The sequence below is a fragment of the Heteronotia binoei genome, chromosome 5 (assembly GCF_032191835.1).
Source record: "Heteronotia binoei isolate CCM8104 ecotype False Entrance Well chromosome 5, APGP_CSIRO_Hbin_v1, whole genome shotgun sequence".
Classification (NCBI taxonomy): domain Eukaryota; kingdom Metazoa; phylum Chordata; class Lepidosauria; order Squamata; family Gekkonidae; genus Heteronotia; species Heteronotia binoei.
In genome coordinates this window covers 126,703,464-126,822,419 of record NC_083227.1, presented here as the reverse complement: position 1 = coordinate 126,822,419, position 118,956 = coordinate 126,703,464, and the positions used below count along the sequence as shown (strand labels likewise).

Genomic DNA, 118,956 nt, shown 5'->3' with positions numbered 1-118,956 from the left:
ATTTTCACAACTGAAATCCTATCCCTTCTGAGTTGCTGTTATTTTGGTGGCAAAAATAAGGCAATCTGTCTTTTCCCTTATTTGAGTTTACAGTAATTTGGGGGCATGGTGCAAAGGAAAAGTATTAATGCTTTGCCCCAAGACAAATCCAGTCCTCTGGTACATGATTTTTCAAATACCATTAAATACATCAAGAAACCCAGTCACAGATCTCCCACATCTTCTCTAGTTGCACCTTTGATTCTGAAAAAGCCATCTTGGGTATAAGATGGTTTATGAAGATAAACAAGTGTTTGACTCTCAACACTAGCTACCATCTATTAAAATGGCCATATATAATCTTAATTCAGTTATTAATTCATTCTACTGTATTCACTCTCAGGTTTTATAGCAACAGGTAAAAGTTGCTGTTTTGAAGGGCTTATATGAGACAAAAGGCAGCACTCACATTTATGTCTAGCATAGCATAAAGAAGCTCTAAGAATCAGAAGGCCCTTCTTTTCTAGGGGTCCTTTATTGAGGGCTTATATTGCTCTTATTGCTCAGAGGGGACATTGAATTGTACAACTTAGCAGAAAAGCAAATATAGCAACTGAAAAGCTGGGAGGCAGTTAAACTAAATGTGTCTTTTGTTGAATACTGCCTATCAAGTGGTCCAAACAGGGAATGTGGTCTTATGGCAGTTATATCATACATATGTCTCTCCATCAGCCAGCACATACTGAGGTACATGATACGGCACAACACTGAGGCAGACCAACATGTGGAAAAGGAAACTGCAGTTAATCAACTAAACCCACTGCAATCTGAGCACCTTGTTTCATCTAGTATAACTTGCAGTGGGGCTGCAGCTCAGTGGCAGAGCACATGCTTTTCATGCAAAAGCTGTCAAATCACTCTCCAAGGGATCTCACGTAGCAGGGTGGGTAATAGGAAAGACCACTGTCTGAAGCAGTGGACAGCTACTGTCAGCCAGAGTTGGCTTGTATGTTCACATTATTGTTTGGCAAGTGGGACTTAGACAATTAATTGTCTGCTGAGGGAACTGCCCGTTTGCCAGATATACATGAAGATTCAAATAGTGTAAACAGAAATTGTGCTAGTCACCTCCATATAATTATTCCAACTTGCAACACTTTTCACTTGAGTGGGGAGGAAGACTGGACACTGGGACTTTGTTGAAAACTATACACATATAGTAATAACAGTGGTCTGCTGGTAATAAAAATCTAAGACCAAATAATTAAACTGCTGTACTATTCCTATCTCTGGTTCCAGTCCAAAAGAAAAGCATCAAACTTCCAATCAGAGGTTACAAGGGAACCTCCTCAGAACTGGGAGAATTACTGCATATGGGATTTTTGTTTGGTCTTTTGCTTTTCTAATATTGTTTGAGTTTCTTATTCTATTCAAACATCAATGGTTTTTGTACACCCATCCCACCCACTTCTTAAATTTAAAACTCTGGCTGTCATGAGCAAAGTCCACAGAAGTCTCCAGTTTATAGTTTTAAAATTAAGTTCGATTCAACCCAAAGGTGTGATTTATTACTTAAGGGTCAATGTCAGATTTACAGTTTTTGGATTTTCCCCTTCTGGGTTCTAGCCCTATACTGTGCCATAAGAGAGTACTGAGCATAAAATGATTTGCCTTTCGTATTGCATATCTCCCTAATACTGGCAGCTTGGAAAAGGGGGAAAAAAAAATGAATGTAGGACTTTCGTTTGTGTATACTCAAAGTAGCGTCACTGATATTCTCCAACAAATCTTCCAAACTTTAAATTCTCAGTAATTTAAGACTGTGCTTTTAAGAAGATTTTGTTTAGAATTTTCTCATGTCAGTGAGGTACATGAAAACTTACCTGGCACACACAACAAACAAGAGGCCGCCAGGACCAAGTCCTTATGCTCCGCATCACTCATTAGTCCAGAATGATCACAGAAAATATGGCCATCAGGGCAATACAAACTAAGCATTCTGCGAATAGTTAGCTGCAAACAGCTAGTTTCCAGTCAGCAGTCAGCACATTAACATCACAGCATCACTACATTCCAGGGCAAGAAAAATCTTGTGAAAGCCCAGTTTCAGCAGGGGGGGGGGAGGACTTCCCCTGTCCATCTTCCTGCTTATATGGTAAGCTGTCTGTGACAAGACACCCACTCAACAATTCTTACCTCCACTTTTGGTTCTCAGTCTCTTCTGCGATCAACATTCCTAGAGCATCAAGCTTTTGTTCACAATACAATGATACCATTTCTACCTCTACAGCAGCTCAAGAGTTGCAATGGGGAAGAAATTACACTTGTCAATTCTAACATTTATGCAGCATCCTGAAGGAAAGCTGTATTAGCTGCACAATCCAAATCTGGCGGTGTTTGATTTTCTTTTTTTGCTTAAGCAACAGTTGATGGTTCTTAAAAAAAACATCAAATCATCTTTGTTTGTAGCTGTCCATGTCTGCATTGTTAAATTAGAACATTTGTTCTTCAGCCACTTCCACTGTAGTAAAAACTGATGTCAAAACAGCAGTTGCCATTTCTCTTCCTCCTCCTCCCTGCATTCATGATACTGATGTTCTCTGGAGAAGGCATGACTTCAGAAAAGGTTTGTTGCTTAATGGCTACAGTTATCTCAGGTAAAAACATGTAGGAAGGAGGCTTCCAGCCATTTCAGTATATAAAGCCAACATACTGGCTTTTAAAAATTAGAGTGAAAAAGAACAGATCTTTTAAAAACCAAGCAATAACCTATTTTTGATTTCTGGATATTTTTAAAGTAGTCTTGTGTTCTAAAGGTCAAATACTGTTTTTATAAATATCAGCAACATCTTTGTCAGAGATTCCCTCAATAGGAAGGCTGGAAAATGGCTGTTGGTTTTTTCTTTGTTTTTGTTTTGCATTCATTCCAAGCAGCTTTCGTCCATACTTATCCTCAGCAATGGAGTGGAAAAACCCCAACGTCGTCTACTGAGACAGACGGTCGTAATGCTGCTGTATTATTATAGCTTGTTCTGCCAGCAGTCAATTAAATGGCAAACTGGAATGTCAATACATTTCTCATAAATCCCTTTGGAACTGGGATGTTCAATGTGAGTTTAAGGACAGAATGGAGAATAGCTGGAGTGTTTTGGGCAGTGTCCCACCACTACCTCCAATAGGCAACTAAGCTGGCAAAACACTGCAATTTTGTAAAAAAGAGAAATACCATGTGCCTACTCAAGAGAGGTAACTGTAGTACAAAATTAAAAACTGAGTAGGGCAAAGCCTCTAGCATACTAACACCATTGCGCTGGCACTGCTGATGACAACTTTAACTCGGCAACCTCCAACAGCCGACTTGCGGTGCACATTCTTCATCCCCTTATCCTCCAATATTGCCTCAGCTGAGCTTCGCCTTTGCAGCCTGGCAGCCAGGCACATGTTCTGGAAAAGGCCGCTCTTCTTCAGACAAAGAACACCCATGGAAGGAGTACACAACAATAGGAATGAGAAACGGAAACGGAAAAGGGAAAGAGAGCAAAGCAAGAAGAATGCAGATCCTCTTCAGGTCTTGTTCTCATCATACATGTCCAAGACAGGCTCAATTGAAGAGAAGTCATTCTCATACACCAGGCTCCGAGGAGACAGAGAATTACGGTGGAAGAAATGGCCACCTACAAAAGAAGAGACAAGTAAAAAATCATGTTAGGCATGAGTGGGAAGAAAAACAGGGCACTCCTGTCGAGAATATATCCCATTCCTCTCCATGTATTTTTATTCATACCAAAAGCATAGAAGTGTGAAAATTATTTCAGTCTTAAAAAAAAAAAAAGATTACACATGTTTGATAATATAAGTCATAAGAAAGTTATTTCTGTGGCACATTACTTTACTGTTAGGAAATAATATGTAGACATACAATTTAGCTGAAGATGAGAATAGAATCAAGTGATTTATTTAGTTACTAGGAATAAGGCCCATTGCTGGACGGAATACAATGGGTTATAGAAAGAGGCTGTGGGTAAGTTCCCCCCTTTGCTGTCTCTCAACCATTTGCATTCACTCCCCCTACACTGTTGCTGTCTTCCCACCCACCACCAACCCCCCAAGTGAAGGCATTCACTCTCCACCCTTGCTGTCTTGCCACCTAGCCCTAACTTAGGGAGATCCATCCGAAGACTCCACTGGGCTCCTCAAGGTGGCCTCTCCCTGCCTCCCTTCCAGACTGCTGCCTGAGGCAGGAGCTGCCCAGGCATGTGAGTGGGCCTGGTGTGGCTGCAGCTTAGTTCTGGAAGTCATAGCAGCCCAATTGACAGGTTTGGCCGGGGCTGGGATGTTGCTGCTGCTGGTGGTTGGGGAGGCAGGTGGCAAGATGGAGCTGCAGCTGGGTCTGGGAGCTTGCAGTGGCTCTGCTCCTCCTGGTGCTGGCGGCGGCTGCTGGAGTTGCCTCCTTTGGCGCTGGGGTAGTGGCAGGGCGGGAGACAGGGGCAGCCCAGGGTCTGCTAGGTAGCCTAGGGCTCCAGCTGCTGTCCAGTTCACTGGCCTCCTCCTCATTGTGTTCATTGTCCTCCTTCTCCAGGCCCACCAGCAGGTAAAGCAGCACCCTTCTGTCATTCACCGCATCCTGCCCACCACTGGGGTCAAGGAGCATCAGGAGGTTGGCGCTGTGATGCCTCTGTGGGGGGGAATGCCTTTTGGTGGGTGCAGTGTCAGTGGTGGGCAGCCTCAGAGCAGTGGACAGAGTGAGGTCCTATCGACCCACAGCTGGTCAGAACAGTTTTGGTCAGTGGTCTGGTCTTTTGCTTCCTCTGTAATATAGGCAGGCAGCAGCACCATGACAAAAATATCACATGACCCTCCGTGTGTGGGGGAGAGAAACGGCACTTCACTCTGCAAGGAAGGGCTGGCGGGATGGGCCAACAGGTGGCAGCTTTCCAAGTGGCCAATAGGAGGTGAGGTGAGTTGTTCAGATACACAGTTTGCCTTTTATATACATATAGTATTATCTGGCTACTCTTCTCCTCATATTTCAGCTGCAGCTCCATCTTGCCACCTGCCTCTCCAACCACCGCCAGCAGCAACATTCCAGCCCCAGCCAAACCTGTCAACTGGGCTTGCATGACTTCTGGCACTGAGCTGATGCCACACCAGGCCCACTCTTCTTTTATATACCGGCTACTCTTCTTCTCCTATCTGATTTGATGCCATTTTGTAGGGCCTGCAAGATGGAGCTGTTCCGCCGGGCCTTCGGTTGAGGCAGCGGACATCCTTATTGCCATCTGCTTGGCCTCCCTTGCCTGCTATGATGCTATATTATTTTATCTTTATTTATTATTTCATCTCTGGACCTACTGCTGTACTGATATATAGAATGCGCCCAATGGAAACCACCACCTTTGATATATGTGTTATCTGTTTTATTGTATTTTATGGTTTTAGTGTGTCGTTTTTAATTGTTTTAACTCTTGTGATCCGCCCTGAGCCTGCTTGCGGGAAAGGGCAGAATACAAATTAACAAAAATAAATAAATAAAAAATATGTACAGCAACAGAAACAAGTGTTCGAAGTATGAGCCTAGGCAGATTGTTCCTTATGCAATAAGCTTCAGGATAGTATTTATTTACAAAAGGTGGGCCTGCGAGACTTATGTGTGGGGGGTCCATAACACCTCCAATTGCTGATGCTGATGAGGCTCTCAGCCTCACCACTTACCACAGAGCTCACAGCAGTGACCAGGGTCCTTTGCCACTGTGCCTGGGTCCACAGCAGTGACCAGCATCCTCTGCTTCTGCTTGGGTCTGCAGCGACTGCTGCCTCCTCACGTGGGCCCAGAGCGGTGGCCAGTGATGAGCAATTGCTAGTAAACTCTAAGAGGTTTTTGCGTTCAGTTCTAGAAGAGGCACAGGACTGGCCTGCTTAAAATTATACACTTAAGTGGCTTTGAGCTAACTTGCTGTCAAAAGAGTAGCTTGCTTGAAATTAAGAATAAATAAATAATAATTATAGGGAGTATAAGAGCAATTGGCCAGAACAGCTTGCTTCTAATAAAAATATTGCAGAGAGCTATTGGCCAGCAAACTCCAGAAGGCTTGTGCATCTGATTAAATGAATAAGTTTGGACTGGGTTAAGCGTCTAAGATAAATCTATGCACTTAAAGTGTCATTGAGTAGATGAGAAAACTTGAAATAGAAGATGTTACAGAAGAGCATTAACATTGGGTTGTTACAAGGGGCAGGTAACCCTGGAAGAAATACTCCTGAGGAAGTCCATTGACGAAATCAGCCTATATCCAGGTGCTCATGGGACCTTTCTTGTAATATTGTAATGTGAGAATGGACCTCTGTGATAATATTGTTATGTGAATGGATATTTCTAGTGAAGTATAAAAAGACATTTAAAAAGGTTTTTAAATGGTTTTATTAAACATTGTTAGCCAGTACATCACAGTATTTGTTTCTTTCAGTGACAGTGTCCAGTAACTTCTGCAGCTGGAGGATGCCAGTCACCAAACCAGCAGTTGGCATCCTTCACTGCAGTGGCCACCAGCATCCACCTTCTCCACACCCAGGCAGTGGTTGCAGGCATCTAGCGTGCTGGGCCTGGAGCAGTTGCCGGTATCAACAGGGAGCTCATGTGACTCCTTTACTGTGTTGTTCTGTGTGTGTGCAGACAATGCAAGTCTATTGGGGGGGGGGGGATCCTTTAATTTTTAATTTTAATCCTTCCTTTAATTTTTTTTTAAATTTGATTTCAGATTTTTCTGCAAACTTGAGAGTCTCCCAAGTTTGAAGAAAGATCTGTTGAGCCTCTGTGTAGTCCTGATCCATGAATTTAGCTATCTGCAGATAGGGCCCACATGTGGCCAACAGTATATAGATTTAGAAAATTTATGTTTCTTTTCCAGAGCTGCCCAAGGCAGTTCATAACAATAGGACACCAAGTCTATGCAAATAAAAAGTTCAATAACAACCACCCCTAAAAGCAAGGCATAAAAGAGCATAAAATAAAAGCAGTCTAGAACCAGCGCTATGAATTCTACCCAGAAACAGATGAGCAGCCAATATGATCTTTCATCGCAGGGCTGATATGATCCTTGTGTCCAGCTCCCATCAACAACCCCACTGCCACATTTTGGACCAATTCAGGTTTCTAAACAACTTTCAAAGGCAGCACCATGTAGAGCAGTTTAACCCAGATTTTATCAGAGCATGAATCATCATGGGCCAATCATGCCTTTCAAGGAAGTGCAGTGGTTGGCATTATCAGCCATAGCTGACAAAAGGCCAGGATAGAGCAGCATCCATAAACTATGAAACTGTTCTTGGAGTAGGAGTGGAACAAGCTGCACAGTACCTGAGCAGCTACTTCATTGACCAACAGCATCCCAGTCTTGTCTGGATCAAATTTCAGTTTATTGTTCCTCATTCACCTCATTACCTTCTTCAGATTTCTGTTCAGAACTTTCACAGACCCACCTGACTCAACTGTTAAGGAGAACTAGGGCTGGGTATCACCTGCATCTTGGGTGCACCTCACTTCAAATCCCTAGATGACGTCTCCCAGAGGTTTCATGTAGATGTTAATTACCACAGTTCACAAGTCAGATCTCTGGGAGATCCCATAGCATAAGTGCCACAGGACGGAACTGCAACCCCCAGCACCACTTTCTGGGATGTGACAAATCAGAACAAAACTACTAAGTATGGTACCCTCCTTTCCCAACCCAGCCAGCCAGAGGATGTCATGGTTGATGGTACTTAAAGTCACTGACAGGTCTAGGTGGATTAGCAGGAATGTACCCCCCAAGTTCATTGGTCAGAGTGACAAAGGCTATTTGCATCCCTAACCCAACAAAACCTACTCCTCTTAATATTGAGTGGCTATTCACTGAAAGAAAAGCCATGGGAGAAGGATGTACCCATTGACTGCCTTCCATCAATCACGATGATGGGTATTTGGTCTTTTGCTTGCATTTGCAGGAGTTAGGCTTGAAAACTTCCAGAGCCAGAAATTTATTTCTTTGACTGATGTACTCACTCTGTCAAGGCATAATCCACTCATGCATTTTTTACTTTTTCTGAGAACACTTTCAAAAGGTAAGAGAATATCAAAGTTCACTGAAGGAAGACCAGTCCAACTAATATTCTGGCAACCGAATCAGACAAGAATACAACAAAATACAATAAAAGCAACACTAAAAGACAGATTCATAACTGAAAGTGGATGTATGTTTTACTAACAGTGACTGACTGGAATTAGACTAGGAAACTAACCTAAAGTGAAAAGCTGATCCAGGTGGGTAGCTGTCTGAAGCAACAAAACAATGTTAGAGTCCAATGGCACCTTTAAGATCAACAAAGTTTTATTTAAGGTATGAGCTTTCATGTGCACACACATTTCTTCAGCTATGAAATGGAAGAAAATCATTCAGACTTATAGACAGAGGCTGAACATCGAATTAGTATATAACATGATGAAAACATTTTAAGGTATGTGGAAACAAAACAGGAATAATAAGTGTATAGGGTCAGCAGCTGTATGGATTTAATTAAGGGGGAACAACAGTGAAGCAATAAATATGTCAAGATAGGAAATATGTGTAAGAGAATGTGTGCATTTAATTAAGGCGGAACAACAGTGAAGCAATAAATAGAAAATACATACAAGAGAATTCTTTCTAGTTGTTGGAAGTTAACTGGGATGCTGTTGCGACCCTCCATTTGTCTCGTGTGGATGAAAATACCACACATACTGCATAATTTTGATATCAGATCTATACAAAGGCTAGCATGGAACTATCCATGCCTGTCAAATCAGTCAGTCATTCTTTATTATGGTCATTTGACCAATCATACAACACATTTACATGTAAAAAAATTCAAGGTATATAATAAATCAAATAAAACGATTTAAAATTAAGATCTAATTATGATACAGTTTCCAGGACCTGAGAATTACCAAACAAAATCTACGTAGCTACTTGATGAGTAATCTTAGCATTCTTATCAGAGAGAAGAAAATCTAAATTCTTCAGTGAGACCAGAGATTTTGTCAAACTCCTCCGCTCCACCATACAATTCATGTTCTTGTCATAACTTATTCAGTGTTCCCAAATCCAATGCAGCACACATCTCATTCATATACATGTTACTAAGACACAGGAAAAGTTTGGGATGGGAGTCTAACTCAGAAACTGAACATCATTAATTAAAGTAATTTGTTGATTCATGCTCCTATTCCATTAGGGCTGCACCATGTGCATATTTCAGATACATGTATCTCTCAGAGATAGCAACTGAACTGTGATGTATGGTAGAACAAAGTAGGAGTCCAGTATCACCTTTAAGACCAACAAAGTTTTATTCAGAATGTAAGCTTTCGTGTGCATGCACACTTCTTCAGATGAGGAATGAGGTACAGGGAGAAGAGCTACATATAGCTAGTGGGCAGTGGTATAGAATGCAAACTAGTACAAAGTTAAAATCCAATGGCAGGTTAGCAAAATTAACAAAAGTGATGTATGGTGTCAGTCCATGTACTTAATTATTAGAATTGTGGATCTTACTACCATCCCAGTTCTTGGAGCATTTCAAACTGCCTTTACAGATCTGCCTGGGCTTAAAATCTTCCAGAAAGATCAAAGTAAATTTCTATATAGATTTGTATAAAGATATCTGCATAGCATTTTGAAATGTCAAGATCATGTACATTATGAGAAAGCTGAGCTCCAGGTCGCACTGCTACTATTACAACTACAAAACAGAGTAGCCACTGACAGCTTCACTGTCTTCACCCCATTTTGTCAGCATCATATATTATGCAATCACCATGAGTAGTACAAAGCCACTGTAAAACCACTACTCTTTTAAAAAATAAAGGAGATAAGAAAGCAGATTCCTAAAGGAAAGCATTTATCCTGTATGGGAATACTACAAGTATTAGTTCAGAAATTCAGAAGAAAAACTAATCAGCAAACAAAAAGGCATTTTTCTTTTGGCAATATTTTATAAAATCTGAATAGAGCATTTCCACTGTAACCTTATAACCATATGCTGTGAAAGGAAATCAGATGAGAAAGAGGACTCTATAAGAGTAACTGTAGAACCCAACCAGAATTTGAAGACTTAATTGCATCTAAATGTACATATTTTCTTTCTTGATACGAAGATTATGCTTTTGATTTATTGTACTGGAACACATCAGTCTGAGATCCTGGTGTGGCAAGGTTACAGAGGTTGGAGAGGATTCCTCATGGTTCTGACTCTGGACTTGTTCCTTAAATTGTATAATTCCTGGTACTTCTCTTGTGCTTCTTGTCCACTACTTTCTTTGGTCTCTGCCCACTAAACTGGCCTTGACACAAGTGAAATAACAGTCCACCTCTCCCTGATATGTGGCAGCCCTGACCTGATAGCTAGGCTAGCCTGATCTGGTCATATCCCAGAAGCTAAACAGAGTTGACCTGGCTAGTATTTGAATGGATGACCTCCAAGGAATCCCAGGGTCCTGATGCAGAGACAGGCAATGGCAAACCACCTCTGAAATGTCTCTTGCCTTAAAAACAAATCTAGCTTGTCACCCAGTGGTACATAATGCTAAAGGAGACAGAACTTCTGGCTGGCAAACAATCTTAGGAGCTCCTGGTTATACTACGCACACTGCCTTAGGATAATTATTATTATTAAGTGCTGCCACATGATTGCAGCTTGGTGAGACCCATGCCCAGTGGGCCCTGGATCCAGAAAGCCTGAAGATGACTATCCTTGGTCACTTTATTAGTTAAACTAGCATCTTGAAATGTGTCCAGAAGCAAACAGGCAGCTAGAAAGGAACAAGTGTAATATGCTGTCTGTAGTCCACTGTACTGCTGCCTGGTTAGGAAGCTTGCTGTTTCATTCTGGACTAACTGAATCTTCCAAATTATCTTCAAGGCAAGACCCATGTAGCGCATACTACTTATCTCAGTATCTCTGTTTGATATGCCTCACACCCTGATTTTCTAGATGTCAAGACACTGCTGTCTGAACATGGAAGAGATATACTCCTAATCCCATACTTCTCTTAGTGTTTAAGATACTGTAAACTTCCCCTGTCTCAAATACATGAAACCAGCGGTCTGCCGGTAAAACAGTCCACAATAGCGCCATAAAAACATTAAAGAGTAAAAAACATTTTATTTGTTTATTTATTTTGTTTGATTTATAGCCCGCCCTTTCCCAAATGGGCTCTGAGCGGGCCACATTACTTATATACTCCTCCCAAAGGAATTTGCACTGATTCTGTATCTTTTAACATTTAAGTCTACTCTTTGCCTTTACTAAATTATCTAGCTTGAAATCTACACTGCCTATATTTGCCTACCAATCGCTCTTTCAATTTCTTCCATTTGTATACATATCCAATGCCTGTTATGCTGCTTGCTAATATAAATCCAAATAAATAAATAAATATTCCTTGACATTTGATCTACTGCCTCTTTGAATCACTTCAACTACCTTTCTCTGTATAAAGCCCTTTAAATTTTTGCAAGATATTGAAGTAGAGATTTCTACTTCAGGAGATTGACAGTCTGAATTGATTTGTCAGAATTTTGCTTTTCCCTGCTGAGAAAGCTGCAGTACTGGCTAAATTTAAACACAGCCATGGGCTTTTTGACATGTCTACAATTTGGTCCAACTCCTCCAGATTTTGCACTGAAGACTATGTCTCTTCTTTCTTGCTGCTGTTAACATGGAGGACAACAAACACTTGCTATGAGCATATTTTGTTGCCTTAACCTGATCTGAGCCTTGCTCTGTGATCAGAGTCTCAGCTAGTAACTCAAATTGTTGTTTAAAAAGTGCAGTTCCTAGCATGCTTACAAATGGGAAAGTTAGCCTGTGCACCTTGTACTAACTATATATCCTTTGGTTCTTTTAATACTGCAAGCAGAACTGCTTGCCTTTCGACAGGGTGGCAGAAGATAAGCCTGTATCCAAAAAGCGGTTTTGAGTACCATAATTCCACTTAAAACTTTTTAGCATGTCAGATAACTGCCTTAGATATCTACATGAAGGTTGTAAAGATGTAAAGAACAAGACACTAGAAATCCGACACGAACTAATGGGAAGGCGAAATAAGGATGGTAAGGACACTGTATAGTAACAGAAAATAAACAGATACCCCACAAACTAGAGACATTGCAGCTAAATTATCTATCTGATATCCCTAGTGACATATTAATGGTTGCTTTCCACATTACTGCTGCCAGATTAGTCTTTGCAAGGCAATGGAAACAAACAAAAGGTAGGTTTCATTTCTTAAGATCTGGGGAAAGAGAATTAATTCTTAGATATAAAAACTGGATCTGCCCTTGGCATAAAGTGCATAATCCTGGTTCATATGGAAAGAGACCCTGTTCTGAGATGCTCCTTGTGAATGTAACAGCAAACCAAAAAAATAAATTTTATTTTTTCTAGTAGAATATTGGGGATAATAATAATAATAATAATAATAATAATAATAATAATAATAATAATAATAATAATAATAATAATAAAAATTATTTTTATATCCCGCCCTCCTCCGCCAGAGGCGGGCTCAGGGCGGCTCACAGACATGGAAATTCCATGAATTAGATAAAACAATATAAATAACAATTATTAGATATAGTTAATTACATAATAATTTAAAATGAATAAAATAGATAAAAATAGGTGCTATAAAAATACTGTAAGTTGTAATATCCACAAGATGGCTAAATAGCTACACATCAGATTAGCCAGGTTCTGTCTCAAAAGCCAGCTGGAAAAGAAATGTTTTACAAGCCCTGCGGAATTGATTCAAGTCCCGCAGGGCTCGTACCATCTCTGGAAGATGATTCCACCATCGAGGGGCCATTACCGAGAAGGCTTGCTCCCTGGTTGTCTTCAGTCTAGCCTCTCTTGGCCCAGGGATTGTTAGAAGATTCTGAGAGCTAGATCTCAGTGCTCTCTGGGGAACATATGGGGAGAGGCGGTCCCTTAGGTAGGCAGGTCCTCGGCCATATAGGGCTTTAAAGGTGATAACCAGCACTTTATAGCGAACACGGTACACAACAGGTAGCCAATGCAGATCCCGCAGCCCAGGCCGCGCATGTTCCCACCGTGGTAGTCCCATTAGCAGCCTGGCTGCTGCGTTCTGGACTACCTGGAGTTTCCGTGTTCGGTATAAGGGCAGCCCCATGTAGAGGGCATTGCAGTAGTCTAGTCTCGAGGTGACTGTTGCGTGGATCACAGTTGCTAGGTCGCTGCGCTCCAAGAAGGGAGCCAACTGCCTCGCCCTCTTGAGATGAAAGAAGGCGGACCTAGCAGTGGCAGCTACCTGGGCCTCCATTGATAAAGAGGATTCCAGCAGCACTCCCAGGCTCTTGACTTTGCGCACTGGTATCAGTGGCGCACCGTCGAAAGCTGGTAGGGTAATCTCCCCTCCCGGTCCGCCGCGGCCCACGCAAAGGACCTCAGTCTTCGCCGGATTCAACTTCAGCCCGCTCAGCCTGAGCCAGTCAGCCACGGCTTGTAACGCTCGGTCCAGATTTACAGGGACATCGCCAGCCCGGCCGTCCATCAATAGATAGAGCTGGGTGTCATCTGCATATTGATGACAACCCAGCCCATACCTCCGTGCAATCTGGGCAAGGGGGCGCATAAAGATGTTAAACAACATCGGGGAGAGAACTGCCCCCTGAGGCACACCACAATGAAGTGGGTGTCTCTGAGACAGCTCCCCCCCAATTGCCACCCTTTGTCCCCGGCCTTCAAGAAAGGAGGAGAGCCACTGTAAGGCTAGCCCCCGAATTCCTGCGTCGGCGAGGCGGCGGGTCAGCAGCCGATGGTCGACCATATCGAACGCAGCCGATAGGTCTAGCAGCAGCAATACTGCCGAGCCGTCTCGATCCAGTTGCCGTTGGAGGTCATCCATGAGGGCGACCAAGACTGTTTCCGTCCCATGGCCCGGGCGAAAGCCGGACTGGCATGGGTCCAAGGTGGAGGCGTCCTCCAAAAAATCCTGTAACTGCGACGCCACAGCCCTCTCAATAATTTTGCCCAAAAAGGGCAAATTTGAGACCGGCTGGTAGTGTGCCAATTCGGCCGGGTTTGATGAAGGTTTTTTCAGTAGAGGGCGGACCAATGCCTCTTTCAGGGGTGTTGGAAAAACACCCTCTGAAAGAGATCGATTTATAATATCCCGTATAGGATATCTTAGTTCCTCCTGGCAGGCCTTAATTAGCCAGGAGGGGCATGGGTCCAGATCACAAGTTGTGGATCGTGCAGTGCCAAGAATTCTGTCGACCTCCTCCAAGCTGAGCGGGTCAAAGCAATCCAGAGTTAAATCAGAAGACACGCATTGGGCCTCGAGTTCGCTTACTGCATCCAAATTGGCAGGGCAGTCGTGGCGGAGCGATTGGACCTTATCAGCAAAAAATTTCGCGAAAGCCTCACAGCCAATCTCCAATTCCTTAGCTTTTAGATTGTCCTGTGGCAATGTAGTAAGGTTCCGAATTATTCTAAATAATTGGGCCGGGCGCGAATTTGCAGATGCAATCTTAGCCGCAAAGTATGTTTTCTTTGCGGCCTTGATTGCCATCTCATAGGACTTCATAAACTTCCTATAAGATGTTCTAGTCGCTTCGTCACGAGTACGCCGCCATTGCCTCTCTAGTTGTCTAAGGCCTTGTTTCAGCTGGCGTAATTCCGGGGTATACCACGGAGCCAGCTTAGTCCGAGGTCGCAGAGGGCGCCGAGGTGCGATCTCCTCGATGGCCCTAGAGAGCCGGCTATTCCAGGTCTCAATCAGGCCATCGAGGGAGTCGCCAGAGGGCCAGGGGTCCCACAGAGCCATCTGGAACCGTTCCGGGTCCATTTGGCTCCGCGGGCGGGCCATAATCGGCTCCTCGCCTAAACAGGTTTGGGGAGGCATATCTACACGGGCCTTGAGGGCGAAGTGATCCGACCATGGCACCGCCTCAGCGGTTATATCGCTCACTACGATCCCAGCTGCAAAGATCAGGTCTAACATGTGTCCGGCCTGGTGAGTGGGGGTTACAACAAATTGAGAGAGTCCTAGTGTCGCCATGGAAGACACTAGGTCCGTCGCCTGACTAGAAGACGGGTCATCAGCATGGACGTTGAAGTCGCCCAGGATTATCAACCTTCGGTGCTCCAGTGCCCAGCCTGTCGCCGCTTCAAGCAGGGATGGCAAGGCGTTGGCTGGTGCGTTAGGCGTACGGTACACCAGCCAAATCGCCAACCCCTCTCCTTCCTCCCACGCCAGGCCGGCACATTCAATACCCTCAATCTTTGGGGCCGGGAGCGCCCTGAAGGAGTAAGCCACCCGTGCAAATAATGCCACTCCTCCCCCCCGCCCGCTAGTCCGCGATTGGTGAAAGACTGAGTAACCTGGGGGAGCTGTTTGCGAGAGGGCCACTGTCTCACCCTCTCGGGTCCAGGTCTCAGTCACGCAAGCCAGGTCCATATTCTGTTCGAGCATAAACTCTCGAAGAATTGAGGTCTTATTATTGATGGACCTGGCATTGCATAACACCAATGACGGAGGCGGGTTACACCTGGCCCTACTACCTGTCACCCTTGGGATGGGCCGCAAATTGGAGGGGGGCCGAGCACTAGCATGTCTCTGTCCTCCTCCCTTGTAATATCTGCTCCCACCGCCATACCTCCCCCTCCCCAGGAGCACTGGAATCCCTGAGCTGGCCATTCCTCGGTGGCAGCAGCTGCTGAGTTGACCACTATCAAGGCTGCTATCAAATCGTTCTCACCCTGCTCTGTCCCACTAGATCCTAAATTCTAATCAACCCAGAAACCCCCACCCAATTCCTTATATATATTTGATACAATTAATTCCAATAGCAATCAATTTTGACTCCCTCATTAATTCAAATCAATTTGCTAAAAATATTTATATAACCCGATCCAAATATATAATAATAAATAATCAATGAGTTAAATTAGTAATACAATTCATTTTAAACTTTAACAGAATGGACTTTAGGTTCAAATAGTACTGGAATGAGACCTTATGGAAGGATGACATCATCAAACATAATCATCATCATCTAGATTTGATTGATCACCCTATCCTGGCCAAGTCTGAGCTCTGAGTGATGTACATCAGATACAAACACACAAGGATTAAAACAACAATTACTTTAAAACAATAAAAATTCCAACCCTGATGGCGTCCTGCTAATGTATGTTCATTCTCATTGGATCGTTGAGGTGTACTGGAAGAGGGAGGGAGGAACATTAAATCCACAACACAGAAAATTCATGCTTTCATAACCTCAACAATAAATTACTTTAAATTATTCTACCTTTTAAAATAGCCCAGAAGTGTTAGCTGGTATTAATCTGGATTAATCTGCCTACCAGGTCAGGAATACAGGAAATACATCTAGTCTTGCCACTCGCTGACCGCCAGCTTGCTTCCGACCCTGGTTCAAGGTTCACTGTTGTCTATAAAACTGTAAACAGCCTGAGGACAGCCATGTGGGCATCTGATTGTCTGGAGAGGCCACAGTCTATAGCCCTTCATTTTGTAAGACTGGAATACTGAAATTACTGTTAAAGTCCATTCTATTTGGAGAGAGGTCTGAAGGGTGTTTTCGTCTAATGGTTGAGCTTCTGGAGGCAAGAAAGGCTGCAGTTTTTAAGAACCACAGTATCTTCTGCAAATCAAGGTTACTCTTACCGTATTCTCTAGTATGTTAGTATGCTGTAATGGGTGCATCTGTCTCATCATCATAAGAACATAAAAGAAGCCATGTTGGATCAGGCCAGTGGCCCATCCAGCCCAACACTCTGTGTCACACAGTGGCCAAAAAACCAGATGCCATCAGGCAGTCCATCAGTGGGGCCAGAACACTAGAAGCCCTCTCACTGTTGTCCCCAAGCACCAAGAATACAGAGCATCACTGGAATACAGAGAGTTCCAACAATACGCTGTGGTTAATAGCCACTGATGGACCTCTGCTCCATGTTTATCCAATCTCTTGAAACTGGCTATGCTTGTAGCCACCGCCACCTCCTGTGGCAGTGAATTCCATGTGTTAATCACCCTTTGGGTGAAGAAGTATTTCCTTTTATCTGTTCTAACCCAAATGCTCAGCAATTTCATTGAGTTCTGGTATTGTGAGAAAGGGAGAAAAGTACTTCTTTCTCTGCCTTCTCTATCCCATGCATAATCTTGTAAACCTCTATCACGTCACCCCTCAGTCAACATTTCTCCAAGCTAAAGAGCTCCAAGCGTTTTAACCTTTCTTCATAGGGAAAGTGTTCCAACCCTTTCATCATTCTAGTTGCCCTTTTCTGCACTTTTTCTAATGCTATGATATCTTTTTTGAGGTGCGGTGACCAGAATTGTACACAATATTCAAAATGAGGTCACACCATCAATTTATACAGGGGCATTATGATACTGACTTATTTGTTTTCAATTTCCTTCCTAATAATTCCCAGCATAGCATTGGCATTTTTTATTGCAGTTGCACACTGTCTCGACATTTTCAGTGAGTTACCACAACCCCAAGATCATTCTCTTGGTCTGTCTCCACCAGTTCACACCCCCATCAACTTGTATTTTTGGCCCCAATGTGCATTACTTTGCACTTGGCCACATTGACTCTCATTTGCCACATTGCCACTCACTCATCCAGCCTCATCATCATCATCATCATCTATAATTTGCCAATCTCCAGATGATGGCTGGAGATCACTCAGAATTACAACTGCTCTCCAGAAGACAGTCATCAGCTTCCCTGGAGAAAATGGCTGCTTTGCAGGGTGGACTCTGTCATTATATCCTGCTGAGGTTACTTCCTTGCAGTCTTCTCACCTACCCAAGTGAAGGCATTCACTCTCCGCCCCTTTACCTCCAGGGGAGCTGATGCCTCTCATCTGGAGAGTTTCTGCTTTGGTCCCCACTGTGAAGAAATACTGTACTTTTCCTAGGTAGAAGCTGCATGAAGGGGGGAGGATATGAAAAGCTGTAGTAGGATCAATTCCCCTAATCCATGGTATACAATAACACAACCAGGCCAGGCAAAAAACCCCCCCCAAAACACACAAAGCAGATCACACCACAAGCTCATGCTGATGCTAAATGATGCAAGGCTGAATATGACAAGAATAGGGGCAACAATGCACTGCAAACAAAAGGAATGCTAAGTTCAGCATCTGTGTGACCGTCATCATGCCCCCCGGTGTCCCTAATAATTGTTTTTCTGACTACCATGACTTAACTAGGCCTGGATGCTTGTTCCTGTTCAGCAGCAGTCTGCTATGACAGCCAGTGTGATTTAGCAGTTGCCAACTCCAGGTTAAGGAATTCTGGAGATTTGAAGGGTGAAGCCTGAAGGATGGGGTTTGAGGAGGGGTACAACCTCAGACAGGTACAATCCCATTGACTCCACCCTCCAAACTAGCTATTTTCTCCTGGGAAACCATTGTTGCCAAATCCCAGGTGAGAGCTGGAGATCACTCAGAATTACAACTGCTTTCCAGTTGACAAACATCAGCTCCCCTGGAGGTGAGGAGGAGTGAATGCCTTCACGTGGGTGGGTGGGAAGACAGCAAGGGGAGGCCCTTGCCCAGAGCCTCTTTCTAGAGCCTGTTGTATTTTTCCCCACAATAGGCTGTCAAGAAATCAATTCCTCGTCTAAGTATTCATGTTACTCATCCATATGTTCTTAAGTATTGTAAGGATTTTTACCTGTTAGAATGTGCTTTGGCAGAAGTCAATTATCTTATCATGTACAAACTTGATGGATCTCACCTGTACCACTAACTATGTGACAGTAGATCTCCAGGATCTAAGCTTTGATAGCTAGAACCTAGAAGACACTGCTGTGACAGCCAGATTAGATCATGTGCCGGATTGGCTACCTAACTAAGATAGTGCTAACAGCTAGGATAAAGCCAGGACAGAGGCTATGCCAAGAAAGAGCTCCTTCATCGTCCAGAAGAGGAGGTAAAGTTATGTCCATTTGAACGTGTGCCTGGCCAAGAGTTATTCTAAGGAGCAGAGATGCAGTGTGAGTGAGCTGACGTCATCTGTAGTGCAAGTATTTTGCCTTGCTTTTATCAGACTGTGATATTGCACCTGAGAGCTGGAAGGACGAGCAAGGGCTTGATGCTCTGAAGAACTCCAAAAGGCAACAGGTTATGTTCCTCTAACAAGAGGGTTTGTGCAAAGTACTTTTCAGCATTTCTGTGTTGCAGTAAACCAGGAACTGTGTGAGGCAAACAGTTTGAGACAACTAGCATAGTAACAAAGTGTAGGTGTTAGTCTGGCTGACTGCTTTATGTTTGTTCCTCATCTCTATTCTTTGTGTATGTTTTAATGTCCTTTTATGTCTACCCTTCCCTTGTAAACAAAACTATTTTTATTTTTGTAAAGCCTGCTTTGGTGTTTGTAGACTGGCCACTATTTAATAAACCTACCAGATCATGAGAACCCAGTTCCTGTTAAAGGTAGAGGTTCAATTTTATATTAACATCTAGTTTTCCTTACTCCTCCCGTCCAACGTCGGCATAGCCCAAACCCCCTCAACCTGTTTGACACAGGCCTTATTCCTAGTCATGACATATTCTGTTAGCTGATGCTTCAGGGTCCTACTTCTCATAGGCTCCTTGGCCATATTTCCTCAATCATGCTAATGTCACGGAAAAGTTCCCTTTGAACTCCTGAGTTACAAATGATCACTCTGCAGGTTGCTTATCTGTAACTGTTGTTCCTTTGAGTGGTCATGTGTGTTTTCACACCACCTGCTCAATTTCCTTGCAACAGCTATCCTTATCTTGCTTACCTTTTGGAACAGAGTGGGCAGTGAATTCTGCATCTCTGAGGGGAGCAGGTTTGGGCCTATCTGCCAGTTCCAGAAGCTTCTGAAATTGAAGCTCTGTGCACTTGCAAAGGCTATCTATCACTGGGATGCACAGAGACTATGAAGAAGAATGGAACACTCAGGATTCTACACATGCCTATGGAAATTGTTTAACACTAACCAGCCACATTTATACTACATGTTGTGTTAACCTGATGGAATTTCTAGATGTCTTACTTGGACAGAGTAGCCATCCTCTTTGTGGACACACTAGCTTGTACTATTTGATTTTGATTTATGTGACTTTTAGCCTGCCCTCCCTGCAAATGGGAAGAATGCAAATAGTTTTGCAAACTGTAATTTGTAGGAAAGAAACATGATTTCCCAACTTCATTCAGCTGTTCTCCTTTCCCCTCACTCTTTCAAATTAGAATGTACAGAATTCCCTCAACAACAAAATTTGTACGTCTCACTGCATGATGGGTCTGTACACGTAGTTCCAATGTTTGCATGCAGCTTTGCAACAGGACTCACTTGCACTTCCTGATCTACCATGATTCTTGATGTCTGAAGTTGGCCTTATTATCATGCTGTCTCAAGAAATGTGGTGTCATGTAAAATGTGGAAGCTCCTTGCTCAAATCATTGTCCAGCAATGAATTCACTGAGTAAGCAAGCCACAATTGCACAGTCTCCACCATCGAACTATAAATATAGACAAAAATTATGCTGGTCTACTCCGCAGGATTGTTGTATGGACTGCTAAGATAATGTATGCAAACTGCACTGAACATTATGGAAGGGAGCACTTTTGCATTATCACTTAAAGCAAAAAAGCAGCAGTTTTGAAAAAGTGTATTACCGTAGCTCCTCTTTTCCTCTAGTACGGTTTCAAGTCTTTGAAGTAAAGTTAGTGCCGCATTTGCAAAATTTCTCTTAACATTTCACAAGGGCATTTCAAAATATCAGTTACATTATACGAACTTTACACACTTCCTTCCTAATTATAAAGGCTGCTTTCTCAGCTGAAGGGTTTGACGAAAACAAATTAAACAGCTATTTTAATATGGATTTTGACTGCTTTCCCAAGTTCAAAAGAAGCCCAAGCCTTTATTCCCAATATTTCTTTTTAAAAACAAATCTTATTAGAATACTGGTTTCTTTTTGACAGCTGGAAATACAAACTGGCATACTTTAATTAGACAGTACTAAATTCAAAAGAGGTTATGTTTTGACTGAATTAACACACAAAAGTTGCACTTTGGTCAGCTTACTCAATAGTGAATCTCATTAAATTGGGCTTTAGCTTTTGGCTCAAAACTGGAGCTCAGCAGCCCTGAATACACCAACAAGGCCAATGTGCATTTTGAAAAAATGTTATGTTAATGTTTTACTCTTGAAGCCTAAGAAAACATGATTTTTTGAAACAGCATGCAAAGAAAGACAAGCAGATAATGAAGAGACTGTGGTATTGTAACACAAGTAGTGAGCTGGGATTGGGAAGACCTGGAATCAAACCCTCACTTAGCCATGAAGTCACCTTCACAGGGATATTTAGAGGATAGAAGGACAAGATCATATATGGTACTCTCATTAGATCATAATCGTGGAGCTTTTTACAGGTTCTTGGCCCACAAATTGCCTCCCTATCTACCACAAGGCCATGGGCATTTTCAGTGGTTGCCTCCTTTCTCTGGAACCAGCTCCCTATGAAAGGATGTGCCCTATGGGATCTTCCAGCATTCCATAGAGCATGCAAGGCTGCATTGTTTAGGACAGCCTTTGGATACCATTACAAACTGGGGAACTGGTCAGTTCTTTTAATCCTTTCATATGAACATATGAAGCTGCCTTATACTGAATCAGACCTTTGGTCCATCGAAGTCAGTATTGTCTTCTCAGACTGGCAGCGGCTCTCCAGGGTCTCAAGCTGAGGTTTTTCACACCTATTTGCCTGGACCCTTTTTTGGAGATGCCAGGGATTGAACCTGGGACCTTCTGCTTCCCAAGCAGATGCTCTACCACTGAGCCACCGTCCCTCCCCTAATTTCAGAATGGCTTTTTCAGGTTGATGCTTTAATTGGTTTTATCATTTTATCCTTGTATTTATTTATATTAGCGTTATTGTAGTTTAAAGGTTGTAAACCACCCTGAGACCCCTGTGGTGAGAGGGCGTGGGAAATAAATACTTGGAGCTTCCTGCAGAAATGGCAAAATAAAAATGAGATAGTCATCCATGTTCACACATGAGCAGTGCTTGGTCCCCCCCACTCCAATTTTTATTTATATTTAGAACCTCTGTATCCTGTTATATCTCCACAGAATCAAGGCAGTGACATGAGGCCTTATCATATCATGACATGTAAGGTTTTACTCAAATGTTTGCTTAAACAAGTTTTCATCTACATAAAAGATGAACTACTTGGACTGGAGCCCTGCATTCAGAACAAATACTTCAGTTACTTACAACTATCACGTTAAGTGATTCTACTGTGCAGTTTACTGGTTTCAATGGATTTAGAAGGATGTAACTCTGATCAGCATTGTAATGTTTATGATTTAACACTCCACTCAAGGTATGATGAAATTATGACTACATCCAAGCATAAACATTCTGAAAAACGGAAAATAAAATGTTAAGTGAAAGCACAACACAAAACCAGAAATGACATGATACTTCTATTTAAAAACAATAACTTCATTTGCTTTTTTGGGGGGGTGTGTGTGTGTCAAAATTTCACCTTGCATCTTATTCAAACTTTAAAAATGAACAATCTCTCTCCAATACAACATGTTAGGTTTTGTGTACATAACTATAAAATAAGACACTGAAAATACCTGGCATTACAACTGCTAATCTATGTAGTAGTGTCATTATTAATGACCATCAATTTCTAGAGCTGCCATATTAGCCAAATGTACAGAAGAGAAATGGAAGATTCTATCATATCCACATACATATATTGAATAAGATCAGGCTGACTGGAGTACAAAAACTAACTGTTGAGGTGTTGCATAAAAATAAAATTCAATCTCAGACTAAGGTTTTTATAGCTAAAGTTTTATTGATTTTTCCTCTCAATACAAAGCTTTGGCATTAGCAAATTATGAAAATAGAAGGTACTGAACATATGCTTGTGTTATATGATCAATAAATGAAGCATAAAAATAGGTGCTTTGCTCTCCAAGGCAATTTGTCAAAGTGTTTCTTCAATACCACTCAGCCCTGCAAAAAATTAAAAGAAAAGAACATCAGTGATATTTTATTACTACTGTTCAAAGAAACTGCGTATAATTAGAGAGCAACCCTAAGCCAGTTTACTCAGGTCTACAATTATCAGGGGAATCCTAAGTACTATTTTCAGGTTTAGTCCCAGGAAAGGGAATTATTTTGAGCCAAATACTGAACAAACACTATTTGCTCAATTCTTTCAGTGAATGGAAAGGGACATTTAAATCTATTTCTATTGTAAAGAAAAAACCCAAAATTTCATGGGTTAAAGCTTTGCAAGAGAATTGCAAAAAATAACAAATTATGAATGTCAGTTCTTTTTGCCCCCACACTCAATTAAGAATATCTGTATTTTGCAAAAGTTTAACTCAGAGCAGCTGCAGATACTACTTTACTATGCAGGAGCAAAACACACAGATTCCCCCACACTTCCTGTTGCTCTGCATCATTATAACTTTTTAAATAAGTCTTGTTGCTTTGCATCATCATCACATCTTTGCTTGTTCCTCGCTCAGAAGATCCAAGGCAGAGTGACCAGGGATGCAATACTCTTGTAAAACAGGAACTTCTACCTCCTATTTCAGCATGGCTCAGGGAATGTCCAAAGGTCTTCCCCTTACTAATGCCTAGCTTCACTGTCAACACTGTAGCCATTACACATATAAGCATTATGTTTATTTTTTTCCAATTTAATTTTATTCAGTTTCTGAACTCTGACAAACACTACATGTTTGTTTTTAGAGATAGAGATCTGAGAAGTTACCCAAGCTACAATACACATTTAATTATTCTGCAATTCTTTCACCAAATTATTATAACAATGGCAGTTCTTGCTGCTTCATAGCTACTGCCATCTGCCTCCCCAAGGGGCCGTCTTCACAGTATTAAGGCAAGTTACTATAATTATTCTTACAATGTCAATTGCAATATGTAAAAAAATATATATCTCAATTTTAAAAAGCTGCTCTTAATCATCAACAAGAAATAAGCTGTAAAATAAATTCTTGTCTTTTTATGGAAATATAAAACCAATCCACGTAAATGATACATTAGCTACTGAGGCAATTCTAGAAATAGGCTGAATGCTTTTAAACAGGTGATAGAGCATAGCTTGAAATTCCTGACCTTCTTCCCCAAGCCCCAAATTTCTCTTGGGCTAAAAGCAGTTCACATAAAATACACTGTTCTTCTATGTTTTTTCTCATTCTTATTTGGTAATACATGGTGAAAATGGTTGCAAAATAGTTATCAACACTCCACATTTTTCTAGTTCACCAACTGTTAGGAGTAATATTGAAAAATTTGCCAAATAGCAAGATGCTGTACAGCAAGGGTGAATGACAAAAAGAAGCAGGGCATGATTGTGAAACTGATAGTCAATAGTGTCAGATAACTAAAGTGAAGAAAATATACTTAAAATTGGACCAGAAAATCCATCATGTTCCTTTAACTAAAATTAATTTAGCAGATACTCCTAAATGTGTCCCATTGAAAAGTTCCTTATGAATCCTGGGGTTCAGCTATCTCTTTGCCATTTCCAGAGGTCCCCCAAAGGGTTTCCCAGTTTCAACCATGACACTACATATGGCAGGGTATGCAAATGAACCCTGAGTTCATGTCTCAATCTGTGCTGTGGGAACCAGAGCTCATGCACACAAATCTGTAAGAAGGATCCACCAGTGCAATTCTTCCACCCCTTTTGCAGCTGACTGATCATGTAGGAATGGCCTACTCCTATACATATATCTGTGCATAAATTCTGGTTAATATTAAATGCCTCCAATGTGCATTGTCATGCATTCCTGCTTACAGGATGTAGGGTGACATTTGGAGTTTTACCTTCCAATATTTCCTAACTAATTTCTTGCATCTTCCATAGCTTCTCTTATGTCCTCATTATACATTTTGTTCCTTGATAATTTCTCCTGTTGTGAGGATAAACAACATCCATTCATCAATATAGGAAATATATGTCCTTCTACACCTGTTCTGTGTTCACTGTTCATATGTATGCTATTTGCAGTTGAACAGTAATATATGCCAACTTAAAATACTATTACAAAAAAAAAAAATGAATTCAAATGTTAATGCATTTGAGCTGTCTCAAAAGCGTGACCTAAGACAAAAGTAACTAATTACTGTTGGTAGTAGCAAAATAGTGAGAGAAACTGGGATTCATTTTGCAAAACTTCCTTCCAGTTCTTATACTCTTGTCTTTTCTTTTAATTGCTCTCTTTAAGACAAACACCCACCCAAATTTGTGTTTATATATGTACACAGATACCTCAACATTTACTTACTCGTTAGCATTTAAGCTAGCTGTGGCTTTGATGATCATGTAGCAGAGTGTTAGGGCACTCAGGAGGCCAAAGCTGGCAATAATAAACCATTCTTCTGTTGACAAAGGAAAGGGAGGAAATCACTCGTGGAAGAAGGCTTATGTCAAACCGATGGTAACATTGCCTTCAAAGACCCGAGGCAGGTCAACAATTCTAGCCATGAAGGCACCAGGAAGAGAAACATCACAGGGAAGCAGAAGAAGTTTAGCCACAGAAGGTGCTGAATGAAGAAGGCCAATACAGAAATCCAATGGAAAAGTGAGAAAAATAGACATGATACAACACCACCTCCCAGCAGAACATGATTAACATAAAATGCAAAGCAAGGAAAGTGGAAGCAGATATTCTACCAGCCTTGAAAGAAGAGTGATTATCCCCAAATGAGACCCTGTTTTTAAAGCTATATGAAAGCACACACTCACACACATACATATAGGATTGGATCCCGGAGGTCTGTTCTGCTAACAGTAGCAACAGGCTCTAGGCATTAGTGGAAGGTTCCTTACACTGGAGGAAAGTGCTGCTGTCAGTGGAATGTATCCACAGGACCCCACCCACACAATCCACTTCATTATTTGCTTTCCTTTATCTTTAAAGAAGTATTTCAGTCTTTTAAAAAACACAATTCAGCATAGAGTTAGCATTCATACACAAACAGAAGTGTAATTTTACTTGAAAATAAACATTAAAAGACAGACAACTTTTATGAGAAATATTATTTACTTCATAAATTTTCAAGAAAGCATCAGCAAGTTAAGATTTAGCTTTCTGTGGTACCAAAGTTTATGTAATGCCTACAGAATACAACTACCTGAAAGGCTCTTAAAATGTTATTTTAATTTCTCCTTTCCACTATGATCTGTACTTTTAAATATCCAACTGCGGCAAGCTAATGTGTTCACTCTTAAAGAAGTCAAGAAGAGCCCTGTCTCTGATATTTGAGCAACAACCACTTATTTAAAGATTTAGCCTACTTTTAAGATTGGTCAAATAGTGAAAGGTCCCAAGGTAGGAATATACTTTACTGAACTTTATTGAAACTAAGCAGTTATGAGTCTGGATGGAAGACCTCCTCAGTACCACATGTATGCCACTGAGTTCCATGAAAGAAGAAAGTTAGGATATCAATATAATAAAGGCTGATATGTCTACCCAAAAGACAAGAGTTGCTAATTCACTACTTACACACACACACACATATTGGCCACTGTGTGACACAGAGTGTTGGACTGGATGAGCCACTGGCCTGATCCAACATGGCTTCTCTTATGTTCTTATGTTCCCTTCCCAACAGCTGCCTTCTCAACCATATCTTGCTTTTCTCTATCTTTCCCTTCCCTCACCAGCCGCCCCCCCAAGACCACAACACTCACCCACAGCAAATTTCTAGTGCCCATTGTATTTCTTCCCACAATGGACCTTACTAGTCTTAAATAATTTACTGTATAAATGCATTTAAAAATTATTACCTTGCTGTTTAATGTACAATAATTATGTGCCCTTGCAGTTCTACTTCCCCACTGCCTCCCTGTATTACTTTGTGTTGCTGCAGTTGTTTCAGTAGGTCTCCTTCTCTATGTGCTTAATAATCGCTCCTTGTTAACCTCAGTGCTATACTTTAGAAAGCAAATTATACACTTGTTTGGATGCAATGTTTTCTTCATGCAACACTACTGCAACTTTTTTTTTTAAAAAAAAACACACTTCTACTAGCACAATTTATTTATTTATTTAGAATTTATATCCCGCCCTTCCCACGAATGGCTCAGGGTGGCTTCCAATAATGAATCCAACATAAAAATTAGACAATATTTAGGCATGTAAAGGGTTAAACATTTAAAACAGATAAAACCTTAAAATTAATAAATAATCCATATGTATATAAAAGAGATCTGGCAAGTACATTAGGTTCTCAAGCTAGGTATAGGCTAGCCGGAAGAGGGTCGTCTTACAGGCCCTGCGGAACTGGACAAGGACCCGCAGGGCCCTCACCTCTTCCGGCAGCTGATTCCACCATGTAGGGGCCATAACAGAGAAAGCCCTTTCTCTGGTGGATTTCAAGCGGGCTTCTTTCGGCCCAGGGACAGTAAGGAGATTTTGTGTTCCCGACCTCAGTACTCTCTGGGGAACATGCGGGGAAAGACGGTCCTTCAGGTAGACAGGTCCCAAGCCATATAGGGCTTTAAAGGTGATAACCAGCACCTTGTACCGGACTCGGTATATCACTGGAAGCCAGTGCAGGGTCCGAAGGCCCGGCTGAATGACAATGACAAACCACCCTGAGCTCTTGAATTCAGGGAAGGGCAGTGTAGAAATCGAAATTACAAATAAATAAATAAAATTACACTACCAGATGTGGACCATACAACATCCACTAATAAGAATACTGCTAATATATTCAAGTTTACCATCACTGTACATTCTCAGATAACAAAGGACTGTAGGAAACACTAAGTAATTGTATTTTAAAGCTAGATGTTTGATTGGAAAAAGCCAAAAAGCCAGGAGTGCACCACTCAGGACAAGAAATCCAACAATCTAGGAGTCTGTAAAAGCAAACCAACCCATATTTTACTGTGAAATGCAAGCATCCGTTTTAGAAGCTATTATGCTAAAAAAAAATCTGTACCCCTCAAAGAAACATACATGTTTTTATTACTAGAAGAAACAGCAGAACTTTTAAATCTAACAGTTTTATGTCTTCTCATAATTAAAAGCAGGCTGATACACTCCAATATTTTTTCAACAACATTAACAAATACAGACCCCAATTTGTGATTCTTTTAATCTGCTAAAAACATTCCCATGTTTCTACATAACAACTCACTGCCCACTTACATTAAGAACTGCTGCTTGCCATTCCAATTTTGTCTGATGAAGTCTGCTTAGAGCATACAAAAGCTTACGTTCTGAATAAAACTTAGTTGGTCTTAAAGGTGCCACTTGCTTTGTTCTATTGCTTCAAACCAACACGGCTGCCCACTTGGATCTAAAAGCAGGCTTGTTCAACTTATGACCGATCAAACTGAGCAAATTTCACAAGCCACATTACTGTGGTGGCTACCACAAACTTGATAAACCTTCTTTTTCCTTCCTGTGTATAACTAGAAAAACAAGGAGATGGTCGAACACCTAGCAGGCCAGTATAGTGGGTAAGCTACATTAAGCTTGGTGGATTACAAGAAATGGAGTTGTGGCTAATTAGCAACTGTCTCTCGAGTGGAAACTGCTACTTGATCATTCTCCAAGTATTTCTGTGAAACCTGTTTCACCCACCTTTCCATAACCTCCAGTTCTTACCACAGCCTCCTACATCTTACACTGTTGCCACTAACTTACAGTGTCAGAAGCAGGTATGGAGAATGTCAGGGGAAAAGCCAGTTTCAGTCCTAAAACATCTAGTAGCTTCTCAAACTACAGATTGATAATGCTCACATGGCTCTTTTAAACAGTATCATCCTAAAATTAGAAACTGGTGCAAGATCCAACTTGTGAGGTACATTCAAGTTCAGCCGCACCTTAAAAACCCACAAGATTTTTGGGGTGTAAGTTTTGAGAAAAACAGGTTTCCTACCTGTAACTGATGATCTTCGAGTGGTCATCTGTGCAGTCACACCGATGGGAGAAGGCGCCTCGCCGATCACGATCGGTAAACTTCAAAGCTGCGGATTTCCGCGCCTCCGTCCCAGTGTGCATGCCCAGACGCCCCACTGCGCATGCCCACCAGGACGGGGAGCGGACATCCCGCCAGTTCCTTCTGACCGCTGCGTTAGCCCACAGATGGACCGACAGCAGAGGGGAAGGAGGGCGGGTAGTGTGACTGCACAGATGACCACTCGAAGATCATCAGTTACAGGTAGGAAACCTGTTTATCTTCTTCGTGGTCTCTGTGCATCACACCGATGGGAGACTAGCAAGCCAAAGTCCTACCTGGAGGAGGGAGCGGCGGTCCATCAGGAAGAGACAGACTGCAACACAGCGCGGCCCACCGAAGAGTCCTGACGCCTCCTCAGGTCCAGCGCATAATGCAAAACGAAGGTATGCGCCGAGGCCCATGTGGCAGCCTTGTAGATGTCTGGAAGAGGGACCCCTCTCATGAAGGCCGTCGAGGTCGCCACAGCCCGCGTGGAATGGGCCCGGACTGGCCCTGGAAGCGGCGTCTTGCGGAGGAGGTAACAGAGTCGAATGGTCCCAGTAATCCATCCCGACAGCCGTTGAGACGAAATCCTCCATCCCCGCGACGCAGATGCGTATGACACAAACAGTCGAGGATCCCTCCGGGAGCCCTTCGTGCGATGGAGATAGAAGGACAGCGCCCGCTTGACATCCAGAGCGTGTAGCCGACGCTCAGAGTCCGACGCCGGGTTGGGAAAAAACACCGGCAAGCACAGTTCAGCATTCAGATGAAATGGAGAGAGCACTTTCGGCAGAAAGGTTATATCAGGCCGAAGCACCACCCCCTCCGGGGTGAAGCGCAAGTAAGGGTCATCACACCGGAGAGCCGCCAGCTCGCCCACCCTCCTGGCCGATGTGATCGCCACCAGAAAGGCCGTCTTCCAGGCTAAAAGATGAGGGGGGCACGTGGCCATCGGCTCAAATGGCTTTGCCGTCAAGGCTTTCAACACCAAAATTAGGTCCCAAGCCGGCGCCGGAACCTTGATAGTAGGGTACAGCCGGGTAATCCCCTTAAGGAACTTCTTTGTATCCGGATGAGCAAAGACGGAATATCCCTCCACCCGGGAATGCTCCGAGGAAACAGCCGCCAAATAGACCCGGACGGAAGACACCGTCAGGTCCCCGTCCAGCAAGGACAAGATAAAATCAAAGATGACAGGCAAGCCTGCCCCGCGAGGCTCAGCCCCAGCGTCCTCGGCAAACCGGACAAACCTCGCCCACTTATAGGCATAGGACTGCCTAGTAGAAGACTTTCTGCAGTTCAGTAGGACGAAGCGCGCCCAGTCCGATAACTGCGAGCGCTGAGGCGCCACGCCGTCAGTTTCAAGTGCGGTACATCGTGGTGTAGGACCTGGCCCTGATGGGAAGGCAGAAGGTCCGGAGCCTGTGGGAAGTGATGAAGCTCCCCGTTGGCGAGGCGCAGAACTATCGGGAACCACTGCTGCCTCGGCCACCAAGGGGTAACCAGGATTCCCACCGGTCTGTCCCGCAGAATTTTGTGCACCACCCTGGTTATCAGAGGAATCGGGGGGAAGAAATAAACGCTGAGGTGGCTCCATGGAACCAGGAGTCCGTCCCCCAGAGACCCGGGGTCCGCTCCCCCCCTGCTGCAAAAAAGTTCGCACTTTTTGTTGTCTTGCATTGCAAATACGTCCAATTGGGGAGTCCCCCAATGCCGGAACACTGGACTCAAGAACTCCCAGTTGAGCTCCCATTCGTGCAGGGAGGCCCCCCCTCGGCTGAGGAAGTCCGCCCGCACATTCAGCTCCCCGGGGAGATGGGTCGCGGCAATCGAAACCCCCAAGGTCTCGCATAACTCCCAGATGGTCACGGCAAGCAAACAGAGGCTGCGGGAGACTGTGCCCCCTGTCTGTTCACATATGCCATGGCCGTCGTGTTGTCTGTTAGAATGGCCACCAAGTTGCCCCGAATCAATGTCTGGAAGGACTGGAGAGCGTGGTATATGGCCAGCAATTCCAAGAAGTTGATGTGCCGGCGAAGATGATGGTCTGGCCAAGGGGCCCCCACGCAAAGACCCTGAGTGTGTGCCCCCCAACCCCAGAGGAATGCGTCCGTCGTAATCGTTACCGTCGGGGCCCGCCTCTGGAAGGGGACGCCCTCCGTCAGCCAACACTTCAGTCCCCAACAGTCCAGGGAGGCTACCACCTCCGGAGGGCCGTGCAGTAGTCGAGAGAGGGGGTCGACATTGCACCGGAAATCTCTCAGGAACCATAGTTGTAGCGGGCGCATGCGGAGTCTCGCTAGACCGATGACAGACGTAGTGGCCGCCATAAGTCCCAACAGTCGCTGGACTTGCCGGGCTGACAAGGTAGGGTGCTGGCATACTGCGTGGACCATTCGCACAATGGCGTCCGCCCGATTCGGAGGCAGACCGTAGTGTCCAGGATCGCCCCTATAAATTGCACCCTCTGAGAAGGGCAGAGGTGAGACTTTTCCCAATTGACCTGCAGGCCCAGGTTGGCCAAGAGAGTCACAGTGACGTTGATGTGCTGCAGGAGGAGCTCCCTGGAGTCCGCCACCAACAGCCAATCGTCGATGTACGGAAACACCGTTACCCCCTGCAGCCGCAGGTGGGCCGCCACGACCACCATAGTCTTGGTGAAGACTCTCGGGGCTGTACACAGGCCAAAGGGTAGGGCCCGATATTGGAAATGGTCCTCCCCTATGGCGAAGCGCAGGAACTGCCGGTGACTCGGAAGGATGGAAACGTGGAAATACGCATCCTTCAGATCCAACGTCGCCATCCAGTCGCCACAACTGAGAAACGGCAGGATGTGCTGCAGGGACACCATGCGGAACCTGTCGCATCGAACGAAGAGATTTAGGGCCCGGAGGTCCATGATCGGCCGTAACCCCCCGTCCTTCTTCGGGACTGTAAAGTAACGGGAGTAAAAACCACGGCCCCGCTGGCCCAGAGGAACCACTTCGATAGCCCGTTTGCAGAGGAGAGATTGCACCTCTTCCTGGAGGGACAGGGAAGGTGGGGTATAAACAAAATGCGAGGTCCGGGGAAGACGAATGAACTCTATCCCGTACCTGTGTTGGATGACTGATAAGACCCAGAGGTCCGAAGTAATGCGGGACCATGCTGACAAAAAAGGGAAAAGGCGGGTAGGATCCACAGCCGTGGATAGGCACGGGGCCGGGAGGCAGTCAAAGGCCCTGCTTCTGTTGTTTAGACCCCTTCTGTCTGGTCGACTGGGTCGAGGACGGTGAGTACTTGGGTTTAGCCTGATACTGCTGGCGAGGAAAAGTGGGCGACGGCTTCGTACGCCAGGACTGTTCCGGTAACTTGGAATACGGCTTCTTGGGCCACGGTTTCCATTGGTGCTTTTGAGGACGAGAGGTGGACACCCCCAAGTTTCTGGATGTCTTCATGCTCTTATCCAGCTCTTGGAGGACAGAGTCAGTGGTGGAGCTGAAGAGACCCGACCCGTCAAAGGGAAGGTCCTCAATAAAATCCTGTGTGTCCGGCTGGAGCGCAGTGGACCGTAGCCAGGAATGGCGCCGCAGTGAGATGGCTGCCGTCAATGCCTTGGCACAGGTGTCCCCAGAATGTTTGGCCGCATTTAGTTGTTGCTTTGCCAACAGCATTCCTTCCTTCTGAAGCTTCTTCAGAGTACTCCTACTCTGATCCGGAAGGGTATGGAGAATTGCAGAGACCTGGTCCCATAAAGCGTACTGGTACCTGCCCATGCACGCCGAATAGTTGGCTATTTTTACGCCGAGGGAGCCCGTCGAATAAAGCCGTCAGCCCATTGAATCAAGCTTCCGGCCCTCCTTATCGGGGGGGGGGGGGGGTGGCGTGTGTCTTCTTAGCTTTGGACGAGGAAGACACAACCACAGAATTAGGCCTCGGATGGGTGTAAAGGAACTCTGCTGTGCTCTCTTGGATCCTATACATATGATCCAGACGTCGCGAAGACACTGGGGTAGAGGCCGGCTTGTCCCAAGAGGACTTCGCTGTCTGCAGCATGACATTTGTGAGCGGAAGCGCCACCGCAGTTGACGTGTCCCTCTGGACAATGTCGAATACGCTGTCTGTGACTACCGGTTGCGGCTGTTCCGTGGTGAGGGACAATGACTGCGCCATTCGTCTGACCAAATCCCTGTAAGATTTTAAGTCCTCTGATGGGGAAATGGGGTGCTCGTCCGAAGTTTTGTCCGGCGGGGAAGGCACCTCAGGGAAAGAATCTTCAATCTCCTCCGGTGACGATTCCCGGTGCGATCGTGGAGATGCCGAATCCGAAGGCTCCGAAGGGTTCCGCACCGGTGGTGACACCGGTGCCGCCGGTTTGGTAACAGACTCGGGAGCAGGCTTGGGGCGTTGTTCGACCTCGGGTGGTTTCGGTACCGAGACCGGTGCCGATGGGGCCGATGCCGACCGCTTCGGGGTATGGTAGGACGTCCGAGAGCGATACGTTTCCGACCGCTGGTCCCACTCCGATTGTTTGGGGGGGAGCCATGGAAAAGGTGGTGGCATAGAATACGCTCCATACAGGTACTGCCATTGGCGCTGGTCCCAAGGCACGTGAGTCACAGGTCGATCTGGGGAGTGAGCGTCATCATGGCGTGGAGAACGGATGCCGAAGGGTCGATCCCGACCGGTGTCCCATCAATCCCGCAGTGGGCTTCGGGGGCGAGGGGTCCTTGGCCCTGGTGTGAGGCGGCCCGTCGGACTTTTGTCGGGTTTGAGAGGCTGCGTCGGCTCGATCTCGGAGTCTGAGTCCGATATGACGAGCTGGGTGGACATTGACGAAATCGGGGGGATTTGCCGATGCACAGGCGACGCGAAGAGCTTCAGCGGGGGAACAACCTGCGTCGGTGCCGGGGGCGATTCAGGATAAATCTGTAGTGGAGGCTTAGAATGTTTGGCTTTATCGGCCTTCTTAGCCTTCTTAGCCTTTTCCGCGTGCTCTCCAGCGTCATCCTTGTGCCGTTTGGCAGGCACAGAGGGTTCCGCGGCGGAAGCCGAGCCTGAACGTTTTAGGGGGCGATCGGCATCGGTTGGAGCTCGATCGGCGTCGACAGTTTTCGATGTCGACGGTTCGATGGGCGCAGTGGCCTGCTCCTCCGCCATTTTCTTGGAGGTAAGCGCCTGATCCATCAGCGCTGCAGCCAGTCTCGCAGCCCTATTCTTCCTAGTTTGTTTAGAAAAACGGGCACAATGTCCGCAAGACTCTGGCTTGTGGCGCTCCCCTAAACACCATAAACACAGCGAGTGTCCGTCGGGTGGTGCGATTTTGCTACCGCACTTAGAAAACCGGCGGAAAAAACCCCACCGCCTTTCCATGCGAGGACAAAGGCGGGAAGGGAAAAACAAGCGGGGGGGGGGGGAACCACCCGGCGGGTGGACGGAAAAAACACATGCCCCACATTCCCGGAAAGAACAATCCTAACTATCTAACTAACTTACACTATAACTAACACTAACTACACTAATATATACAGCTATTAACGAATCGAACGAAGTTCACCGACCGTAGCCTATGGATCGACTGATCAGCGCGGCGGTCAGAAGAGAACTGGCGGGATGTCCGCTCCCCGTCCCGGTGGGCATGCGCAGTGGGGCGTCTGGGCATGCGCACTGGGACGGAGGCGCGGAAATCCGCAGCTTTGAAGTTTACCGATCGTGATTGGCGCAGGCGCCTTCTCCCATCGGTGTGATGCACAGAGACCACGAAGAAGATTCTAAGTTCCCCTGTGTCAGATACCTAAGATGCTACTGGACTAGAATCTTACATTTATATATTAATTGTTGTTTCTTGACTTTATATGTGTATTATAGTTTTGACTGTAATTGATTTTTATGATCTACTTTTATAATGCTTTGTTTTTAATTGTCAGATGCATTGGCAGCCCTGATTAGGCATAAAGTCAGACTATAAACAACAACAGATCTTCTCCATGGGTATACTCACCCATCTATCTCTGCAAGAATAGGCACGCTCAGTCCATTTCTAATAATGGAAGGCATTCACTTACTACAGCACCAAACAATTTGCAAAGGAAGGGCTATATGCTGCATGCTACATTATCACCAGAACATTCAGTAAAGGCTAAGATGAAACAACTATTCATTTGTTAAGTGGAATATTTATATACTTCCTTTTTCAGATGAGACTCAAGGTGGTATACAAAGCACAATGCATCACAATAAAACCCATCAAGACTTTAACAGTAGACTGTCACAGCAGCCCAACAAATGCCAAAGATTTAGGGACCACCAAATAGAGCCATAATGTAGCTTCTTCTAAAGACAGGCAGCAAGTGAGTCTGCACATCCAGTGGGAGTAATTCCAGAATGCTGGAGCAGGCTGATACCATACACATCTGCTTAACTGAAAGGACTTGTAGAAAAAATTGCTGAGAGAAATACAGGTTGTATATGGGTACAATCTGTGCATGTAACTACTGAATATGTGAAGAACAAACCATATTGAACAAAGAATGAGAAAGGACGCATAATATCATCCAGGAAATTATACAGTTTGATTAATCCAAATTCGAACCCCATCTTTCAATTGGGGTATGCATTCTGTGATTGAGTCTAAAGTGAAATCAGTATTTACAGTATTTAAAATTTAAATTTACAATACTATGTTTCTAAAGGACAGCTCCAACATACACACACACTCTTTCTAAAAAATAAAAATAAAAACAAATCCAGCACATTGTTGAATCATGTAAACAATCAAGCTAGATGTTTGTAACAGTGCTCACACCATGAACTGTTTGCATCAGTCCCAAGACAGACAGCAAATGTACTTGGATTAGTTTCCTGTATTTCTGGATCCAGCCACTGTATTTTATAAACACAATGCACTAATGGGAAAAAAAGCTGTCAAACACTTTAATCATCTCTCAATTGCCAGCTACTTAAATAACTGCCTTGCAGGGTCTATTTTGTTAATTGGTAGGAAATAGCTTTAAACATTCAGATTGTGCTACAGTTGTTTTCAAGTTCAAGTGTCTCAATGTTAATCCTGTTCGGATCCAGCCTTATTAAAGATTAATAATGTTGTACATCACCCTTCAAAACACACACACACACCATAACACATTCATTAAGTATATGCATGCTGTTAGTGGTGAACAGATCTAAAGCAAGAGAAAACATATGATACTCAAAATTAAAACTAATAATCACTTACTAGTTACAGCAATGTTGATCTCTCCTGTCCTTGGGGTCAATTCCCCATCCTGTGGGAACTGTGATATCCCAGAAGTACGCAGAGGCTCCAGACTGAGTGTACTGTCACTGCTAAGTTCACCAAGTACTGATCTCCTGTTGCCTAGCTGGCCTCTGGTGAGCCTTTCCATGTCAAAGGCCATATTGTCAGCACATGGGACATTTGTCTGAAAGTATGATATTGTAATGTTAAGATATCTTGTTTCACAAGCTGCTGACAAAGTTATGAGCACTTCAGTGACCACAGCAAAATGACAGAAGTATATCCATGGGCTACACATGCTATGAGCAGTGATTAGTGAGGCAGTATAGTATACGGGAACATGTTACTGGCAATGGGGAAGAGGAAGCAGCAACTCTTCAGAAAGACTTTAATCATAATATGTTTTTCTGATAGCACTCAGGCTGCATAAAAGTTCTCTAAATCAAATCGCTAAAAATAGGTAGGATTCAACTGAGATTCATGAAGAGGGGATTATCTTATTATCGTACTATTTCATTGCATGGATAAAGAAAAGCTTTCATCTTTTGACATATTTTGCCCATAATGTGCTGAATGAGGTACAATGTATCTGCTCATCTTCATCCATCATTTGTTAACACAAACTTGATACAGCTTATAATCAATGCTCCCTCTAAGCTCTGGAGTCTTGCGAGCAAAAATTCTACTTTGTGAGCTACTGGCATTAAAACTGTTAGTTACTGCATAAATTAGTTTGCTCTGGGGCCATTTTTCCTGAGCTAAGACAGAAATGTGTGAGCTGGAGGATTAAAAACTGTGAGCTAGCTCACACCAACTCAGCTTAGAGGGAACAACTACTTATGATAACTGTCTACTTTCTATATACCATCCGTATTTATTTCTAAGAGCTTAGGGATTCCATGATGATGAAAGCAAATTATGATGGCAGATCACATTATGATTTTATTTGATAGCAGCTGTAGGCATGCTATAACATATTTAAGAGAGAAGTATTATTCTTCCATGGCTCTATTAAAGAATAGAAAGCAAATAAGATTAATTAGAAATAATCTGCAGTGCCCTGTGGTGTGCAGCAAATAGCTAGCGGTTTTTCAAAACAAATCTGCCCTCTACGGGCTTGGTACAATCATGTGTATCCAATATGATAGCCTCAACTGACAGGGTTTCCAGGGTAGGACCCACTTGTCTTACTTTAGTGTTAATAGGTTAACTCTAAAAATGCTTTAGCACTTGTGTCACAAGCAAGGGACCAGGAAAGGCCTTCTAATGGCTGCCACCACTCTGGTAAGGGTCTGTCTAGGAGGGCCCAGAGCACCCACCCAACCCCTGTCTTCCTTCTCAGCAAGCACCTTTTATCTGTCAAAAAGGCGTGCACACCCAGGCAGTATAACGTTTATTGTACATGCTCAAGAACAAACAAGTGGGTTGAACAAGGAAATAGTAAAGGTGGTACAAAGCAAAATAAAAAGCCCTGACACAACTAACTATGCATTCCCTTCCTCTAATACCAACTGACTCACCACTCTTTGGATGAGGGACCCTCCTAGCTGCAGCCTCTCCCCAACTCAGCCTTTTCCAAAAAGAACACACTTCTCTCTCTAGGTAGTCCTTTTATTGTTTCCTCCCTGCCCCTCTGGTCTCCACTGGGTAAGTTTTCTCTCCAAAACTGCTGCCCACCCAATCAGAGGGACTGAAGGGATCCTGGGAAATGTAGGCTCTGTAGCTACTCTGATGCAAACTTCCCTGGAGCCTGTAGGCTGCACCAGGCTTAGGATCATGACACCATCTTACATATGCATTCCTCTCTCCCATCATGGGGAGAAAGTAGTATGTGAGCTAGGCCATATGTTCTCCATTCTTCCAGGGACAGATTGTCTGGTCAAAGAGGTACTAAGTAAATGTGGTATAGCCTCATTTGTTATTTCTTTCCTCACCAGTGAGAGGGAGAAGGGAGTCTGTGTGTTCACGGGAAACCAACAACAGGCTGAGAATGTAATACCTCAACAGATCCAGAAAGTCTTAAGGGAAAGGAAGTCAGATAGTTCTATTATGAACTAAGTTTCACTTTGAAAAAAGTATTTTCATGGTGCAAACTTGCTTGATCATACAATATATGAAATAAAAGCCTTAGTATGACATCACTTATCTCAAGGCAAAACTTGGGCCATGGCCATGAAATATAATAGAGACTAACAAAGTACAAGAAAAGATGATTATCTGGAGTAAATCAGTTTCTTTTACTCTCAATTTACATTTTGAGCTAAGTGGAAGGTTCATACTTCATGGCTTTACTTAAAGAATACAGAGTTTCAATTTCATGCACAATTTCATACAAACAACAATTAATCAAGCAGGCAAGGAAGAGCAGATAACAAATCTGAGAATTCCTGTCCTTTAACTAATTTGTGAGTTTACTGCTTTATGATAATGCTGGAAAGCAAAACCTCTGCATTCCTGGCCGAGTAAATAACTTACCACAATTCCCAGGGCTTTCAAAATGTTCAGTTTACACATAGGACAGGTACAGTGTTCACTGAGCCATGGATCCACACAGGTTTTGTGGAAAACATGCCTGGAAAAGAAGAACAAAGAACCATATTGTACTGAATGTGACATAAGACAAGATAAGAATTCTTATCAATCAGTTTAGGACATTCTTCCTTCAGTTGGAATCTATGCATAAACTACCTCCTTCATACAGCACTGGAGCCAAGCTCCTTCAATGTAGTGAGTTCATAGAAGCAATAGTGGGATTTACCCTCCCCCCCCTGCAAAGGCTGCTATTGAAGGTTAAGGGACCCTTCTGAATATGACATACAGCACTGGCGTGGAAAAAGAGAATAGCTCCAGCAAGAAGAGCCAGCAATTACATATATCTTTCCCACCCAACCCTTGCCTTCATTCCCATGCAACAAATAGTTGGGGAAAAACTTTTTGCAGGTGGTATCATCAATCATACTTTCTTTGGAGCACCACAGGACTGCACCATCAGGACAAAGTGAAGGAGCCACAAACTGATAGAACAAATGGGAACCATGTCTAGACTTTTCTCTGAGATGGGGGTCAGTCTCCCGACAGAGAAGAGTCTTCAGATGCTAGGATTTCTGTTAATTGATCCCCCCTCTCCACTGTTTCTTTTCTTATATAAACAGGAGTGTGTGGGCCTATTTTAGACTGGACCATAGTATTAGGAAAGGAGTGGAATTAAGTGCCACCCCTTTTTCTCTACCTGAAATTAACCAATACGATTTGTCCTGTTATGGAAACATACTGATATGAGTACCCAATGGAGAAAATGGAACACTGGACTTACCGTGAAGGTTCCGACTTCTTGAGGGCAGGAAGGACACTCTGATATGCTTGGGTTTCTCTTCTCACAATCCCAGGAGGTAGAAAATTGACTGCTCTTTCCATCGCTGGGGGAAGGAGGAGCCAGGGCCAGCCCTAGAGTGTCTGGCACCCTAGGCAAGGCTAACTTCTACCACCCCCCCAGCACTGATAACATCACCAAGTCACATGGGGGGGCACCCAATTTGGTGCCTCCAGAAGGCTGGTGCCCTAGGCTCCTCTTCCACCCCAGAGATTATGGGATGAGGAACCCAAGTGTATCAGAGTATCCTCCTCACCTCAAGAGAGAAAGGCAATTCCATGGAGCCATGTCATACCAGGAAGTCAGTGAGGGATGAGAAGTCCTTAAAGAGCTCTTCCTCTTGTTTCATGGTCCAGATCTGAATCAGGACAATATTTCCTGAAAAAATGCAGGGAGCTTCATTCATAAAACTCCAAGCATCACATCTAGCTTGACCCTGAGAGACTTGAGCCACTACGTATTGTTTATCAAAGAACTGAACCATGAGCAAGTTCCTCCAGAAATATTTTTTAAACAACACCCTACAAGAGGAAGGCTCCAACCTGGATAGCCCAGGCTAGTCCGATCTTGGAAAATCTCAGAAGTTAAGAAGGGTCAGCCCTGATTAGTATTTGGATGGGAGACCACCAAGATATTCCAGGCTCACTGTGCAGTGGAAAGCAATGGCACACCACCCGTGTTAAGTTTCTTGCCCTTGAAAACCCCTATGGGATCACCATAAATTGGCTGTGACTTGATGACAATTTACACTCACACAATGAATGAAGATTAATCAAGTACAAATGATTCTGTTTCAAAAGAACATACTCTCACTATCTTGGATGTGAACCAAAGAACTTAGGTTTGCCATACCTGTGCCTTTCTGCTTTGCTATGGCTTTCTCTGCAATAACCTGTTCTGTCCAACACAGCTTCTACTGATAACAGGGCTACTGGGGGATGCCTAATGCCTGTATCCCCAATTGGGTGAGTGGTGACAGAACAGCTCCCAAGTATGTCAGGCAGCCTCTCCCTCAATGCTTTGCTGGCTAGGAGTAGGTGTCCATTTGGCCACTGCCACAGAAACAGGGGGTCTGATGTTTTACCAGCTGCTCCTTCTATTTTCAGAAACCCCTGCCATTAAGAATTACATTCCTCTTTGATAACTGAGGAGACAAGAAACGCATTTCAGGTATTGTTTGTACTTGACTTCAAGTGTGTTGCAGCTGTCACTGAAGAGATTCACTGGGGGGAGGGAGGATGATGTAGATGCTGGCAGAAACTCAGTTTTTCCAGAATCCCATTCAAAAACACAGTTCTTCTACCACCCCACAGCAGGACATATAAAATGATTTATCATATATCTAATTCCAAACTGGGCCACAAAATATGGAATAACAGATCAGCAAAACAGAGTTAGGGACAGATTGGAGAATTTCTCTACAAGCTTCAAGTAAGTCCCAAGTCTGCAGAAAAATCTTAAATTAAAACACACACACACACACACACACACTGGGGGATTAAAATATCCCCAAATAGCATAATGCTCGTAGCTTGGGTGGGGGTGCCCACTGAGCTCCCAGTTGCTATTTTGGATGATGTTAGGCAACCAGGCCTTCCAAGCCTTGGTTTCTGCAAAAGGAAGCTGGGGGGTGGGGTGAGAGTAGTAGTGGATTTAGAAAACACAGCCATTGAAAGGGTCCCATCCCTCTCCTGTCATGTTCCCTGACACAGGAGAACACACTGGGGGCAGGCCTGGCAGTGACCACTGGAAACACAATACACAGTGATAGCCACTGTGTAACTGGGCCCAGACCCAACTGCCACTGCACAACTGGACCAGACTTTTCCTGGGGAGAGGCTGCCAGGGGTGGGAGGAATCGAGAGCTGAAATCAGGGGAGCAAACTGAGGTAGACTGGTGCATGGGTGGGAAGATGAAAAAGAAGCAGGACAAGGGGAGATACTATGGAGGCTGCCAGAAGAGGGAAAGAGAAAACAATAAGGAAGGAGGATACTAGGAAAATGAGATGGCCCCTGCAAGCTCCTGCTTGTACTTCACTATTTCATGAGGGATTTATTATCCCTGTGTGGCTTTAACATGGCAAACAGTATTAACTGCATCAACATATATTTCTCAAGTGAAGCTGACAAGGCAGAAATCTTTCATACTTTGTCATGTTAAAATATGTAATGCATTCCGCCTTGCATAATGTATCTGACTTGGATAAGTTTTTATAGTGCTGACCTTAGTTCTGGACTTAACTGTGACTCAGTCTATTCTCAGAGAGCTCTAATAAGAGAATCCAACAGCATTTATAACACTGGCCTTTCCAGTGAACAAAGCCTATTTCCATTTCATCTTAGTTTTTAAATGCCAAGGCTTCAGTATTTTGAAATGCCATTGTAACACTAGAAGGCAACAAAATATTCACTGGTAAAATTTCCCTCTGCCACAAGGAGGAGAGAATGCAATTTCAATTAGTTATTTCTTCTACAGACTTCTAGGAATTACAGATAAATATTCCTCCAAAGAAGACCACTAGGGAGTGATTACACAATCTTTATTCACAACCAATGACAATCCTGTTGTTTCCTCTACCTAGATCTAAGAGATTCCCCCCTATATCTCAGAAAAGCTACCATGGGACAAACATTTAAGTCACTAAAATAGTTTCGGAATCTTCTCCTCTCCCTCCCTTGACTTAAAACTGCTCTTGTTTTCAAAGGGTGAGGGAAAGAGAAATAATAAATTATTTGAAATTGTGATCAACTTGGTAGCTGTACTGGATAACCTTCATGTGGGTGTTTCAAACAGCTCTGCGTAAGCAGAGAAACATGGATACTGAAGAGGCAGAACTTGGATAAAAATAATGTATGATTTGCAATGCCCAATCTTTTTTTTAAGACTGAAGAAACAAAGTTTCTTTAATAACATGCAAAAGACTTGAAACCTGATAATGATTGTATCTTGTTGTGCAAGGGCAAAGAAACGATGGTTACACCTGTTCTCATTCTGTTATATATACACAGCTAAACACCAACCAACATGGGTCAAGCTGCTGGATCTTGATTACTCGTCTATGTAATAATTTGTACTTTTCCTCTAATGATTCATGGCGGATAAAGAAAAATCTGTTTCAAAATCAAAGGGATATATTCCTTTAAATGCCTTCAAATAGCCTCTGGCTATTATTTTTGAGAATTCTTGGAGAACAGGAGAGGTACCGGAAGATTGGGGAGGGATTGCAAACAAAGAAGACAGGAACAGGATACAGAATGACCCTGACAGGCTGGAAAACTGGGCTAAAATCAATAAAATGAATTTTAACAGGGATAAATGTAAAGTTCTGCATTTAGGTAGGAAAAATCCAATGCATGGTTATAGGATGGGGGAGACTTGTCTTAGCAGTAGTATGTGCGAAAAGGATCTAGGGGTCTTAGTGGATCATACGCTGAACATGAGTCAACAGTGTGATGCAGTGGCAAAAAAGGCAAATGCAATTTTGGGCTGTATCAACAGAAGTATAGTGTCCAGATCACGTGATGTGATGGTATCGCTGTACTCTGCTATGGTAAGACCTCACCTGGAGTATTGTGTTCAGTTTTGGGCACCACATTTTAAGAAGGATATAGACAAGATGAAATGGGTCCAGAGGAGGGCGACAAAGATGGTGAGGGGTCTGGAGACCAAGTCTTATGAGGAAAGGTTGAGGGAGCTGGGGATGTTTAGCCTGGAGAGGAGGCGGCTGAGAGGTGATATGATCACCATCTTCAAGTACTTGAAGGGCTGTCATATAGAGGATGGTGTGGAATTGTTTTCTGTGGCCCCGAAAAGTAGGACCAGAACTAATGGGTTGAAATTAAATCAAAAGAGTTTCCGGCTCAACATTAGAAAGAACTTCCTGACCGTTAGAGCGATTCCTCAGTGGAACAGGCTTCCTCAGAAGGTGGTGGGCTCTTCTTCCTTGGAGGTTTTAAACAGAGACTAGATGGCCATCTGACAGCAATGAAGATCCTGTGAATTTAGGGGGAAGTGTTTGTGAGTTTCCTGCATTGTGCAGGGGTTGGACTAGTGACCCTGGAGGTCCCTTTCAACTCTATGATTCTATTTCTTCAGCAGTACCATGAACAAAAACTATTAATAAGCTCTCATTGCATTCAAAAGAAAATGCATGGAGAAAAGCTATTATGGACATCTACCAAAAAAAGTAAAACCCTTTAACTCAAAAATTAATGCTAATATAACTACCACACCAGTTCTATATTCATAATTTCTGAGTGAAATTGAGCCCCATTATACTCTGTTCCATTCAAACGTGGAGCAGGGGGCAGGGGTGGGGAAGAAACAGAATAACAAGTCTAACTGCAGTCACTACAGGGTAGCTGATGTATTTAAAAGACAAACAATATGTATCCTTAATCGGAGCAGGGAGTTTATGGGATATGGGTATGTTATTGGCACTTAACATGCCCTTACAGCATGGGTAGGGAACGTCCGTCCCTAGGGCCGTTCACGCCCCTCAAGACCACTTGATCTTGCCCTTGGGGATTGCTGGGCTGAGCCAAGCCACATGGTGGCCTTCCTGGGGCCTGGCTGGTTGGTGAGGATCGTGAGGCGCAGTTGCACTGTGCAGCGGCCTCCCTGGGGGCCAGCTGGCCAGCAGGAATTGTGGGGCCCAGCCACGCAGTGGCTTCCCTGGGGCCTGGCTGGCTGGCCAGGATCATTGCAGGGCCCGGAAAAGTCACTGTCACAGTTCAGGTAAGTTTCCCCCTCTTTTCTTTATTTCCCTTTCTTCTCCCCTTTCTTTCCCACATCTGTTTATTTCCCTTTATTCTCCTTTCTTTCTCCCATTTCTTTATTTCCCTTTATTCTCCTTTCTTCCCCCCTTTTCTTTATTTTCCTTTATTACCCAGCTTACCCAGCTACCACCAGTTCAATTTGCACTTGATTATCCCAGATGGTGTGGCCTAATATGCTAATGAGTGTGACCTAATATGCTAATATTAGGGAATGTGGTCTAATATGCTAATGAGTTCCTGCTGGGCTTTTTCTACCAAAAAAACTCCTGGACCTAGGCATTTGCCTAGGGCAGTGGGTCAGGGGTGTGTGTAAATTAGGCTCTCCCCACATGACTTCAAATAGAAAAACAATTATGTGCATTAATTTTGCCAGCCTGAATCGTTCTCCCTCGACAGAGCACTGTTTTTTAAGCTGATACTTTTGTATGGCCCGTGAATGATGCTACAAATATCCAAATGGCCCTTGGCAGAAAAATGGTTCCCCACCCCTGCCTTACAGAATATGTGATAACTCTCTCTCTCTCTCGGCTTGGCTTCGCGAACGAAGATTTAAGAAGGGTGCAACAGTCCACGTCTGCTGCAGGCTCGCTGGTGGCTGACAAGACCAATGCTGGACAGGCAGGTCCGGCCACAGTGGCTGCAGGGAAAAGTCTGATTTAGGGTTGGTGCTGTAGCAGTGCGATTCTTCCTCAATCTCCTTTTGTCCTCAAGACCAGCTATGCGTGCGTTCTCAAAGGAAGAGACAGCCTGGTGGATGGTGTGCCTCCATGCTTTGCGATCTGAGGCTAGGTCAGACCACTGGTGATGGTTGATGCGACAGGTGCCAAGGGATTTCTTCAAGGAGTCCTTGTACCTCTTCTTTGGTGCCCCTCTATTTCGATGGCCAGTGGAGAGTTCGCCATACAGGGCAATCTTGGGAAGGCGGTGGTTTTCCATCCTAGAAATATGCCCTGCCCAGCGCAGCTGCGTCTTCAGCAGCAGTGCCTCGATGCTGGTAACCTCCGCCCGCTTGAGGACTTCAGTGTTGGTCACAAAGTCACCCCAGTGGATGTTGAGGATGGTGCGAAGGCAGCGCTGATGAAAGCGCTCGAGGAGTCGCAGGTGATGACGGTATAAAACCCACGATTCGGAGCCGTAGATGAGGGTTGTCATCACAATCGCTTTGTAAACATTGATCTTTGTGCCTTTTTTCAGATGCTTGTTGCTCCACACTCTTTTGTGCAGTCGGCCAAATGCACGGTTTGCCTTTGCCAGCCTGTTGTCAATCTCCTTGTCGATCTTGGCATCTGAGGAGATGATGCACCCCAGGTAGCTGAACTGCTGGACTGTCTTCAGAACTGATTCACCCACAGTGATGCAGGGAGGGTGATAATCTTCCTGGGGTGCAGGCTGGTGGAGAACTTCTGTCTTCTTCAGACTAACTTCTAGGCCGAATAGCTTGGCAGCCTCTGCAAAGCAGGACGTCATATGCTGCAGAGCTGATACCAAGTGGGAGACAAGTGCAGCATCATCAGCAAACAGTAGCTCTCGGATGAGTTTTTCCATTGTCTTGGAGTGGGCCTTTAGTCGCCTCAGGTTGAACAGGCTGCCATCGGTGCGATAGCGGATGTAGACACCATCGTCATCATCTAGATCTACTGCGGCTCTTTGAAGCGTCATGCTAAAGAAGATCGTAAAGAGAGTTGGCGCGAGAACGCAGCCTTGCTTTACACCTGTGCCTATTGGAAAGGGCTCCGAGAGGTCGTTACAGTGTCTGACTTGGCCTCGCTGGTCTTCGTGTAGCTGGATGATCATGCTGAGGAACCTTGGGGGACATCCTAAACGTTCCAAGATTTGCCACAGGCCTTTCCTGCTAACAGTATCGAAAGCTTTGGTAAGGTTGACAAAAGTCACATACAGAGCCTTGTTCTGTTCCCTGCATTTCTCTTGGAGCTGCCTGAGAACAAATACCATGTTGGTGGTGCTCCTGTTAGCTCTGAAGCCGCACTGGCTCTCTGGGAGGAGTTCTTCTGCAATGGCGGGCACCAGTCTGTTCAGGAGTATTCTGGCAAGGATTTTGCCTGCGATGGAGAGCAGGGTTATCCCCCGGTAGTTGGAGCAGTCTGACTTTTCCCCTTTGTTCTTGTATAGGGTGATGATGATTGCATCGCGAAAGTCCTGTGGTAATTTGCCTTGTTCCCAGCAGGTGACAAGTACTTTGTGAAGTGAGCTATGTAGTACTGTGCCCCCATGCTTCCAGATCTCTGGTGGAATTCCATCAACTCCTGCTGCCTTGCCACTTTTCAGCTGCTTGATGGCTTTAACAGTCTCTTCTAGAGTGGGGATCTCATCCAACTCTGTTTTCACTGGTTGAAGTGGGGTGAGGTGAATTGCTGAATCTTGAACTACGCGGTTGGCACTGAAGAGAACCTGAAAATACTCCGACCACCGGTTCAATATGGATGCCTTGTCTGTGAGGAGCACTTGGCCGTCGGCACTACGCAAGGGACTCTGAGTCTGATATGATGGACCATATACTGCCTTCAGGGCTTCGTAGAACCCTCTTAAATCACCAGTGTCTGCACACAGCTGGGTTCTCTCAGCAAGCTTGGTCCACCACTCGTTCTGAATGTCTCGAAGCTTGCACTGGAGGTTGCTACATACAGCGCGAAAGGTTGCTTTTTTTCCAGGACAGGAGGGCTGAGCAAGATGTGCTTGGTAGGCAGATCTCTTCTTCGCCAGTAAATCTTGGATCTCTTGATTGTTCTCATCAAACCAGTCCTTGTTCTTCCTTGTGGAGAACCCGAGGACTTCTTCAGAGATCTGCAGGACGGTAGTTTTTAGGTGTTCCCAGAGTGCTTCTGGAGAAGGGTCTGTGGGGCAACTGGGGTCCTCAATTCTTGACTGGAGTTTTGCCTGGAAGGCAGCTTTAACTTCGGCTGACTGGAGACTGCCAACCTGAAACTTCCTTCGAGGGATACCTCCTCTCCTGGGTGTGGGTTTAAAGTGAAGACGGAGATTGCAGCGTACAAGACGATGATCCGTATGACATTCTGCACTGGGCATTACTCGGGTGTGTAAGACATCTCGAAGGTCTCTCTGGCGCACCAGAATGTAGTCGATAAGGTGCCAGTGCTTGGACCGTGGGTGCATCCAGGTTGTCTTCAAACTGTTCTTCTGCTGGAAGATAGTGTTGGTGATGGTGAGCTGGTGCTCCATGCAGAATTCTAGCAGGAGGCGCCCGTTGTTATTGCAGTTGCCAATGCCGTGTTTGCCAAGTACTCCTTTCCAGGCTTCCGAGTCTTTACCTACTCTGGCATTGAAGTCGCCAAGGATGATCACCTTGTCCTCTGTAGGGGTCTTCCGTACGAGGTTGTGTAGATCAGCATAGAACTTGTTCTTTTCTGCAGGATCTGCTTGAAGGGTTGGGGCATACACACTGAAGAGTGTTGCATGCTGCTTGTTTTGAAGTGGGAGGCACATGGACATGATGCGATCTGAGTGACCTGTTGGCAGGTTTTCGAGTTTGGAGGCAATGGAGTTCCTGACCATGAAGCCAACGCCAGAAAGGCGGCTCTCAGCCTTTGACTTACCTGACCAGTAGAGGGTATAGCCAGCACCGTGTTCTTGAAGACTACCTTCCTCAGGGAAACGGACCTCACTGAGGGCTGCTATGTCGATATTCAACCTGAGAAGTTCGTGGGCAACTAGAGCAGAGCGTCGTTCAGGGCGACCACTGTCTACTGTGTAAAGCATGGTTCTGATGTTCCAACACGCAAGCTTTAGTCTTTGCACACTTTGTGAGGCAGGTGCATGCCTTTTCTTTGTTGTTATTTTTTGACCGCAAGTAAGGATGCCCGTTGACCGCGGCTAGCCAACTGGGGTGGGGGAGACGAGCTTTGTTTAGGCCACCTTTTCTAGGCCCCTCTCCGTGTGGAGCAAGCAGTGCTGTCCCTAGATAAGGCTGCTTGGTCGTTCAGGATGCTGCCGAAAAATGCTTTCGTCTCCGGGTTAGCATCAGGCGACCAATACCCTGAACCGCCTACATGCAGGATCGGGACTGCGGCTTCCAGTGGCACCTTCCACCTGCCGTTTCGCATCGCTGCAGGACTTGATGCATTGTGGGTTGTGGATGTGGATATGCCCTTCAGGCCTGCGCAGAGGAATTTTTTAGGTGAAGCGCAGTGTGCGCGGTACTGGCTCCACCCTTTCACCTGGGGGTCATCTGCCATGGCCCAGTAAGCCGGGACGCCGGCAGCGAGTCCTCCAGGTGGTAGGTGTTACATTAACGAGCTCTATCTGCCCGGGTTTGATGTTAGAGTTTTCCTTCTCTTAGGCTGGCGAGGTTGGTGGGCCCAGCCTGCCCATCCGGTTATACCGCCGGACAATTCGGTCGCACCATGACGTAGCAAACTCTGTGAAAAACGGGGGGGGGGGACCAGCGAGAAGGTGTTGCTATGGATGCAGTAATGCAGGAGAGGCCATTGCAGTGACCATCTGCCAGGCATAGCCAGACAGTGACCACACGGCGTTCACTACACCGGGAGAGTAGAGGCTATGTATTGCGCATACACTTTCCCTGGGGGGTAGGATACCCAGAGGGAGCCCACCCACCCCGCCCCACCCCGTGATAACTACACGTCTCAGTAAACTATCAATCACACAGATTTAGAAATTTAAGAAAGAACTGCCTTGGTAGTTCTTTGAGCATGGACACTGGTGCCAAAGCTTGCAATAAACCCAAATGCCAACTTTGCTGCCACATATACCCAGACAACACAATTACTGGGCCTATCAGCATTAACTACATCATCTCAGACTCATTCACTTGCTCATATTCCAACATTATATATGCCATTAAATGTCAATAATGCCCTTCAGTTCTCTACATAGGACAAACCCTAAGCCAAAGGATAAACAGACACAAATCTGACATTAGGAATTACAAAACCGAGAAACCTGTAGGAGAACACTTCAACCTTCTGGGACATTCAATGGGTGACTTCAAAATAGTTGTTTTATTGCAAAGGAACTTCAAGAACAGAATGGAAAGGGAAATTGCTGAATTAAAAGTTATTATGAAGCTTGGAACAAACACCTCCCTGGGACTGGACAGGGATACTGGTTTATTTACATATGCTAAACTCATTCTCACCAAGTAGAGCTATATATCCACTGTATTTCTCTTTTAGAATAGTGTATCAGAATAATGTCTTTTTTTGTACTGACAAACTGGAATAAGGGATATTGGTTGTTTATATCATTACATATGCTAAACGCATCTTCCACTGTATTCTAATGTATGCCTTTTGTATTGGTAAACTGGAATGATGTTAATAATGCTATGCTACATAAAAAGTAAATCAGGTGGACAGAAACACCTCCAAGAAAAAGATGTTCTCAGTTTAACCCATGCTTGAGGAGAAATTGAGCAATTAACAGACTCTACATTTATAGCCTTGTGATGGTGGATTCTCACCATCATTCTCCAGTTCTGACATATTTATTGCCTTTGCTGTTTTCCCACACAACCAATGCTATCCAAACCAAACTTGTTATTCTTTCCATTTGTTAATTCCACTACTTTACCATTGGATTCTAACTTTGCATGCTTAACCACTGCTCACCAGCTATATGTAGCACTGCTCACTGTGCCCCATTGCATTGTCTGATAAAGTGTGCATGCACACAAAATTTTACATTTTGAATAAAACTTTGTTGGTCTTAAAGGTGCTACTGGACTCCAGCTTTGTTCTGTGACTTCAGACCAACATAGCTGCCCATCTGAATCTGCCTAAACTTCTTGTAGCAAAAAACACGGGGAGAGGAAGAAGGAAAGGGATTTTGCTAATTCAGGAACACCAGAGCAAGTGGGAGTTATTAATACTGGCCAGCAGCATCTACTGAACTGAATTTTGTCTATATCTCCTGTATTCCAAGGAATAACCAGATCAGGAATGCCCAAATTTACACTTAGTCCATGATGTGGTACTTCCAAAAAAACTGGAATCTGATAACTTTCCAAAAACTGTTTGATGTCCTAAATGGAGAATGATCTGATTTTGCATGCTTATTTTGACATAGTTAGTAAACAAATTTAAGTACCCCATGTTTATTTTATGTCCCAACAGCAAAAAACCCCCCATTGAAACCCAAATCAAGTGTTGTTTAAATGTAATGCTCAAGTAAATTCACACTTTTATGTGGGTATTTTTATTCGAATATTTGTGAAACTTAAAAATAATACTGCAATTACCGGTACTTTCCCTATAGTGTTTAAATTTGAGGGGGAAATTAAAGCCACTGAAAATCTTTGACTCAACCAAAGAACCTTGCTTTGGCTTGCATACCACCTAGATTTCCATAAGCATGGGGAGAGACAATTTTCACCCTGCCTCCCCTCCTTCCCCCTCCCCAGGAGACATCTGATAATCTTTCTAAGCTATTCCAGGGGATTCCCTGTTCTCCAGGAACAGTATTTCAAGTGAAATTCTGGGCTGCTGCATAAGGGAACAATCAGCAAAAATCTCCCCCACATGCCTATGGAAATTTAGATGGGATCCAACTCATGAAGTGTACAGCTGCTCATTCATGTACTTCAAAAGAAATCTTTTGTCCACAGAGATCACTAGGGCACCTCATCAGTTGCATTACTTGTTAGTTCCACATCATGATGACAATATCCCTTCCAGCAAGTGAGAGGAAACATGAATAGCAATCTCAGCACTAACTCTCATTTGACCTGCACAGTCAATCAGGTGAATTCAACTTGACTTTTTAACTTAGAATATTGTAAATATTTGTGGTTTACAAATCAGTCAAACAATTCCTAGAGACCTGAAAAACATTAATTACAACTTTGAAATTGCCAAGCCCAGCTAATAGTGTACTGACAATTGCATCTATGAATTAATGGATCTTTCAGAAAAATAAAGCACTGAAAAAATTTCTGCCCTGCATACCTTTAGTTAACTGTTTTGGTTCTACTTTCCCCTCTACTCTCTTCATTCACAAACCACTTTTCATGGTATACCACATCATCTAACCCCTTTTAGCATCACTCCCCAAGCTGCACAGAGCAGTTTTGCAGAGTATACGTACCATTACAGCCCAAAGCGTGCATCTAAACAAATGTATTGAAAGTTAATGTAAACCTGAGAAAGCGAAAACTCCCAATGCATATATTCTTAAAGATAAAAACATTCTTCAAAAAAAAAAAAAAGACAGAAAAACTGTGGGCTTACTTGCAAGGCAGAATACGGACAACGTCATTCTGTTTGTAACTTTCAATACAGACCGCACAATGATCGAAGTCTGGGTCTGTTTCCTAAAATGAACACAAAGAGAATGCATGTAATAACTAGCACGGAACAAATACATCGAGCAAACAGAAGTAGCAATCCATACTCTATTGTGGGATAACTAAAAGAATTAGAATAGGCTATACAGATCATACACATTAGGTACATTTCAACTTTACAGGTTCTCAAAGTAACTTACAGAATGGAAGACTGTATTATTACTGACAATGCTACTCTTCATAGCCTCTGGTAGAATGGCTTTCTGTTACACTGTAAGAGATGCTCTGCCCTCCATTATATTCTGAAAGATAGCAGAATTCTAGTAGTCTCCTCAGCAGCCTCAGTCAATATGACTGACTGTCAAATGGTCAGGAAATCCTGTCCTAGGTCTCCTGGAAGACGACAGGATCCAAAGAAGCCCCTTGCCACCTCCTCACACACTCAGATGAATTATGGACTGAAAACACTTTACTGAAGGCTTTATAGTTCACAAATACAATTAGCTTCCAATCAATACTAAGCAAAATCCCCTTTTCACATACAAAAGCTGAAACATTTGCTTTTTCTGTTGTAGCTTAAAAGCAGAACATGTGCCACTTTTTGTTTATAAATTATTGTTAATTTTAGCTGAGAAGCAACTACAATATCAATTGCTATATACATGTTGCTAAAACATTCCAAGTACTCTTTCTATACTATATCTTTTCATCAGCTTAATAACATGCCTACACACTACGACCTTTTAAACATCTCCCCGCAATACATTTGCTTTTAAAGAAGAGATATCTTCACAATTACGTATTTCTATTTTAAATGAAAAACATTGGGTACACATAAACTGTATACATGCACAGCCCTGACCCTTCTAAAAAAGCCAGCACTGAAAGCCAAGGCTCCCACTCCTGACAACCAATATGGCTGAATTCCTAAGTGACACTGAAGCATAGACAAGGACACCCAAAAGCATCAGAAAACAAAACCAGCAACTTCAGTGTTGGAATGGACAGCCAATATTTCACACAGATAATCTTGATGGGTTATACTAAATGACCAATTTTCCTGCCGTCCACAGTGCAGACTCCATTTTGGTGAGCCAGTCTGATGCAGTGGTTAAATGTGAGGACTCTAATCTGGAAGAACCAGATTTGATTCCCACTCCTTCACATGCACCTGCTGATGTGACCTCAGATCAGTCACAACTCTCTCAGAGCTGTTCTCTCAAAAGCAGTTCTTGGGAAAGCTCTCTTAGGCTCACCTACCTCACAGGGTGTCTGCTGTGGGGAGGGGAAGGGAAAGGAGATTGTAAACCATTCTGACACTCAGAATGAAGGGCGGGATATAAATCCAATCTCCTCTTCTTCTTTGTTAAATTCCGCATGTATTGTAAGGAAGACAACAACTACCCCTACATATATATAGGTGAATTTATTACAGGCCCTCCTAACAAAATATATAAAAATAAAAAGAGTTTGGGGGCAAACAGAAAAGGGAAGATATGGAAGAAACAAAGTATCACTACATCTCTGTAAAATGGTGTACAACTATCGGGGCAGTGTTAGATTACTGATTGGTGGGCCAAAGAAAACAACTTATGCAAAAGAAAGCCTAAATCATAGCTGGGCTTATATATAAAAAGGAAGATTTAAATAAATTTAGGCATGATATTACAATGTTGTTTCCCCAAGTAAGAAAAGCAAATACAACTATGAACCATGTAGGCTGCAAACAGACTTCCCACTTTTAAAGAGTTGAGATGGACTGTTGAAACAGGTAATGACAAACAACAAGCAGGAAGGGTCTGGGCAAAAGCCCACTAAGTAGCTATTTAAAAGATGGAACAAAAATGATAAATGCAGCAAGGTAAATCATAATCAAGTGAGAGAATTAACTAGAGGTTAATAGTATTACTTATAATGTATATATATATAGCTAATATTTACTGAGAATACCTTATCACCCTTCTTTACAGTCCTTGTTGTCAGTTTACCAACAGCTTTCTTGGCAGCATCTCCAAGACGACGCTATATGAAAATAACAATATACTTAAGCATTGGAAAACATAACTTCTACATCTTAACTTCTACATCTTAACTAACTTTAAATGGTGCATTATTTCTACTTACACATTATATTTTGTAAACTGTCCAGAGGATTAATGAATACAACACTGCAAATGAGGTTACTTCTAAAACCTGTCTGGCTATAAACACCAAGCTCATTTTTATTTGCATCCATTTTGGTTGCAAGTAGAAATCTGTGCTTAAAGTGCATATTCTAAGTTAGTCTTCCAGGACAACTGCCATCTGCCAGCTGATTCAATAGACTTCTTTGACAGATCACTTTGAATTGTAATTGAGTAGCTTAAAACCAACGAAGTTTATTTTCAAAGATTTTGTTTTCCAGGAAGGAGTCTTGTTCATTATTGTAGTTATCTTTTATATTGTATTTATATCTTTTATATTGTAGTTTATCATATATATATATATATATATATATATATATATATATAGCTAATATTTACTGAGCCAGATGTCTTTTGAAAGTGTACAATTATATCTATTTTTTCCTGAATTTCTGTTGAATTTTAGAATAAGAAGAGATTTAATTTCAAGTTTATTTTAATGTATCTTAATTATCTGTGTTTTATACACTGTTGTAAGATGACAGCATATAATACAATTTAAAACTCTAAACAAGAGTTCATCCACTAAGATAAACGAAATTATCCCTCTGAAATTCCAGCAATGGGATTCCATAAAAGCAGTGAAGTTGTTTTTCTTTCAAAACAGTTTAAATGTTCAGTGATAATGATACCTTCTGACTACTCTATCATATATAAATGATAAAAGTCCCCCAACATTGTGTAGCAAATTAAGAATAGAATTATCAAAGCTAGCATTCAATAGCAAATCATCTTCTGATCTGATCCTGATTTCAGCCAGGGATTCAGCCTTCATTCCCTATATATGAAATAACAATACAGTCATAATAATAATGATCAGTTTTATAGAATTCTTCCAATAAATAGGATCCAGTGCCCCTTCCTATGAAATACTTTCTTTTTCAAAGTGAGTGAAATGCTTAATACAAGGTTTTACTCATTCAAAATGTATAGCATGAAAGACTAGGACTTTTTCTTTTCAATTGTTCCACTGGAAAAATCAAGTAATTTGGTGAAGCATTAAAAAGATTCCCATGAAATATGTTTCTCTCTTTTGGAATGAACAAAATGAGCTAAGATTGCATAGAGTTCAGCAGTCTGAAGCTCTCTCTCTCGCATGCGCACACACACACTTAGTTTTGGATATATTTGCAATTTTGCTTGTAGAAAACTAAAGCAGTTATACTTTTGAATTCCATAACTATGCCACTGAATAAACCATTTTTTTTTAATTTTACATCTCTAGGTAGAATTCTACAGCGCCAAGAAGAAAGCGATGTCTGCATTTAATGAACTCAGTATAATTTTTGCCATAAAATCTGTGCGCAAATGGATTCTCTATCCTGAGAAATACCCACTGATATCGCTAACTCAGGATTGCTTGCTAAAATTAAGCAATGTTGGGCTCAGGTAGTCTCAGCAAGTACACAGTTTGCTATATCATCAAGAAGGAGGCATAGATACCCTTGAAGGACAGATAAGTATTACATCTCCCTCCTCGCATGATCATTAGTCCATGCACAGTCTCTCTGACTCCACCTTGAGTCATCTCTGTTCAGACACATGATCTTTTTAATTTGAGGCATGACTTCTCAGAATATCCTTTTGCTGTATCTTCGATAAGGATGCTTAATTCTACAGCTTAATTCTGTTATTCCAAAATGTCATCTCCTTGCCTAGTCCTTCCTGTGATATGTAGGAAGCCTGAGTCTGTATACTTGCATGTCAGACAGCTCTGTGGAATAAAACTGAGGCATTCTTATAGAGGAGCAGGAATAATGACAGCAACAGCAGATGTACTATTCAGCTTCTAGGAATCAAGTTTACATGGTCTTACAAGTTACAGCTCAGAAGTTCAAAGGCACTATATAGAGATCAAAAGAATTTAATTCCAGAGTAATAAATTAACAGAACCAGTAAGAGTTAGTGGACCTGCCAACATCCATCCCATAGCATTAAACTGTTAAGTACAGAATAACAAATTCCAGCAGGATCAAATGGTCTGAAAGGAAGGTATTGTTATTACACCAAGGCCCAGTTCAGATTAATGGTACAACTCTCGTTTAACCATTGTTTGGAATCCTGGATTACAAGGTAAATAGGAACTATTGCTGCTTAGTATATAACAAAAATAGAAATCTCCAAATAGCTGGCTACATACAAGGAGAAGGAAGGGACAAATATACACATCTAAGGATTCTTCAGACTTATTCACATACCAACAATCCATAGCATGGCCTTGCTTCCAAACTATGGCCAATTTCCACATTACCTTCAGTTTAGAGCACAATCCTAAGGGGGGCAGGGGCGGAAAATGTTTTGGGAGCAGACGATCCACTATGTTGGTGCAAGCAGCATTTGCGCTTGCGTAAGTCCAGCTCCGCAGCAGCGGAGGGGACTTACGTCGGTGTGGGGTCACCGGAGCACCACCCCACCCAAGAACAGTGGCGCCTGAGGGCTGTGCCTGAGCGTTGGCGGACGTGTGGTGGAGTAAGGCACCCCGCTGCAGGAGGGGGTGGAGTCGGGGGCGCAGTCAGGCTTAGGCAGCTCCCTAAGGAGTTCGGGTCACAACACCCCCCCCCTCCGAGAGGCATAAAGCTACGTCTGCAAAAGCAGCAGCGTATCCTGTAGGCACTCATTGAAACTGAAAACATAGTCTGTGCTCCCCCTCCCCGCCTGGTGTAACGTCTCCCCTTTGGGAGCTGACTGCGACTGCCCATGCTAGTTCTACACTTGAATGCGGCTACATGGCGGTTCTCAGGACTGGGCTGCCCTGATATCTTCTGATATATGGCTATGCTTTTAATCTCCTTGTCCATACAAACATGGGATAATGAACAGCTCAACAACAATAACAAACCCGTTATGAAGAAAGACGAGAAAGGCGACCATCTGGTCTGGAAGTCAAATGGGTCGCAGTGTCCTGTGCCTTGCTCTAGAGCAAGGTTGGCCAAACTTGCTTAACGCAAGAGCCACATAGAACGAATGTCAGATGTTTGAGAGCCACAAGATATGAACATCAGATGTTTGAAGAAGGGAGGGAAGAAAGGAAGGAAGGAAAATAGATGAGGGAGGGGAGGTGGAAATAAAGCTACTTTAACTTTAAATGCATTCTCCAAGCAAGATGGCTGATAGGGCAGTGGGGCTTTGAGAGCCACACCATATGTGTGAAAGAGCCACATGTGGCTCTTGACACCCCTGCTCTAGAGCAGCATATACTGTACCCTACAACACATCAAAATTCAGAAGATCCATTTCCAGGATTTCAGCACCAGACTATATAAGCAAATCCTGTGTGTGCTTTGAGCCATGTCTATAATACAATAAGTAAACTTCGATAACTGCTGCATTATAAAAACGGTAGAAGGGAAATAATTTTTTATAGCAAATGGTCCCTTTCTCAACTAAAGATAGCTTTCAAAATAAGTAGAACAGTAAAAGCAGTAAAACAGCCAAAATGCATTTAAACTGTAAGACCAAAACAATGCCAACAGCATAAATACCGAAGGCCTAATTTCCTCAATTTTAGGTAAATCAGTGTTACATTAAAAAAGAAACCTGGATGGACTCCTAATGAGTCAATGGCTGGCTCAACTGCATTTTTAAGAGAAGTGTACTGGGGAGGGCTTGTGACTACTACTAATTACCATTATGTCCCCTATTTTTCCTATCCTGAGACACTACAAAACATTACAGATGTCATGAAGTGCAACTGAACAAATTGCACTAGGAAGCGTGCAGAGCCCACTGGGTGTGCTACCAGTCGCCAAGTACAGAAACTCCCCTTTATTACCACATCTCTTTTGAACTCCAGAATCCACAGGATTTCTGAAATGTTCGATGGATAGATGCAAGGAGGTCATGTAATAGTTTCAAATAAGGAGGGAGTCTGTTTCTACAATAGCTTGAAATGAGGTGCTTACTTCAAACAAGCAGTTATCCTATTACTATTTTCTGATTTACACTACCTAAGCTTTTCTGACTGTGCTGTAGCTGTTGCTGCCTCTTCATGAAACTTTAATAAGATAAAGCTTTTTAAACCACATAAAATTTTTATCAAGTTTCTCCTGACCTTTGTAAAATTCTAAAGAAGAAATAAAAGGTCACAGAAGCCTTTTATCTATTGAGCAACTGCTCTGAAGTGTGTTTTTTTGAAAACAGAAGTTGGAAACAAGATTGCTACCTATTCAGATCAGTTGCTTGTTATGTTTTTCAGTTGTAATAAACACAAAATAAGCAAAACATGCACATAAAAAGATGAAGTCTACAATGAACCATGATAAAAAATACCACATACAAAAGGACATCATAAACAAAAATGCCAATAGTTGGCTTCAGGGATGTTCTAGGGAAAATGCACAGATCAGAAGGAGGCCTTTGCCTTCCTTACAGAGCAACAAGCCACAAATACGCTAGCAGAATCTAATTAAAATATTTCTGTGCTGCAGAGTGACCAGAAGGACCTTTTCTGAAAGCATCTCTAATATCTTCAGCTCAGAGTTTTTAAGGCTGAAATTACAATAAAGCTGTGTAAATAAAGCTAAACCTTTTCCCTCAGAAACAAAATGTTTTGGGAGTTTGTCCTTGGCAGTACTTTAACAGCCTGTTAGGACAATTAGTCCATTACTGGGGGGGGGGGAGAGAGGGGATGACTGGAGAAGCACAAACAAAACAATTCTAGTCCAATTACTAATTTAACCTTTCTGGGAAGGATAGTTGAAAGAGTGGTGGCTGACTAACCTTGGGTCTTCCTGAATGACACATCTACTCTATCTTCCTTTCAGTTAGATTTAAGATTAAGCTATGGAGTTGGAGGCAGCATTGGTGGCTTTAGCTGAAGATCGCTGCTTGGATATAGACAAATGCTGTGTTTCTTTGTTGTTAGCCACCCTGAGCCCATCAGGGGAGGTGGGATACAAATGTAATAAATAAATAAAATTATTGCATCTATCAGCATTCTGTTAAGATGTTTGGAGGCGGAAGAATCAAACCATGTCCTTTGGAGCAGTATAAACTGTTACTTATGGATTGGATTGTAAGGAGGGTTGATACAGGAGACCAATGGTCATCAATATGGAACTGGCCTTGTGGAGTTTCATGAGTCTGTTTTATCTTCCTACTTGATAAGCAACTAGTGGAGCGGGGTATGTCAGAAAAGAACTTACCGCACCTCCTTCTGAACTGGAGTGAAACTTCAAAAGAATTTTAACATTTTTACCAACAGGCCTAATAGAGTTCTGGAGAACTTGAAAGCTTTCACATTGTTTCATGTTGTAATACTGATCTGCAAACCCTGCAGTTAGGGGACAGGCCATAGCCCAAGGGTTGGGGACCCCTGATTTAAACAAACCAATGTATTTTGATGCATGAATGAAGCCATCTGCATCTTGTCACATCTCTATTCACATCTCATACAATTCATAGGTCCTATTAAAAAACTGGGAATGATAGTAGAGGGTAGTAAAATTCTTTGGATTTAATATTTTCATACTATTACTGGTAAAACCATATTACAGCATATTCTGTACAACTATATGCCAGTGTTTAACCAACATATGGCCTGAATTCAAAGAACAGTACCAGACGTCCAAAGGAACTTTGGATTTTGTCATGAAAAGAACTGGGACAGAAGGTGACACCCACCAGAGGAACAGGAAGTGAAAGTTTGTTCCTGCCTCCCTAAATGAAGGATGAGATGTCCTCCAACCACAAAAAGTCTTCCACCTTAGAGGGAGAACAGTCTTTTACTGGGAGAGATTTAAAACCCCTAATTAGGGCTGTCAGTTTGGTTAAGGGTTACTGAATATAACAGAAGCCTTTCGTTAAATATTCAGAAAGAGGTATTCCGTATAGGCTTTTGAGCCTATTTTGTATTTCCAATTACTTGATTTCTGAATAATTATGGTATTTGGTAAAGCTATTCCTTCCATAGAAAACAATGGGAAAGGCAAAAGGCAGTCTGTGATTGCCTTTCCTGCCCTTCCCTGCCTCTGGCTGGGGTGAGGGGGGGGGGGAGGTGATCCTGATCCTGAACTTCAGCATCTGACTGGGTGAGATCCTTCCTTTTTTTTCTTATTGTGGTGAAGGGGAATTTTTATAAGCAGGTTTTTGTTTCTATCCTTTAGAAAACCTTGTTTTCCTCTTGCTTTTGTCTGGGTGGTTTTGTGTTGGGGGGGTTGCTGAGGGGGATTGGGGGTGGCTCTGGCCTGGCTGGGATTGTTTGTTTTAATCACTTTATAATTTTATTACATTGCCTAGTTTGTTAAAATAATTTTTGCTCTCCTCTGCTGTTTTGGGCCTCTGGTAGTCTGCTTTGGTTCCTTGGCACAGGCCGTTTTTTCTGGGCCTGAGTGCCTTCCTGGTCTGGTTGTTGTACTTGTGAGTGGGTTTGGGGAGGTGGGGGCCTGGTTACCCTTCCTGGTCTGCTCTGCTGTTTTGGGCCTCTGGTAGCCTGATTTGGTCCCCTGGCAAAGGCCATTTTCCCCTACCATTTTTCTGTGGCCTACCTGGTCTGGTTACTGTGCTTTGTGCTTGTGGGTGGGTTTGGGGGGGCCTGGTTACCCTTTCTGGTCTGCTCTGCTGTTTTGGGCCTTTGGTAGCCTGGTTTGGTCCCTTGGCAAAGGCCATTTCTCCCTGCCATTTCCTCCCTGTGGCCTACCTGGTCTGGTTGTTGTGTTTTGTGCTTGTGGGTGGGCTGGTTACCCTTCCTGGTCTGCTCTGCTGTTTTGGTCCCTTGGCAAAGGCCATTTTCCCCAGCCATTTTCCTGTGGCCTGAGTGCCTGCCTACCTGGTCTTGGTGTTGTGCTTGTGGTGAGTTTTGGGGGGGGGGGGCGCTGGCTACGCTTCCTGGTCTGCCTTGCTGTCTTGGGCCTCTGATAGCCTGGCCTGAGTGCCTGCCTACCTGGTCTGGGTGTTGTGCTTGTGGGTGGGTTTTGGGGGGGAGGGCTGGTTACCCTTCCCAGTCTGCTCTGCTGTCTTGGGCCTCTGTTAGCCTGGTTTGGTCCCTTGGCAAAGGCCATTTTTCCCTGCCATTTTCCTGTGGCCTGAGGGTTTTGGGTGGGTGGGGGGGAAAGCCTCGGTTTGTCTGCTGCTTTTTGGCTTTTGTCTGTCTGTGGCCTGCTTGTGCAGTGGCAGACATTTTATTTTCATCTTCTGGGACTCTTGGAGTTGTTGTTTTTTTGGCAGGGCATTTAAATAGGATCCTGTGATAACTGTTAGGAGGGACTGTCTGATATGTGTGTTTCCTTTAACTTAACTTAGTGAAGGGCTGTGGTTTGGCATTTTAATAGGAAGTGTCAGGACTGTTGAAAAGAGTGAAGGCTTCACTTTATAAAGGCAGCTTAAGTAGGTTAGCTTAAGTAGCACAGTGAAACAGCGCACTTCACCTTCAGTGACTGAAGGTCAATGCCAGCCGATTTGATTTAGTTAAGATGACACCAGATTTTCCTGTTTCTTGTTTAAACAAAAATCAGGTTTGTTCCAGTAGATTCCAGTTAGGAGAAGCTTTTGAGTCCCACTAAAAAGGTTTACTAGTCCATCTCGAGGAAGCCTTTTAAAACATTCAGCCAGGTACGGTCAGGTTTCCCTAGTTTAAACCACTACTACCAGCTCAAACACAAAAAAGGAAATTTTTAACAGGATAGGTTAGGGACCTCTTTAAAAAAAAAAGCTTTGGTGGGAGGAGGGTAATTAAAAAGGAGTCAGGTTCTAATTGGTTAGGTTGCATTAGTAGAGCAGGTGGTTAGGTGATCCAAACACCCCAAACACTATTCCTCAATCTAGACAAAGCTTGGCCAAGGGGAGAGATGAGTGGCAGGAAGGGAACTCAGAGGGTCCCTGGGGGCAAAGCGAAGGAGAAGACCAGAGGGGTGGAGGGGAAGGGGGAGGACCCCCATACCTATGCGCGGGACTGCTCCAGAGGGGCCTTTCACCACTCCACCCTCGAGGTTCAGTGGTGCGAGGAAGAGGCCCCATGGCTGCCTCTGAGGTTGCACCAGCAGAGGTGCCTGTAGGTGCTGGCACTGGGCAGGGGTCTGCTGCTCAGGCACTCGCTCCTCCAGCTGTTGTTGCTCAGCCTCAGTAGTGGGAGGAGGGGGAGCAAGAGCAGTCGCCTTTGAGGCTGGGCTGAGTGACAGTTTTCTGTCTCGCAGCATCACCTCAAGGACGCGGAGGGTTATGGCGGAGCTGGAGGAGACAGTGGCCACCAACCGAACCACTTCTCCGGTTCCTCTGGACTCCAGCAGGCCTTCTGGGGATGGACAAGAGGAGATGCTTCCGGAGGAGGTGGAGGAGAAAGAGATGGAGAGGCACTCCCTGGTGCCGCCATCTCCACCCCCTCCTCCCCGACACCCATCTCCTCCTGCCACCCCAAGGCACATCATACCTTCCCCAAGCCCCTCACAGGAGACGGCTCCAGTGACCTCACCTTCCCGTAAGCGTGGGCACCCATTCTCCTCCGATGTCTGGAAGCACTTCCAGATCATGGAGGATCCCCAGTTTGAGCAGTGCCAGCTCCATAGGGACTGCATCAGTTGTGGGAGGGATCTTGCCCATCTCTTGACTGTGGGGATGCGGAACCACTTGAAGAAGCACCATGTGGCGGAGCTTCTTCGAGGGGAGAGAGATGCTGCCGGTGGGGTGCCCAAGCGAGTCATGCCACCCAGCCCGAAGATGGGTCCTCCTGCTGCATCCACCTCCAGAACTCTCCCAGGGAGTTCCGTGGTAAGGAGGGAGCGCCAGGCAACTGTGGCTGAGATGCTTGGTGGGGGTGGCTTTAGCATGCCAACAAAGGCGGTGAGGAAGCACATTAGTGCGGAGGTCACTTGGCACATTGCCAAGATGATCGCCGAGGGACATCCCTTCACCTTAGTGGAGAGTAATGGCTTGCGGGGGATGCTTCGTTCACTTGCCCCTTTGTACAAGGTTCCTTGCCGCACCACGATGAGCAGGAGCATTGTGCCAAAACTTTTCAGGGCAATGTAGTCTGTGGTGAGGGATCATTTGTCCCATGCTGCGGGGGCAACTGTTCATTTCACCTCAGATCTGTGGACTCCCCACAGTTCGCATGAAGGGTATCTGTCTCTGACTGCACACTGGTGGCAAGCCAGGGAGTTGGGTGGGGGGGGGGGGGTGGAAGTGGCAGGCAGGGTCAGGGCCCCCCAGGCTGGCTATCGTAAGGCCTTGCTGCATGCCGAACCAATCAACAGGCTGCACACAGGGGACAACATCAATGCCATCATCACTAGCTCGACAAAGGATTGGGTAGGCAGTGGGGTCACTGCGGGCTACATGGTGACAGATGGTGGCACGAACATGGATCGTGATGACCGAGCGTGTGGGCATTACGCACCCCACCTGATCTACAAAGTGGGTTAGTCATCCAAAAAGGATGCTGATGACATTACGGCGACCCAAGAGTGTCGGCTTCTGCTCCAGAAATGCTGACGCATCGTGAGTCACTTCTCCCACAGTGATACTGATGCTTATTTGCTGGAGGAGAAACAGGTGCTGATCAGCTTGCCGTTGGAACTTCACCTGTGTCATGCTGGAGTGCTTGGTGGAGTTGAGAGCAGCTGTGGATGCCCTGATCGATGAGAGCGGGGTCATTTCAGACGAGAACCAGCTTAACTAGGAGGACTGGTTGACCTTCTCTCAGACTGTGGAGGTTCTTGAGTCCTTCAAGGCCTTCATGGAGATGCTCTCGTCTGACACAGCGAGCATCACACTGGTCATTCCCATGGTCCACTTGGTCCATGAGATACTGGCCCAGTTTCTGGTTTTATATGAAGACCGTGTAGACTTCCATCCAGCGGTGCGTGTGCTCATGAGTCGTCTGCAAAGCGGGCTTGAACAACATTTTGGGGTACTCACAAAGCAGAAGGACTACATGCTGGCAGCCATGTGTGACTCACATGGTAAGGGCAAGGTCGCTGAGCGGGTCAGCAAGCTCAATCAATGGCGAGACGAGCTCTCCCAGGAGGTTGAGCAGAGCATGCCAAGAGGACAAGGTTGGCAGGAGCTGAAGAAGCAAGGGGTGAAAGCAGCTCCTCTGCTTTGGCGGCTGCTGCTCATCCCCCACCACGTGGCATTTCCCACAAGGCTCCCACTGCGAAGACTGCAGGGATGGCACTCTACGGGTGGTTCGCTAGCCCCTCCAGGAGTGTTGGGCCCGTGACAGCGGACATGGGTGCTGCGCAGGTCAGGGCGTATACCTTGAGGAGCCCTGTGAGCCGCAGCACATTTGTCCATTGGATTACTGGGTCTCGAAGGAGATGATCTGGCCGGACCTGTCTGCCATGGCCCAGGCGTTCCTGTCGTGCCCACCGATGAGCGTTGAGAGCGAGCGGGTTTTTTTACCATGCGGGCAACATTGTCAGCCCGCATGGCGCAAGCCTCAATCCCAACACAGTGGTGATGCTTGTCTTCTTGAAGGTCAACATGCCACTGTTTGGCTGCCCAAACATGGACTCTGAGGGTGTATGAAGTGAGCACCTGATTGTGCCTGCATCATCTCTCAGTCTGGTCTGAGAAGTCAGGGAAATGCTCCTCCCTAAAATAAAATTAGAAAGAGCCCAGGAAGCGCCCCAGCCCAATAATTGGTCAATTGATTGGCGGGAAATGGCCCAGCCCCAACATTTCTCCCATCATGCTGCCTGCCTGACTCAGAAAGAATGCTGCATGAAGTCAGCACAGCAGTAAAAGAAAATTTTCCCAATCCCCAACTCATCATAGCCAATAGAATTTTTGAAAGAGCTAAGAAAAACCAGCAGCTCCAGTCAGAGTGCCATACTGTGTTTGTGGGTTTCCTGGCTGTAATGGTTAAGTGTATGGACTGTTATCTTTTTTGGACCTGGTGTGATTCCCCACTCCTCTGCTTGCAGAGCAGCTGTTGGAGTGGAATTGGGTCAGCCATGGCTCTCAGAGTTTTCTTTGAAAGGGTGCCTTCAGTGAGAGCTCTCTCAGGCCAACCCAGGGAGTCTGCTGGGGGGGGGGGGAGAGGTAAGGGAGGCTGTGTGACTTGTTGTAAGGTGCTCTGAGACTCAGAGTGAAGGGCAGGACGGAAATCCAATGTCTTGTTTCCTTCTCTTCCATTTCTTCTTTTCCTTCTGTTTGTTCTTTATTGTAGGTGAAAGATGGGGGGGGGGCTGTGATGAGGAGGGCAGCCACACCTTACCTAAAGTTCCCCTAATGGGACAGTGATGGCTGGTGTATGTTGCTGCTAAGAGAGAAGGAATGGTTCCCTCCCTCTCACTCTCTGAGGCCCTCCCAGACATCTTCATTTGGGATGCAACTCTGGCTCACCTCCTCGTGGTGCACCCTGGGTAATGCCAAAGAGCCTAGACCAGCTAACCGTCCATCGCTCAAGGTAAGTCTAAATGCTTCTAACTTTGTGTCAGATACAGATGTGGAGTTAGGTGTGGTCAACTGCTTCTGTTGTTTGGGGCAGGGCTGGAGAGCTGGCATCTGTAGATTGAGCGTTCTGTGGCAGGGAAGCAGGCATCTGGGTGAGAGACCCAGAACCAGCATGGTTGGTGTGCTTGGCCAGCTCTTCCCGTGTTGTTTGGGGCAGGGCTGGAGAGCTGACATCTGGGCTTGCTAAAGTCAAGTCTGCAGAGCAGATTGTGTTTTGTGTTGTACTGAAGTTGCCAGCTGGGTTTATATTGGTGCCAGGGTGCACAGAGTAGATAGACATATTTAGTGCATTGGGGGTCCTCTAGAGATTCTCTGATTTGAAGTTAGGTTAGGCTTTGGGTACCCCAGGAACTGGACCCCTGGTCCAATTTTTTTTGGCCTTGTGGGTTTTGTGTGGGACAGTGCCCTGAAGCTGTACAGCAGTTTGTGGGGTTCTCCCCAACCCCCCCTGCTCACCAGAGCCACTTTTCCCACGATAATTACAGTGGGGGAAGTGGCTAATTGGTTTTTTTCTCTCCATTGGGAACAATGTTCCTTTTGGGGTGCCCACAGATGGGTGCAGTCTTTTGAGCCGGGGGGCTGCATGTGGGGGAGTCCCCTGAATCTGCCCTGCAGTTTTGGGGGCTCTCCCTCAAACCCCCTTCTGGCCAGAGCCACTCTTCCCACAGCAATTATAGTGAAGTGGCTAATTGGGCTTTCCCCAGCATTGGTAGCAATGGGCCTTTTGGGGAGCCCAGAGACAGGGACCCCCTGGCCCAATCTTTTTGGGACTTGGGGGTTTTGTAGGGGAGAGTCCCCTGCAGGTCTCCTGCAGTTTGGGGGGCTCTCCCTCAACCTCCCTGTCCTCCAACAGCCTTTGATTATGCCCTATGTTGGCATGGAGTTCAATGGCCCATAAGGTATAATGATGGGATAGGGGCACCCTCTTTGGGTGCCCCTGGAATTAGACCCCCTAGCGCAATCTTTTGGGGACTTGGGGGTTTTGTAAGGGAGAGTCCACTGCAGGTTCCCTGCAAATTTGGGGGCCCTCCCTCAAACCCCCTTCCCTCCAGGTGGCTTCCAATATACCCTATTTTGCCATTGACTTTAATGGCCCATAGGGTATAATGGGAGCAGAATACCGTATATATCCGAATAGCTCTGTATATTTGGATATACCCGAATACCACTATTTGGTAATATCCGGAATACCGAAAAATTTATTTCTGAATCTGGATATTGCCGAATTTTTTTGTTGTTGACAGCCCTACCCCCAATGTATTTTAACATATCAGATTTTCTTGCAAATCTGGCAAGAAAATCTGTTTCATATCAGTGCGGCCTGATCCATAGATTTAGAAATCCAAAAATGGGTGTCACATGTGGCTATTAGAGATATAGATTATAAGCACAGGACTTGTTGAATGTTTACCTATTGGAATGGACAATATTCTACTGTACCATCAGTTCCGATCTAAGCATCATTCATTCTCCAACAGCAATCTCACCAGCATGACATTTCGTACCCAGCCTGAAGGAAATTAACATTATCTATAAATAATAATTCCCTAATAGTGGTGGCCAAATGGAGTGCTCCCATTGGTTTAGGCACTCAACAAACCACAGGCCCATCATGGCTCTGTCAGTGTATCTGGTCCCCCACTTGAGAAATAAAAAAGACTCCTTTAGGAATTGGAAGGAGGGCCTTATAACCAAGGATGAATATAAACAAATCACCAGTGCTTGTAGAGAAAAAGTTAGGAAAGCTAAAGCTCAGTATGAGCTTAGAATGGCCAAAAATGCTAAAAACAACAAAAAAAGGTTCTTTTCTTATGTTCAGAGTAAGAAAAAGAACAAGGACAGGGAAGGCCCATTACAAGGGCAAGAAAGTGAAATTGTAACAGGTAATGAAGAGAGGGCGGAACTGCTCAATTCCTACTTTTCCTCAGTCTTAGTGTCCAGATCACATGAAGTGATGGTGTTCCTTTACTCTGCTCTGGTAAGGCCTCACCTGGAGTATTGTGTTCAGTTTTGGGCACCATATTTTAAGAAGGATATAGACACGCTGGAACAGGTCCAGAGGAGGGCGACAAAGATGGTGAGGGGTCTGCAGATCAAGTCCTATGAGGAAAGGTTTAAGGAGCTGGGGATGTTTAGCCTGGAGAGGAGGCGGCTGAGAGGTGATATGATCACCATCTTCAAGTACTTGAAGGGCTGTCATATAGAGGATGGTGTGGAATTGTTTTCTGTGGCCCCGGAAGGTAGGACCAGAACCAATGGGTTGAAATTAAATCAAAAGAGTTTCCGGCTCAACATTAGGAAGAACTTGCTGACCGTTAGAGTGATTCCTCAGTGGAACAGGCTTCCTTGGGAGGTGGTGGGCTCTCCTTCCTTGGAGGTTTTAAACAGAGACTAGATGGCCATCTGGCAGCAATGAAGATCCTGTGAATTTAGGGGGAGGTGTTTGTGAGTTTCCTGCATTATGCAGGGGGTTGGACTAGATGACCCTAGAGGTCCCTTCCAACTCTATGATTCTATGTGTATGGACTTGACTCTCAGGATTAGGCTGAGAGTGTATCCAGACCAAGTTCACCCATCACATTTCCTTTGATTTTTCTTTCACATTTTCCTTTGATTGATTGGGGATTTTGAACTTAAGTCTTCCCAGACAGTAGGCTGATATTGGCCATTATACAAGGCTGTCCCTCTATTTTTGTACTGTCACATAGCACAGTACAAGTTGTAGTTATTTTTCTGGGGAAGATTATAATTTTGAAGACAAACACATAGTCCTCAGTCTGCGTCATGGTGCCCTCACATGTTCTTGACCAGTATATGAAGCAATTTATGTATAAAACTCACAATGCCCAGCCATTTCATGTTTTCCTCTACTCTTAGATGCAAAGCACTGACGATGCAATTTCTGTAATAAATGTCAATAAATCAAAAGTAGGTTTGCAACTTACAGATGCACACCTGAACAATACCTGAACAGCATACTCAAGATTGCTATAGCACAGGCATTGTCTCCAGTTTTTGATGCAAGAATTCAGAGCAAGGTATCAGTTATTAGAGACTGTTAAACAAAATATTGCAAGCATGCTAATGTTTTAAGCATGTTTTATTTTAAGTAACAAAAATCTTTTGTTGTGGTTGTCTGATGAGTTTGACACACCTGCTCTAGGACTTCAGTTGGTGTTTGTTCCACAATATCATTTCTATCAGATTACTTCACAATAACACAAATATTTCAATTTTAAATAGCTCCATGACGTAGAATTCAAAGAATGCTTACCTGATTTCGATCACGTGCACTTGTGTATCTGATCTTTTGTATGAAATAAAATATTAACCACGCTGAAGAAATTATCATCAAAACTATAAACGATATTGATACGAAGACAAGAGAGCTACGACTAAAATTTTTAGCTTGATCGCGGATTCCAACTGCTATTTCAATTAGGACAGACATATTTTTTTCTAAGTAATTTAGGATCTCTTTAACCTTTGATTCTGTTATCATGACAGCAACAATGTCTCCAGTTCCTACAAAAGAAAAAGAAACACTTGTATCCAAAACATGTACACTTATCAAAAAACACCTGCTGTACACACACATACAAGCAATGGACCTTGAATTAAAGAGAACTCCATTTTTAAAAGGAAAGCTGCACTATGCACAGAATATTTATCTGTAATACATAAAATATCTGAAAGGATATAAATTTTTCAGTAATTACATACACACAGTTGCATGGCTGGCAGGGCAGGTGCATCCCAGTCAGCCAGGTAGGCAGTTGCCTAGGGCACTCCAGGGCCACAGGGGCGGGTGGTGGGTGCCCCTTCCCCACTGCCATGCTTGCCCTTGCCACTGCCCACCTTGCCACCAAGCAGGAATGCTGCAGGTGGGTGGCAGCAGCAAGAAAGGGGCGGCGGGATGATGCAACAGTAGGTGAGCTCGCAAACCTGCCCTCCCTTCCCTCGCCTGTCTCTCCACTACCCTCCTCTGCCTCACCAGATTCTGTTTGCTGCTCCATTTGCAGCGGCAGGGCAGCAGCAGCCAGGCGGAGGCACCTTACTGCAGTGGACCTGGCTCCCCGCACCAGTGCCTGGCCCGGGGGGGGGGGAGGAGAAGCCGAGTAGGCAACGGGGCTTCTAGGGCAGCTCCTGTCCCCCCTCCCCCAGAATGTTCTGGCTGTGCCCCTGGGTGCTTCAGAGGGATTGGCCTCCTTTCCCTTTCCCATGCTGCCCTCGAACACCCAGTGGGGAAATGCTCCACTTCCTCCTGCCAAGTGAGGTCTGCTTAGCATGGAGTTGTCAGGACACAGTCTCTTTGGGAGGGTCAGGTGTCCAAGGCAAGAGACCTTCCAAGGGGGTCAGCCATTGCCTGCCTCTGAACCTAGCCACATAGGGCTTACCCCCTGCCCAGTACTAGCCAGGGCTGACCCTGCTCCACTGCTGAGAGCCAACATGCTCAGGCTAGTAGCTCCAGGGCAGGGCAAGAGACCATCCAGGCCTTTGCCATCACCCCCTGCCCTGCCCTGCCCTTCCCTCCCTTCTTTTTCATAGCACAGGCTGGCAAAAGCTCAATGGGTTGATTCCGTGCAAGAGTAGCAGCAGCAGCCACAGCCAGCTGGAGAAGGAGGTGACCACCTGCCTAAGCCTTAGCTCCAGCCTCTAAGCCAGCCCTGCTCTGTAGCTGCCATTTGCCTTGCCACTCTCTGGGCATATAAGTGATGATTCCCCCTCACTGCCTTTGCCTGCCAGCCAGGCAGAGCTGGGAAAGCTGGCGGGGCTTGCTCGCTCACTTCTGCTGCCCCACCTCTGGGAAACCTCCCCTCCCCTTTTTAGTGCATTGTCTGGAATGCATTCCCTGAGCTCCTTCAAGACGCCCCCCCCCCTGCGTTCTTAGTCATCTTTGCAAAACCCCTCTGCCGTAGAAGTCACAGGGCTCCTGTTCCTGCTCTGGTTGACCAAGGGCTTGCAAAAATGTGGCTCTCCCCCACCCCCTTCCCAGTTTTAGTACATTATGGTTTGCTTCTTGTGCACCCAGTGTAGACTTTTTCACATCAGTGGGCTTACACTGGAGGAACTCTGCCCGAGAGAAAACAGGAGCAAGGTCTATTAGGTGCTGCTGGACTCCTGATTGATTCCTTTTGCTAACATCTGGAATTATGGGCAAGTTCAGCATTTAGCAGACTAACAACCTTCCTTCTTTTTTTTGTATTTTTTAAAATGAATGTGTGTGTGTGCACGCGCGTGCGCGCATCTGGAAGTCATGGTGACTGACCCCTCCTTGTGGCATGGAGGATATTCAGGGAGGTGGCTGAATAAACCCTGCCCCCACCTCCCAGCTGCTGTTATTCCAATGAGATCTGTTGGCAGCAGATGAGAGGACTTGCAAGAATGGGTTTAAATTAAGGGCAGGAAGGTACCAGCTGGATATTAGGAAAAACTTTTTTTTTTACAGTTACAGTTCAAGAGTGGAATCAGCAGCTACTGGGGGGGGGTGGAGCTTCCCCCTCACTGGCAGTCTTTAAGCAGCAGCTGAATGAGAAACAGGGGGGTGCGAGTAGGCAGCCCTGTCTAGGATGCCAAAAAGCCTGGCACCCACCGTGACGGATGGAATGGACCCTGTGTAACTCACTGTGGGAGGAACAAAAGCAGAACTTGTTACTGCCACCAGGAGGTAGACTCCTGCTACACTGATTCCCTCCCAGTTCTAAGACCCCTCAGATAGGCAGATGAGTGGGTTATATCACCCAAGTCCTCTTCCTTTCACTCCCTCTTGCTCTCTCTACCTTCTCAGGAGACACTGTACTGATTAGCTGGATCATGCACCAGGACCCAGCTGATGAGGGAGGCAGAGGGCACACAGCAGGCTTAGAAGTAAGGCCCTGCCAATCAGTTGAGTCATACACTGGGAAGGGGCCAGTGTGCTGCATGGACCTGTGGGGCAGAGAGAGGAGAAGGCAACTTTGTATGATCTTGTACGTCAGTTTGCTTCCTGTTTTACTTGGTCTTCGTTTCAAGTAAATATATTTCATATCTACATCTAAAACCACATCTGTATTACTTGCAGCAACCCAAAACACAGTCTACCAGCGAAGTACTGTGGCCTGCCATAATTCTGTTGGGGCAGTGTTTGGATCACTAACTGCACTGGCCCATTTTATGAAATCTTAGATAATACCAAGAGTTACTGCATATATTTGAAACAACAACAATAAAACTCTACATGTAACTGAATTACTGTATGTATTTACATAATTCAGCATATATTTTAAACAACAGCATTAAGACGACAACATTAGATTTATATTCTGCCCTCCGCTCAGTCTCAGAGCGGCTCACAGTCTCTCAGAGCTGGATTAGGTCAAGTAGGCACTGGCCTATGGGCCCCTACACCTTAGGGGCCCCAGATTGACTCCACCCCCGGTTTTCCCCCTGCTTGCAGCTCTCCGCACTTAACCACTACACCAAACTGGCTCTGCACGTAAAACTCTGCATGTAACTTAATTAGCAGCCAGAAGTTTTAGGAAATATTAGGAAAGACCTAGAATGTCATAAGTACATATTTGTATGCCTAACTATTATCCAGTATCCCAGCTACACCTGTTAACTACTTATTGTGACTTTATGACACATCACAAGCTAGGTAATAAGGTAAAAACAGGTTTCCTACCTGTAACTGATGATCTTCGAGTGGTCATCTGTGCAGTCACACTGATGGGAGTAAGGCGCCTGCGCCGATCTCGATCGGTAAACTTAAAAGCTGCGGATTTCCGCGCCGACGTCCCAGTGCGCATGCCCAGGAGCCCCCACCACGCATGCTCACTGAGACGGGCACGGACATCCCGCCAGTTCCTTCTGACCGCCACGTCAGCCCAATGATGGACCGGTCGCAGCGGGGAAGGAGGGCGGGGAGTGTGACTGCACAGATGACCACTCGAAGATCATCAGTTACAGGTAGGAAACCTGTTTATCTTCTTCGTGGTCTCTGTGCATCACACTGATGGGAGACTAGCAAGCCAAGACCATACCTGGAGGCGGGTGCCACGGTCCATCAGCAGGAAGCAGACTCTAACACCGCTCGGCCCAGCGCCGCTTCGCGACGGCTTCGTAGGTCCAACGCGTAGTGGCGTACGAAGGTATGTCCAGAGGACCAGGTTGCAGCCCTGCAAATGTCCTGTAGTGGGACGCCTCGCATGAAGGCCGCTGAAGTCGCCATCGCTCGGGTGGAATGGGCCTTGATGGGCCCAGGTAAGGGCCTCTTGCGCAGCAGATAACAGAGCTTAATAGTCTCCGTTATCCATTTGGACAGCCTCTGGGCCGATATTTTATGCCCCAGGGAAGGCTGGACGTAGGACACGAAGAGCCTAGGGTCTTTCCGGAAAGGCCTGACGCGGTGCAGGTAGAAGGCTAGCGCCCTCTTTACATCCAGGGCGTGCAGCCTGCGCTCGTCCTCATTAGATGGGTTGGGAAAAAAGACTGGAAGGCACGTCTCCAGGTCCAGGTGAAAAGCCGACACTACCTTCGGGAGGAAGGAGATATCAGGTCGTAGACGAACTCCCTCCTCAGAGAAACATAAGTAGGGGGGATCGCAGCGCAAGGCTGCCAGCTCCCCTACCCGTCGAGCCGAGGTTATGGCTACCAGAAACACCGTTTTCCAGGCTAGCAGTTGAAGGGAACACGTAGCCATGGGCTCGAAAGGCCTCCCCGAGAGGGCTTGTAGAACCAGAGACAGTTCCCAGGCGGGCGCCAGATGTTTAACAGCCGGATACAGTCTGATAGCCCCTCTGAGGAAGCGCTTAGTGTCTGGATGGGCAAACACAGTACGCCCATCCACTTGCGAGTGGTGAGCAGAAATGGCCGCAAGGTACACACGAACAGAGGATACCGAGAGCCCCTTGTCCAGTAAGGATAGTAGGAAGTCGAAGACGATCGGCAGGCCCGCCGTCATAGGGTCACCCGTACGGGAGGAGGAGAAACGGACGAACACTCCCCATTTATAGGAGTACGCTCTACGAGTGGAGGGTTTCCTGCTATTCAGCATCACAAACTGGGCCCTTTCCGACCATGACCTTACTGGAGCCACCAAGCCGTCAACTTCAGTTGCGGTATGTCGTGGTGTACCACCTGCCCTCCGTGCAGTAGCAGCAAGTCCGGGGCCTGCGGGAAGTGGTGATACATCCCGCCAGTCAGGCAAAGGAGCAGGGGGAACCAGTGCTGTCTGGGCCACCAGGGAGTTACAAGAATGCCCTTCGGCCGTTCCCGGATGACTTTCTGGATCACCCTGGTGATCAGGGGCAGCGGGGGAAAGAGATAAACCTTGTGCCTCGTCCAGGGCACAAGGAGGCCGTCCCCGAGGGACAGCGGGTCCACCCCGCCCCTGCAACAGAAGAGAGGGCACCTCCTGTTCGCCCTCGTGGCAAACACGTCGAGCTCCGGGGACCCCCACGCCAGGAAGACAGGGCGCAGAAAGGTCCAATTGAGCTCCCACTCGTGCCCGGCGGCGCCCCCCCGACTGAGGAAGTCCGCCTGGGTGTTCAGGTTCCCAGGAAGGTGGGTGGCGACCAGTGAAGCCCCTAGGGCGATGCACATGTCCCACAGAGCTACGGCTAGGCCACAGAGTCGGCGGGAAACCATGCCGCCCTGTCGGTTGACGTACGCCATAGCCGTAGTATTGTCCGTAAGAACTGCCACCGTTCTGTTCCGCAGGAACTTGTGAAAGGATCTCACCGCATGAAAGATCGCCAAAAGCTCCAGGAAGTTGATGTGGTTGCCTGCCTGGGATAAAGCCCATCGGTCCCCCACACAGAGTCCTTTCATATGCGCCCCCCAGCCCCACAGGGAGGCGTCCGTGGTAATGGTGAGGGTCGGAGGTTCCTTGTGGAAAGGAGCCCCTTCTAATAGATGGGCCTTCCGCGTCCACCAGTCGAGGGAATGCAAGACCTCTGGGGGAAGCGTCAGGCGGCGTTCTGGCGAGTCCCTCCCGGTTTTGAAATGAGCCAGAAACCACAGTTGAAGAGGCCTCATGCGAAGCCTCGCGAAGACCAACACCGCTGTGGTGGCGGCCATAAGGCCTAGTAGCCGCTGAAACTGGCGAGCGGTGGCGACAGGGCACTCCTGGAGAGCCCTCACCGCCCGAATGATGTCCTCCGCCCGGTCCGGTGGGAGAAATGCCCTGCAGACCCTGGAGTCCAGAACGGCACCGATAAACTGGACCCTCTGTGAGGGTTGGAGACGGGATTTCTTGTGGTTCACCTGCAGGCCCAGGTTCTGCAGCAACGTGAGGGTAGTGGTGATGTGACACAGCAGAGTCTCTCGAGACGGAGCGACTAGCAGCCAGTCGTCGATATACGGAAACAGGGTGATGCCCTGAAGCCGTAGAAACGCTGCAATCACGACCATAGTCTTTGTAAAGACCCTGGGGGCCGTAGAGAGGCCAAATGGGAGGGCCCGATACTGGAAGTGGTCCGAGCCGATAGAAAAACGAAGGAATTTTCGGTGGAAGGGATGAATAGACACATGAAAGTAGGCGTCCTTCAGATCCAGTGTGGCCATCCAATCCCCTTGGTTCAGGAGGGGGAGGATGTTCGGCAAAGATGTCATCCGAAACTTGAGGTAGCTTATGAACAAATTTAGGGCCCGGAGGTCCATGATGGGCCGCAGGCCACCATCCCGTTTGGGCACTATAAAGTATCGGGAATAGAAGCCTAGGTGGTTCTGGTCTGAAGGTACGCGCTCTATCGCATCCTTCTGAAGGAGGGATGCGACCTCCTCTCTCAACGTGTCCGTAGGGGTGGTGGAGACGAACGTCGGTGTGGTAGGGCGTTGACAAAACTCGATGATATAGCCTCTTCGAACGATGCCGAGGACCCATTTGTCTGTCGTAATGGTCTCCCAAGCCTCCAAATATGGGAAGAGGCGGGTACGGTGCAAGGAGGGGGAAGGGAGGAGGGCCGGGAGGCAGTCAAAGGCCCTGCTTGGGTTGCTTGGAACCCTTCTGCCTAGAAGACTGTCCAGCCGGAGGAGAGTACTTTGGCTTGGGCGTGTATTGCTGTTTAGAGTATGGGGAGGCAGACTTGGGGCGCCAAGGTTGGTCAGGCGACTTGGGAAACGGTTTTCGGTTCCAAGGCTTTGGTGCCTGTCGTTTGGACTGAGGTCGTGCCGCGGAGACTCCCAGGTTCCTCGATGTTTTGATGCTTTTATCTATTTCCTGCAACACCGAGTCGGTGGTTGCACTAAACAGACCGGAGCCATCGAACGGTAAGTCCTCTATATAGGCCTGGGTATCATGTTGGAGGGCCGTGGACCTAAGCCAGGAGTGGCGACGTAGGGCAATAGCAGTTGTAAGTGTTTTCGCGCAAGTGTCGCCCGAGTGTTTAGAGGAGTTCAGTTGTTGCTTTGCTAGCAACATACCCTCTTTCTGCAATCTACGGAGGGCAGTCTTGGTCTGTTCCGGAAGGCTGGGAAGAAGTGTAGACACCTGGTCCCAGAGACCATATTGGTAACGGCTCATACAGGCCGCGTAGTTGGCGATTTTGAAGCCCAGCGATCCTGTAGAATACAGCCTCCTGCCTATGGAGTCCAATTTTTTCCCCTCCTTATCGGGAGGAGTGGAATGCGTCTTCTTGGCGCGTGAAGACGAAGAAACAACAATGGAGTTAGGACGAGGGTGGTTGTGCAAGAACTCCGCACCAGCTTCCTGGATTCGGTACATATGGTCCAGGCGTCTAGACGACACAGGCGTCGAAATGGGTTTGTCCCATGAGGTCTTGGCAGTATGCATCATGACATTGGTCAAAGGCAGCGCCACCGCGGTGGAAGTGTCCCTCTGGACGATATCGAAGACCGTGTCGGTAATGATCGGTTCGGGTTGCACAGTGGTGAGTGACAGTGACTGCGCCATGCGCTTTACCAAGTCCCCGTATGATTTTAAGTCCTCCGAGGGGGAGATTGGCTGCTCCTCGAAGGTCTTCGGTGAAGGGGAGGGTTGTCTTGGCGAGGAGGTATCTTGTTCATCAGCCGATGAATCATGCGACCTAGATGATCGCGCAGGTGACTCCGAACGATCCGAGAGATGCGGGTCGGGCGGCGACACCGGGGACTTTGGTTTCGGCTTTTCTGCTGGGGCTCGATGCCGAACTGGTGGTGTGGTGTCCTCGACGTCGGGAGCCTTCGACACCGACGCGGAGGCTGGGCGACGTGGGGGACGGTACGACGTCCGAGACCGGTAGGAAGCATCGGAAGATTGGTCCCAATCAGGTTGACGAGGAGGGAGCCACGGGAAAGAAGGTTGCATGGGGTAGGCCCCATATAAATATTGCCACTGTCTCTGGTCCCATGGGACCTGGGCAGGGTCTCGGCGTCGAGGAGATCGGCTCCTAGGTGAACGGTCCTTAAGGTCTTCCTCTCGGTCCCGAGGGGGTGGACTGCGGGGAGCTCGAGGGCGAGGCCGAAACGGCGGTTCGATGTCGGGACGCTGGCCGGGCTCGATCTCCTGGTCGGAGTCGGAGGAAATGACGAGCTCCGTCGACATCGAGGTGATTGGTCGAATCGGTGAGGCAAGCAGCTTCAGCGGCGGTATAATCGGAGCCGTCGGGTCCTGCGGAGAGGTGGGAGCGATGAAGGACGAAGATTTAGGCTTTGGCTTATCCAGCCTTTTTGCCTTTTTCTTCTTCTCGCTCGCTACGCCCTTATCCTCTTTAGGCCGCTTAGCTGGCATAGAGGAGTCCGACAGGGGGGCCGAGGCAGTGCGTTTCACGTGCCGTTCGGCGTCGGAAGGCGGGCGCTCGGCATCGACCACCGACGATGGCGATGTCGATGGCGGGTCGGTAACGACAGGCTGGTCTGCCTTCTCCGCCGATGAACAAACCGGAGACAGAGTTTGTTCCATGAGGGCCGCCGCAAGTCTCGCTGCTCGGTTCTTCCGGGTTTGTCTCGAGAATTTTGCAGTGTGTGCAAGAGTCGGGGCGATGCCGTTCTCCCAAGCACAGGAGGCAGAGTGAGTGCCCGTCAGGTGGGGCTATCTTGCTCCCGCACTTGGAGCACCGCCGAAAAAATCCCCACCGCCTTTCCATGCGCCAGAAGGCGGGAAGACGGGGGAAGGGGGGGGAAGGAAGCAAAATTAAAGCGCTCCGCCCGAACGCCCCCCAAAATATCAGCAACTAACACTAACTAAAAACTAAACTAACAACTATAAAAACTAAACTACAGCTAACTATACTAATTTCAAAGAAAGGGAAAAGTTCACCGACCGAAGCAAGTAGATCGACTGATCAGCGCGGCGGTCAGAAGAGAACTGGCGGGATGTCCGTGCCCGTCTCAGTGAGCATGCGTGGTGGGGGCTCCTGGGCATGCGCACTGGGACGTCGGCGCGGAAATCCGCAGCTTTTAAGTTTACCGATCGAGATCGGCGCAGGCGCCTTACTCCCATCAGTGTGATGCACAGAGACCACGAAGAAGATCAGAAGATTTTCACTACCAATCACAGCTCCCAAGTTCCTTAACTAGAGGAACATCTGCAGTGTGCTCAGTGATAAGAGAAAAGGGAATGAAAGGGACAAGAAACTGGCAGTGAAAGGGAACAGAGTAACAGTTGTGGCAAATTTCTTTTAATATCCCTTTGCCTCTAATTTTAGTGTTGGTTACTCTATTAGAAAAGGTTCACAGAGCAATTCTGTGCTGCAACTGAAGAGCTACAGGATACAAATGAAGACTTTTGCACTGATGTACTTTTCAAGAGCTGTGTCAGTAAAATATCAGATACACAACAATATAACCCCACCATAACTGTGCCTTTTTTGTTCATGGACACAAGGACTTGAACAACCATAAACCACAGAATAATTCTTTTAAATAATTTTAATTTGACTTTAACCTCTTATGCCTAGAAGAAGCAGCCGCTAAAATCTTTACAACAGCTGCTGTACATCATAGTGTATGTCTGAAAGTAGGCTTATGGAAATGGAATCTGGCAAGATGTTACTGCAAATTAAAATCCACCTCTGGATCCACTGCTGTCTCTCTCTTTTTAGCAAGGGGCAGTCCAGCATCATGTGTGAGATGGTAAGGTATCAATAATGCCAGAACCACACTGACAAAATCTGTTCAAAAAAGGGATACCAAAAAACCCACCACAAAAACTCATTGAACGGAAAACATTCAAATGTGCTAACATAAATGCTTGAAGGTCTGAGGAAAGCATAAAGTCAAATAAATAATGAGAGGGTTTTCCTGTTGGGATAATTTCAAGTGCTAATGGAGAGTAAACCTGCTTTCCTCTACTCCAGGTTGAAATAACATTGGACTCCATTATTAGGCATGTTAGTCTTTTCCTGAGATCAAAAGGAGTGTGCCTATGTTAAGAAAAATCAGGTGGGGATTGGGAGGAGTAAGTGTCTCTCCTTGCTGAGCCAGTTTTCTATTCATACAGAATGTTTTTATATGAAGGAACAATCAAATCTGGAATCCATCGGAAGTGATGTAGTACATTCTGCCATCTCGGTACTCTTCTTCCTTATTCTACTGAATGTGTGAACCAAAACTAATGTGAAAGGGCACTTCTCTCTGATATACTTGGGTTCCTCTTCCCACAATCTCTGGAGGCAGGAAACTGACTGCATATTCTGGGGGTGGGGGTGCGGCCAACCCTCAGACTTTTTCATTCCTTCACCTGAGACAGCAGTGGATTTAGAAAGCTCATGAGATTTTCCTTTAAGGAACTCATTTTTTTTGCACTTTGTTCTTTCCTTTCCATGCCTATGCCTTTCTGGGTGACTTTTCCCTTGTTTAAAACAAAAAACAAAAAACCTTTGCTCTTCTGGCCTTGACTTCCCCAAGGCTGTTTTTGCCCACTGCTTCAGCCATGGTAATGACAGCAACTGCAGTCTCCGATCATGGGACCTCCTTTGAGGGAGAGTTGGGGGAGGTAATCTCCAGGCAGTGGAGTAGGAGATCCCTGCAAACCCACTTGCCAAGCTGCCCAGCTTCAGCAGAACTCCCAGAGAGCGCCATTCACTACAAAGCACCTGACTTGGATAATGAAGAAGCAGGCTCAATTTTTGGTGCCAAAACCGTGCCCTCTACTGACCAGTCAGGATGGCCTGTATTGGCCCATCATGCCTGCTCAACTCAGCCTTCTGCAGCCGTCTGAGTGGTGAGCTAAAGGGAAACACCAGTTCTCCACCATGTGGGAAGCCAGGAAGGGTGAGAGCCCTTTGCTGTCCTGGCAGAAGGGGCGGTGCTGGGGTTTTTCCTGCCCTAGGCCACCCCCATGCCTGTGCCCTCCCATGGGGGTCAGAATAAGGTCGCGTTGCCTCTTTCTCCCACCTGGGTCCTGGGCAGGTGAAAGGGGCAGCAGGGCTGCTGTGCCTCATTCCAAGGCTGTCTCCCCTTGCAGGCAAGCACGATCCTGTCAGATCCTGGAAGCTAAGCTGGCTCTGGCAAGTACTTGGATGGGCGACCTCCTTGAAATAGCACAGTCAAGAGGCAGGGTTATGCTTTATTCAGCCACCCTCCTGAATATCCTCCAGGCACCCAGTAGGAGTCAGTCACCAGGACTTCCAGGTGAACAAACACCTGAACTTATTTAAAAAAACAAAACAAAACAAACTCACCACAAACCCAAAAATCCTACATCTTTCTGCCCTAAGGTAGAAATCCCCAAGAAGGAAAAACAGGTTGCTTACCTGTAACTGATGATCTTCGAGTGGTCATCTGTGCATTCACACTGATGGGATATAGTCCGCCTGCGCCGATCCTGATCGGTACTTCAAAGCCTAGAAAAAAGGGATTTTCGCGTCCCTCTCACCAGCCATGCGTGGCTCCCCACTGCACATGCCCAGTGGGACGGGCACAAGGATCCTGCCAGTTCCTTCTGACAGCTGTAAGCCCTTAGAGAACCGACAGCAGTGGGGAAGGAGGGCAGGTAGTGCGAATGCACAGATGACCACTCGAAGATCAACAGTTACAGGTAAGCAACCTGTTTATTTTCTTCATGGTGTCTGTGCTTCACACTGATGGGAGACTGACAAGCCACAAGACCTACCTGGAGGAGGGTGCTGGAAGGTATGAGGCGTAGCCCACATGGCTGCTCTACAGACGTCTTGCAACGGGACCCCTCTGAGAAAAGCCGTGGAAGAGGCCACTGCCCTGGTGGAGTGCGCTCTCACAGGTCCCGGTAGGGGCCGTTTAGCCAGTAAGTAGCAAAGTCTTATGGTTTCTGCAATCTACTTCGATAAACGCTGGGAGGAGATATCCTGTCCGAGCGTACTGGGTGCGTAGGACACAAATAACGAAGTAGATTTTCTGGAACCTTTGGTGCGATGCAAATAGAAGGAGAGTGCCCTGCGTACATCTAGCATATGTAGGCGATGCTCCTCGGCATTTGTAGGGTTAGGGTAAAAGGTGGGGAAGTTGATGTCCGCAGACAGGTGGAACTCGGACACAACCTTAGGCAGCAAGTCCAAGCTTGGAATTAAGCAGACTCCATTCTGCGAGAAGATGTGAGGCGGATCACAATGAAGAGCTCTAAGCTCCGCCACTCTCCTAGAAGAAGTGATCGCAACAAGGAACGCAGTTTTCCATGCCAGGAGATGGGGGGAAGAATTCACTATGGGCTCGAAGAGAGGCGATAAAGCACCAGCGGGGGGGGGGGGGGCTATGCACCAGAGCAAGGTGGGCAAGACCCTTCAGGAACTTCTTAACAGATGGGTGGGCAAAGACTGACAACCCATCAACTAGATCGTGAGTTGCAGAAATGGCCATTAGGCACACACGAAGAGAGGAAAGAGTAAGGCATCTGTCCAACAGAGAAAGGAGGAAGCTGAACACCGGCAGCAAGGGTGTGTCTCTCAAGGATACTGGCAGAGTATCCCTATGCTTCAGAAATGCTTTCCACTTGTACTCATAAGAGCGCCTAGTGGCCAGACGCCTACTATTCAGGAGGACATGGTCCTCCAAATGGACATCACTGTAGTGGCCATGCTGTGAGCTTCAGGTGTGGGATGTTGTGGTGAAGGAGATGGCCCCCCTGAGCCACCAGGAGGTCTGGCTCCAGCAGGAACTGATGGAAGTGATGGGTGGACAACTGAGGGAGGACTGGAAACCATGGCTGACGTGGCTACCATGGAGCAATCAAGATCCTGGTAGGTCTCTGGGCTCAAGCCTTGGCGACTACCCTGGTCAGCAGGGGCAGTGGGGGAAAGAGGAATAGATGTTTCCTGTACCGTCCCCCAGAGACAGGGGATCGTACCCCCCTCTGGAGCAAAAACCCAGGCACTTAGTGTTGCTCCTGGTCACAAAAGCGTCTATGTCCAGTCGACCCCACTCATTGAAGAGGGGTCTAAGATACTTCCAGTTGAGCTCCCACTTGTGGAAGGAGGAGTTTCCCCTGCTCAGGGTGTCTATGGTAATGTTCTGGATGCCAGGCAGGTGTGTTGTCACTGGGTGAACATTCCAGCAAAGGCAGTCTTCCCAAATGCTGAGAGCCAACAGGCAGAGGCTATGGGAGACCATAACCCCGTTTGTTCATGTAGTATAGGGTGGTGGTATCGTTTGTCATGAAAGACACCACCCGGCTGTGGAGGAGGCAGTGAAAGTAACGCAGGGCATACCGTATTACAAGTAGCTCCAGATAGTTGATATGATGACTCTGGAGGTAGGCCTCCCAGGGTCCGCCGACACAGAGACCATTCAGGTGAGCCCCCCAGCCCCACACTGAGGCATCTGTTGTTACCACTGTGGCTGGGGCTGGCAGTTGAAAGGGAGCACCTTGAAGCAAGTTGTGTATCTGTTCCCACCAGGTTAGGGAGGTTAGGACCTGGGCCAGGATTGTTAGGCGGTGATATTGTAAAGGTCAAGGTGGTTGAAAAGTCTTCACGAACCACAACTGTAGAGGTCGCATGCGGAGACGGGCGTGGAGGAGTATAGCCGTGGTAGCTGCCATTAGTCCCAGGGGTCTTTGTATCAGGAGTGCTGACGCGTCGCCCTGTCCCCGAATCGTAGAGATAAGGTCGATCAGGGCCACTGCTCATTCCTGAGGGAGGAACACTCTGTAAAGGTGGGTGTCCAGGATGGCTCCTATGAACCGTACTCTTGTTGACGGGGTGAGATGGGATTTTTGCATATTGACCTGGAGCCCCAGGTCTCGGAGAAGCTGTAGGATAGTGTTGAGATGCAGCTGTAGAGTGTCCACTGCTGGGGCCCCCATCAGCCAATCGTCTATGTACGGAAATATAAGGATTCCCTGAAGACAAAGGTGAGCCGCAATGACTACCACTGTCTTCGTAAAGACATGGGGGGCAGTCGAGATCCCAAAAGGAAGTGCGGTGTATTGAAAGCGTTTGTTTCCAATCATAAGCCATAGATACTGCCTGAAGTGGGGGTGGATGGCAAGTATGCAACCTTCAGGTCCAAGGTTGCCATCCTGCTCTAAGAGGGGAAGGATGTGCTGAAGAGATGTCATGCAGAATTTTTTGTACACGATAAACTTGTTCAAGGTTCGCAAGTCCAGAATGGGCCAGAGGCCCTCATCCCTTTTGGGGACAGTAAAATAAAGGGAGTAAAACCCAGAAGGGGAATTTGGGGGGACCGGTTCTATGGCTTGTTTTGATAAGAGATTTGTGACTTCCTGCAGGAGGACCTCTGAAGGAGACCTGATGGTGGAGGTCATTGGATGAACTCGATGTGATCACCGTGTTCTATGATGAATAGAACCCAGTCATCGGTGGTGATTTTTTCCATGCAGGTAAGTATGGGTTAGGTGGGTGGGGGAGAGACAAAGGCCCTGCTTGGGTGTTTTGCCCCCCTTAGACCTGTATTGTTGTTGTTGCGGAGAAAACTTCTGTTTTGCTCCATATGATAGTCTGGAGTGGCCCGACTGGGAACGGTAGGTCCACGTCTGTTCAGGGGGTGACTTGGTGAAGAACTTCTTAGGCCAAGATCTAGGCCAAGACTTGGTCTTCAAGCAGGACAAGGTAGAGACACCCAAATTCTTGGATGTCTTGATGCTCTTGTCCAGATCTTGTAGGACCGTCTCAGTGGTGGAGCTGAATAAGCCGTCTCCCTTGAAGGGAAGGTCCTCTATCCACGTGCTCATGTCTTGGGGCAGTGCTGTAATGCGGAGCCATGCGTGGTGGCGAAGGGTAACTGCTGTTGTTAGCGTTTTGGCAAAGACGCCAAAACGTCTTGTGGCAGTGTTGACTTGGTGTTTCGCAATGAGCATGCCTTCCTTCTGAAGGTGTTTCACCTCTAGAGCCTTGTCCTCTGGTAGGGAAGGTAGGATATCCACCAGCTTTTCCCAGAGGGCGTACTGGTATCTGGCCATGCACGCTTTGTAATTCGCTGTCTTGATCCCCAGAGCTCCTGCTGAGTAGATCTTGCAGCCAAAGGAGTCAAGCTTTTTTCCCTCCTTATCAAGGGGTGTAGAATGGGTAAGTTTACTCTTGGAGGAAGAGGAAACCACTACAGAGTTTGGTTTGGGATGGTTAAAAAGAAAACCAGCTTCCGTGTCCTGTGTTTTGTACATATGATCGGCGTGTCGAGTGGAAATCAGTGTGGATGCCAGTTTCGGCCATGGGACTTTGGCTGCTTGAAGAAGCACCGAGGTCATGGGTAGGGCTACCAGCATGGACGCGTCACGTTGGACTATATTGAGGACCGTGTCAGTAACAAGGGGTTTCGGCTGCGTTATCGGCAACAATAAAGAGTGGGCCATGCGTTTGACGAAACTGCTGTAAGCCCTAAGGTCTTCAGATGGGGAAACTGGTGATTCCTCCATCAGGTGTTGTGGTGGAGAAGGTTCAGTGTCAGAATCCGGACGATAAGGTTGATCCGAGTCCGAATCAGGGTCGGAGATGGAAGAAGCCGTGTTGGGTTCCGATGGCTGCCGGGGCAAGTCCAGGGTCCTCAGTGTCGAGGGTCGAAACGCATTTAGGTTGCGGAACAGCTGGGCGCTCGGCTGGACATTTTGGCGCCGGAGGATCCGGACCCCGGTGTGGATCCCTATGGCAAGAATGGCAGGATACAGCAGAGCGTGAATCCCAGTCCAGCGGCAGGCAGGGTAGTCATGGGTAGCCCAATGCATGGGGTATGCTCCATACAAGTAGTGCCATTGTCGCTGGTCCCAAACTGGCGGCGGTGGGGGCAGTGGTGGTGGAGGCCGATCCTCCGAGGTCCTTGGAATGGAAACCTCTGCCGGTGTGCACGTAAGCGCACGGTGTGCACGTAAGCAGGGAAGCGGGCGTACAACCCTGTTGGTCCAGTCAAGGTGGAGGACTCGGTTCGGTGCTGGAGGATATGGAGTGAGATGTCTGTTGCGTCAGATCGATCTCGAAGTCCAAGAACTCTGCCTGAGGTACTTTCTGCGAAGGAGCCTGCCAAATAGGGGAGGCTAGCTGCTGCAGCAGGGGAGCCCTGCCTGGTTCCACCAGACCGATTGGGGTAGAGGGATGGCTAGGGTGTTCCCAAGGGCTCTTAGAGTCCTTCTTGCTCTTCTTTCCCTGTCCCTCTTATGAGTTTCTTAGCAGGAGAGGAGGTTTCCGAGACGGATGCCGAGGTCGAGCGTTTCCACACCGACTGATCGGCGTCGGAAAGAGCCGGGGCGGAGAGAGTCGGCGTGGATGAGATCGACATCGATGCATGCCCCGAATCAACCTGGGACTGCATGCTGGGAGTAAGCGCTACTTCCTTAAGCATGGTGTGAAGTCGTGCAGCGTGATTTTTTCGCGTGTTTGGAAAACTTCACACAGTGCGTACAAGTCTCTGGGCAGTGTCCCTCTCCCAGGCACAGTAAGCAAAGGTCATGTCCGTCAGGGGAAGGGAGGTTGCTGCCGCACTTCTTGCAGCGTTTGAAACACCACCACAATTTTTCCACACACCTGAGAGGAAAAAAGAGGGGGCTTCCCCCCCCCCCCACTGGGGAGAGCAGAAAACAACTCACACACTCAAAGTGTCCATGTTTTCTTACAGGTTACATTGAGAAACGAAGAGAAAAGTAGCAATGAGATGTCGAAAGGCAACGAAGGCAAGTACCGACAAGAAGACGGGAGGAAGATTCTATCCGCGCAGCGGTCAGAAAGGAACTGGTGGGATCCTCATGCCCGTCTCACTGAGAATGCGTGGTGGGGAGCCACGCATGACCGGTGGGAGGGGCGTGAAAATCCTTTTTTTGAAGGCTTTGAAGTACCGATAGGTGCACAATATCCCATCAGTGCGAAGCACAGAGTCCACGAAGATGATCAGTATGATGATGACAAAAGAGCCCTTGAGGTTTTCTCTAGGGTTAGAGAGCTGAGTTCAACATTTCCCTTACCTTCCCTTTTAAAAACTGAGACAAAAGAGGAACATTCAGATCCTACCAATGATCATTTTCATTCTGGAGAGGCTGAAAGAATGCACTTTCCACCCTATGGTAACTGAAAGTTCCAGTAACAGATGCTCCTGCGGCTAGCTGAGCATTGGGGTGGCTCTTCCAAAGGAGGGATCCAAATAACCAAAAAAGGGACTCAGTTCTCCGCAGAGTCCATGAGGCCATTGCTTTCTCTATTAAAGCTTCTGCTACCACTTCTTTGATGGCAAGAGCCCCATACGCATGGCTTAAAAAAACTGTCCCAAAATATCCAGATTAAAATCAGTGCCTGACAAGTTACATGCACAAATAGGAGAAGGCAGCAGCCTTCATGTCCAATGCAGCATTCATGTCCGATGCTAGACTCATGTATGCCATCATAAAAGGGCAGATAAAAAGGCATTAGGTGTTCTTCCTTCTACATCAGTTTTTTTCTCCTTAGCTATGTTGATTCTGTCAAAAGGAAAACAAGCAGTTGTTTTGTACATAACAGTAGCTAGTCCCTATAAGAGTGAAGAAACTGAAGATAATTTCTCCTAGACAAGACTACTCAATAAAAATCACTTTGTCTGCTTAAACATATTGCTCTTCAAAAAATCTCAACAGACAAGTGAAAATGTTGAATATTGGAAAATATGTTAGGTGTATGGAAGTGTTAGATTGCATAAAATCCACTTTTCTCTCTATTAAAGATATGCCACTATTAAAAGATTATTTTTTAAAAAAGATAAAAATGCATTACGATAGAGAGAGAGATGAGCCTAGAAAAAGAACATGAAAGGGCTTAAAATACCAGAGCACCTAGGCACATGGAATGGCCCAGAGGAATGAGTTTTGCTTTAAAACTGCTCATTCTTGTAACTACTTGTTTCCTTGATTACTTCACTGGAGGTCTACTGGCAGGAGAATTGTTTAAAGAAAGCTTTGATCTTGTTTGTATAGTGTTTCTTGTGGATTTGAATGAATTCTGATTCGGAATTGATTCAGAAGTCCAACTGAACACAAGGTTACAGGGAATGCAGCCATACTTAATGAGTTCTTTGACTGAGCAAAGTTCTTCAGTGTTACCTATACCTATTGGTTTTTTCTTTTTGCCAGTTAAAAACTCAACACCAGTGTGCAAAGTAAAACTTAAATACTGGAACACAAGAACCAAATATTAGATACAGAGAGATTCTTCTAAAAGATAGCTCAATTTCTACAGATAATTATATGCCTGTGGCAGGTTGTTTATAATGGCTAACACAGATGTGTAAATGTGTTAAATGAGTGGCCCCCCTCACCCTGCTGCCAATGCCTACCCTTCTTTTATTTCAGTTTCTCCCATGACATATGAAGTCTCATAACATTCTCACCCTATCCTTCAGAGGAGAGCATGAGAATTTTCATGAGGCTCTCATGTAGCAGTGTTGTAGACACCTGGCTGATAAACACTGAAAAGTTTAAACACAGTCAGATATGTTTATTGTGATTACACAAATGAGACAATGAAATACTTTGCAGGACAAACATAATGACTGATAACGAAAGCAAATATTATTTGTGCATGCCATCTGAAAACAAGTCATACATTTGAATGCTATTAAAAATTCTAGTAAAGCCACACATGCAGCAAATAAGCTGAGAGGTAAAGAAGAGAGAAGGATGTGACATCCTTGCTTTTACCTTGATGAGTCATAGTTACAGGCTCCTCACCGGACACATTGTTATAAATTACCACAGCTGAAGCATTGTGCGAAGCTGCCCGCAGTATTTTTTCTTTAAAGGTACAATTTCCTCGCTGCAGCAAGGCAATCCACTGTTTAGTATTTGGAGGAACTTGAAACCGTGTGCGAGAATCACAGCCTAAACGATCTGCAACTAAACAAAATTTAACAAAATAAGCCACTAAAATTTTGCTCATAAAGGTAAAATAAAGTATGCTGTCTGAAACTTTATTCTCAGACGAGAAGATTGCAGTGATCTGTATAACTGAATTTTTTTTTTTTAAAAAAATGAAAGCTGTATATGTTAAATGCATCTGAAGATTATAATAACTGACATTAAGACACATATACTTATAAAATTCTAGAGCAGGGGTCCCCAATCCCCTGGGCTGGTATCGGTCCGTGGCCTGTTAACAACCGCACCATGGAGCGAGGCAGAGATGCCACACCACCCTTTTTGCCCACCTGGGACCTGGGCAGATGAAAGGGGCAGCGTAGACTCACTTCAAAGTACCACCTCTTTCATCCGCTGGGGTCCAGGAAGGTGGAAGGGGCAGCGCAGCAGCGACCTTCACCTACCCCTCATTTAAAGACCCCCATGGGGGGCAGCAAAAAACCCAGCACCGCCCCTCCCGCACACACACTGGTCTGTGGGAAAATTGTCTTCCACAAAACTGGTCCCTGGTGCCAAAAAGGTTGGGAGCCACTGTTCTAGAGAAGTTAGCACAGCAAACTAATATTTCAGTCACTATTTACAAGAGGAAAGGTAGCATTCTTTTTTTAGGCACTAAGACATTATTGTAAGATACGTCCACCATACTAAAGAATTTGAATCAATCACTGGTATTTCATTTAACTGTTGGATTCTAACTGATAAGACGATAAGCATGGAGGCTATTAACCATTTCAAAACTAAGCCTATTTTGTTTCAATATTGTTAGTTTTTAACATTAAGTTCACAGTATGTCTCTAATAAACAGTTACTACAATTCTCTATTGTGCTACAATACTCTATCATGTGAACATTCATGTTCAACATTCATTGTAACTGTGTCAGCTTTTCTACTGTGCTCTTTCAGTGTGCAAGGAGAGTTCAATGCAGATTTCCTTGGAATACTAATCAGGTACTATTCATTCAGCCCCATGCACATTTTTGTTTTTGTCAACTGAGGACTTACTTTAAAAGCTAATTCTGATTCAGCTAGCTCTCATAACCACCGCTGCTGGATTCAGCTGGGTATATTATTGCTAGTGTACCAAAAATAATAATAAACCTGTAGATCAACAATGCTAGAGCAAAGGAGTACTACCCTGCCTACGTAACTACTGCTGACCTTGTTTTATTAAATCAGCAATGCTTAACGTATTTCCACATTTTTCTTTAAAAGCAGCACAGCAGAGTCAAAAGAAATGCCCATGTATTTGTTACTTTCAAAACTGCTCTGACCTAAGATAAATGGTAACATATTAACTAGATTTCATGCTAGAAAAAACTCAACTTTTACTACTCATCCTCCTCTTCCCTGCCTCTTTATTATCACAAGAATGAAACTGTTATTTGGGAGGGAGGAATCACAGCAAAGTCAAGTACGCTGAAAAAAGAAACACCATTCTAATGGACACACTGCACACACTTTGATATCAAACACTACAAAATGAGGGACTATAGAGTTGCAAAGACCCACAGAAATTACTTAATAAATATTTTGTAAATTTATTTATTTAATTTCTTATTCTGACCCCCCTGCAAGTGGACCCAGGGTGGATTACAGCAAGCAATATACAATAGATTAAACACAGCAGTTCAATAAATTAATACAATTAGAACACGTTAAAATAGACAGACATTGATAAAATAGGATGAACTCAAGCTGGAGCCACTGAGCCATTGAAGCTCTTCTTAAAAACTAGGATGGACAGAAGAAAGAAGAGCTGCAGTAAGGGAAGCCAGCTTGACTGGATGCCTGCCACCTCATCCAAAGGCCTGACAGAACAGCTCCATTTTACAGGCCCTACAGAATAGCAGAAGGTCCAGCAGGTTCCGGAACTCAAGAGGGAGCATGTTTCACCAGGCCAGGACCAGGGCAGAGAATGCACTGGCTCTGGTTGATGCTAAGCAGATGTCTTTTTGGGCAGGGGCCAGCCAGTAGATGTTGGTTAGCCGAGTGTAAAGCTCTTCTGGGCACATATGGGGAGAGACGGTCCCCCAGATATGTCAGTCCCAGCCCGCAGAGGGCTTTGAAAGGGATCCGGTACTTGATTGGTAGCCAGTGCTACTGGCATAGCTGAATGCAAGTTCACGCAGACAATGCAGTTATCAGGCATGCTGCTGCATTTTTGCACTATCTGGAATCTGCATAGAGCGAGTTACAATGATCAAGCCTGGAAGTGACCACTACATGGGTCACGGTAGCTAAGGCCTGGGGGACAAGGTAGGGTACCAATTGTCTAATCCGCCAAAAATGGTAAATGGCAAACCTTGCAAGTATGGTGACCTGGGCCTCTATGGGAAGTGAGGCATCCAGGATCACACCCAGGTTCTTCATCTTCTGGGCTGGCACAAGTGTTGCACCATCCAGGGGTGGGAGCCTGATACTTGACTCAGCCCCATTACACTCAGATACAGGACCTCTATCTTTGCTGATTAAGCCAGGTCAACACATTGAATGCTGGTGATTTTTGGCATGGGGAATGTCCCAAAGGAAAAAACCCTCAAATGATTACATTTCCTCATGCAAGATCCTCAATTTACAGCAGAGTTGGGAAATAACAATGCAAAACATGGTGGTTGTCAGTGCAGAGAAGTTGTAGAAATAAATCATCCAGGTGATAGAATTTGGCATTTTATCAAAAGGAAAGAAAACATTTTATATACTGACGTTTTGAACAACTATGAAATGACACAAATGACTTCAGATCGCATATTTTTAATAAGTGATTTGTATAAGCCTGAAATTATTCTTAAATTGCTTTTCATTATGCCATGGAGACTTTCCAGCATATATCCAGAATCCTTATCTTAGAAAGAATACTATATATGTTACAAATGGATTCTGAATAACTGATCTCAGAAGACAGATGATAATGGACAACTATTGACAATTAAAGTTGCTGACTTAGCAGACAGAACCATCCTAAGCAGACTTGTGCCCTTCTAAATCTACTGAAATCAAGAAGCACGCTGTTTATTCTTTTTAGCTGATTTTAGGTTGTCTTATCCAAGATGACTCCAAACATGTTAAGCCACCTAGACTCATCTTTGCCTCTGATCTATCACACCATATACAACTGAAGACCAAGGTTCATATAGGATCACTACTTACAGAGCAACTCTGTTATTTCTGGTACTATTTGAGGCAACTGGTCTGTCTCAAATGTGGAAACACGTGTTCCTGTCATCCAAAGTAATTTTTAATCTTCTCCTAAAAAGCCAGTTGAGAATTAGACATTTGTGTCTTTTCTGACAGCTACTGGAACAGATTTTCTAAGTTTTGCATGTGAAGACTTCTGGGTTCATCAAGAAACTTGCATAATTGTACAAACCAAGCATAATTAAAGTTCTCAAGCCCACATCTTGAACAACAAAGAACTGAGTCTTTAAGGAGGCAACAGAACAAGAAAGGCACTGCACATAAGCAGTAGTTGCAGTTTTTATTTGAAGGATTTCAGTCCATGCTAATTCTATAGCATTCTAAATTCAAGTGGAGAGAAATGCATACCTTTCTAGAGTATAATACTTTACTGGATAATATTACAACATACTAGTTATTAAAAGACAGCACTGAACGTTTTATGTATACCTCCAACTCACGAAGGTTTCATTCTTTTTGCTGTCAAGCTGCAGCCAACTTATGGTGACCTTGTAAGGTTTTCAAGGCAAGAGATATTCAGAAATATCAGGAGGTGGTGGCGGCCACAAGCATAGCCACCTTCAAGAGGAGGTTAGATAAAAATATGGAGCACAGGTCCATCAGTGGCTATTAGCCACAGTGTGTGTGTGTGTGTGTGTATATACATATATATGTATATATATACATATATATATATATATATATATGTATATATATTCTGGCCGACACAGAATGTTGGACTGGATGGGCCATTGGCCTGATCTAACATGGCTTCTCTTATGTTCTTATGTTCTTAGAAATGGGTTGCCATTGCCTGCCTCTGCAAAGTAACCTTGGTATTCCTCGGTATTCTCCCATGCAAATATTGACCAGGGTCAAACCATCTTAGCTTTTGAGATCTGATGAGATCAGGTTAGCCTCGCTATCCACGTCACAGTTTTATTATGGATTGTGGGAGATAAAAATTGAAGAAAATAAATAAATACAATTTATTCTGCCCTCCCCACAAGCAGGCTCAGGGCAGGTCATGTCACACAATATCAGTATAATTTAATTAACTACAATCATGTTACTACTAAAACAACAAGCAACAGTTAGAGTGGGTTCACTTCAACAACAATGTTCAGTTTGGGCTGGTCAGAGGCCAGCATTGTCAGTGGGGGACACCGAAATACAGATATTGCTCTGAAAGTATCACTCTACAGGATCTGATATGCAAATCTCATCTATAAAACAAATAATGTTTCCCATGTATGTGCAGTTTCCTTGGAACACAAGTTTCCCAACAACTCCTTTAAAGGAAAGCTGAAATATGAAATAAGCAGCACCAGGTGATTTATTTTCTGTTGGTCTCTGTCATGTCACACTGCAAGGGGGGGGGGTGTTGAATGTTCCAGCAAATAAAAAACACAACCTCTCATACTAACACAGTTCTCTAACGTATCAGGAAAAGTGGTTATTATGAAAGGATAACTGCTGGGTCATAAACCTGTCTGTCATTTAAACACAAGCAGTGCAATTCTAAACAGAATTATACTCTTCTCAGTCTACTAACCTCAGTGGATTTAGAAGGGTGCAACTCTTTACCTTTAACTCTGAATAGGACTGCATTGCAAGTCACAGTTCCAATCCAGCTCCCGGGCTGCCATGATGCCCAAATTTCATTGTAGCGAAAACCATTCATATTATTGTTTTGTAGCTTGGCTGCTGCTTCTCTTTACAATACTTGTTCACTCCCCTTCCCAGCGAAAATAAAAGGAAATTGGCTAGCTTTAGAAACGTGCACCCTTCCCTTAAAGACAGACTGGGTGGGGCTTTCTGAAGCTAGCCATGGCACTGAAGCAAAGAGACAAAGGGTTTGTACTTTAAAATTACCTTTTCTTCTTAGTTTGGCTGTCACTTATTTGAGCAACTCTTTTCCACTTCCCCTCCCCTCCCCCTGGACGTAAGCAGAGAGACACTGCCAGCTTCAGAAAGCTCCACTGCATTCTCACTGTTAGAGCCTGAGTGGATATATAAAGCATGAAAAGGCATTTTATGATTCATATTGCATTAATGCACCTTAGGTAATGGAAAATGCAGCCCCAAAGAGTTTTGTATCTACTAGAGAATGCCTTCATTGAGATCCTAACACTCCCTTGGGCATATTTATACATTAATCCTTGGTTCCTACTTGATTTTTTTTTTTTTACAGTTGTGGAATTCTTCAAAAGTAACCTTTTAATACCTAGGCAGAGATTTTGTTATAAAATTATGAGAAATCATGAAAGGAATTAGGCTTAGGCTTTCTAGTGGCAATAATAAGAAAATATATTAATTAAAATACAAAACCCTGCAGGCTGAAAAAAGTAAGTCTGGCTCCTAGATGTAAAGAAAGTTTGTTGAGACCCGAACTAAGTTTTCAGCAGATTTGGGTGGGGGGGGGGGGGACAAGGTGGTGCAGTCATCCTAGATTAACTCAATATCAGGAATATAAGTCAAAAAGAATATTTACTCTATATATCTGACACTGTAGGCCTCAGCAATCTGAGTTGATGCAGACGGAGTCTGGTGGGAATAATGTAATAAGCTTGAAGCCATAGGAAGAAGTACTGTTCAAAAGTACTGGGGGGGTAAACCTTTCCTTGCACACAGACAGGCCCCCAATCTCAAACAACTCCTCAGCCACAACAATACAACATTGCATCTGAGCATGTACACTGGTACCAGAGCTTGCAATGAACCCAAGTGCCAACTTTGCTGCCACATACACCCAGACAACAGTTACTGGACCTAACAACATTAACTACACCATCTCAGGCTCATTCACTTGTTCATCTTCCAACATCACATATGCCATATAAATGCCAACAATGCCCTTCAGTTCTCTACATAGGGCAAATAGGACAAACCCTCCGCCAAAGGATAAATGGACACAAATCTGACATCAGGAATTACAGAACTGAGAAACCTGTTGAAGAACACTTTAACCTTCCTGAGCATTCAATGGGTGACCCCAAAGCAGCTGTTTTACTGCAAAGGCACTTCAAGAACAGAATGGAGAGAGAAACTGTTGATTATGAAAATTGGAACAAACACCTCCCCAGGATTGAACAGAGATATTGGTTTTTATTTTCATTACATATGTTAAACCAGGGGTTCTCAAACTGCGGCCCGCTGAGGACGTTTATGCGGCCCGCTGGGTTATGGCAAAATCAGACCGGAAGTGACGTTCGACCTAAACTCGCGTTAGCAATGCACACTTCCGGCACTGGGCTGAGGCGGCGGAGACAGAGTGTGAGGTGAGTTCCCAGGCCGGGGTGTGTGGTGTGGGGAAGGGAGAGAGATGCAGAAGATGGAGAACTGACGGCCCACGGCCTTGTACAGTAACGGCAGTCCGGCCCTCCAACAGTCTGAGGGACAGTGAACTGGCCCCCTATTTAAAAAGTTTGAGGACCCCTGTGTTAAACCAATTCTCACTGAGTATAGTTATACATCCACAGTATTCCAATGTATTTCTCTTTTAGAACAGTGTATCAGAATAATTTTTTTTGTATTGACATACTCAAATAAGGGATATGGGCTGTTTATCTCATTACATATACTAACCCACCTTCCACTATATTTTAATGTACCCTGTTTTTCTAATGGCTAACTAATATGTATTTCTCTTTTAGAACAGTATATCAGAATATTGGGGGATGGTTTATATTGACATACCGGGCTGGTGTGTGGGGTTCTGCTGCCCACGGCAGAATCCCAACACACACCCATTCCCCCTGTAATTTCTTCGTGCACGCACATAGCACGCGTGCTTCCGGGGGATGATGACATCATACGTCATCATGTGCCATTGTTTCTGGGTGCAAGGGGCCAGAAGAACTCTCCCAGCCCCTGCACGCCCAGAAACAACGTGGCACCTTTCAGTCCTGGAGAGGGAGAAGGATCTGCCATGTCCTCCCCCCCCCCCTCCCCTCTCCCAGCTGACAATCGGGCAGAGGGACCCTGCTTTCCTCACCACTGCCCCGCTTCACCTACTGAGCCTCCATGCCTTGGCCGACAGAGGAAGCCCAACCTATACTGGCTTTGGGAGGGGGGGGGTGTTCTGTAGAGCCATGGTAGACAAGGGTTATTTTAAAGCTCCTTATTTGGGCAGTAATGTCAAGGGAAGTTGTTGAGGCAAGCCCTGCCCCTCAGTAGCTTTGCCCCCCCCCCACCCGCTTTCTTTCCATTCTCTGTTGTCCATTCCTGCTGTCCGGCAGCTGCTGCGGCTTTAACGGTGGCAGACAAGGGACTTCTTCAGGCTTGGGGCCGCCCTGCCAACGATTGCACAAGGCAGCACCCTTCCTTTGCAAAGCATGTGATCCCGTGGGACGCCACCATGCAGGTGTAAAGCAAGCGAGGTGAGGAATGCACAGGCCTTTGGGAGAGGAAAAGGCCCTGATTTTTAAGCAGGCTTCCTCGTGAATAAATCCCACGGAGTTTCAGCAGTGCTTCCAAGTCGGTGGGCAAAGGGGAAAGCAGAACACCACCGCCCTCGGCAAGATTCCAGGCATGTTTCCTGGGGAGTAAGTTCAAAGCCCAGGACTGAAAGGCGCTGCGTTGTTTCTGGGCCACAGGGGCTGGGAGAGTTCTTCCAGCTCCTGAGTGCCCAGAAACAATGCGCCCCTCCAAGAGCCGGTGCCCGAGGCAACTGCCAAATCTTGCCTTATGTACACACTGGCTCTGCTGACATACTCAAATAAGGGATATTGGCTGTTTATCTAATTACATACACTAACCCATCCTCCACTGTATTTTAATGTATTCCTTTTTTCTAATGGTAAACTATAATGATATTATAACCTCTTGAGTAACTATGCCCTCTATTTAAACCCAAAACTAACAAAGCCAGAATGTTACCCAGATTTATGGCACTTCACACCTACGACATCAATCTGCTTTTTATCACCCTCCAATGTTTTTTTCAGCACAGTTAACAACATTAACTAACAAACACAGACCCCAATTTGTGATTCTTTTAATCTGCTAAAAACACTCCCATGATTCTACATACCAACTCACTGCCCACTTATATTAAGAACGGCTGCTTGCCATTCCAATTTTGTCTGATGAAGTCTGCTTAGAGCATACGAAGCTTACATTCTGAATAAAACTTAGTTGGTCTTAAAAGTGCAACTTGTTTGCTGCTTTGTTCTATTTTGTAATACAGTAAGCTTCATCCTATAGAATAAAAGGCTGAGCATGTTGGTTACTTCTAGCTCTCCCATTAGCTCTGGTGTGCGCTCCAACAACCATTGGATTATCAACAGCCACTTGAGTTCTTGCACTTCTGTGTGTCCGGTACTCTTCCCTGCTGACTGCACAAGAAAAGAATGCCGTAACAGCTATGTCTCTTGAGGCAGCCAGTTCTCCTGTCTCTCCTGAGGAGTGGCGTCCTCCAGCTGTGAGTGAGATAGGCCTGCCGCTCCTTCTCCTACATCTGTGCTCAAGGGATGGCTGCTTTCTGAGGTATGCTGCCAGCCTGGACACTCTCCCTCTCTTCCCTGCCCTTCCATCTATGCTTCAGGCCTATGCCACCAAGAATCATCAGGCCCTCACACCAACACAGACCTCTGTCTACCTCACTGGGTGTGCCACTACCCATTCCACTCTCCCTCCCTCCCCTTCCCTTCAATCTATACCTCTGACCAATGTCACCGATTATCCCACTGCTGCCTTCTGTCTCCCTTCACTGGATGCTCTGTCAGCCATCACAGTCTCCTGGACACTCTCCCCTTCCCTCTCACTGATGCCTCTGGTCAACCCCACCAAGCCATTCTGATGCCCTCACCCCACCACTGGCCTATGCCTCCCTCCAGTTTTTCCTCCATCCTTTCTATACATGTCCATGCTTACCTCTCACACTTCGCCTTTTCACACTCCTGCATTCTCAGGCTGGGTGAGTCAGCTGAGGAACACTCATGGTTGCAGCCTACTGCTATGTCACTGGTGCCACACGTTTACATGGCCTGCCAATCTTACGTCTCTCAACCAAAACATCTTGCTGGAGCCCACTATATGTAATCTCACAATGGGCCTTATTTCTAGTAATTATATAAACCTCCATATCTAACCATTCCTGCACACCTGGTGCTGTATTTTGCTTCCAATACCCAGCAAAAACAAGTTGAGCAGTCATAATGAGATCTTAAAAATGTTTCCTGATATTTCACAGGAAAACCAGATACATGATTCAACAAAAAAAGATTTCTATATTTCAGGGCACTCTAATCCCTAACCCTAACTTTTCCTCATGACGACAACAACAAAACCAACAATTACATATTTTACATTCTTCTTGGGAATAAGATAACTTTGATAAATAGTCTTAAACACATTTTCCATGAAGTGCAGAGATACAGAAAAATGTGATCCCCAAAACAAGATATATTTCCAAAATTCTCAGACAACTCATATCTCAAACCACAATTCTTTTTGAAAATTAAGTGTGGAATGTGATTCATGTGTAAGTTTTGCTGAATGTATAGCTCATAAACTTTAGGGAATGTGTTTTCCCCCCTTAATAACATTTCAAAGTCTGAAAAGCCTCTCAAAGGCCTGCCTCTAGAAAATTTCTTCAGTATATAACTTTTTACCTGGATATATTCAAAGAAGTTAAGCAAAATATTATTGCAACTTACGACCATATCAAAATTGGTATCATGGGCTACATTACTGCAGTTATAACATGAAAAGTGATGCAAAAAATAATTAGTTGCTGTTTAATATCCCCAGAATAATATCTAGGACTACTCTTAGTGAACAGCAAGCAATGATAACAGTAAGGTAAGAAGTCTAACGTTAGGTGGCAAATAGCACAGGCCATTGGGGACATGGGTGGCTCTTTGATTCCCAGCTTACAGTGATACCATGACTTTGCAAGACCAAGACTGACTTGGCTAGTGAGTTTGGTGTTGGATGCTTTAGGTTCAGGTAATAACATTTTGGAGCAAACATGTGGGGAATGCCTTTTAGAACTTTTCTATGGATGCTAGGGTTCCCAATCTCCAGGTGGGGGCAGGGGATCCCCTGGTTTGGAGGTTGTCCCCCCATTTCAGGGTTATCAGAAAGGGGGGGAGGGAAATGTCTGCTGAGCACCCCTTTATACCCCATGGAGCATAACGGAGAATTGATCTACAGGTATCTGGGGCTCTGTGGTGGTGGGGAGATTTTATGTTTTAGGTAGAGGCACCAAATTTGCAGCATAGCCTCTGGTGCCTCTCCTCAACCCTTCCCCCAAGTTTAAAAAAGATTGGACCAGGGGGTCCAATTCTATGAGCCCCTCAAAAAGGTGCCCCTATCGTCCATTATTTGCAATGGAAAGAAGGCATTTAAAAGAAATGCAGTCCCTTTTAATGTGATGGCCAGAACTCCCTTCAGAGTTCAATCGTGCTTGCCACAACCTTGCTCCTGGCTCCACCCCCAAAGTCCCCAGATATTTTCTGAGTTAGACCTGGCAACCCTAAGATGAATAAAGAGGATACAAAAAGGGCAATATAAGGGCATTAATATATCAATGCTCTTCTCCAGGTGAGCAATTTACATTAAAAGAAAATTATGTTTCAGGTTATCTCCTTTAACATCGACAGTTAGGGATCTGAATGAACTCTTTAAAACACTTTTAAAATTAGCAATAAATCACTTTTAGGCTAGCCCTTTGTAAAAATAGCTAAATTTATGCCAGAGTTTTGGTAGTCCCAGTTTTAAAAAACAAGGATGGAAAAAAGGTGTTACCTTGCATTCTTCTTCTTAAATGACACCCACCCTACGACAGTACAATATTGCTGGTGGGTTTGTATCCAAGATCATACACAGGAACTATTTGTATGAGCAGATATTTCTACATAAGGTTGTACATGTGGCCACCATGACTTGTGCAACTGCAGTGGTTCTTTTGAGCAACTTCATTAAGAAAGCCACAGCTAGAACATATATATCCCTTGTCTTCACATGAAAACAGTATTGGTATGAACTGAAACTTCCATGTGACCTAAAGTATGGATTCCTAAAGGTGAATACACAGGCTCGCCCGCCACCAACCCGACATAAGGTGGGAGGAACAGATCGTCCGGTTCCCAGATTGGAGGTGCGAGCATCACCACTGGCGCCCCGAGTGGGGGCCGCACGCTCCCCCCCAAAACATGCGGGCGTGCCTCACACTTGAGGAAGTCGCCTCCATCCCCAAGGAGTACCGAGACTTAAAGCTGGCATTTAGCGAGAAGGAAGCGGATGAGCTACCGCCCCACCGCCCTACAGACTGTGCCATTGAGCTAATCCCAGGGCAGCAGCTTCCCAAAGCGAAACTGTACTCCATGGGTTGGGCGGAGAAGGCTGAACTCCGAAAGTTTTTGGACAAAAATCTAAAGCGTGGTTTTATTCGACCAGCCACAGCTCCCCATGCCGCCCCCGTCCTATTCCGAAAGAAAAAGGACGGGTCTCTTAGGCTTTGCACAGATTTTCGTGCGATAAACGGGATTTCCATGTCCAACGCCTACCCGATCCCGTTGATAAAGGACTTATTAAACACTGTAGCAAAGGGGAAAATATTTACCAAACTCGACCTCCGAGACGCATACTTCCGCGTCCGCATCAAAGAGGGGGACGAGTGGAAGACAGCCTTCAACACCCCACTGGGACAATTTGAGTACCTTGTCATGCCGTTTGGGCTGCAGGGAGCCCCGGGCGTTTTTATGAACTTTATCAATGAAGTGCTGCGGGACTTCCTGTTCAAGGGGGTGGTAGTGTACCTTGATGACATCATTATCTATTCACAAGATCTAAAGTCTCATGTGCCTTTGGTCAGAAAAGTGTTAAGCACCCTTTGTAAACACAAACTGTATGCCAAACTGTCGAAATGTGAATTCCACAAGACCGAACTTGATTACTTGGGCTTCCGGGTGTCGGGGGAGGGATTGTCCATGGACCCCGCAAAGGTCCAAGCGGTGTTAGACTGGGAACCCCCTCGAACCCGCAAGCAGTTACAAAGTTTTATCGGGTTCGCTAACTTTTACCGCGACTTCATAAAGGGGTTCGCCACGGTCATGCTCCCTCTTACAGAACTCCTCAAAACTAAAGGGAAGGGTGACGAGGCTAAAAAACCCGGCGCACGCCTAACGTGGACGCCTGACTGTCAAAAAGCTTTCACTGAGCTAAAACGCCTCTTCACCTCCGAACCCGTGCTGGCTCATCCTGACGAACTAAAGCCCTTCGTGGTCCAATGCGACGCCTCCGACGCCGCTGTAGGAGCCATATTAATGCAGAGGGGGGAAAATGGGGTGCTCCGACCATGTGCCTATATTTCCAGGAAATTTTCCAATGAACAAAGAAACTGGTCGGTCTGGGACAAAGAAGCGTTTGCAGTCATGTTTGCCTTAAAAACCTGGCGCTCCTGGCTTGAAGGAGCGAGAGTCCCCTTCGAAATTTGGACCGATCACAAAAACCTGGAAGCCCTCACTGGGCGTCGCAAAATGACTGCAAAACAGATCCGGTGGGCAGGCTTCTTTGCTAAGTTTGATTTTGTGTTGAAACACATCCCAGGCTCAAAGAACTTTTTAGCGGACGCCCTTTCCCGCCTGCCCCAACACGACAGTCTCAGGGAGGAGGTGGTGGACTCACTAATTTCCCCCTCAGCCATCGCGGGGGGAGTCACCACCCGCTCCGGTAAACAGACCAACCCTCCGGACTTAGAATTACTTTCTCGGTTCCTCTCGGAGTACAAACAAGAAGTTGACCGCCCCCCCAACTTGGTCAAAGCCGAGAACGGGCTCTGGTTACATAATGAAAAAATCTATGTGCCCGATCCCCTCAGGAAGGAGGTTTTGGACCGCTGCCACTCAAGTTGCTTGGCCGGCCACTTTGGCTATGTTAAAACACTCAACTTGCTCACCCGCCAATTTTGGTGGCCGAAAATGAAAAAAGATGTTTCAGAATTTGTACTGTCATGTCCCACGTGCCTCATGGCAAAACGGAGGGGGGGCAAACCTCCGGGCCACCTAGTCCCCCTCCCTACGGCCACCCGACCTTGGTCGGTAGTCTCCATGGACTTCATTGTAGAGCTCCCGCCTTCGCAGGGCAAAACAGTCATCTTGGTCGTAGTCGACACCTTTTCAAAGCAGGCTCACTTCATTCCTTGCAAACAGTTACCTACCGCCAAAAAACTTGCCCAGCTCTTTTTCACTCACATTGTACGCCTACACTCATTCCCAGACAAGGTCATTAGTGACCGCGGAACACAGTTCGTTGCCAACTTCTGGCGGGAGTTCTGCAAACTAGCTGGCATTGAGCAAGGATTGAGTTCTGCCTACCACCCCCAGTCGGACGGACAGACGGAGAGGGTTAATGGCCTTCTAGAACAATACCTCCGCTGTTTCATTAATTTCCAACAGTCCAACTGGGTAGACCTCCTCCCCTTTGCAGAATACGGCTACAACAATAGCCTCCATAGCTCAACCAAAACCTCCCCTTTTCAAATCATCAATGGTTACGAGGGCAAGCCGTTCCCCACGCTCGCCCTCCCAGCCAGCCCATCCCAACCAACATCATGCCAACAATGGTGGGAGGGACTTCGTGAGGGCTGGAAGGGAATTCAGGAAAACCTGGAGGAAGCGAAAAAAGCCTACAAAAAACAATTTGACAAAAAACACTCTCCGGAGTGGGATCTAAAGGTGGGGGATACGGTTTTCCTGTCAACAAAAAACCTCCCCCTTCCCCAGTCCTGCCGCAAACTGGCACTGAAGTTCCTTGGACCTTTCAAAATCAAAAGGGTGATAAATAAAGTAACGGTGGAACTCGAACTACCCAAATCTCTAAGTAAGATCCATCCTGTTTTTCATTGCAGCTTGCTTCGGAAAGACCCTGGTGCTACGTCCTTCCATCCCAGGGCCCCACCGCCCCCTCCGACGACAGTGAGGGGTCAGAGTCACCATGAAGTCCAGGAGATCCTGGACTCCAGAGTCAAACGGGGGAAACTGTATTATTTGATTAGGTGGAAACACTTCCCCCCGAGCTGTGACGAGTGGGTCGAATCTCAGAATGTAGTGGCTCCGCAACTGCTGAAAAAGTTTCACCTACTGTACCCGCACAAGCCCAAGGCTGGCCCCGCGGGAGGGGGCGCTTAGGGGGGGCAGTATGTCAGAACTTGTATCTTTGCTGCTGGTCCCCTATAATGTGACCAATGCTGTATGGTAGTTTTATTGTGGCTTAGAGCTGTATTGTTACTGAACCAAACTGACTCCATGTTGTAACCTCTGCTTAACCCAGAGTGCCTGAATAGTAATTAACCTTGCCCCACTGGTATCCAAAATATTTGGGGCTGTAGAATGAATTATGTCTTGTCTCTGCACATTCTCACACTGGGACCCTTTGAAGCCGAACTGCATGGCCTTCGGAGTAGGGAGGCATCCTCTCTACTGATAGTGATGGTGAGAAGACAGCTGCGCCCTACAATGTGAATTGTGGCTTTGTGAGATGTTTGCTTTACGTGTATAAAATCAAGCTGATGCTGGCTCTCGCCATTACTGTTATCTTGCCTTTTCCAGCACCTAGTTCTCTTCAATAAAATCCTAGCTTTGTAACTGAGTATGGGATCCGTTTGAAGTTCTTGAGTTCTGACAGGCTGCCAGAAATATGGTTATAGCCAATTAAGGTAACCAAAGAGGTTGAAAAAAAGAAGAAAAATCTTGTATATGGAAACTTCAAGATCAGTTCCTCAAAAGTCACATTTATATTAAATTCTGGAATTTTTAATCAAATTACAAATATTTTAAAATATTAATTAAAAATATTAAAACCTAACAATGCTAGGAAAACTTGAAGGCAGCAGGAAAAGAGGAAGACCCAACATGAGAGATATATAAAGCACAGTCCTCAGACTGCAACACCTAATAATGACCGTTCATGATAGGACATTTTGGAAAACATTAATTCATTAAGTTGCCATAAGCTGGAAGCAACTTAATGGCACTTAACACACACGTGTATGTATGTCAAAATTACAACACACCTGACCAAAGCACTGAACATCTCTATTGTATGCTATTAATAACTGTACCTGGTCATAGGAAAAATGTTTGTGTGTGACATCTCCATGTGTACAAGTGTAATCAATTTTTTTTACTCTAGGGGAGAGTACTTTGTATATGTAGATGAATTTTTTGCACAATTTTTAATATTTATAATTTGATCAAAGATTCCAGGATTTAACTCTTTTTTTTACAAAAAGAAATTGTACTTCATATTTCCATATACAAGGTTCTTCTTCAACCTCCTGGTTACCTGGTTTGTTCTGGGTTGAAATTTTTCTACCCCCTTCTTTTGTTCGTTTTCACTGAAAGCCACAGTCTGGAACTTTATAAATCACACAGCGACAAGTCATACAATTCAGAAGAAGAGATTTCTGTCCTTCATTCTCATTTTTGTCACAAAACAGAAGGAATGTAATGGATTTTTAAAAATGCATCTCCATATCAGAAGCAGCCTGTAAAAGAACTGACCTTGTTTTGTTTTTAAAAATTCCCATTTTAAAGGGATCATTACTGAACTTGATAAAATTGTGGGGCACTGATAATAGCTACTCACCCCCTTCCTTTTCCATCTGTGTAGCTATTAGTACACAAGTCCTTACTCCCTGGGAATAAACTGTCCCAGGTTCTGAGGAGGCTCCAGGGGGGAGGGAGAATATCCTATGCTCTTTTTTCTTGGGGATCACAAAATATAACCTAATCTGTCCTAAAATTTCAAAGGCCAGCAGAATATACATGTCTAATTTTATTTGTTATTTATTACGATGACAATATTAGATTTATATCCCACCCATTCTACAAAGACTCAAGGTGGCTAACACATAAAATAAACAAAAGCAACATTAATAAACATTAACAGTATTAAAACCATAACAATAAAATAAAATCACAATGGTGCTACTACATCCATTATAGGCAGGATCATATACTATCATCCTCTCTTCAAGGCCAAGTAAAATTACTTTTAAATGATGTGCTTTTAAAATCTGGTTTGAGATTCTGTGACATACACAAACATACACATACATACACATTCTGTGACATACACATCCTTTTTTTACCCCCGACACTCTGGAGCAAGGTTGCATCCAAGCAGTAGGACCAGCAGAGATGGATCAACATTTCTGTTTTGCCTAAAACAGTTTTTTTCAGACTGTTTAGAGGGTGGAGGGAAAGGTTCAGGGATACAGGTAGGACAGGCAGTCACAGCTCACCAACCATTTAATCTCTGACTCTTTGACACATTTGGTCCCCTCTATCACTTCCAGAGATACTACCACACAGACAGCCCGGTTCCCCTATCATCCACTTTCACTCAGATACTTCAGAGTTATTGAATTTGGGAATCCAATCACTACTTCCCTTTCACACTGCCACCATTTAGATACCTCTCAACACATATGTAAGCCAAGACTTTACAGATCTTTGGTGTGCATGTTTCTTCCTCTCAGACATGACACATTCCACCAGCAGAATCAACCATAGAAAGGAGTTAACTTTTAATGAAGATTTCAAGTAACACCAAAGTGATTCTGACTGCAAGCTCTCCTTCCAACATCCCATCAGATCTCACTGGTTGTTCGCAGAGAGAGATGGAACTGGGCCTGCCTATTACACCCATGGTTGAACAAATGACTTTAAGCAAAAGAGATGATGTATCATCTTTGTTCCTTTCAACCTGGTTATATTCTTTTACACAAATGACATACCCTTTAAAAATCATACATCCATTATGCAGCTGCAGTTTCACTATGACATTCAAGTATACAGTACTCCCCCCTTTTGTCAAGAATTCTTCACACATTTCATATGCTACTCCATACCAAGCTAAGCATGGTCAACTTCACCTGCAGATTTTACCAGATATCCCATAAGCAATGTTCCCTCTAAGCTGTGGAGTTTTGTGAGCAAAAATTCTACTTTGTGAGCTACTGGCCTTAAAGTTGTGAGCTGCTGCATAAATTAGTTTGCTCTGAGGCCATTGTTCCTGAGCTAAGACAAAAATGTGTGAGCTACAGACTAAAAAACTCTGAGCTAGCTCACATGAACTCAGCTTAGAGGGAACACTGCCCATAAGTTCAAGTTTCATTCCCAAAAGTAACATTTCTTTACAAGTAATGACGTACTAGGTATCAAGTGTTTGAGATCCCTGCAGGTCACAGTAGGTTTTAAATTTAACTGTACCAATGAACAAACTGCCCACATCTAAAATTAAGGTGTCAGCTGCATGACAGTCCTAGATGAATGGTTTTGATACACTATTTTACTTAGAAAGGAGTTCCAGATTTTTATGTATAATAATTTATGGACCAGAATGCACTTCATGGGTCCATCAGTGGGGCCGGAACACAGCGCTTCTAGTGTCCTTGCCCCACTGATGGACCTCCTGTTTTTTTTGGGGGGGGGGGGTTGGCCACTGTATGACACAGAGTGTTGGACTGGATGGGCCACTGGCCTGATCCAACATGGCTTCTTTTATGTTCTTATTAATGCACCAGTTCTTCAAAATGCATATTTAGTATATCCCAAGAAAAGTGTATTGCAAAGACTATATGGCTTTCTAAAAGACAAGCAAGCAACTGTTTGAAAAAGCAGATAGGAAGTACCTAATAGTCAGATTTACAGTACAGTACTACTGTGAGACAAGCACACAAAAACTCTAAGTAGAAGTTCACGTTACGATCCCCCCCCCCCCCCCCCAAAAAGCATACTATCACGAAAGTAATGTTTGATAATAAATGAAGTTCAAGTTAGGCTTACAATATGTTCATGGAATGTATATCACTCACTTTGTTTACAATAATCAAAGGCATTTCGATGTACCAAAGCACCCATCCACATCTCAGCATAACCTCTGAACTCAGAAATACTAAAGATCACAGCTGTGTGCTTGGATATAGCCTGTCAGAATATACACCCAAAAATATCTTTTTTCAGTATCAGCAGTTATACTTGGGTATCGGGACTAGTATTTGGGATTCCAGGGAATCCTTATGTTCTGGATCCTGTATATTTCTGGAAGCATTTGTGAATAAGCAAGGCTGCCATTTTAGGGATCTCAGGCCTCCCCCCCCCCCCCTTTAAGAGATTTCTGGGCAACAGGAAGGTGGCTCATGAGAGCCAGGCAAACTGCAGGTCTGGCTGTCTACTTCTCCTTTCATCTCTTCCATCGAGAGCCGGTTTGGTGTAGTGGTTAAGTGAGCAGACTCTTATCTGGGAGAACCGGGTTCGATTCCCCACTCCTCCACTTGCACCTGCTGGAATGGCCTTGGGTCAGCCATAGCTCTGGCAGAGGTTGTCCTTGAAAGGGCAGCTGCTGTGAGAGCCCTCTCAGCCCCACCCACCTCACAGGGTGTCTGTTGTGGGGGAGGAAGGTAAAGGGATTGTGAGCCGCTCTGAGACTCTTCAGAGTGGAGGGTGGGATATAAATCCAATATCATCATCTTCTTCATCTCTTCATTGCAAAGGAGGGCTGAGGGCACCATGTTCAGGAGCCTGAAGAACTGGACCATTCATCCAATTAGCTTGAAACTTGGAGGGTCTTTACCATACAGGCAGTACTAGCTCCATGGCAATTTTGGTGTCATTTGTTTGAAAAACAGCCCCTCACAAAAGTCTCCCTTAGAGAATAATGGAACCTGAGTACTCCCAGAATTCTGGAAAAACTTAACGAATCCCAGAACAGTATGAGGGATCTCAATACCACCGAATACTAATGTTTGTGCCCTTCCTGAAATTCAGAAAATATTTCTTTTCTGTCACACATTCCTAATAAAGATATCATCACTGTATAATATATCAACTTCAAGAGCCTGGCTCATAAAACTGCATATCCCATGCAAATGAAAACTGAGAACAATGTGATTTCAATCAACCTGTCACATCACTTATGCTCAAGATCTGCATCAGCTTCCAGATTGTTTCTGAGTATAACTCAAAGTTCTGGCACTGACCTTTAAAATATTTATTGTTTGAATGCTGCCACTCCAGACACCCACTTCAAGATACTGTATCTATATACAGTATCTAATTTCCAACTGTGCCCCCTGTGTGTGGATTTCCGCAGAGGGCACACTCTCACCTAACAGGTTTTTCTACAGACTCAGGGGACTCCATAGGTCTGCAGAAAAATTTGAAAAGTTTAAAAAAAAATGCTTTGGGGTGTTGGAATTCCCACCCTCAAATAAAAAAAAACATTGTCTGCACCAGTGTTCCCTCTAAGCTTAGTTAGCATGAGCTAGCTCACAGATTTTTAGTCTCCAGCTCACACATTTTTGTCTTAGCTTAGGAAGGATGACCCCAGAGCACACTAATTCATGCAGCAGCTCACAACTTTCATGTCAGTAGCTCACAACTTTAATACCAGTAGCTCACAAAGTAGAATTTTTGCTCACAAGACTCTGTAGCTTAGAGGGAACATTGGTCTGCGCATGCACAGACAATAAAGCTTACATCTGAGGGCCCAGCTGATGCTTCTGCTCCTGTGGGGCAGCTTCAGGACTGCCCATTTCAGCCAGGAACCTCTCCAAGCCTGACCACAGCACTGGGAAATGCTGGGAACAGCTCTGGGCCTGGCTTTCACTGAGAGCTGCTCCAGGCTTGAAGCAGCTCCCAGGCACCACTGCCAGAGCTGCCAAGCTCAAAAGTAGGGAAACAGAAGGGGGAAAGAGAAAGAAGAGAGGATTGGCTGGGGAGGGGGATTGCAGATTCATAATAACCAGTGCATTCTTTTCTATAGTCTATAGCTTAACAGTCTGTTCTAGAATTTTTGGTTGTTGTGCTCTATTGCATTCTATTAATAGCTTGAATTTTAGCAAGTTTTACTTTATTTTGTATACAATAAAATTGTGTTTAAAATCTCTCTCCCTCTCTTTGTAATCTTACTGTGGGGTACCCTACCGAGATCCACCTTGGTATACATAGACCAAGGTCCTATGTTATTCCTTTCTGGAACTCTTTAAATGCTAGTTTCCCCTTCTCTGAGTCCAGTCTGGGTAACAAGCTCCCTGGCTTTTATAACTGGCTTTGTAGTTTCTTCTTTAAAAATAAAAAAGACAACTGCACATCATCTGATATTGCTATTCAGTCGCACTACCTTTTCATATAGATACCCAGTCAGTGAGAGAGATCATAAGATCATTTTGGAGCCATCAGTACGCTCTATTAATCTTTCCTAGGTTTGGCAGAATGGATGTTCAATCTGTGTAGGGCTAAGGTTGGGAACCAGACAATCTGACTGAAGTGAAATCTACATGTAAAGATGGCTGAAACACTTTGTGGCTTAAGTAGTTCAGATTTTTCCGAACCTAACATTATTGGATAAATATGAACTCCTTAAGCCACAAAGTGTTTCAGCCATCTTTACATTTTCTAAGAGCCCCGTGGCGCAGAGTGGTAAAGCTGCAGTACTGCAGTCGGAGCCCTCTGCTCACGACCTGAGTTCCATCCCAGTGGAAGCTGGTTCAGGTAGACGGCTCCTGGTTGACTCAGCCTTCCATCCTTCTGAGGTTGGTAAAATGAGTACCCAGCTTGCTGGGGGGAAAGTGTAGATGACTGGGGAAGGCAACGGCAAACCACCCCATAAAAAATCTGCCGTGAAAACATTGTGAAAGCAACGTCACTTCAGAGTCGAAAACGACTGCTGCTTGCACAAGGGACTACCTTTACCTTTTTAAACATTTTCTAGCAATAGTTTTTAAAATTCAATAACTCATTTTAAAATAGAGCATAAACAACAGTGTTTATTATATACTTAATTTATCCAGGGTGAATGTAATCTCCCTTCTTAAAACTGATCATTTTTTTTAATGTTTCAAGAAGCTACCATCCATATTTATGCAGATTTCACTTCAACCGATGAAGAATAAGGCATACGGAGATTAAATGCTACTGGCAAAGAGCACACAAAAGAAAAGAGCAGAAGAACAGAAGGAGTGGTAAGAACTGAAATAAAGAAGAAAGAGAAGAGTTCAAAAGCATTAATTTAGAACTTATTCTACGCTTGAACATTATAGTCACATATCATATAGAAGTGCAAAGAGTGTTTAAGTTACACTCAGCTTTTGTGACCCATCTGTGATCAGGGGATTTTTTTGTAGCAGGAACTCCTTTGCATATTAGTCCACACACCCCTGATGTAGCCAATCCTCCAAAAGTTTACAGGGCTCTTAGCACAAGGCCTACTGTAAGCTCCAAGAGGATTGGCTATTTCAGGGGTGTGTGGCCTAATACGCAAAGGAGTTCCTGCTACAAAAAAAGCCCTGTCTGCGATTATAAGGTTGGCATACTTTTTTTTTCTATTTCAGAGTATGTTCTTATGAATGTTTTCAATTCAATGAAGCCATAATTCCTGGATTGATTTTTTTAAAGGATTGGGGGCAGGAATCATTCATTGTTCTGGAATCACTCTCTCTAAAGGAGCAGGCTTAATGAATGGGAGTCTTCCTGGATCCTGCTATGCTTCTGCAGATCTGGGCTGTACCCATTGCTAAACTACGTACTTACCATCAGTTTTTATTTTGGATTTTTCTGTGGACCAATGCAGCTACCTATAATTTCTTTCTATTTTGGGAAACACCAGACCACCAGCAAAGAGTCTCTAACTGAAGGAAGATACAGGATACGACTTGCATATAGAACTCCCTGCGCTCCAACTATGAAATATTGCCCAATTTGCCTTCTATTGACTTCCTAATGTATAATCTCCAGTTTTGTTATTCTTGAATGCACCCATAGAAAGGCACTTGATTAATTACTGTCCTTTATACTATTTAGTGGAAGTAGCAGTTTTCTTCTCCCTTCTTTCTAAAACATTTTGGTCCAACTTTAAGCAAGATATAGCCATCAAGACCTAATCAAATTAAGCCTGTAGTATACCACAAATAAGTTTCATGGCAGAAGTCTCTTACAATCACAAATATACATATATCCATTTTTGTGCATTATCCCTCTTGATGAAAAATTCTGGAAAAATACAAAGCTCCCTCTTGATGAAAAATTCTGGAAAAACACAAAGCTGATTTTTAGGTGGTCCTAATAAAAAGTACGACACAATTTTTGGGGGGAGGGAGGAGCGGATTGACACAGCCACCTACAACCCCTAATCTGATCCCCTACATACTTTCCAGCTATCATCTAAACATCAAAAGTTGTACAAAGCTGCAGCTGAATACCACATTCTGCTTGCTGTTTAAAGTATGACTTATGCAGCATATTTGACCAGTTGTTTCTCAGTTGCATTACCGGTTTTCTCACATTTCTGAAGTGTTCAGTAGTACCCATGGAGGTCTGAAGGGCCTGGACCTAGCATATCTTCTTTATTTATTTATTATTTGGATTTATACCCCGCCCTTCCCTGCATGCAGGGCTCAGGATGGCTCACAACAAATTAAAATCATGAATAATATTAAACAATTCTACAGTACAGTATTTAACAAAATCCAAGGTCTATACGTTCCCAAGAACAAAAAGGACAGTGGGCAAACATAATAGTTCAAAACATCTCCAAAGTGAACCTTCCTAGCAGCTCAAATTCTCCACACAGACAGTGTTCCAGGAACTCCAAAGAGTATTTTCCTGTGTTGATATCACACTACTCAAACAGGCTCAGCCTTCATAATTTCAGATTTTTAGCCATCATGTTAAAATACAGTTTTTCTACTAAATGACCTAACATCATGAAACTGACAGGAATTGTTTAATACCTGCTACTGCTTGTATGCTTCTTTCATATGTTATACTGTTTTTTATACATAGCACGCCATAGGGAAAGGTGGCCCAGGAGTTTTAAAAACCTAGTAAAACTAAAGTTGTTCACATAAACCTTAAGACATTATAATGGAGGAGGAAAGGAGCTTGAATGTATTAGTTCAAGGGCCTGCAAATTAAACTGAGATTGTATGTTAATTTACACAGTGTTGTCCATATCAAGTAAACACATACTACACAGATGCTTCCTTTATTTTTGGTGTCTATAGGAATCCAAAAACAACTTTTAAAAGTGCAGCAAGCCCACTATACTATTTAATGTACCTGAAAAGTTCAGTTAATGACGATAATCACCTAAGGTAGCTCATATGGGAGCAGATTTTGGAGAATTGTAGAGGCCAGGAGGGCCTGGCGTGACTTTGTCCATGAGGTTGCAGAGTCGGACTCAACCGTGAGACTGAACAACAACAAAAAATGTAACTGTATGGAATTCTGAGCATTCTATACCTACTACACTAAGATGTGATATTTCACAGATCAAACCAATTATTCCACCTTATCATCAGTTGAAATGAATATTATGAGCATCTTCAAATTCCTCAGAAATAAAACAGCACTTAAGAGAGTTCGCTCTGTTCAGAATCAACAGTAAAGATCCGAACCCCAATAAGTTCACAGCTGATATTTAACTAGGAACAAGTTCTGATGGCATTGGCTACACTGCTCAAAGTTTTGTGTGACACAAATATTAATACTGTACTGTAGTTATTTAAGGAGAGACAGTGCTCTTGCATAATGTTAGATTTAGAAGTGCGACACTGTGCTTCAATCTATTCAATCCCTTTCATCACTCATTAAGGACCATTTTACACCTTCCATGATAGCAAAAGCAGGCTGCCACTGAGTTCAGTTCACCAGGTGACCTTACCCAGTCCCACCTACCAGATAAGAATACTGATGTATTAATTTGCAGACACATATTTGTTACATTTACACTTCTGAGAGATTAAGATGACAAGGCAATTTCAAAATTACATTGCTAGGCATCCACCAAAGAAACAGCCATCCACCATAGTGCCACAGCACTTTGCTTTTTGATACGGAAGATTACAGAAGGTATTTAAACACGTGACTCAACCCTTGGAATCTTCGGGGTTTCAGACAGATTATGCAAACCAACATGCAACTGAAACCCATATTTCTATTCAGACATGCATTCTTGTAGTTATTCACAGAAAAGAGGGGAAAGGGAAAGCTTACCTCCATTGATTGGTAAAGGTGCCACAAGCAGACCTTTGACAGCTACTTTGGGAGAATCCTGTCCATAGCGTCCACGGTCAAGTCTTAGTAAAGTAGGTGTAGAACGCTCAGAATTCCATACAGTCACATTTACCAGGGCTGAATAATATGCTTGATTTGTATTATCCGCACTAGCTAGGAGAATATAACAATTAAACAGGACCAAAACGGGCACAGCAGGTAAGCCGTTCCAGGAAGGTAAAACACACTTTAGGATCATCTTCAGCCCTTAGAAGTGCCTTCAATTAATTTTTATCATAAAAACTTTGCCAAATATATGTATACCTACAGTGTGCAGAAATCCATCAATTATTCATTCCATGCCATAGTCATAAAGAAATCATAGCCACATGAAAAGCAAAAGCCATCCTGTGTGCCTGGCAGATATGTAGCCCTTTCTGTCCACTGAGACTGTTGAGGAAGCTTAAACTGATCTGGATTAGGGAAGGAAGGGAGAAGCCATCCGCCCTTTTGATTTTTTTAAAAAGATAACCAGAGGGAAATAAGCCTGCGTATATTCAAAGCAATATCACAGCTGGCAGGGAAGACAGCGAGGCAACAGCCAGTGAGACAAAAAAACCTCGGATCAAAAAAGCTTTTACACAGAAGATGATCCTTAAGAGGCCAAGAAGTCCTTCACTTCGGCTTTCCGATGGAGCTCTACTCTGGGCCGGCCAATCTCCGAATTTCAGCCAGGGAGAAGGAGGAAGAGGCGACTGAAGAGGCGCAGGCGGCGAGTCCTGCGCAGGTTTTGGGTTTTTTTGGGGTGGGGGGGCGGCCCGAGGTAAGACCCGCGGGAGGCGAGGCCACTGTCTCCCCGGAAGAGAAGCGCTGCGGAGTGGGGTGGTTTGTTCGGCGGTGCCCTCAGCGAGACGCCCCCCGCCAGCCCGAGAGTCAAGCGCCTCCCCCTCCGGGACTGCTGCGTCGCCGGCAGAGGGGTGTTCGGTGACGCTGCTTGGCACCTAGGCTTGTTGCTCGACCCCCCTCCCCCCCCGGCTTGGAGGCCGCCCTCAGGCTTGTTGTTGGGCTCCCTGCTCGACTCCGAGGCGGAGCTTGCCTTCGCATGCAGCCTCCGCAGACCCTCCCCAGCCCCAGGCGAGCGACTGCAGCGGCAGTGGGAGCTCCATGGCTGCAGCTTCGCGCCAGTCCAAAAAGGAACTCGCCAGCGAACCAGTCTAGCCGTTCAGCAACTGTGCTTCTTTTCTCTCCCTCTTAATTGGAATATCGACGTTAGCCAGCGCCCGGGCGGATTCTCACGGTAGCACCACTGACTGCAACCTGCCGGATAGGTCCTCGCGCAGAGCGCGCAAGCGCATTGCGCCAACCCACCACTTGCCCTCCCCCATCGCCACGAGGAGGAAGGAGAGAGCGGGAGGGAACTCAAAGGACAAGTCACACCCACTCGTCAGGAAAAGGGTGAGGGCGGGGCCAAGCGGCGGTGAGGCTCTGGGGGCGTGCCAGAGATTGGGGCATGCTCTCTTGGAGCGGTATCTGCTTAAAATAGGTTATGGAGGAAGTGGAAAGGAGGACTGCGGTTGTCATGGAAGGGAACATTTCTTAAACTGCAGGAAGAAAAGAGCCTCTTAGTTGAAGGTGTGTCCTATGAAGATTGCATTTTTCGTTTGGCGACCTGAGATCCTCTACTGAGTACCTAATTCCTGCACTGAAGCACAATCGATGTATGACACCAACAGCAGCATCTTTCTTGGGTAAAAGTCGGATCTACACGGATCTTCATGAATTCATATGATTTTTACATTGAAATGAAATCAAACCGCTATTATTCTGTAGATCCTGTCTTAGACTATAGGGAGGACCACAAAAATCATGCCTCCACGGATCCGTGGTGCCTCACGCGAGCAGAGGATCCGTGGTTCAAAACGAAGTTTTTGGTCCATGGTGCTGACACGAAGCCGTGGATCCACGATTTCTGTGGTGCAAGCTCTGCCTATGGACATGATATGTGATTGGATGGTGAGGTTGGGATACAAAGCAAAAATCATGGGGATCCATGAGGATCTGTGGTCCAAAGCCAAGTTTTTAATCCATAGTGCTGCCATGAAGCCGTGGATGCACGTTTTCTGTGGTGCAAACTCTGCCCATGGACATGATGTAAGAACTGATGGTGAACTTTGGGGGATCCAAAGCAAAAATCATGAGGATCTATGAGGATCTGTGGTTCAAAACAAAGTTTTTGGTGCATGGTGCTGCCACGAAGTCGTGGAGCCACGATTTCTGTGGTGCAAATTCTGCCCGTGGACATGATATGTGATTGGATGGTGAGCCTGGGGGATCCAATGCAAAAATCATGATTATCCATTAGGATCTGTGGTTTGGAAATATGTTTTTCCACTGTTGTGGCACCACAGATTCGTGGAGGCATGATTTTTCTGGTGCTACCTATAGTCTAAGATAGGATCTACAGCATGATGGTGGTTTAATTTCATTTCACCATAAAAATCATATGAATTCATGAGGATCTGTGCTTTGGAACCCTGTTTTTGCACTGATGAAGCGCCACGAATCCATGGAAGCATGATTTTTGTGGTCCTGCTTATAGTCTAAGACAGGATCTCTAGAATTATAGTGGTTTTATTTCATTTCAATGTAAAAATCATATGAATTCATGAAGATCCATGTAGATCCAACTTTTACCTTTTTCCGTTTGAATTGAACAAAACCTTCACTCTGAGTTTCAAAAGCCCCCCCCCCCCCCCCTCTGGGCAGAGAACAGGTTGGAAGGGTGAAGTCAGTTCATTTGCTTTCTACACTTACCCCAGCACTCTGAGTTTCAAAAGCCCCCCCCCCCCTTCCTCTGGGCAGAGAACAGGTTGGAAGGGCGAAGTCAGTTCATTTGCTTTCTACACTTACCCCAGCACTCTGAGTTTCAAAAGCCCCCCCCCCCTTCCTCTGGGCAGAGAACAGGTTGGAAGGGCGAAGTCAGTTCATTTGCTTTCTACACTTACCCCAGCCCACATTCATACAAATGCTAATAGATCTAGACCAGGAGTGTCAAACACATTTGTTATAAGGGCCAGATATGATACAAATGAGTCTTTGTCAGGCTAGGCTATGTGTGTCATAAAATGGCAATGCTATTATGAAAATAATATATCAAGAAAAGCTCAAAGATCACAGCAGAAACTTAAAATCTAAAATGCTCTGTGTCTAGGAAAACATGAAATGGCAGGGCATTGCAAGCTTATCTCTACCCCACCCCCCAATCTACTCAGATTGACAATGGCTCTCCAGTGTAATATCCCCCTTTGGCTATGGGTTACTCACTAGGTATCAGTTTTCAGGTCCATTCAGCGTAGACAAGCTGGCTCAAAGCATCAACCCTTTATTTGCAAAGAGCTTCAATTGGCCATAAATGCTGCAAAAGTGAAACTGCTTGATCTCCACTCTGCTGAAGTACATTGCAGCACAGACAAAGTTGCAAGGAAAACACAGAATGGATTTTGTTGTAAGCCGCCCTGAGCCACTTGTGGGAAGGGCGGGATATAAGTTACGGAATAAATAAATAAATAATAAATAAATAAATTTTCCGTTAAGGTCTTCATGCCCAGATAGACCAGTCTACCTGGGTGCATAGACATTAACGGAAAATCCATTTCGCATTTTCTTTGCAGTTTTGCAAGCCCAAAAGAGCTTCCAGTTGAAGCAGGCAAAGACAAGGCAGAAGGAACTGGGAACATCATTGGCAGCCTCAGAGCTTCAAAGGATAAGAACAGAAGGGGGAGAGAATTGCTGTGGGCAGGGAGTTTGACAGCCCTGGTCTAGACAATGGGATAGTCAAGCTACCCTGCCACTCCAGCAGGGAATAGAGATTTGGAGGAATGAAATACTAGAGAGACTTCAGGAAAGAAATGGATAAGCCTCTCTGACCTGGACAGGGGGAGGGGTAAAGAGCGATAATAAGGTCTGTTTTGTGCTGAGACCATCAGAGCAGACGGAACTCTTAGCTGAGATCCAGAGGAGGCAGTGGCTACTAGCCCTTCTGAAATTCTTTTGCAATACAACAGCTACTTTGAGGTCCCCCATTGAGTGTCCTGAGAGATTCACGTTTTCTCCTACACCAGGTGTGGCCAAACCTGCTTACTGTAAGAGCCACAGAGAGGAAATGTCAGTTGTTTGAGAGCCACTAGACAGGCAGGCAGGAAAACAGATGAGGGAGGGAGGAGGGAGAGAGAGGTGGAAAGAAAGCAACTTTAAATGCATTCTCCAAGCCACCAACTGGTTTGGCTTGGAGAAGTGATTTAAAGAGAGAAATGCCTTCTCCAAGCCAGCCAACAGGACATTGGGGGCTTCCAGAGCCATACAATATATGTGAAAGAGCCACATGTAACTCCTGAACCACAGTTTGGCCACCTCTGTCCTACAGGTTTCTTAGTTTTGTGATTCTTTATGTCAGATTTGTGTCCATTTATCCTTTGGTATAGGGTTTGACCTGTTTGCCCTATGTTGAGAACTGAAGGGCATTGTTGGCATTTAATGCTATTAGTTAGACGATGAGCATGTGAATGAGCCTGAGATGGTGTAGTTCATGTTTTTAGGTCCAGTTATTGTGTTGTCTGGATGTATGTGGCAGCAAAGTTGGCATCTGGGTTTATTGCAAGTTCTGGTACCAGTGTCCATGTTCAAATCAGATGTATTATTGTAGGTGAGGAGTTGTTTAATATTAGGGGGCTGCCTGTGCCCCCCAATATTTGTGAAAGAGAACTGTCATTATCCTGTGGCAGGGGAGTCAAATATCCATCCTGTGGGCCTAATCCAGTCCCCAGAGACCCACCGGCAACTGGTCATTGCCTGCTTTCTTCTTCCTTGCCTGCCTCCTCCAATCACCAATTTTGAATTCTCCCCTGTGATGAGGCAACTCAGCCAAGCAGCTTTTTGCTCTTTCCCTCCTCCCTCCCACTTCCCAAATGAAGGAGGGGGGAGGAGTCTCAGCCAATGGGGGAGCTTGGCTCTGTAGCCCTTCTGTGTGATTAAGACAGCCTGGGTTGCCAGGCTGTTTCGATCATACTGCAGAGCTACTAAGCCAAGCCTCTCCTTCTACTGTTGGCTTCTCTCCCTTCTCGTACCCTGGGGAGAGAGGGAGGGTAAGAGGGAGAATTTCCTTTGCCCAGTTCCCTCCATTGATCGCATGGGAGAGATACAAAGAAAGCACTTTTAAGACCAATGACATTTTATTAAAAGTATAAGCTTTTTGCCTTGTGTGTGTGTGTGTGTGTGTGTGTGTGTGAGTGAGAGAGAGAGAGAGAGAGAGAGAGAGAGAGAGAGAGTTTTGTTAGCTCATTATTCTAGGGCTCTCCTGGGTGCAACTAGTTTTGCCTCTCCCTTTTTACTGTATTCATGTCTTCGTGATCCATAAGAATAACAACCAGGTTTAGGCTGGGAGTGTGTCCAAGTTCATCCAGCACATTTCCTTTGATTTTTCTTTCACATTCCACATTTTCCTTAGATTGCCTTACTTAGACTTCCCAGATAGTAATAATAATAACAATAATAATAAGTTTTTATTTATTTATATTTTATTTAGATAGTAGGCTGATACTGGCTACTATACATGGCTGTCTCTCTATTCTTGTACTGCCACATAGGAGTTGTAGGTATTTTTCTGGGGAAGATTATACTTATGTATAATACTTATGTATACTTTTATGTATAAAAGCTCACAATGTCCAGCCATTTCATGCTTGCCTCTGGGTCTTAGGCACAAAACATTGACCACTAGATTGTGAGTACAATGCCATAGAATCCACCCTCAAAAGCATCTAATTTCTCCAAATTTCTCCAAAAGAACTTATCTCTATTGTCTGGAGATGAGCTCTAATTTCAGGGTACCCCCAGGTCCCACCAGAAGACTTCCATCTCCATTAACTAAATATAACACCATTGATGATTCCAGATAGCCATGTTAATCTATAACAGCCACTCCTTAAAGACTGATATAAACTTTTGTGTGTAAGATCTCACTACATCACACGTATTGCAGTGATCATTTGAATGCACCGCTTCCAAATGGCCACAGAATACACTGCATTTTTGTATGACTTTGGAAATCCTTATGGGAGATTTTTTCAGTGTGTACAATGTTGACATATCTCATTTAGCTCCTTAGTGAAAAGGCTACAACCTTATATGTTGAGTTAAATTTCAGTAAGGCTAAATGGAAGTTAAGAACATAAATACAGTATATAGTGGAACACACCAGGCTACTCCCACATCCAAGGTCATGCAGTGACCAACCAGATGCCATTGGAAAGCATGTTAACAGAGCACAGAACATTCAAGCCGTGAGTTACTGCCTCTGAATATGGAGGCTCCATTATGCCATTGATTGATGATCTCTGAACTTCTGGTACTCACTCTTTACAGTCAACACAATTACTGGCTACACTACATCCCATGGCAATGAATTCCATAAATTAATTGATTGTTGAGTAAAGACATACTTCCTTTTGTCTGTCCTGAATCTGTTACCCATCAACTCCATTGGGTGATTGGAAGTCTATCCCACTAGTTTCAAAGATTTACTTCCAATAAAAGTGGTCAGGGATCCCACTGTAATGATGCCTGAATAGGGCGCTTAGGAAGCAATACTGAACAAGTCTACTAATTTCTTTAATGGGTGTTATTTGGAGGAAAATATTCTTAGGATTGCCATCTTTGTCTGTTTTTCATTCACCACACATTTAAAGAAATGGGCTATGCACATTCAAAGTTTATACCAAAAATAAATCTGTCTTTAATGAGCCACAGTCTTTGTTGTTTATACACATGAAAGGCCTTGGCATTCAGATATGAAAAGTACACCTTTTGAAATTCCGACATGAAAAAATCATTTCCATCCTAGGAAAAGTAATATATTAATCAAGATATCATGGATGATGTCGATATTACTACTACCACTACCACCCCCCCCCCTTCTGGACAATGTACAACAGATAAAACAAATCAATAAGATTCCAATTAAAACATTTCAAAAAGTTGAGCCAATAAAACGCCAAAAACCTACGATGGCATCCCACCAGTTAGGTTCTCCTTCTGAACTATCAAAGCATATGGGAGGGAGGGGGAATAAAATTTCTGAAGGGAGGTAGACAAAAAAGGAAGGAAAGATGCCAGCCACTGCTGTTCTCAAGTCAAAAGCCTGGTAGAACACCTCTGTTTTACAGGCCCTGCAGATTTGCATAAAGACCCACAAGCCCTGGATATCATCTGGCAGAGAGTT

The 118,956-nt window shown here is 45.1% G+C and overlaps 1 protein-coding gene across 3 annotated transcripts; it reads right to left on the bottom strand.

Annotated features, from left to right (window-relative positions):
- Window positions 1–1,149: 1,149 nt before the first annotated feature.
- Window positions 1,150–113,072, bottom strand: RNF130 (ring finger protein 130). 3 transcript variants are annotated; one of them, XM_060240334.1, is made up of 9 exons: window positions 111,681–113,072; window positions 87,282–87,476; window positions 68,556–68,806; window positions 53,658–53,729; window positions 51,652–51,734; window positions 38,755–38,851; window positions 36,259–36,463; window positions 25,370–25,463; window positions 22,883–23,063 (listed from the first exon to the last, which is right to left on the bottom strand). In XM_060240334.1, the coding sequence occupies exons 1-9, from the start codon at window positions 111,937–111,939 to the stop codon at window positions 23,048–23,050; spliced, it is 1,272 nt and encodes a 423-aa protein (XP_060096317.1). In that variant the 5' UTR covers window positions 111,940–113,072; the 3' UTR covers window positions 22,883–23,047. The 3 variants fall into 3 exon arrangements, with proteins under 3 accessions (XP_060096318.1, XP_060096317.1, XP_060096319.1); XM_060240335.1 differs by lacking the exons at window positions 22,883–23,063; window positions 25,370–25,463 and adding an exon at window positions 1,150–3,653 and having other exon boundaries at window positions 111,681–113,069; XM_060240336.1 differs by lacking the exon at window positions 25,370–25,463 and having other exon boundaries at window positions 111,681–113,069.
- Between the last annotated feature and the right edge of the window lie 5,884 nt (window positions 113,073–118,956).

Excerpts from the sequence above, each read along its gene's own strand:
- RNF130 (XM_060240334.1), bottom strand. The coding sequence starts at position 111,939 with ATGATCCTAAAGTGTGTTTTACCTTCCTGGAACGGCTTACCTGCTGTG. Across the intron at positions 53,730-68,555 it reads GTGCACGTGATCGAAATCAG|CGTCGTCTTGGAGATGCTGC; the intron begins GTAAGCATTCTT and ends ATTTTCATATAG. Across the intron at positions 51,735-53,657 it reads CTGTAAAGAAGGGTGATAAG|GAAACAGACCCAGACTTCGA; the intron begins GTATTCTCAGTA and ends TGTTCATTTTAG.